The sequence below is a fragment of the Pseudonaja textilis genome, chromosome 3, assembly GCF_049901715.1.
Source record: "Pseudonaja textilis isolate UNSWEBS1 chromosome 3, rPseTex1.2, whole genome shotgun sequence".
In the NCBI taxonomy this organism is placed as follows: domain Eukaryota; kingdom Metazoa; phylum Chordata; class Lepidosauria; order Squamata; family Elapidae; genus Pseudonaja; species Pseudonaja textilis.
In genome coordinates this window covers 87123049-87267227 of record NC_141992.1, presented here as the reverse complement: position 1 = coordinate 87267227, position 144179 = coordinate 87123049, and the positions used below count along the sequence as shown (strand labels likewise).

General features: G+C 37.9%; 1 protein-coding gene across 2 annotated transcripts; it reads left to right on the top strand.

Moving 5' to 3' along the window:
* Positions 1–25044: 25044 nt before the first annotated feature.
* Positions 25045–137703, top strand: NR5A2 (nuclear receptor subfamily 5 group A member 2). Of its 2 annotated transcripts, none has more exons than XM_026700453.2 (7): positions 25045–25391; positions 49454–49572; positions 51324–51465; positions 55652–56301; positions 101989–102108; positions 112751–112898; positions 132908–137703. In XM_026700453.2, the coding sequence occupies exons 1-7, from the start codon at positions 25328–25330 to the stop codon at positions 133153–133155; spliced, it is 1491 nt and encodes a 496-aa protein (XP_026556238.1). In that variant the 5' UTR covers positions 25045–25327; the 3' UTR covers positions 133156–137703. The 2 variants fall into 2 exon arrangements, with proteins under 2 accessions (XP_026556238.1, XP_026556237.1); XM_026700452.2 differs by lacking the exon at positions 25045–25391 and adding an exon at positions 42510–43125.
* The last annotated feature ends 6476 nt before the right edge of the window (positions 137704–144179 follow it).

Sequence of the window (144179 nt, the reverse complement as noted above, 5' to 3'; positions counted from 1 at the left end):
GTTAAAAAAAAAATCTTACTTTGACCAAGTGTCCTCCCCCAGATCTAGAATCCAGCACTTTCTATACCTTCCTCATACTTGCTTTAGAATAGCTGCCTGCTTTTCTGCCTTAGGTGAAGAAGCAGGTCAGAGAACAACAAACAAAAAACAACAGAAACTTGTCATAGTTAAACACACAACTGATTAGATTTACAGATTATACAAGCATACCCTAAATAACAATGGCTAGGCTTTATTTGCACTCTGTTAATTCCTCAAATTGTTCCAGATTAGATTAAACAGAAACATTAGGGTAGATATTAAAATGGAGTCTTCTACCTCAGAAGGTTTTCATTTCTGAACACCCCTATCCTGATTTTTTTCCCCCTCATACATCAATGCTTGCTAATGTAAAAGAAAGATAATTTGAGGGAGCTTCTCAGCACAGTGGGAATTAATGTCTCTGTGGGGATCATCAGCACACCAAATGGCTGTCACGAAGAAGCATCTCTTCCCAATACAACATACAGTAGTTTCCACAGAGGCTCAAAAGCCCAACAGCCAGCCATACTACTAATCAACTACCTATAGGTAATGATGTTCCATATTGCAAAAATGATTTAATGGGATTTAAACTGTCTTCTAGCTCTGTTTACACATGCATATATGCATGTACACATGACAGACAGCAGTCCTCAGCTGTCAACACTCAACTTGCTTTTTTTTCTCATTTGAATCTCCTATCAACTTAATGCAAGGTGGGTTCCCCCTTTTTTCACAGGAGTTATGCAAGAGTAAGGAATTTCATATGTTTAAATGTATACATGCTTCACATATTTCATAAGAATTGCCTGTCTAGGAGTGTCCAGCTTTCTTAAGAACTGCTTATCTTTATTGATTCACAGTGAAGTCTTTCTCCAAGATGCTTTCAGGACTGTTGAAAGAAATAGCTTCTCTCTCTCTCTCTCTCCCTCAGCCCATTCTTTGCAAGAAAAGAATATAAGATTGGTGATCATTAGCCAGTTTTTATGTTATTTACCAAGATAAGGTTTACAGCTCTGCAATAAGTCCCGCAAACCCCACCCCTCTTAAGTCCTGCTAAAAGAACTTCTTAACATAGGACTGCAGATACCAAAATGCAGAAGGATGATGTCATTTCAGCAAAAGATCCTGCTATTGTTCAAAAATAAAATTGGAAGGGATGACCAAGGAAAATGTCTGGCTTGCCTCTGTTAGGCACCTTCACATGACTGGCTTATGGGACATAGTGATTCACAATATTTTCAGTGAGTTAGTCATTACTCCTTCTATTGCACATATGGGAACATCACGGTACATAGGAAGCTTGGAGTAACAATTTAAAAAAGGATTTCTGTGCAATACAGTGACAGGCAGCCCACTGTCACTGGAGACCTTCCCTAGGTGGGCTCATCTGCCTAAATATATATATTTAGTTGAAGTCAGGCCCCACAAACCAAGAACAACAAAAGGAGTTTCTGAGTAGTTTATTGTTGTTCACCTACAGAAAGAAATTTTGTCATACTAAAGCAGCTATCTGCATAACTATCCATATATTTTGTGAACTGCTAGGGAAGGCCCGTCCTTGCCCTCTTCCTGCCTATCAGAAATTCCAGGCTCTTCTGCTTCTTTGCTCCCTCCTAGGTCTTCAGAGTACATCCCTCCATACCTGCCCATGCTTATCTAGCTCACAGTGTTGTCCCAAACTGGGCACCAGAAGCCCACAGACAGACCATTGCAATAGGCAATCAGACTTAGGATATAATTTCAATCAGAGCATGTACCAAAGCAATTGGGGATAGATTTACGTTCACTTTAGATGAGACCAATACCTCTAAACTGCTTTGACTTGATTCAAAAAAAATAAATGCTGCAAAGCTCTACCTACAATTTGTCATTTGGGAGTTCTACTCCACTGCAAAGGATTAGTGGTCTCCTGCAGGTATCCAAATAGAGTGAGAAAATAATAAAAACTGAAAGCATTTGCTTGGATATGCTAATAAAAATGGGGGGCAGGAGTACTGGACTCTTGCTCCTATTTTTTATTGTTTCATTTAATTTGGGCCCTACTCTTTTGCCTTGGCAAAAAAAAAACCAAAACACTTGCCATTTTTCTATATTAAAAGAGAATGAGATGCTTTCAACATTTTGGTGAGTCTTCCATAGTGTGGAAGCCACAAAAAGGGCCCTCCCTGATCTTGCATCCCAGAGTGCCAAACTTCTGTTGGGGGAGAGGAATCTTAAAAGAGCCTGTCTTGTTGGTCTAAGAAACAAAAAGGTTCTTAGCAGAAGAGACAGTCCTGCAAATGATAAGACTCTAGGCCTAGCTATTCCATTTCTTGCTCCTCTATGTTCAATTGCATTGTCCCCAAGAGAGAGGGAGAAGTTCTATTTTTTGTTTTGTAATGTCTTATCATTGTTGCCCTGGGGAGTAAATGAAGCCAGGGAGCAACCGAAGGTTTAAAGACAATCGTAGTAGGTGTAGTAGGGCCACTATTGGAATATGACCGTCTATGAATATCCCATATCAATCCTTAATGCCATCCATGCATGCATAGACTCCCTTCATGGTATAAGTTCTCCTACAAAAATATAGTTAGTGGGGGTATGAGATAATGTACCCCTTTGATCTTCCCTTGATTCACATTCAGATATACAAAAATATTTCTGAGTTAAAGATTTCCAATCCACTTACAACTCCAGTTAATTTAAAATTGGCTTTTGCCAGAAACAAGAGTCACAACTAAAGACCTTTAATGTAATGGGGATGTCAGCGAGAAAGATCTGCATTTGCATAAAAATTTCATCCTGGGAAATCTTGATGCAGATTCTCCTTCAGATCAAGTTTACCTCAAAAAAGTATGGTAAGGATACAATTTGGGGGCAAAATGCTTTATTGGAGTCCCTTCCAATGAAGATGGGATGCAAAATGTAATAATAAATTTTAGAAATGGAGGGAAACAACTGACAAATATAATAAAAATGAAAGTATTTATCTCTTTGTTACTAGACAGAAGCTGCTCTCTCCCTTAGGCAAAACTATAGAAAGAAATTCCAGTTTGACAAATGTACACTCGGTCGATCAGGTGAGAAATGTCGAGATCAATAGGAAGCCTCTGATGTCACAAACTAGCTGATGGGATTCCACTGAAATCAATACAGTCATGATGACTTTTTGCCCACAACTTTCATGTTCCTCTCTAATGTCTGCTGGCCATTTCTAACAGTTAGAAATTTGTCCATCCCAGTCTCATGTAACTGCAGACCTGTACCTTGTTGTGGGAAACACCAACTTTCCTTTGCACTCTTGACAATGCAGTTATTAGGACAACACGTAATGAGCTTAGATCCCTATATTCTGACCCCATTCTGAAAATTATTGATTAGAATAAAGTCAAATGAATGACAAGCAGAGAGATAAAGTGGGAGATGGGACTATAAAAGAAACCCATGCCAAGTTTATATACATGTGAAATAAGTAGTCTCTAAAAAACAGAATTCACCACAATATACAGTTGCCTGCAGTGGATGGTGTTTATTTATAATTATTTATCTGGGTACAAAACACAAGGTTGATTTTTATGTGCAAGTTCATTCATACAGTTGATTACTACATGCAAGGACTGTGAACTTTCAGCTACTATCTAAATATAATAATGAGAAAGCAAGCCACATTAGAGATCTAGTTTGATGTAGTGGTTAAGGCATCATGAGACTGAGAGTTATAGACCTACCTTGGATACAGAGCCAGCTGGATGACCTTCAGCTGATCACTTTCTCTCAGCTCTAGGAAGGAAGCAATGGCAAACCACTTATGAAAACCTTACCAAGAAAATTGTCTATGAACTTGTCCAGGCAGTCTCCAAGAATCGGACATGACTGGGTAGAAGAAAACGATCTATTCAGATCCATGGGATCACTTCTAGATAAACAGGCTTAGGTTAGTTTTACCCATCAGCACAATGGATATCAACCTTTTTTTTTTCACTGACTGATTCCATGGAGCTAAGACAAATTTTGATCCAAGAAAATTAATGATACATTACAGTTTTGTAAAGGTGTTCTTATTTGGTTGTGTTGACCTAACAGTCAATTAATTTTATTTGTAGTTATGTTCATCATTCATATGTTGCCTTTCAAATATACACCACGGCAAACTAAAGTAAGCAATGTCCTCCTTGCTGAAGATGATACATTGGGGACTTGTTAATAAGAAAATTAACCAGATGTAATTGATCAATTGATCTATCAAATACACTCCAGAGATTAATCAATTACAAATCTTTAATGAGTTACAATTTTGTTAAATATCAAGCTAGGCAAGTAAATTAACATATTAACAAAATGACACATTTACTCTATAGTTTCATGTTACTATTTTTCCCTATGAACTTTATAGATTCATTTGGCATTTCATATTTTCAGAGTTCATGCACTTGTGAAGTGCTAAGTGATATGTTTAATTTCTTTCTCTCTTGGAACTACCATTACTAATTTTATATGCCTAGTTGTCTAATTTATATAGCAAGTTCATGAAAATGGTTAAACGTGTTACATTTTTTCTTAAAGTTTTCATTTATGCTATGTAACTTACATTCTCTGACTAGGAAATTCCCCACCCCCCCAGTTAAAAGTAAAGTTTTCTTTCCCCTGCCCATGCGATCCATCACATGGTCCAATCAGGCCACAGTCCAGGTGTCAGTTGGTCTCAGTTCCCACCTCCTTGCACCTGGTGGGAAAGTCCTTGGTTCTCACAGGGAAGAATTTTATTTTGGCTACAATCCCCCAGCTATCTCTACCTCTCCTTTTCGTTCCCACAGCTCAACTCATCTCCGCTGTGGCAGCCCTGAAGGTGGCCAGGGGAAAATGGGCTGACACATTGTTCAAAAAGGTGGAGTGAACCAAGCACTTATCCAGCGTTTTCCTCTCCTTCATTCAGCATGGAAATAGCCAGTGATCTTATAGCACTTCTCCATGAGATAACTAGTGAAAACATCAGTGCCTCCTACAGTGATCTTAGCTCTGCACTCCTCTCTGCACTTCAGTACTATGCAGCATAACCAATGCAGCTGATGCTGACAAAGTGAAACAAGCTGCCTAAAGCAAGTTGGTTCTGCTGTCCATAACCATGAAGCCATATTTAAGACTGTGAGTACTAAGTATTATGGTCAAACTCATGACATAGTGGGTGCATCATCGTGCCTCCTGTCCCTGTCCTATTGTCCCCATTTATTCATACCTATTTCCTGTATTCTTACTCATGTTTATACTTATATCTATTATCTTATAAGTGACTGACAAATCAAATAAATAAATAAATTAAATTAAATCTGTCACATGAACGAGATTCAGCAGCTTGATGTGAAGCATTGCCCACTTATGCCTGGCTCCTCTGTCACAGATCTATGACATGTGCACTGCACTTTGATTGGACTGTCTGATATACAAATACATTCTTGTGTCAGCCTCAGAATTTCCATGTTGCACTACTGATACAGGAAGACATCACCTGTCTGCTGAAGTTGGCACCAAAGCAACCAGAGGCAACCAGATGAAGAAGGTACTGAAATCCAACAACTTCCATCATGTTGAAAGGCTCATCATCCAAACGTTGTGTCAAGTCTTCGGACTGCTGTATCTCTTAGTCTTGACAGAGGTTGGACCACTTTAGCAGGACCTTGCTTTGTTCGAGAGTGGCCTCCAGCCAGAATATGGATTGCATATTCTATCATCAATAGGGAGGATGCCAGACTGAGTCCTAAGCAGGTACTTAAACATTTCTGAGGCCAAAAATTAATCAATTACCTCCTTGCTAATATTTGCCTTGCAGTGGTTTTTACATGGTGTAGCACCGGTATTAAAGGGTTTGCATCTTCTTTTACCTCAGGACTTAATATGGACACCTTCTTGGCAATGGGAGTGTTTTGGTGGTGTTGAGCACTAGTATCAAGCATGGATACAAGAGTAACTCTTCATTTGGACTCCGCCTCGGACCCTTACATTCATCAAGGAAGGTAAGGAGATGACTAGATGAGGAGTTTCTCCATCTCTTCTGCTTGTGCAGAAAAGATCCGTTCCTCATCTTCACTCGATTATAGATTCATTGCTGACACCAGAACAGCAGGCTTTTCTTGTTGGGGAATGTATGCCTCTACAAAGCTGCCACCAACATCCCTTGACCAACAGAACTTTGTAGGATCCAATTTGAGACGGTCACTGGGACCAGAGATTTTGTCTTCATGCTCTCCATCATGAGTCCAAAAGCTCAGAAGAAAAAAACTCTCATCCCAGTGACTGATCCGGATTGGATTCTACAACATTATCCTGGCACACCTGTATTCGCCTTCATACTTAACGGATTTTTGCTTGGCCTTCTGCCTCCATCTCTTGCATTTGTGATTTGGGACAGTGGGATATTTTACAGTGGAAGTAGTCAGATGCAACTATTCAATTGGCTCTGAACTGGTAAAGTTTGAAGGAAAGCCTCAAGAACAAGTTTCTATTTAAAAAGGAAACAATAGTTGTATTTTCATTCTCATTCTCTGTCTGTCTGTCTGTCTGTCTCTCTCTCTCTCTCTCTCTCTCTCTCTGTCTCTGTCTGTCTCTGTCTCTCTCTCTCTCTCTCTGTATCTAGCAAGTAACATAGAAATGCTGCCAGTATTGCACACATAAGACACTTAGCTAGAAAAATTATATTTCCTAAATAAGCAAGGAAAATTCGAGCATGGAGTTGTAGAATGGAAAGTGTACTTTCAGATTTAAAGGGGCAAAACAGAAATGCAGTGGGTGAGAGTGAGAATCATTCTTTTCCTTAATCATCCATCAAACCTTATTTTAAAACTAGAACTCAAAGTTCAGCCACTGAACTGAAATGGAATGAGGGGAATGAGAAGCAGACACACCAGTTCCAGCAGAAGCAAAGATGGCATTACTAACCAGCTTCAGAAATTCCCCTTGTGCTGCTTCAACGGCTGCTGCTGGACATTTAGCCCACCTCCCAGACCATCCCACCAAACCTAGTGCAAAAGTAGCAGCCACACGATTAGTGGCCCAAGACTTTAAAATGTCCAGAACAATGTAGAGCATCTTAAATACCAGCACTCAAAATGGCTGTCTTTGGTTCTGAGTAAAATTCTCAAATTAATATTTTGATCCAAGTGTGGAAGTTTAGGAGAAGAGAAAGTTTATTTTCACACTTAACTGAACCGAACCACAGCTTTGGTATCCCACGCATTCTTTCCAGAACAAGCATGGATGAATATCAAGTGTTGCTAAGTATAAATTGTGTCCCTCTATTTATATTTTATTTATTCCATCCAAAACATGTGATTGAGGCTGGAAGGCCAAAGTCTATTTGGATAGGTGGAATCTGCAATGGGAATTTCATGGAAAACAGTGAGTTCAGCCTAGGACATCCTTCTCTAGGCCAAGTCTTCTGAGAACTGCAGTTTTGGTTTATCTGGAAAGATTGAAATTGGATGGAAATTTGTTATAGTTTTTTTTTCTCTGATTGTGCATAATGGAACACTAGGATAGCCACTTTCTTCTCTTTATGTGTGCACTCAATATACTAAATGAATACACCACCAATAATATACTTCTGTAAGATATTCAGGCATGGTTCTGGTTCTTCTATAATATTTTTTTAAAAATGCAGGTTTTAATTTGGTTCGGTTCTGATTCTGGAAAAAAAATCAAAGCTACATTCTATATTCCTTGAGCTGGGGGCTAACTTCAGAATAACCTTGCATAAGATGGCATTTAACAATTCAATCACCATTTACTCAAATGTACTTTAACCCTTGTCATCAAACAAAATACAATCGCTCCTGGTAGTTACAGCTCAATACAAACCCCACCCCGCAAAAAGAGAACCCCTCATCCCAGCCTTTCAGCCTAAAAGACTTGGAATTCAACCCCCATTGCTAACCAGGAAGAAGCGGAATTGAAATCTGCATAGGTGCCATGTTGGATAACGAAAGCTGGGGGGCGGAGGGACTCTTTGTCTTACAATTAATTATTGGTGGGGTAGGCTTTCTTTTCTGATGTCCAAAATGTTTTTGCCAGACATAATCCATAATGACTTCTGTTGAAAATGAATCATATTAGATAGATCAACCAAAATTTACACGTTCCCATCTTTATGCAATCAAGTGGCATGCATAAAATTTATGTATTGTTTGTATTACATATACATGCTCTCGGGGCTGGGATTCAAATTTTTTAACAACTGGTTCTGTGGGTGTGGCCTAATTTGTGGGTGTAGCTTGGTGGTCATGTGACTGGGTGGGCATGGCTTGCTGGCTGGGCATGGCTTGTATGTAAATATTATAAATATTTATGTAAATATCCGGGTCTTTTTTTTTTTGAACCCTGAAAAAACGGCTAGGACGTCTTTTGGGGGGTGACTTAATTTCCTCCCCCATGTGCACCCCCACCTAGAGCGCCCCATGCGCACTCACCTCTTCATAAAGCCATTTCTATCGGCCAATGGAAGCTCCCTGAAGGCAGAGTCACCAGCCATTTCTATTGGCTGGTAGAAGTGGCCTTGAGGCAAGCACCCACGCGGACTCCCCTCGCCCCGAAGCCGCTTCTATCAGCTGATAGAAACTGTTGATGACTGTGCCTTTGGGGAGCTTCTATCAGCCAATGTTCTACCAGTAGTAGATCGGGGTATTCTAGCCTAGGCTATCTGCAGGGCACTCCTAAAGGCAAGTTTTCTCCCCCGCCCCCGCCCTTCCCTCCCATTTCTCTTCACTTTGTGTAGAAATGACGCGGAAATGCACGGTTTAAATAGACCTAAAATTTGGGGGTGGGGCTTAATTTCACCTCATGTCTAGAAATCATGCTGGGCCTTCCTATTGGTGGGGGCCGTATTGTTGGAGAAACACGGTATCTGCAATCGACTATCTGAGTCTGTCACATAAAACTTGCTTGCAAGCAGTCATAAAATTTGCTAGCAAACACACTCACAAAATTAACTCACAACACATCATATATGTAAATATTGAATATTTTTTATAAAAAAAAGAGCAACTTTTACCCAAAAGCAGGCAGGCAGATTGAGTTGCTCACAGAATCACAGATCTATCTATCTGCAATCGGCTACCTGAATCTGCACTGAAAAGCTTCAGTCCTAAGGAAGGTTCGGCTCGGCTTTTAGATTAGCTTAGAAAGCAGGAAATCCAAGGATTTCTAATCTAAATCTCCTGGCAGAGCAGAACAGCTAATGGGGGGGTGGGGGTGGAGGAAAAATAACAACTTACCAAACCAGGCAAGTTGGATGGCTTGCATGCCAGGTAAGGAGTGAGTGGGCAGGGAGGGGAGGGGCCAGCCAGTGGAGCGATTTGCTAGTTCTCCAAACTGGTAACAATCATGTGTGCAGCGTTGCAAGAAATCATCAGCTGTACTGCCTGGACAGCTGACAAGCACTGTACTCCAGTGCTCAGTGTTTGCAAATCCTCTTGTTTCCTGCTTGTTCACCCTCAGTTGTGCCGCGCAAAGCAGCTGAGGAGGGAAACGCAGGGAATAAAGGACAGCCTAGAGCCCAGGCAGGTGGTTGGGCCAAACACAGAACCAGTTCAGTGTCAGCTGCTCTTCACAGCTACAGGTTCTATAGACCTGGGGCGAACTGGTAGCATCCCACCCCTGCATACTCTCCATAAAGTTTCCATGTTTCTATATTATTTGTATGTCTTGCATCTTCTTATCAAGGGTTTACTTCTTGAGGTGATCATACTAGACAACTTTCAACCAATCCCGTCTTTTCTTTTTGAAAAATTTTGAAGAAAGTGGTGATCATGGTACTGGATTAACTTTGGGCCTTGAAAGGAGGGAGTGTGCCCCTTCAGCTCCTTTTAACCCCTTTAAACATTTTCAGTACCATTGAACATGATATCCCTCTGGACCAGTTACTGGGGCTTGATGAACTGGCATTACTACTACTACTACTACTACTACTATTATTATTATTATTATTACCATTATTATTATTATTATATACACAAAAAAACAACAGTGTACACAGCAAACGAGATGACTACACTGGGTTTCATATCACAAATCACTAATCGAGCAGTTCCCAAGCATTTAGGACTGTGTGATGTATTGGCGGATTATGCAAGCAGATCCCAGTAAGGTGGCCTTCTTCAGCTGACCAATGGTGATCTTGTCAGTGCCAATTGTTTTCAAGTGCTTGCCTAGGTCTTTAGGCACAGCACCCAGTGTGCCGAATACCACTAGAACCACCTGTACTGGTTTATGCCAGAGTCTCTGCAATTCAATTTTCAAGTCCTGATATCTGGTGTTCCTCGTCGATTTTGCTATCACTAGGTATGGCAATGTTGACAGTCCATACTTTTTTTTCTCCACAATCATGATATCCGGGGTATTGTGTTCCAGAACTTTGTCAGTCTGTATTCGGAAGTCCCACAGTAGTTTTGCATGCTCATTTTCGACCACTTTTTCAGGCTTATGATCCCACCAGTTCTTTGCTATTATTATTAATTATTATTTATTATTATTATTATTATTATTATTCCCACCATTTTTAATACCATCACTCAAAGTGGCACCACTACCTAATACTCCCACCTTCTATTTTCCCCACAACCATTTGGTTCCCTTATGCTGAGAGAGTGACTGGATCAAAGTCCCCCCAACTGGCTAGTATGATTTGACTGCTATTAGTAACCTATGACTATCACTAAGTGTTGTATCTTATGATTCTTGATGAATGTATTTTATTTTTTCTTTATGTACACTGAGAGCTTATGCACCAAAGACAAATTCCTTGTATGTCCAATCACACTTGGCAAATAAAGAATTCTATTCTATTCTATTCTATTCTATTCTATTCTATTCTATTCTATTCTATTCTATTCTATTCTAGGAAGCAGGTAGCCTCTAGGACTGGTTTCAGTTCAGGAGATAAAAAAGCATGACATTGCACAAGATATTTGTTTGTATTTAATTTCAAAGAATGCCTAAAAATGATACATGAAGAAGGCAGAGGGAGCTGCTGGTTGATAAGCCAGCAACATTGGTCTCCATGAACTAGCTGAGCAGTTCATGTCTGCAGGGAGAGCCTTGGCTATTTGGTAGAGTTTAGCCACTGTTGAAAGCTTTATGTGTTTCAGTTTCTCTGACTAACATGATGAAATAGCCATCAATGTAAACGCAGGTGCACAGGAAACCCTGCTGCCAGCTGGTTCCTCCACAGCAAGATTAAATGAGCTCAGTGTCTCCATATGTGTATTCCATATTTTCTCATGCTACTGCCTTGTTCAATAAAAGCAGGGGAAATAGTTGGCAAAAGTTACAATCCAAAGGAAAATAATTCACACTTAAGCTCCATGGAGATATTGGCTATTCACGGGAGGTGGGGGGAGCTAGGAAGTTACATATTGAGAAGATATCAGGATTCCTCTGGATATAAATAGTTCTCATTTCCATTATACTAGACATATCATGAATATGCCTCCTTCAGAGAAAGATAAGGAAATGCTTACAAATGGATCTATTCTCTTAATTCCGGTTTTATAGTCCTGAAATTAGGCCTAGCCAAGGTGAATTGGCCTTCCCAGGCAGCTAAATTGCTCAAAATAATAGTTACATATCAAGTATTTCACATACAGATTTGAGAGTAAAAACTCTATATGCTACTTCATTTGCACTGGTTCTGAAAGGGTCAAGAATTTGAAAATTTCCAGATGCTGTTGAACTGCATTTTCCAGCATACCTCATCTTTGGTCATAAAAATTGGGGCAGTAAGGACCACGTCCTCTGTTGATCAAAGGCTCCCATCCCTAAAGCCATATGCCTAAATGGTAAATGTAACAGCTTTTAAAATGTTGTCAACCTTCCAGGTAAACGGGACAGGAAACATGACCAGATGAGCTAAGGCTACATTAACCAACTCTTGTAAGTCTGGAAGGACAAGCTTCCCACCTTCCTAGATTTCTTCCCCTGACAGTTAAGCCACTGGGGTGGGGGTTTCCCCTCTCTTATATGGTTATTTCCTAGTCAGCATCCCTTCCCCTCCTCTCTCAAGGTGATTCTCACACTATTAGTACCAATGTTGCTTGAAAAATATAAAAATCTATATATAAAGATACAGTAGCATAAGTCACCTGTTGTAAAAAACAGTAGGATAAAGCTAAAATGGTGTAGAATAGGGATTCAAACTCAAGGCCCGCAGGCCATATCTAGCCTGCAGGGTGCTTAAATCCAGCCTGTGGTGCCTCTGGCAGCCAAAACAGAGTTTGGTGGGACCGCACACAGCCCCCCCATGCCCCTTTTGATTGGCAGGGTGCTGCAGGAGGCCGTTCAGGCCGAAAGCACACTCTGTTTTGGCCAGCAGGGTACAACAGGAAGCCTCCATCCTGTCTCCCTCACCCCTCACCCCACAGCCAGTCAGCCAGCCCACAGAGGAGAACTACAATTCTGATCCGGCCCTCAAAACAACCCAGTTTGACACCCTTGGTGTAGAACTTGAAAGGCAAGTTGCAGCTCTGCTCCAGTCCATATATGTAATTGATTGAAGCCCTTCCACCCTGGCAGGCCTACCTGATTTGGGTGATAAAAATCAAGACAACAGGTTTTCCATATTGTATCTCTTTGCTGCCATCTGATGGTCAACCAGATTTATGCAGCTCAGATTTATGTAGCTCAGACCTGCTTTCTAAGCTAATCTAAAAGCAGAGCCGAACCTTCCTTAGGACTGAAGCTTTTCAGTGCAGGTAACCGATTGCAGATAGATAGATCTCTAAGTTAATCTCTGATTCTGTGAGCAACTCAATCTGCCTGCCTGCTTTTGGGTAAAAGTTGCTCTTTTTTTATAAAAAAAATTCAATATTTACATACATGATGTGTTGTGAGTTAATTTTCTGAGTGTGCTTGCTAGCAAATTTTATGAGTTTGCTTGCAAGCAAGTTTTATGTGACAGATTCAGATAGTCGATTGCAGATACCGTGTTTCTCCAACAATACGGCCCCCACCAATAGGAAGATCTTAATATTACCAGTGGAAGGGAAACCTCCACATCTGAGGAGCAAGTTAAGTTTAGGGAGTCGAGAACAGCTAGTGGGACATAATGTACATGAGACCATCCTCCAGGAGAGGACAGTTGGTAAGAGCAGAAGGAGAAGCAAGAGCATGCCATTGTTGTCCATCAGTATTTGCTGCCTGAGGCAGCAGTCTTGCTCTGACAAATTAGCTGAGAAACATACTTGAGATTTCATTTGCAGCCTGCTAACTAGTTGAAGAAACAAAGGGATATTCGTTCATGCAGAACTATATGCCCTCTCCCCTCTTTGGAAGAGCTTTATAGCTCCCGCTGCCTTAAGAAATTTCAAAACGTTCTCAAAGATCCTCCTGGGCACCCTTTTTTTGAACTATTACCATCTGGCAGACAGTACAGGATAATAAAAACAAGGACAAATAGGCTGAAAAACAGCATCTATCCCAGGGCAGTAGCTGTATTGAATTCTACTGTATAGTGCAATATTAATGCAATATCAGGGTTTTTTTCAATTCAATGTATAGAATGTGAAGGATGTGTGTTTGTGTTTATTTTCATAGTCATAATGTACACTTTAATTTCATTGTACGAGGTGCAATGACAATACAGTAAACTAAACTAAATCTTAGTATGTACTTTTAAATGACACACTATTGTATTTTAATGGATCCCAATGGAAAAATAACACCAACATTTTTTGGTAGGCACATTTGCATATGGCTGTCTTTATAAAAGATTCCAAAGTTCAAGGCCTTGTTCAGTTACACTTTCCCATGTCTTATCTCCATATAGGCAAAAAAGGGCGGAATCTTAAAGCAGACCATTATTGACCATTGGAAAGTTATGAGGAATGAGGCTATTAGCAGCATCCACTGGTACACATGAGTTTGTATGGGAAGGGATGCATTTTGCTACTGTTTTATAGATCTAGTACAGCATTTAAAAAGCTGTAAATTGGACTATATTCACATACCCCTATGTTCCCTTATAAGGACAATAAGCGATTTGTGTATTTTAGATCTGTTAGATTACCTTATGCCATCAGTGCATCTCAAAAACACCCTAAACAGCTTATCGAAACAATGGTGTCGAAGCGATAGAGGCTTAAGCCAAAGTACAAAGTACCATCACGTAGCAGCCACTTACAACATTGTTGGGCGATCAAATTAAACAAGATAAAGCAGAGAACACCTAAGTCATTATCACATCACAACACAGCCCTATTCTTTCAGGGAGATTCCCTAAACCTTTCCTCACTTTTTGCAAACTGAACCCTCCATCATGTTTCTGGAGGATGAATGCTCAGAGTTGATGTGTTCCAAAGTGTTTCAGAAAAGGTTTGAGACTCACAGTAGCTACAGAGCAAGATCTCATTGCAACTATCTCTCTGATACACACACACACACACACACACACACACACACACACACAAATAAAATCCCACTGTGGGAACATTACTGTCTATGGCATAACTTTATGCATTTAGGATTAAATTTTAGTAGCACAGAGGTATCAGAATATGTGACTCTTGGAAATGGTGGTTAGTTTCCTTTTTAAAAAATCAAAAGGGCAAATGAATATTTTCAATGGGGTTCAGCACTCTTTAAACTTATAGTGGTCACAAAACTCACAGAAGAATTGAACCCATTTCAAATATTCAAATTAAATGTTTATAGATATTGGATATTCAACGAAATTGGGTAATGTTTAATTAAATGGTTACAGGAATTGAGTATGTCTAACTCTAGTCTAATGAAAAGAAGGACTAGAGGGGACATGATACCACTGTTCCAATATTTGATGGACTCATACAAAGATGAGAGGGTCAAATTATTTTCCAAAGCAGCAATAGGTTAGACAAGAAATAATGGTTGGAAACTAACCAGGGAGATAAGCAACCTATAAATAAGAAGAAATTTCCTAACAGTGAGAGCAATCAACCGATGGAATGGCTTACCTTGAGAGGTTGTGCGTGCTCCATCACTGGAGGCTTCCAAAAAGAGACTGGACAACCATTGGTCTGAAATGATATAGGATCTCCTGCTCAAGCAGGGGAATGAATTAGAAGACCTCTGGGGTTTCTTCCAAATCTATTATTCTAGGTTCTAAATATTTGAACACATTTTACATTTTTTTTTCAAAAAGATTACCATTCATTGCTTGCATACAATCTCCCATGTTTCTTTCAAACTACAGCATCTTAAGTATCTCTTAAGGTATGTACAGACCCTTTTCCTTCCAACCTCAGAAAAGAAGAGTTTTCCAATCTCAAAGGGATCCTGGCAATTTGAGTTCTATGAAATCATATGACAGTTTACTAAGTCGATTATCAGACTCATCCAAAATCCCTGGGGCCTTTTACTGATTACACAGTTTACTCAGCTGCAATATGTCTAAGTCCCAAATTTGAAATTACTGGGGCAAGGCACAAACATATAAAATGTGCCTGATTGAGCCAAGGGGTTTTAGTAAAAGCTGTTGGGATATGAAAACTTATGAATTCTTTATTTCTATTTCCAACCATTTTACCTCAATGTACTGACAAAGGGATACATGTTGGATGCTTGTAAGCAATCGCTGTTTGAAATATTAGAATAGAAGGTTCTAAGAAAGATTTAAATCAGTGATTTTCCTGCCACTCTTTTCTTTGAACCAAAATATGATTCTTTTTTAGACAAAGTGTCTTAATTCATGAATCTGCAATTGCAGAAAATCTGGCATTTCTTCTCTCCCCACCTCACCCTCGCATCAAGTATTGCTATGAAAAAATGAACAGCAAGAGAACTCAACATCGTGAAGTTGAGATGAAAGTAAGCCCAGGTACAGTATCCTGACAGTGCTTTGGTGAATAATTTTTATCTTTTTGCTGAATTTATATGGCCCTTGATCTCACTTGCACTTGGGCAACATACATGATTAAAACAAAAACTAAACAATCAATGTATCTCTACCTCATTATCCCTTATAGAAATTACCTTTGAGAATCTATGAATAAGATTATACTGTTAATTTGCAACCATATATTACATGGCGCAGTAGAACTTATTGCAAGGAAATTTGTAGAGAATTCAAAACTGCAATTTTGAATACTAATTAGGTATCTGTTCTATTGAATCTTAAACCTGGTCAAGATTAAGCTGCTTATCTCTTAGAAAATACAGATCTTAAATTGCAATCTGGTAAATATTCCAAAGCATATTTACTCAGATATAATTTGGGTTTTGTTTGTCTTTGAGTCATTCTTGATTCCTGGCCTAGAAATGTCCCTGCAATTTTACTGGGAAGATTTTTCAGAAGTTGTCCATCATTGCCTTCTCTTTAGGGCTGAGAGAGTGACTGGCCCAGGTCACCCAGCTGAGTTTGGGAACAAGGCAGGTCTACAACCCAGAATGCCTTGGTTTCTAACTTGGTACTTAAACACTACACCAAAGTGACTCTTGTCAGATTTACTCCATTTATATTATATTAGATGAATTTCCTAACAAAAATGTGTTGTGTTTTATCTTTTTTTCCCCCTTGGCCAGGGGTGGGATTCTACCAGTTTGCACCTATTCTCTAGAACCGGTTGTTAACATTCTAAGCAGTTTGGAGAACCAGTTGTTAGAAGAAATTATTGCCCTAATCCTGTAAGGAAGGCAAGAAGGAAACATTCTGGTGTTGCTTACAGAAACTGCTTCTCCATTAACTCTTATTACATTCTTGGCAGGACTAGACTTCCTGTCTCTGGAATGTCTCTGGAGTTTTTTTCTCCTCCTTTGCTGGTACTTTGCTTGTGTGGAGTGGCCATTCAAAGTTACAATGGCACTGAAAAAAAGTGATTTATGACTGTTGCAGCATCCCCACAGTAATGAGAGGCCAGGAAAGGAGATGCGTGCCTCGATGTGAGTGATACTGAGTTGGCCATGCCCAGACAATTTCATGACCACCAAACCACGCCCACCAACTAAGCCAATTTTGAATTGCCCTTGGCAATTACAACAATATGCAATTAAGTGTTTCTTTCTATTCCATAATCTTTTACAGTAGGAATGCACAACTTCAGTTGGTATGCTGTGTCTGCAGCTTAGAAAAGGTCAGGTAAAATATATATTAGGGAAGCCAGGATAACAACTAAATCTGATTCCATTTCATTTAAATAAAAATTAAAATATAAATTAGGGAAGCCAGGATAACAACTAAATCTGATTCCATTTCATTTAAATAAAAATTAATTTAACGCCATTAATTTATTTGCTGCATTCAAACTTCCAATTTCTTGTTCAGCGTCAATACCCAGAACTTCCAAGGGTAGCATGTGTTCGCAAGTTGTACACTTCATGTAGAACATTACATGAAGCATCGCGTCCTTCTTATCCATAAATGTTCCATGTGATCTTCCTACAGTAAACAATGAGCTTTTAAGCATGCTATCATCAACTTAGTGGTAAGACTCTTTCTGAACCTGCTATGCCAAGTGAAGTTCATTCAATAGGGTAGTGCAGGGGTGTCAAACTCGCATCATCAAGGTGGCATCATGTGACATATATCATGACTTTTTTCCCCCTTTGGTAATCCCGGCATGGGCGTGGGCAGTGTGTGATGCATCCGGCATGCGGGCCACCATTTTGTCAGCCCTGGGTTTGTGGAACTAAGGATTCATAGAAATAAGAGATGGAAAATATAAACATCAGCTGACTTCTTATACCTATTTGTATGCTGCATGCTAATAGACAGGGTGAGATCCTTACCCAAAGAAAGGATTTGGGGGAAGGGGAGGTGTGTTTCCATCCCTTTCCTTCTGATAAAGTCATAACCTATGAACCTATTTTTAAAAACTAATGAAATCATGAACCATGGTGGCGCAGTGGTTAGAATGCAATACTGCAGGCTACTTCTGCTGACTGCCAGCTGCCTTCGGTTCGACAGTTTGATTCTCATTGGCTCAAGGTTGACTCAGCCTTCCATCCTTCCGAGGTTGGTAAAATGAGGATCCAGATAGTGGGAGCAATATGCTGACTCTGTAAATTGCTTAGAGAGGGCTGTAAAGCACTGTGAAGTGGTATATAAATCTAATGGCTATTGTTATTGCTATTTCACCTTCATTTTCACTTGGGAAGGAGGAAAACTGTATGTTTCACTGGGTGAAAATGGAATGTCAGCTACCAATCCAGAGAGAATGTCAAGAATGAGAATAAAACAAACTCCCACTGGAGAAGCTCATTAGCTCAGTGCTAAAAGCTCTCACAAGCCCAAGTATATACACTTTGTCTTCATGAAACCCACAGCTATTGATTGTACTAAAAAAAGGAGAGGTGCAATTTCACGAAGCCTTCAGCAGAGTCTTCAGTAAAGGCAGAGGTGTTAAATGAAGGCATCAGGAAAATGAATGCAGTGTTGATTCTGCGATGTAGCAGAACCACATTCAGCCTACAATTCCTCTTGCAACTTCCAGAGGAACACCCTGTAAGATTAAGCTGCCGAAAGAGTAGCAAAGTGGCAATATTAGGTAACAGGATTAACTCTACACAACAACTCAATATCTTTCCATTTGCAAAGGGAAGGACAACAACAGTGGAAGCAAAATATGTTTGGGGCATGCGTTGCTTATCATTATGATCTCATCCTTGTTGTAATGACAGAGTTACTAACTTAACAACTACAATGATTCACTTAATCACAGTGGCAAGCAAGGTCATAAAATGGAGCAAAATGCACTTAACAAATGTTTCACTTAGGAACATAAATTTGGGGCTCAATTGTGGTTGTAAGTTGGGGACTACCTGTACTGTATATGGATATTTTCTTTCCCCGGCAATTCTTGATCCTTCCTTTACAGTTGCTTCTCAGCTTTGGCACTTCAATTCAAGAGTTGATGGCAATGCAATGTCCTTCAGGATTTAAAGAGAAGCACCACAGCAGATGCTATGTAACACCTTCAAAATTAGAACCAATCTACCTTGACTAACCACTCTAACTTCTGTGGATGCCAGAGTAAATACAGGTGAAGCAGAATAGCCAAAGGGAAGAAACCTCTTTGACCAGAATAAATAAAATAAAAGACTACATTTCCCTGAACAGATCTGCTTCGATTAGACACATTCCTAATATCAAGTGTACAACCATAGAATTATAGCATTAGCGTGGGTTTTGTATCAAATCACATATAAAGCTCCTATTGTTTATATTCTTGTTCCATGCAGGAATTCAGAGTTAGAACATTTATAATGAATGCCCATCAGCCTCTGGTTAACGGTTTTCAGAAAATAAGAGCTAGCCTTCCTTCTAGATTATTCTTCTAATAGGCTGCTTAAATCTGCAATCCAACAATTTATTTTCTTAACTCAAGGCTGGGCACCCTGCAGATACCAATTTTTGGATGGTGTGGCTGTTCCCTGTTTTCTAGTTTAAAATAAGGATCAACTATGGTTGTGTAAACTCCTTTGTGGAGTTTTCATATATCCATTTTACTCCTGATCAACTCTTACATAAGCTCCCCCTCCCCCCAAAAAAAACATTTAAAAAGCAGTACATTATTATTATTATTCTGCTTAATGATTAGTATTTTCCAGTGTCTTCCTGGCAAAGTTTAGAACTTTGCACAATTGATTATCTTTCATGCCAGGTGCTGAATTTCTCACCATTTCAGGTAAGATGCTTATAAATCTAATTGACATAACTTTCAGGTTACCTACACCTTGTCAATATTAGCTGCTCTGACGTATCTTCTTGAACATATTGTTTCCTCATCAATTACAGTTCCTTCACCAACTATTTTCTGGTCTCCCTTTGTTCAAATAAACAGTACTATGGAAATAAACCTAACCCTCTGGTTAGTGGTAATTCGTTAGTTATTGGTTACCAATAGGCTTCCAAGCACATTTTGTGATGCAGCATTTAACATTTTGCATTGCTTGGCACTCAGCAGGATTATTTCTTCTAACCAGAATCAAATTGGCCTGTACATTTAACTTAAGAGGGGCTGCCCAAGTTCCCACCTCAAATGAGAAAGAAAAGGTGGGAAGTCAGAGATGTATCTTCTTTTTGATGACCCTGATTTTATGGAATACTTTTCTCCAAAGTTACTAGGAGCTTCCATCACACTTGCATTTCACAAAGCTATGAAAATCATTATGGTTAGGCTTTTCTGATAGGCCCTAACAGATCTGGACTGCAGGGCTAACTTTTCTGTATTCCATTGGGTTATGATAACGTTCTATTGTCTAAATCATCTTGAGTTGTTAAGAAGCAGAGCACTATAAAAAGGTTGTAATAAATATTTTCCTACAGCTACAAAGACATTATAATCTTACATTTTCAAATGCCCATCAACACAGACCTTCTTTCTTCCCAGCTCACTCTGCTGTTCTTCTCAGGTTCATTCACAAATAAATATGCTTTTAATATCCTTCCTTTCATTTCTGGTTGTTAATTTATCCCTTGTCAATGGATAACTTTATGTGTGTAAGAGAGACAGACAGACATCTAGTTTTTGGGAATGGCTGGCATATGAATTTATAAACACACACACACACACACACACACACACACACACAACTATATAACTGTATGAATGAATCCCAGCAAATCCCAGTAAACATTAACCTTTTCAACTGTTACTCTTAAATTTATGAAATACCAATATGATGTTAGATGCCAGAGTTGCAAACAGAGGTAGAGAAACTGTATTCCCCTCAGATGTTACTGTACTATAAACCTCAGAAAACTGATCATAGCCGTCATTGTATTACAAACATCTAAGATCTGGAAGGTGAACGTTTTTCTCCAACTAATTGAAAATGATGCATTACTGTATACCTATTCTGTGTTTTTTTAATCATTCTAGGTAATTGTATTTTATTTTTGGCTGAATATGGCTTCCTCATTACCAGCATTATGACCTACTGAAGGAAAGGCAAGCATCTGTGACTTGTTCCAGAAATACAAGTTCTTTCCCACCCACCCCTGCCTGTTTAATGACTTTAAAAAATCTGGCATTTTCTCACAGCATGATCTGCAACACTATCATCTCTAGCAAATGAGCCTCCCAGATAAGCCTTAATGTAGCTAATGTAACTCATTAATATCATTTCTCTTAGCATGCCAATAAGTTAGACGGAGGAGTAGTTGAAAAGGCTTTAGAAGCCTGAGGACAGGGGTGCTTGTTGCAAGCTATTTGAACAATCTTTGTCTGCTCAAATTGTCCATTTTCTGACTAGCTGTACAGGACATTAAGCCTGTTCATTGCCAAAAGCCGCCAATCCTCTTATAATTAATTACAGGATAAGTCCTCCATTTATGAATTTAAAAACTTAATAGAAATACTAGTTAAGCTTAAGAATTTCTTTCGTGGAAGGATCACATGGGTTTTCCAGATGTTGTTGAATTCTAGCTCCCACCAGCTAAAGCCAACGTGGATAAGAATGATTGGAAATGTATTCTACAAAAAATATATATATATATTTATTTATTTATTTGATTTGTCAATCGCTTACAAGATAATAGGAATAAATATAAATATGAGTAAGAATACAGGAAATAGGTACAAATAAATGGGGACAATAGGACAGGGACAGTAGGCACGATTGTGCACTTATGCACACTCTTTACAGACCTCTTAGGAATGGGGTGAGGTCAATAGTGGATAGTTTGAGGCTACAGGAGTGGGGGTTAGAGGATGTAACAATAGAGTCAGGTAGTGCATTCCAGGCATTGACCACTCTGTTGCTGAAGTCATACTTTCTGCAATCAAGGTTCGTACTTTCTGCAATCAAATTTGGAGCGGTTTACATTGAGTTTGTATCTATTGTGTGCTCTTGTATTGTTGCAGTTGAAGCTGAAGTAGTCACTGACTGGTAGCACATTGTAGCAGATAATTTTGTATACTATGCTTAAGTCCAACCATAGGCGGTGTAGTTATCCAAGCCAATTATGGAAAAATTCTGGATTCAGACTGTCCATCTCTAGCCTACGCGACTGATATTACCAGCTCCATCAAATAAGAACCTATCGCTAGGTCAGCAGAAGATAGATTACCACCTAGTAGAAGATGATTTCCATGAGCTCCAATCAGGATTCTGACTTCCAGTTTGTCTAACAATAGCAATAATTATTTCCCCTTCCCAACAGCAGCTCAGTGTTGTATGTTTAATCTAAGTACCACTGTGCTCGATGGGACTTACTCTCAGACAAAAGTACACCCAGGATGATAAAATTTAGAGGTTGAAGAGAAAAATCAGAAATTAATAAGTGTGTGACAAAAGTTTGAGTATAGTTCTAGTCTTGAAAACAGCTCCAGCCAAGCATGCACTTAAAAACATTTTTCCTCCGTATTTCTTAGGGCATTTAAGGGATTTAACTCATTTAATTGTTTCTTAGAGCATCTTTTTAAACCTGTTAATATCATATTGTTACCTCATGCAATAAGCCTCCTAAAACATCATTCAAAGATTAGAAACATCTTCAAAAAAAAGCCAGAAAGTCCAGTTGCCTCTTGAAAAAAGCACCTTTGGGCAGGGGTGGGATTCATTTTTTTTAACAACCGGTTCTGTTGGTATGGCTTAGTTGGTGGTCATGGCTTGGTGGTCATGTGACTGGATGGACATGACTTGGTGGTCATGTGACTGGGTGGACATGGCCAACTCAATATCACTCACATCGAGGCACCATCTCCTCGCCTGGCCTCTCATGACTGTGGGGATGCTGCAACAGTCATAAGTGTGAAAAAAGGTCATAAGTCACTTTTTTCAATGCCATTGTAACTTTGAATGGTCACTCCACACAAGCAAAGTACTAGCAAAGCAGGGAAAAAAACTCCAGAGAAGTTCCTGAGACAGAAAGTCTAGTCCTGCCAAGAATGTAATAAGGGTTAATGGAGAGGCAGTTTCTGTAAGCAACACCAGAATGTTTCCTTCCTGCCTTCCTTACAGGATTAGGACAGTAATTTCTTCTAACAACCAGTTCTCCAAACTGCTTAGAATGTTAACAACAGGTTCTACCGAATAGGTGCGAACTGGTAGAATCCCACCCCTGTCTTTGGGATGAAGAGCCAAAAACAATCTCTTTTTCCCTTATACTAAATGTGATTAAAAACAGTGCAGAAGAATTTTCACCACAGCACCAGATTTTTGGGGATTGCAGCAAGCAAAGATAGCTGGCCAAAATGTATGAATCTTCCCTGGCCAATGTGCATCTACAGAAGAGGGCTTCAATTTGTTGAACCTCTCTCCCAATCCATCTATGCTGATAGTGGGATTAAATAGACTCAACCTGTATCCTACTCAAGAAAAAGCTCTAGAAATGAGCAGTTTCTTCATAGCATCAAAACACCTCAAGAGAAGGAAAACATAAAAACCGCTGACAGATATTACTGCGGTATTGTAATAAAAGAAAATGCCACAACAGAGAGAAGAAAACCAGGGTAGGCCTGATAAATATTAATTGAGAATTATTAAACAGTAATTAATTTAATTAATATTAATAATTAATTAAAACATCCTAAAAATTCACACTGAATGTCATATTTCTGAAGGTCTCTCAAAATATGTTGCTTTCCTCCAATAAATATGAACAGATCATGTGCAATGGGACATGTGAGATATTTAGTAAAAAATGCTGTCAAAGGTATTACTTTCTATCTGCTCCAGAAGTGACACAAATGGTATCTACCATACCTTAACTATCATTTTTGGCACCAATCACAGTTTTTCTAACTGAAAATTTGCTCACTTAGAGGAAAGGAAGTGTAGGATTAAATCTCTCCTTCCAGGAACTATTCTCCTAATCCATTTGAGGATGGTACTTTTTTAAAAAATGAAGCTATATCCTGCAGATTGAACGTCAAAAGTAGATTGAATCTCATTTGGATTGAGATATGTTGTAAATAATGCTAAACGTTGTGAACAGCATTCTAATTTCACACATTCTAGCTTCATTTAAAATATTAATTTGTAGTTATTATTATCCCTATTATTATGATTTCCCTACATGTAAAAATTACAGTTGATTGATGATAAGTGACAAGCAGTCCATAGATGTAGTACCTTATTGGCAGCAATGAATCTGATTTCCTGGTAATTTAGGAAAGAAGGATCACTTCATAAGAATCTGCCTTATAGACTTGAAAACTCTTATTTATCCAACCCAGTTTTGTCCTTTGTGTGGAGTTTTTCCCAATCCTAACTGAAGTAGCATGAACAGAACAGAACAGAATTGGAAGGGATATTCCATGTCTTCTAGTCCAATCCCTTGCACAACAAGAGACCCTATAGCATTTCAGGCAAATGGTTGTTCAATCTCTTCTTAAAAACCTTGCTGAGACCTCAGTATAATGTTTAAGGTTTGTGGAATCTGGAAAAATATTTCATTCACCTCAGGTAACCAAACAAAGAGCAAAAACTGAGTGCAACTGTGTGGATGCCAATATTTTTCCCTTGAAAATGATATTCAAACATGCAACAAAGGCTTTTAAGATATTGGGGGAGTGAGGAGGAGAGAGTTTATACATTTAACTGCTGGCTAACAGACAAACAAGCTGGGATTAGTCTCCTGTCTAATGAATAGGTACAATAAAATGTTTGTGTCAGACAGAAAATCACCATAGGTTTACTCTACAGTGTAGCTTTGGAATACAGAGCAATAAATGTTGTAGGCCCAAGTTAAGGCAGGAATGTTTGCTTGCTCTGCCTTCCCCAGATATTTACAGAAGCCCAAAAAGCTCAGCATTGTTGTCCACTCTGCAAAGAAATGATGACATCAAGAGGCAGGTCACCAACATGAGTTTATAGGTGTTGCCATTTAGATTGGGATGGAAGTGGGGCGGGGGGTAGGTTATCCACTCGGTATGATCTTCTGACCCCCACAGGTTTACAGCCTTCCTCTCTCTGCTTCACAGCACCTCTGCAACACAGAGTTAATCATTTCTCTGTTTCTATCTGCCAAGAGTTCTTATCTCTTTTTTTTGCTGTCACTTTATAACAGGGTCTGCTTATCAACCTGTTGGGGGTCATGTGATCAAGCCCAGCCTATCCCAGCTCCTGATTTTCCTGATTAGAGACCATCACGAAATGGGATGGCTGGTTTACAGAGGGTCACTAATGCTGGAAAAAGTACAGAGTCCATTGAAAGCCCGGCCTGTTACTTTCTGAATTATTGGATTTTTCGTTTGCATGTGTTTGTGTGTGTGTGCGTACCGTTGATGGACTGCTTCCTGACTTTCACTGAAGGTTACTGTAGCCGCTGTCCCAAGGCCAGAGAAGTTTACAAGCCTCACCTATTGCTGTGTTCAATGCTGTATACCTGCAACCCAAGGGCACTATATATTTGTGCTTAATTATGTCTTCTAGTTCGGATACCAGCAACACTCAGGAACCTATAAAACATGGGCTTCTTCCAGGTGGTAAGTCAGCTTTTTCCAACTCTTTTGATAAAACCTTATCAGACAGAATTGAATCCAAGCCTTCCTGGGCATTCCATAATGGAGAATAATCATTTTAGAATCTCTCCACAGTTAATAAATCAATGCTTCAAAAGTACCGAGTTGCAATAAATATATTTAAAAGGACGACGCCATTATACTGAGGATTAAATTAGCCTGTTTTTCTTTAAATGCTACAGATTTATCAAAAACAACATGAAGTCCCAGTTATTTCAGCAAAGGAGCTGAACATATGCTGGGAATCTCTTGTCATTTAGTAAATAGATACACATGTTTTAATCTGAAGTTTGGAGACTTTTTTAATGAAATAAAGTAGAAAGGAAAGCATGTATATACTAGGTATGCTGCATTTATATGTGAAGTTTTAAGCCTATAGCAAAATAGTTTCATAACAGTTGAAAATCAAGCAAACCTTTGAAAAACTGCATTGTATAAAATCTAAGTTTGAATTACTTTATCTTTAAAATACAGCATTGTAAAATAACATTTTAAACAAATCAAATACTAAATGGGAATGTGAACCCCCCCAAAAAGACTGTACAGTATTTTAGATTGTCATATCGTTGTGCATTATTTTTTATCTTTCATGTGCAATTTGCAGCCCATATTTCCTTCTTGCTAAACATTCTATGTTTAGAATTCATTTATCAGTTTAATCAAGAGGAAAGTTCTGATACTTTCAATTCAAGTTGGCTATTTGAAAGGAACATGGACTAATATTTTCTAAATTCATTTCACTGATGTGAAATATTACTTTTATGTACCGACAGCTTATAGTATCATGGTCTTTGACTGGAAGTGTGTGTGTGTGGTGTGCATTGTGTGGTGTGTGTATTTGATTGCAATGCTTTTGGGTTGGTGGTCCAAACATTTGCTTTGTGTCAATTTCCTATATATGTAAATACAGATGAGCAGCTGATATATAACAAAATTAAGGGCAATAGATTTATCTTCAGATATTTATTCCACACAAAGAATGTAAGATTTCGATACTGAATATGCTTTCCATATAAAGGACTGTATTCATTGTCAGCAAATGCAAGGTATTTCATTCTTATTGATTTGTGCACCAATACAGGATTAATCTTGAATTTACACAGTTGGATTTACTTCTGAGTAATACTGCTCTGACAGGGAAACTGTTTAAGATGTAGTTTTTCTTTTTGCAATGAAAATCAAGGCACATAATTGTTCAATATAACATTGCTCAATATACACATACATATACACATAGATTGTACACATACATATACATATGCATATACATATACATATATATGCAGCAAACCAAACAAATGGAATCTTTCTCTTTTATTTCAATGAAAAATAAATATTTAACATTTATTTTGGACATGGATATTTACAAAACAATTATTACACTCCATATCTTCCAAGTTTTAAAACTTAAGTTCCAATCCACCTAAGCTTGTTTAAAAGTCTTTTTTTATCATATTTTTTTCATTGGCATTTTTATTCACCAGTCATTTGCACCAACCTCTTACAGACTTCCAAGTGATTGTCCTAATTTTACTGTATAATTACCGGTGGACAACTTACGTTTAATTTCTACAAAGGTTCCACCATCAGTGTTGCATCATCGGGAGAGATGTTATAATGAAAAGTGGGTTGTAACAAAATGAGCAGGAACACAGATATGGCATTCAGTTTGTGAATGCTCTGTTGAAATAAACCTGAATGATCAATATATGTTCAAGGGTTTTTTAAATAAATAATTCAACACTTTTCCTTCATTCTGAATGAAACCTACCACAACCATATTATGCATTGTAGTTCAATTTACATATTTAGATTTGAATAATAATTATTACAAATAACAGCTATTTGTAAATTATGTCAGCATATGTTATTTACAAATTTCAGTTGACACTAATCTGGGAAATTCTGACATAGTCCCTAGCCACGCTTTTGATGGCAGTTGAAATGTACAATATTCTCGACCAACTTTATACAAATTGGATACCTTTCAGGTTTGGTCTATGGAGATTCTCAGTCATCCTGCAAATCCTGGTTGTCTCAAAGGTGCTTTTTTCAAAAGGTAACTGGACTTTCTGGTTTTTCTTTGAAGACATTTCGCTTCTCATCCAAGAAACTTCTTCAGCTCTGCAAAAACCACAAAGTCCAGTTGCTTCTTGAAAAAAAGCACCTTTCCGACTGTCAGGTTTGACTTTTAATCTTGTGAAATCTTAGCAAAATTCATGCCAGGGAATTCTGGGTTTCAGACATCTGTAGGCCACACAGACTGGGAGGTTGCTCTTAATTGTCAGTTTATTTAGCTACCTGTTTTTTTTAATACAGATCAGATTCTCAGTGGAGTGTAGGTGTGGGTGGGTGTATTGTACTTTGATTTATTAGATTATATCACATTTAGTTTTTATCACCATTGTGTCCACTTTCTGGGGTTGTTATTTGCCAATTAATTGCAGGCTAAGTGTAATCTTTGGACCAAACCAAGATTTGACATTTCATTCTAGATATAGAAAATAGTTCAGCAATTTGTTTGGAGGCAGAATGGGGTGAGTGAAGAAAATATAGATTGAAATATTTTCTCATTACCCTTGAAGTTAAAGTGATAAATGTAGTTAAATTAAATTCTACACATTAAATCAACTGATATAAAACTTTGATGTTCTTTTATCGTAATGAAAGAAATAGAAGAAAATATTTAGTAAATAGAACGATTTTAATTTTAGTTGTTTTAATATATTTTATTATAATTATATAACCATAGAACATATATTTATATTCCGCTTCGTTGTGCTTTATAGCACTCTCTAAACAGTTTACAGAGTCAGCATATTGCCCACAACAATATGTGTCCGAATTTTTCTGACCTTGGAAGGATGGAAGGTTGAATCAATCTTGAGCCCTGTTAGGATCGAATTCCAGGCTGTGGGCAGAGTTTGATTGCAATACTGCATTCTAAATCACTGTGCACCAGGGCTCCTCTTATTTATATATTGCTACAATGTCATTTTTAATTTGATTTAGACCTTCATAGGAAGGGATGTTGGAATTGACTAGTGGAGTTTTTGCAGTTTCAAATATAATTGCTTTTGCCACTACTTAACATACATCTAATTCCTGCGATATGCAAGATGTGGCAAAGATCACAATCAATCTATAAACTGCCTTTGATTGCTGTTGTCCAACAAATTTATTTTCAGTATGAGTTGGCAGCTACATGAAAATTATATGATTTTGTTTGTGGGGTAACAATTTAGGAGTGCTGTTCAATCCGATCAAAGTCCATCTAATTTAGAATTCCAGTTCTAATACTGAGCTCTAAAACAATACAGCAAGTTTCCCAACCTTTGACAACTTTCAGACACGTGGACTTCCAACTCCTAGAAGTATTCCTCAACATAACTCTAGTATAGATTTCTTAAAACATTGTATCTATTTTTTTATTATTTCCTCAACCCTTATCAAAATCAGGCGCTTTCTGGTAAAATATTTGTAATATTAAGGAATGCTGACTGTTTAGCTAAAAAGATAAACCCCAGCACTGTCAAAGGAGGAGGAAAGAAAGCTAGCAATCAAGTCAGCTAGGTGGGGAGAGAAAACAAACCACGTCACTTTTGCTGTGAAATTCTACAGCTTGTATAAAGTTTATGGCCATCCAGTCAATAGAAATGGCCGCCTAAAGCATTTCTCTGTTGCCGGGAGACTTTCCAAACAGGTCCACTTAAACACCATCATCCAGAGGTTGTGCTTGAGTAAGGATTTGACTTCATTTATGTGTTTGCTTTAAACCACATATATTGCATTTCTCCCAGAAATGATTTAAAGTGCGGCTGTATATATAGACGAGGTGCAACATTTTTTTTTTATCCTAAGGACTGCATGCCACTGATAGGCCAGTTGTAGGCTAGCTGTGTAAACAAAGGTTTGGTGATTACCAATAAATATAATCCAGTCATATAAATAAGAGAAATATTACTAATTATACCAATAAATGTCAGGTCTTGCTGAAGTTGTGGACATGTCAAAACTTGTCTAAATCAATGGCAGGATTCGTGCTCCATGCTGAACTGTAATGTGGTTTGCATGCAGCATTAAAATCATAAACTTTCCTACCAAGATAAAGACTGTATTAAGGATCCAAGTTCATGGATGTTGTCATTCAAATAAGTATGATGTAAAAGAGGTGTTTCCCAAACTTCTCCTTCACTGTGTTTATTGCCCCTGTATACTGCTTCATTGCAGCAATTTGAGGATAGATAGGTTAAAATTCCTTACTATCCCAGTCTCATCAAGGCATATTGTATCTGGGTTGTAAAAATTCATATAACCAACAAAAATCAGGAAAGAGATACAGGAAACTGATCTTTATTGCCATCTCATCTTATGAAAAGCTCAATCCTATGTATAAAGGTGCTTTTTTCAATGAGACTTCCTTGCAAATAAAAAATGCACAAGTTTGGTGGGCGTTTCCACAGATTTTACCCCTTCTTTATATTATTCCTTTTCAGAAGCCAAGATAATTTACTTTCAGGTCAATGAAAGCACAAACTCTTATGGATGGTAGAGCAGTAGGAACGCAAGAGTTTGGAGATTAGTGGTTTGCCATTGAAGAAAGGTTTCTCTTCCCCCCAGGTCCTAATTCTAGCAGGTCCTTTTAAGGGGACTTATTCTCCTAATTGTTGGAATCTCCCACCCAATGATCCATAGACCTGAGAAGATTCTTTCTCTTGGGGAAAGCCTTCCCTTTGCTTCCCTCACATTATACAACTCCACCTCGATCCCCACAATGGATGAATGGCTGCAAAAATTGATGGGAATTAGCAGACGGCCAAACTTGGAAACCACTTCTGGACTTTGTGCTTGAGGGGGGAGGAAATGAAACCTTGACTTTGAGTTTTACCAATTAGATAATCGGTTTCTTGTTATAGAATGGCTAGTTTATAGTATTATGTAAAAGTAAAAGTTGAGGTTTAATGCCTTATTTTACTGCACCAAAAGTGTGTGTGAAGTCAATGCCTTTTTTTCCCCTTTTCTTTCCCTTACTTCTCCCTTCCCTTTTCCTTCCCTATTTCCCCTACTATTTATTTTTTGTATGCTACATTATAAACTAATAAAAACTGTTTAAAGGAAATTATACAACTCAAGTGATTTTCAGAGCTTCGGTTTAATCACAGGCCGTTTTCATATTGCTTTTAAGGGTTAAAAGCAACATGGAAATAACTTTAGCTGCAGAGAGAGAACTTTAAAATACCGCCGTTGCAAAGCGAGTTCAACCGCCTTTAAACTCCATGCTTTAGGCTTCTTCCCAAACGCGTGTTGCACCTCAGCCCGACAGCAATGAAGCTCAGGTTCATTTCTGAGGAGAAACATGCTCATTTTAGGATCGCTTTCGCAGTTTGCCCCTCGCGTGCGTTTTTGGGGTTGGAGGCAGAGAACAGAATGCAAGCTCGGATGCAGTTGAACCGCCAGTCGTGGTCTTTGCCTTTGCGCCGGATAAGCATTTGCATTGGGGCGACCAGGCAGGTGCGGTGCAGGATTTTAGAAATGGCGGGAATTTTTAGTAGAACGAAGTAGCGGCGGGCGAGTTTTGCTTTCTTAAGGCCGCGGCGTGCTTAACGCGCCTTGGCAGTTTCGCTTCGTGCCGGCGTTTAGTTGGCCGCTCGGCCCAGGTTCAGAGTGGAATTTTTTTTCTTCTTGAGAGAGGCGGGCTGTAAAAAAAACAAAACATTCCTATAGTAAGGAAGGTGGGGGAGGGGGGTTAAGGGTGGAAAAGAAAAAAGAAACTTCCACAGTCGGAGGCGGGGCTTGAGAAGCCGAAGTTACTCGGAACTCCTCGTTTTTCCTGGGCTGCCGCGCGCTTCGCCGAGTTTGACGCGAGCCTTCTCCGGAGCCGAGCGCCGGCTCTATGGGAAGGAGAGCCGAGGAAACTCTTGGACGGAGCCACGGAGGGTGGCTTCTCCGCACGCGCCTGGCGAGAGGAAAAAGCCACCTTTTCAACTCCACTCCCCGATCCCGCCGCCCTCTCTCCCCCCCTCCCGTGTGCTGATGTGATCTTTGAGTCTTTTTCGGGGAAAGTTACCGGACGCAGAAGAAATTTGGCAAGCAGGTTGTTTGCTCCGAAATGCCCAATGGTGGTGATTCAGGAGTGAATGGGGGGTGGGAGGAAATGCTTGGTAATTTCAGGAGGGAGGAAGACATTCTAATTCTGCAGGGAAAGGTGGAATTCTGCAGTCCTAAGTATTTTTACCCGCACATATGTCTTACTGAATTCTGTAGTGGAACTTGGAAGTAAATAATAGATGCACATTTTTGCTTATTTAAAGAGAATAGATAGATGGGCTATTAGCTGTTTATCAACCGCTGCTGCACTTCTTTCTGTCTTAAATATTGTGCTTCTAATGTGGTGCCTTTTTTTTTTTTTTTTTTACAAAAACCCTGGGAAAATAAGTCACCAGGATCCAACCTGACAGCAAAGGCTTGAGAGATAAGTGACACATCCGAGATGTGTCCAGGACTGGAAAATGCTAGGATGCCATCACAGATCTAAATATGCTTGTTTGGAATTCCAGTGAAGCTCGCTGAACTTTCTTTCTCAGAACTGTTTACCATTTTTGATTAAATAAAATGTCTTTCTTCACCTTTGCAGTAATGCTCTACTCGGAATCAAAAATGTCCCCTGCCGTTTCTCATTTATGGCCATCTTTGTGTGATGTAATAGAGAAACTATGGGAAATGTTTGCTTATTTCACATCTGAGTATTATCAAAGCTGACCAGTTGATGAAGCAAACTCATGGGTGAAAGCCAAACTTGGAACTGTTCAGAGTTGACCACTGAATTCAATGGAACTTGATCTTATATATACAATTAGGCCGAATGAGGATTATAAAACTCCTTGGGGGCAGAGAATAAAATGCAGACATTACTTGGATGGAGTATATCTGTTATATTCAAGAACATTAAAGTATTCAGTATTTTAATAGGCTACTTTCCATAGAATTATCTAGTTTTCATCCCTCTGCCCATCTTTATTTTTATTTATTTGTCAAGTACTAGATAACAGGTATAAATATAAGCATGGTTATGAATACATGAAATGGATACGAATAAAAAAGGAACAATAGGACAGGGACGGTAGGCACGTTGGTGCACTTATTATGCATGCCCCCTTCTATATGTTTACTCAGAAGTAAGGCACACACTGTCCAAATCTAGTAATGTTTTTTTTTTTCATGGAAACACTATGTGCTCAGGAGCAGTGGTTTAGCAGGAAATTGCCCTCTCTGGACTTAATGATTTTACAACACTTCTTCTCTGAGCATTATAGTACATATCAAACTCGCTTGAGTCACCACAGACAGAAAACAAAGAAAACAAAACCATGACTTGTTTTCTACTCTTCCCTAATGCTTAACCCATATGCTTGGGAATCTCCTGACGTTCAATGTAAGCATAATTTAATTGAAAGATTAAAACAATACATTGAGCATTTGTCACCCTAAATGGGCCAATGTGGGAAGAGGCATCTTGCTACATCCTCCTCACAATGTTTCTAAAACAAGAGGAATTTTGAAAAGTGGTATGCTGAGTAGGGTCCTGGCCTGCCACACCAACCTGGTACTGATGGTGGCAGTGCCTCTTCTTGCTGATATTTGGGATGGCTGAGGTGAGAGGTTTGGGCTCTGATCTACTAAAATCCAGTCCTGGCAGCCCCATGCTAGAGAATGGACATCATCAGTTCCACGATTCTTATTGAATGTAGTGGGACATTGCTGATTAAATACATGGGAGTGGGGAGCTAAGCTACAGAGGCTGATGGCCAGGTGGTTATTGAATCACAATTTCTACAATAGCTGGACAGCAAACTCAACAAAACATTTGGGGGCGTATAAGGATGTCTTCTTGCTCCTGCAACAGCCCAAACAGGTGAATGGGGGAGGGAGGAAGCCTGATACTGGATCACTCAATTTATGGTTGGGCATGGTGGCAATGACCAGGTATAAACTGAGTTTCAGGACTTTGGAAAATAACAAGATTTGGAAACTCTTAGGAGGTGGGAGTGTTTTATAAATTAAAATACTTCCATTGAAAGGCACACCAAGAAGAAAGCTCTGTTTACAAGTAGAATGCATGTTATTTACTTCATGGGGGATCTTTTACTTTTAAATTGGGTTTTTCTGCCTAGAGAAGAAAGGAGAACAGATCCCCACTTTCTCCTCCTGGTATAAGCTTTCCAATCTTCATTGTTCCATCCACCATACAGCATTTTTTCATCAGTCAAGAGTCAACTAACCAAGAAAAAGATGCATCACAACAGGAAGAGAAGTTTGGAAATGTGGGTGGGGAAAGAAGCACCTGTGCAAGAATAATAATCAGAATTGCTTGAGTTGTGGAAAAGTTCTAGGTTTCAGTTAAGGCAGCTTTGAAAGACCTTTGCTCTGTAAAACATCCTTGCATCAATGCAGCTGGATAAGCTGCTGCATAATGTTTGTGGTCCCCCTTCCTTTGAGGCCTGAAAGTTAGATAGCTATCCCTCTCCTTCTCTTCCTCACTGCAAGTTAGTTAGCTATTGGATTAAGAAAGGTGCCCCCAGATAAGTATTTTGAAAATATTAACAATGATTTTGGAGTGCAGTTATCATCAACTCTTCCCACTGGACATGCCAGGTTGATGGATTAGGAGTTTACAATATCTGGAGGGGACGCACCTTATCTGTTCTTGCCTGTTCAAGCCAAAGAATCTGTGCCTATTTCTTAAATACAATGCCTTAAACATGGTGTGTGTGAACAGTAGTCAGAGTTGTAGTTGTAGTTGCAAACGTGGAGAAAAGTTGAAGAAATTATTTTGGTCATGGGTGAAACCTTGTGCTGTGGACCTTAGTTCAAAGCTCTTTAGAGTATCAGCCATCCAAAAAGAGCCCAAAGTTACTCGGCCACCCTTAGTCTTTTCTCCTAGGAAGTCTTCTTAATCTATGGGGAAGATGCCATTGTTAACTGTGTTAAACCTAGCTGATCAATGCAAGTCCCACTGTGCCTACTGATACAAATTCCCAGGTTAGATTAGATTAGATTCAACTTTATTGTCATTGCCATGGATACAGGCAATGAAATGCAGTTAGCATCCTACCAGAAGTGCAAAACGACAGTAAAATATAAATATATGTATGCAAATATGCAAGGCATCTATGAATATGTCAATGGAAAACAACAAAATGTATGTACAGGAGCACACAAGGATAAGTGTGACTGCACGTATATGAACACATACAACTGTACAAAATGTTTATGGACACATTGAATATAAGTACAAATGCACAGAGAATTATACAAAATACATCATATATTATCAAGGGAAGCATCGGCATATGTGTGGGGACAAACGAATTGAGTTCAGCAAGGAAACTGCTGTGTAGTTAGCACATATGGGGCTGTTCGCTGAGAAACTCAGTGATCATTGGGCACAAAGGTTTTAGGAAATTATCAGCATTTCCCTGGGTAGGTAAGAGAGAGGTCCAAAATCAGGCAGGATATTTAGAAGATTAAAGTCTCCACCATCCTGGGACCTTGTCGGACTTTCTGGTTGTCTAGAGCTAAGCTCCTGGCTAAAATCCTGCAGATTTTGCCTGCACCAGAGCTTTTGAGACCTCTGTTTTCGAGCCTCTCTGCAGGAACAGAGAAGCATGTCCTGTTGCATGGCTTAGAAAGAATTGTCACATATACTCACAGATGGGTGGTTAGAAGAGTGCCACTACCTCTTTCTGAAGGGAGAGGAAGTCTTTTCTCCAAGCAGATCTAAGATTTAGCTTCTGTACAACCTCTGCACACACTTTTCAGGGGCGGGATTCAAAATATTTTACTACCAATTCTGTGGATGTGGCTTGGATGTGGCATGGCTTGGTGGACGTGTCAGGGGAAGGATACTGCAAAATCCCATTCCTTCCTCACCCCACTAACCTGCTCTCCAGCTCTGTTCTCCTGTGCAGGGCAACAAAAGAAGACCCAGCCTATCAGCTGGGACTTTGGAGGCAGAGAATAGATGGGGACGGGGCCAGTCAGAGGTGATATTTGCCGGTTCTCCAAACTACTCAAAATTTCCACTACCAGGTCTCCAGAACTGGTCAGAACCTGCTGAATACCACCTCTTGTTCTGAGGATTCCTTGTAATATTTAGAAGCTGACCGATTGCCATAGTTCAAGCCTGATGAACTGTTTTCCATGGTCCTCTCTTGGCATTTCTAGAGCATATGGTGATCACCAGCCATACTGTTTCCAAGGTGAGGATTTAAAACTTTTTGATTCAGATCAGGTGTTCCCATATGCAAAATTTGATATAAAGTCTTCATGTAGCATGCAAGTGTATTTTCCAATTGGTGTATCCACAGCACCCTGTGGCATTTTTTTCCCTAGGGTGACCCCCATTTTTTAAAGTTATTTGAAGCAAGGTAGGGTAGGATGTTATTAACTGGTCCATGTTTGTTAGCATTAAAATGGCTAAAGAAAAAACTGTTTAGGAAGAAAGGCCATTTAACATAAATACAGAGGAAGCACACAGGAGATGCTGACAAGTATTAATCTAAATGTACTTATTCTATCACAATAGCCAGTTGGCCCAGTAGTTAAAGTGCTGGTCTATAAAGCAGGAAACAATGAGTTCAATTCCTACCTTAGGCATGAAAGTCAGATGGGTGACTTTGGGCCAGTCAGTCTCTCAGCCCAGCTGACTTCACAGGGTTGTTGTTGTGGGGAAATAGGAGGAGGAAGGAGTGTTATTAAAGAACTGTGATGGCACAGTGGTTAGAATGCAGTATTGCAGTCTAACTGTGCCGACTGCCAGCAGTTTGATTCTGACCAGCTCAAGGAAGACTCAGCCTTCCATCCTTCTGAGGTTGGTAAAAGGAGGAGCCAGATTGTTGGGGTCAATATGCAGACTCTATAAACTGCTTAGAAAGGGCTGTAAAGCACTTTGAAGTGGTATGTAAGTGCTATTGCTAATTTATAGCTGCCTTCAATTATTTATAAAGTAATAAAGGCAGAATAAAAGTCAAATGCATGTGCTGGTTTCATGGCAAGGAAAAAAGATAAAAATAGACAACCTGGACAAAGCCCAAGAATTTTACGGCCAACTGATAGGAATGGAAGAAAACAACAGCAGTAGAGAGAAGTTAGAGGAAGGAAGCCAAGAAGAAGGCCAATTAGAATTAGAGATAGAAGACCAGGAAGACAAAGCAAAAGAAACACAAGAAACTGAAAAGGAAGAAGGCATTAGAACTAGAACTCAAAGGAATAAAAAGACCAACAGAAATTAGAAACAGATAGGCTAACAAGAACATGGGAAAAGGACTAAAACTGTTGTCAATAAATGTAAATGGGTTAAATGCTGTAGTCAAGAGAAAACAAATACTGTCAAAACTGGTTAAGCAAAACATGGATATTGTGTGCCTCCAAGAGGTACGTATCAAGAATCAAGATAAAAAGTACTTAGAATTCAATAAACTGGGAGGGAAAAGTGGGGGGTGGCGATATACATTAGGGAAGAAATAGAAGCAAAGCAAATTTACGGAGACATCAAAGGAAGAATATTAATATTAGAAATAAAGATAGGACAAAGACAGATGCTACTAGTAAATATTTATGCACCTAATAAAAATAAAAAAGAATTCTACAAAAAGCTCCATTAAAAAAATGGTTGAGATAGGTCAAAAAGATAAATGCCTAGTTGGAGACTATATTGGAATAGCAGAGACTACAAAAGACTTTTTGCTATAATAAGAAATTTTTTAAAAAGGAATGTACTACTACAAGCATTCTTTGATATGACAGAGGAACTGAATCTAATTGACGTATGGTGAATATTAAACCCCTCAAAACAAAAAGTTACATTTGACTCGAACCCACATAAATCATACTCAAGGATTGACATGGTATGGACAAATATTGATTTAGGTAAACAAATAGAGAAAATTGAAATTCTCCCAAACACCTGGGCTGACCATAACCCCATTAAAGTAAGCTGGAAAGGCCAGAAAAAGAAAAGAAAAAGATGGACACTGAACTCCCAGATACTATTAGAAGAATATATTCAAAAAATCTCAAATGAATTGACACTATTTTTCAATATAAACAAAAAACACATCATTGCAAACCCTATGGGATACGATGAAAGCATACATCAGGGGTGTAACAATATCCTTCATGGCAAAATAGGGGCAACAAAACACATTACAATTATAAATAGAAGACGTAGAAATATAAATGCAAAAAAAAAAACACCCCAGGGAGAGATCAAATTAAAGAATAATTGAATTTGGCCAAACACAAATTAAATCTATTACAACAGGAAGACATTGCAAGAGATCTTAAATTTATGAAGCAAAATTATTTTGAAAATGCAAATAAGCCAGGGAGATGGCTTAAAACTGAAAAAAGAAAAAGAAAAAAGAATAATATACCAGCTTCAAGATGAATTAGGAATATTACAAAATAATGAAGAAGAAGAAGAAAGGATTGCTCTAAAATTCTTTGAAGATCTTTATAGTCAAAAAACAATAGCAATAGAGAAAATAGATCAATATTTTAAAAAAGATAGTATGTCAAGGAACAAGGAATAAATTAAATAGAGAAATTACATTAATAGAATTGAAGGAAGCGATTCAAAAACAAAAGGAAAATAAGACCCCGGGGACAGATGGTTTATCAGGAGAATTATATCAAAAATTAGGGGAATCATTGAAATCAGTACTACTGGAGGTATGCAACGAGACTTTGTTAAATGCAAAATACTTGAATCGTGGAGGGAATCATATATTACCTTGATTTTGAAAGAAGGTACCAATGTTAATCAAATCAAAAATTATAGACCAATCTCGCTTTTGAGTGCCAACTACAAAATTTTTATGAGTATCATGGCAGAAAGAATGAAGATTTTAAATGAAATTATACATAATGATCAGAATGGATTTTTGCCATATAGGCAAATAAGAGATAATATCAGAATCGTAATGAACATATTAGAATATTGTGAAATGCACCCAGGAAAAGAAGTGGCCTTTGTTTTCTTGGATGCACAAAAAGCGTTCGATAATTTAAATTGGGAATTCATGATACGTCAGATAAGAGAAATGAAATTTGGAGATAGATTTTAAAAATTAGTAGAAACAGTTTATTCTTCCCAAAAGGCTTACGTAATAATAAACGGAGATACAACAAAGACATTTAGAATAACAAAAGGAGTTCACCAGGGATGCCCATTGTCACCTCTGCTCTTTATTTTGACATTAGAGACATTATTAATAAAAATTAGGAAAAACTCAGAAATACAAGGGAAAAAAAATTAAAAAGAGGAGTGTAAATTGCAAGCATTTGTGAATGATTTGGGTTTTTTTTATTGAGGAGCCATTAGAATCAGGTCCAATTCTGATAAAGGAATTAGAGAAATATGGAGAGGTCTCAGGACTCAAAATTAATAGGGACAAAACTAAAACAAAACTGAAAAATATGATACCTAAAAACAAGAAGGAGTTAAGAAGAAAATGTAATGGGACTACAAATTACAAAAAAAAAAAATACCTAGGACTATGGTTAACAGCAAAATGCTCCTCAATAAAAGGATACAATTATACAAAATTACTTAATCAAATTAAAAAGGATTTGGAAAAATGGGGGGGTTTATAATTATCATTATTAGGCAAAATAGCAACTATTAAAATGAATGTTTTGCCAAAGCTTTTATATTTATTTCAAACAGCCCCAATAAAATTAGATAAGAATTTTTTTTAGAGAATTAAACAGAACAATTACTAAATTTGTTTGGGCAGGTGAGGAAAGCTGACATGGAATACAATGCAATATGAGAAACATGGTATATCTGGATTGACAATGACATAAGAATAGAAAATGTAAATAATGTATATAATAGTTATGAGAATATGGAAGTAGTGTGTATTGAAAGATTGGATAGGATGTATAAATGTATATATATTGTCACAGTGTTGTTCAATTAGTAATGGTATTATGTATAAACGGAAAAACCCAATAAAGTGTTGAGGAAAAAAAAGTCAAATGCATACACACACACACACACACACACACACACACACACACACACACCAGGGGTGGGCTGCTGGGAGTTTGCAGGGGTTCGGGAGAGCCCCTAGCTAAGATTCTGTGCAGTTCGGAGAACACCTAAATCCCACTCCTGGCTGGCCCTGCCCATCCCGTCCCGCCCCTCCCAGGAGTCTCCATGCCCCCCCCAGCACACACATAAACAGGCCTCCCTGAAAAACGGGCCTCCCGGAAGTTTAGGAAGGCTGAAAATGGGCCAGTTTCCAGAGAGAGCCTCCAGAACCCAAGGGAGGCTGTCTTGGCCCTCCTGGAGGCTCAAAGAAAGCCTCCGAAGCCCAGGGAAGGCCAAAACTCCCACCCAACCCCCTGCCATGGTGCAAGAGGCCAACTAGGCCACACCTACCATGGCCATGCCCACCCAGCAACTGGGCAGAGAACCCTTTGCTAAAATTTTTGAAGCCCACCCCTGCATATATGCATGCATACCTAATGCACAAGGCCAAAGATAAACACGAGACCTGGGGGTTAGATTCATACAACATGCTGGATCAAGATAAATACAACTGGCTAACTTGTGCTCCGGTCCAGTCTTTATCTTAGCATGTTATGGGAACCAGGCCATCACTCAAAACGGTTAAAGCTCTTCGGCATAACATGACATATAACGGGTGGGTGGTGGGGGAGTATTTGTGCTTGAATCTGAATGTCTAACGATGGACTTGAGAGCAGGCCTCCCTAGAGGGAAAAGCTCCTCTGTCCTTTGGCAGCGTCACTGTGAGGCTAAGACATCACGGAACACAGTAGGAGAGCAAGGAAAGAAAGAAGAAAAGACTGAGCAGGGTTTTTGCTAGTTGTCTGCCTTAATTTGGCTTTAATTTGCTAGTCTTAATTTGCTCTATGAGCCACCTTTGCTGGCTGGGGAATTCTGGGAGTTGAAGTCCTCCAGGCTTAAAGTTGCCAAGGTTGGAGACCCCTGCTTTATGGAAAGCAAAGTCTCTTCCCACGGAGTGAAGAAACAAAGATCAGGACCTTAAGTGAATGTCCTTGTAGAAGCCAAGGAGGTTGTTGTGACCAATATGAAAAATTCCATCCTAGAGGAACTATTGAAAAGTTGCCCAGTTGTAAAACAATGACAATATTTTAAGCAGTCACAATATTCTTTGTAAACCTTCCCCCACCTCTTTGGAGGCTCTTTTCAAAAAAAGATGAGGATGGAGCTTAGAAGCCATGAAGTTTGGCTGCCTCTCCTTACTTCTCTGCCTCTCCTTACCCCCCCCTTTTTTTTTTTCTAACCTCTCAGCTAAGAAAGTGCTCTGGAGAAGAACCCCAAAGTTTGCAAGCGTGTTTGAGACCTCTAGTTATTAGTCTGCCTGGGATCAGGTTTTGTGGATTTTGTCCGTATATATGAGAACATCATCACTTGCTTGGCTGATATTTAGAAATACCTTGGATAAGAAGACTGCTTTTTTGAAGGGGTATTCGGTTCAGCAGAATTGATTTGATTTTCAAACACTTGTGTGGTAGGAACTTGTCTGCCCAGGAAAAGATTCATTCATAATTCGCCAGCACAGTTCAGTTTTGTAGAGTGCGGTGTGTTATTGTTTCAGATCTGAATAGTGGAGGGAGTCTTAAAAGTGTTGGGGAGAGGAAAATAAGAATAACAGTCAAACGCTAGAAGGTGCTCGGAGCCTCCCAAAGTTGGGTCACGAATGAGAATAACGGTTTTCCTCACCCAAAGAAAGCGGGCAAGCTAACTAGGAGGGCAGAGGAGAAACGCTAAAGGGGATACTTTGGTGACCAGAGAGATTTCAGGAGAACCTAAGCAGAGTTTTGCTTTGGCTGGCCAATTGGCGTTCTTCTCATGTTGCTTTTGTGTTGTTGCAGACGACAACACAAAAGGGCAAACGCTAACATCTTTTAAGTCCCACTGACTTCATCGGAAGCCTCACACAGTTTGTCCATTTCGAAGCAATCGAAAGTAAAAATGCGTTTCACTCGGGCTGTGTTGGCAGAACTCTAGAAGAGGATAGATACCCTGGGACCGAACTCCCGTGTTTTCTTAAAACTGGGTCCTGGAAAAATTAAGAGGTGGATAAGGAGAATGTGGGAATGAGAATCTTTGGGCGCGTTAAGGTCAGTTTTGCAGCATCCAGGGACGTAAGAGAATGTCAAACTTGCGCGTCAGAGTTAAAACCCCAAAGTGTGTGTGTGCGTGTGTGTGTGTGTGTGAGAGAGAGAGAGAGAGGCGCGCACACGCGCGCACACACTCTTTGAGAAAGCGTAGAACCTCTTTCCCTCCCTCCCGCCTCTCTCTAGTTTTGCACAAAGCGCAATTAATGAGCTCATTCTCAACCTATATGGACACTGGTCCCCAAGCCTTTAGTTCGCTGTGGGTTCGAGGACGACTCTCTGCCTCTCTGTCTCTCGCCCGCTTCTCTCTCCTCCCTCACCCCTTGTCCCTTGGAGGGGGTCCGAGTGGACCGCGGTTCAGAAAAGTATCCCTCTGGTCCAAGGGCTGCAACCCGGCCCTCCGTGGGTTGTTGTTTTTTTTCCGAACGAAACCGAGAGTCTGAATTCGCGTTCGGGAACGCCTTCCCAGCAAACGCGGAACCGGGGCCAGAGGTCCAAGTAGCCTTCTCTCACTTCTTAGCACTTACTCCTTCCGACAGTCGGGGAAGCAGAGGACCAACCGCTGGGGGAAACAGCCCCCCCCCCATCCCTGCTTGCCCGGGGAAGGTTCTCCCCACGTTCCCGACGGACTTTTACCCCTTACATATTGCTAGCAGAGTTTGAGGAGCGGAAATGTTGCCGGGGGTGGGATGGGGGAACCTTAGGAAAGAAAAAGAAACTCCATAGTCGACGGGGCCGGGCGGAATACCGGCGTGCGCGCGTTTCTCCCCATTCACTGGGAAGCGGACCGTTCGTCCGCCAGGTTTAACAACCTTGTCTGATTGGGCGCCTTTCTCATTGGCTGCACGGGCAGTGTCAGCGCTCTCCTTCCTCTCCCTCCCCACCCCCCCCCCCCAACCCCCCGACACACAAGCGCTCGCGTTCACACGCTCGGCCAGAATTCTCCCCCCGCGCGCGCGCCTCCTCTTCCCTCGGCTGGGAAGTGCCCCTTCCTTTTTTGTACAAGTGGAGCCCATCCACGAAGCAGAAGTGCCCGAGTAGGGAAGCTTGGAAGTTCGCGCGATGCCCCTGCGGCGCTTGGGACAGGGAGAGGTGGCCGGGCTGGGCAGGTCGCGCCTCTCCCCTCTGGCTTCCGCCCGCTTCTCCCAACCTCTTTAAGCCGATCCGCAGGAAAAGCTTGAGCGGTCGAGCGAGCGCTCCTTTCCCCATCTGGGATCGGAGCGCTCCGAGACGCCGCTCCGAGATTTGCCCAGCGATCAGTTTGCCAGGACGGGGCAAGAGAAGCAACGGCCGAGCGGACTCGCTCCCACTTCCAGATTCCCACCGCCGGCTGACCGACCGCTTCCCCGGCTCGCCGCTCCCAGCTTCCAGGTGCTGCTCAGTCTCCGGACTGACCGAGCCGCCGGCGCGCCGCCCAGCCCTGCCCGCGGCCGCTTTGACATGCTGCCCAAAGTGGAGACAGAAGCCCTGGGACTGATCCGATCGAATGGGGAACGGGGGCACATGCCGGAAAACATGCAAGGTAAGAGAGGGGCGAGCGGACCGGCGGGCGCCGGGACGGCCAGCTGACAGGCGAGAGAGCTTGGGTGCGCCTCTAGCCAAAAGGCGGGTGAGGACAAGCCAAGCCAAGCCAAGCCAAGCGCAACCTCCTCTTTCTCCTGCAAGGCCGAGTAGGGCTCGCTAGCTCGCCGCAAGCGGCTTCTGGGACCGACGCGTGAGCGCGTCGCTAGAGACTGCCCTGCTTTGCAGGCGTTTCGGGTTGCGATCCTCGGCTCTCGGCTCGGGTGGAAGCCCTCGCCCCCACGTGGGATTCGCTTAGCTCTCGGTTGCCTTGATCGCAGCGTCCTATTGGTGGGGGTATGGGGGGGCGGCTGCTGTCAAAGCCGCCCGCTACTCAACCCCGAGCTCCCCTTTGAAGTACTGCAAAGTAAGTGAAAGTACAAAATGCCCCCCGAAAAGTCAGGCGGAGGGACTGACTTTTCAAGTCGGACGAGCCGACGGTCCAGCGGCCGCCGGAGGCGCACTTGGAAAGAAGTTCCTCCCTGCATTCGCCTGGGGTCTTCTCCCCTGGGAGGTAGGGCGGGGGAGGAAGGAACCGGAGGAGGAGGAGGCGGCGGCCCCAAGAAAAGGACTCGGCAGCCGGCTTTCTTGTAAGGAAGGCTGAGAAGCGATCCGAGCGGTGGGCATCTTTTGGCGGGGGCGACGGGAAACAAATGCGCGGGATCCAGGAGAGGCTGACTCCGAGGGTCGGCGTCCTTCAAGGAGCGCGGGGCGGAGGCTGCCGAACTGGCACACTTCAGACTAATTCGTAGGATTTGTTTTCCTACTTACGGAGGTGTTTAAATCGGGGTGATTTTTTTTGGGGGGGGGGGGGAGATTCCGCTTTCAAAACAAAATTAGAAGGGTCCGTCGTCCCAACAGCGTTGCGCTCCCAAACCATTCGCTTTAGTATGATTGATATGGGGAAAGGGGGGCGGGCGGAAGGAAGAAAGTTGGGGGGGGGGAGGCAGACGAGGAAGCCTCTAAACGTTTATGGGGAAAATCTCCTGCCTGCAAGGGCAGGCGTGTTTGTTTTTTTTTAATAGGAGTTTGACTGATTAAACTAGGGAACTTCCTCACCAGAAAGCAGGAAGGTGGGTGTGCGCGCACGCGTTTGCCGAGACAATGTCCGAATGCTGCTAACTCACCGCGTCCCCCAAAGCATCAAAAGGTAGAAGACTTAAGCCTTAGCAAACTTCGGCTTCTGGGCCAGGCGAAGGAGGATGGGCTCTCAGCGTTCTTTAGCGGATCGGAAGGGATGGATACCCCTTACCAGGATCAGAACGAGGCGAGGATGCCGAAGGAGGAGGAAATCACAAAAAGAACTCTAAACTTGGGAAGGATGGGCAAAGAGACGTCAAGTTTGGGATGCCGTCCTTCTCCGATCCCAACGACCACTTGGGGGGAGAGGAAGCTAGCAGGGAACGAAAGGGCGATAAAAAACACAGCGCGGAGTTTTCCCAAGTTTCTTTCCTCCAGAGCAAAACTCCCCCTGGCAGATGGCGGGGGACGGACCTGGAGTGCGCCGTGCAATGATGCAGGCTCTTAACGCCTTTCCGTCTTCTCCCGTCCCCCACCCCCACCCCCGCGACTTGGGATTTGAGCCTATTGCTGTGCTTGAAGCCACATTTACTTTCCGCTGGGACCGCGGGGCTTAGGTAGCTATCCCGGGGGGCAGATCCTGAACGCGGGGAATCCAAAACCTTGGGGAGGCTGGATTGGCTTCTGCGTTGAATACCTGTAAGGAATCATTAAGTACTGTAAAGGCTTTGAGAGACTTCGCTTCTTTCAGAAAGCGCGGGGGATTTGCAACCGCCTCTGAGAAACTTTACAAAGGGCAGGGCAGAAAGAATGGCTAAGGTGCTTTTTGCTGCAGCTGGGCCGGGGAGAAAGAAAGTAGGGACGGCGGGAACGGCGTGGGGGATGGGGGAGTTGCTTGAACCTAATTGCTACGGGAAATCCAGCAGCGCCTCTGTTCACTCTGGGAGCCGGCAATCTCTTCAGGCACACCGCCCCCTTCATCTCCCTCAGGTTGCCTCAATGAAAACGCAAAGGGCGAGTTTGAGATACATTTTAACACCCTCCCCAGTTCTTATCGAGGACGGCTGGTCAATTAAAATGTAGGCGCCTTGGGGCAGGGCCTCCCCCTGCCCCAAGGCGCCTACATTTTAATTGATCAGCCGGAGGGAGGGAAAAAATCTCGTGACTGGGTCGCTACTTAGGAAGGCTCTTGGGGCAAAACCCAATAGTGTCAACTCTGAATTCAGGATGGGAGCTTCGTTCCGTTGTTTTCAATCGTGTTTCCCCCGAACTTGAACCCGAAGACAGGTCAGGCTTAAACTCTTAGTTGTATTTATTTAATCCGAGAAGGGGCAACAACAACAACAACAAACCCTCTGGAAGTCCCTCGACAAAAGAATCGGCGTGTTTTTGAAGGCTCTGGGCGACATGGCGCGTAGCTCCTCAAAACATCGCGCCATCTGGAAGGGCCAAGTAATTCGCGGAAGCCTCTGAATGGCATGAAAGTTTCAAATCGGATGGAGGGGGAAGCTCCCATTATGCAAAGCGAAGGCTGACTAGTGGGATCAGAGTAGGGCGGAAAACCGTGATCACCATTTATGAGCCGGGAGTAGTGAAATGGGGTTAAAACCAACCAACCAGCCCTTCAAGTCTCAAAATAACTTGGTGCCACTGCTGTTGACTGGAGGAGGAGGAGGGAAACAGAGATAATGTGATTTGCTGCTGAGGAAGATAACACAGTGGCTGTATTCTCTCCACCACCACCACCACCCATTAAGCGCTTAAAGCTGAGGTAGAGATTTAGTCAGTGCATGCATCTGCAGAACGCGCCAAATTTGGTGTTCAGTCTGGTTGATTAAGCTTTTTTGGGAGGGGGTCCATAAGTACTAACTAACCCTTTAGGTTAGTTTCTGCTTCAAGGGTTTACGCCCACCCAGAACACGAGTTAATTCAGAAATATGGTGAAGCGGGTGCCTTGTGTAAATGAAGCCATGTCCTGACATGCCCGTTCCTGAGCATCTCTATCACCTTATAAAACACAGTTGTCCGATCCCGGAGTGACTGTGTGTAAGGAGATATCAGCAGAAATTGCTTCGATTTCGGCATTAAGAAGGACGCGGGGCAGGTCGAGTCAGCCTGGGTGGCAGTGAAGGGGCGGGTCAGTTGTTTTATTCCTGCGAAAGTCTGACCGAAAACACAATAAGGCAATGATCAATCCTGGCCTCGGTCTCCAATAAGGGCTTAGGTCGTCTTCTAGAGGCATCCCACCAGCCTGGTGCGGGTCCATTTCGACGAAGGCTGGAGGATGCCTGAAGAAGCTCTAAGAGATTCGCAGGTAAACGAGCTAAAGCTATAATACTGCCTCCTCTTATTTCATCTACGGCAAGCCTTACGGGAGGTCCTGCTCAGTTCCCCGGGGCCGTTGACAGTTGAAGTTCTGCCTTGACGGCTCTGCCGGGAAAGCTCCAGTCGGCTAAAAGCTTCTTCCTGCCCATCAGCTCAGAATGGCCTTACAGGAATGGAGCAAACAGAATTGGAGGCGCCCATCCTGGACGGAGTGGCGAAACCCTTGGCGGTTCTTTCGCCGCTTCTGCCCAGATCCGTCCGTCCATCCCTCGATTCAGCCTTTTATATCCCGTTTCGGGAACTCCAAGAAGAAGAAGAAGAAGGCGGCGCGGGGCTGTCCTCGGGGGATTTCCGTGCGCGCACAATGGCAAACCGGGGTGGGGTGGGGGCAGGTGGGCAGTTTTTAAGACGTCGAAAACGTGCTTCTTAAGGCGGTTTTTCCCCCCTTCATGGCTGCTCCTCAAACGAAGCGATTTGGCGATGGCGGGACGACGCGGCTTTCGGTTCTTTTGAGGGGGAGGGGGGCTTCCGTCCTTTATTCCCTCGAGTTGAAGTCCCTCGGGGAACCGGCCTCTGAAAGAAGCGGGATCCAAAATTACCTCAGTTCCAGTCTTACAAACCGGCCAAAATTCGGGGTGTGAGAAAGAGTTTCAAACCCCGAAACCAAAACTGGGCCGTTGCTACCCATCCAACCGCTTTTTTTTTTTTTTTACTTCTCCCTGCTTAAGTAGCATTTGGGGTACCGAACAATTTGGGATTGCGCGCTGCATTTGTTCTTTCCTTCGTCTAAAAGAGAGGAGAAGAAAAAAAGACAGACTTCGAAAGACTCCCGGGTATTAATGGAAGATCCCGGGACCTCACGGCACCTTCCTACGCCCTACCTAAAATTCCCGCCCAAAAGTCCACTGCCCAGTCAAGCGCTTCCAACAGTAGGCAGGTGAGGTCAACGGTCGGCCTGCGGTCTGCCTTAAAAGTCCTTAAAAGGGCTTTTGGAGGGAACGATTCCATAGATTTCCCCGCTTCTCCCCACCTTTGAAATTACGCCTCGCGTTCCCAATTCTCGATGCTTCGGCGGAGGGGGGACGAGGGATCCGGATTCAGGTCGTAGCTTCTTCTCTCCCTGGCCAAAAGTCTTCCCTGAAGTCCCCCCCCCCATACACACACACACACTACACGCAACACACACACACACATCTCCCTCTTTCCTCTTCCATTTTGTACCCCTCGGTTTGGGGACGCTTCGCTAGTCTTTTTTCCTTCTCCTCCTTCTCCGAAGTTCCCTTTCGGCTGGTTCTGAGAAAGTTTTGACGAACTCTTGAAGCCTTTGGCTTGAATGGAAGCTCCCACCCAATGGGGAAGACATAGGATTCATTTCTCTCCCCTCTTCTCCCTCCCTCCCTCCCTCCCATCCATCCCCTACCCCCACCCCTTCCCCATAAACATTTGCGACCATTCTTTCCTGGGATTCTGGTCACTTGGGGAAAAGGATCGCTTCCTCAATGGAGCAAATCGGTGGAAAACGAAGTGGAGTTGTAGGCAGGGGAAGAAACTACGGTAGGTCGGCAGCTTGGCGAAGTTTCTTCGGGGTGGGATGAAGAAGATCCTACTCTGCCTTGCCTGGCCCCAGTTACTTACCTTGACTACATCTGGCCTCCCTTGAATCTGGCTCGCTACTCCGATTCGGGCCCAGTGTACCTTTGTCTCTGCCTTAGGCCACTAAATTCCCGCAGGCTCTTCTTCTCTTAAAGAGATCAGCCCACTATTTCCACCCTTAGAATAGTCCGGGAGGGCGACGGGAAGCGAGAGAGTGGGGAACTCAAACTAGCAAATCTCCCCGGTTCTCCCACCCCACTCCCCACCCCTCCTGTTGAACCGGTGGGACACTGATTCCCTCGCTCTCCCCGACAGGAATCGGATTATTTCAGGAAGACCTCCCTCCTTAAATCAATTGGTCTTTCCATCTCATTGAATTAATTCTTAGGATCGCACCAAGAGTTTTCTCTCTGCTCTCTCAAGTAAGAGATCTGTGTTCCCCACAAGGAAGGAAGGAAGGAAGGAAGGAAAGAAGGAAGGAAAGATTACCGTAAAACTTTCTTCTTTGTTTTTAGTTACCAGCATTTGAAGAAGTTTGCAAGAGAAATCCAAAGTGTGTCTGTAAATCCTTGAACAGTTTATGCATTTTCTCTGGTCGATTGAGACAGTAGAGGAAAAGAGTTAATGTAGAAGAATATTTCTTTGTAAAGACAAGTTTGATGGATATGTAAAAATTACAGTTCCTTCTTTCCTTCATCTCGCTTGCTAAAATACTGTTTTAAGCCTGTTGATTTTTGCCCCCACTCAGACTACTAGTTTTGTGAATTTGAAACAGGGGTTAGGTAAACATTTTTAAAGTGACTTGTGTATAGCAGAACTTTCAAAGTACAGAAAAAAGTTACTTTTCCACTTAGTCATCTGATTTTTAATTTTTAAATGCAATTACATTTTAAATATAGTACAAATAAATGGTGATCTTTATCCCAAGAACAATAAACTGAAGAAAAGTAAGACTGCAGCCTCAGGCATGTAAACTTCAGAGTAGGATGTCTTGAACTAGTCCTGCCTAATTATGTGTAAAGCACATATAGGAGTGAACTAAGAATTTAATATTTTGGAAAACCAGTTTTGGGGATTAGTAAAATAAAATGTTTGCTGGGTTTAGAACTGTGGGTAGTTTTAACAGGTTTTATTCTGCTAAATTGAATTTGGAGGGAATGTTGCTAAAACAATCTGTAGTTTCAAAATGGTGTTTGCCTGTTTTGAGGATTTATAGGGAAATAAAAACCCATGGATGTCCTGGAATTGTTTCCCCGGTGAAGAAATAAATAATGCATCAAATGTTTTGTATTCATTCTCATAGGGTTTAATTCCTCCCCCTGTTTTTTCTTCTTTTCCCCCCACCCTCCCAGTGTCTCAGTTTAAAATGGTGAATTACTCTTACGATGAAGATCTTGAAGAACTCTGTCCAGTCTGTGGAGATAAAGTGTCTGGGTATCACTATGGACTCCTTACCTGTGAAAGTTGCAAGGTTTTGTACAATTTATTTTCATGGGAAAAATAGGGGAGGGAGCTGAAAATCAGATCGAGGAAAAAAGGCTAGACAATCATACTTCTGTTATTTTTAATGGGAAAAAAGAATATTGTGAAGGAGTGCAGTAGCATTCTCTGAAGGCAGAAGTTATGCAAAGAGTAAAAAGGGTGTCTTTTTTAGCCAATGGAAAGAAAAATCTGCCCACAGTGTTCTGTATAGAGTGGCTATATTTACTGCCTTTAAATATTTGGATGTCGTGAAGTGATGTAGTTGTAGAGAGACTTTCATTCCCAGCTGTCCTCAATATTGATTTTAGTTGATTTATATACATTGAGTATTATTGTTGCTGCATCTTGTTCCTGATAAATTTCAGGGCTACAATATTGAAGGCAATTGTTTCAAGTTTTTCATCTTTCAGGATGCACATGTAAATTTCTCTTGACATTCTTTTTATGCTTGCACATACTTACTTATAAATGTGCAAACACACTCATACATACACAGCATTTTATGTACATATTTATCTGCAAGGTGATTAAGCGGGAATCAATTAAATGGTTTTAAAATGCCATTCATCACTATGAAGATTTTTTTTTTGCTCGTGCATTTCATTTATGCATATCAGCTGGAGTCTCAAAATTATAGGCCAGTGCCATGCATCCAACTAATAAAACCTTAGATTGCTTTGAACCTTGCCTGAGATTTGGACTGAATTGCAATTGTATAAAATAATTCTGGATCAATATAGAAACTGAGCAAATTGTTTACTTCATAGTACTACAGCAACATCATTTTAGCACAACTTTCTGGAGTAACACATATAAAATTTTAGGACTCTACAGAAATATTTCCATAGTCGGAACCTGTATCTGCTAAAGTTACATGAGTCACATTTGGTTAAGGGAACTTTTGAACAAGTCAATATTCATGCTGAAACAAAAGTTAATCACATTATAATACAACCTCCATGTAATTCTACTTTATCATCCACTATTCCCAGAGAAACGACAACCAGAATATCTGTTATTTAGTACATGATTTTAATCATCATGGCCACCAGAAGTAATTTAGGCAGCTGTACTTAGTATTGGGGGTAGGGGGAAGAAAGATATAGTCTTGCAAGTTACTTTTTTAAAATCCCAAAGAGTTCAAAATTCAGTTGAAAATTGAGAATCTCTATAGGCAGCTTAAAATTCCATTTTAAATATTGGAGAATTAAGGTGATGGGAGTAATGATGGCTGATAAAGTGAAGAATAGTATACTAGCAAAGGCAGGAATAACCAGAGTAACAAGTGGTAGATTAGGGAAACTTACTTTCATTTGGGATTTAGAACTGAGTTAGGATTCATATTAGTAAAATCTAAAAAAAAAATTTTGTACATCTTCTCTTAAAATTGGGTATAGGTAATTTTAAAAGGCCACTTTAAAAAATCTGGATAATGTGAAAGAATTTTAATTCATTCAAGTTGCTACTGGTACATGATAACTAGGGAAACAATAAAGATGCCTTGCCAGGATCTGATGTAAATCAACACCAGTGCAGACTAGCCTCAGAAAAATTGTGCCTGTGGCCTAGTGGGTTTCCTCCAAGGAAATCTGGAACCAAACCAGCCATTTTATAAATGCTGAATTAGCCAGGATAACAGCAGGGAAGAGGGGATTTGGTGAAAGTTTTTATAATCTGAAGTCAATTCCTGGTTCAAGCCATTTGTGCCAAATTTGTAAATACGTTCTATCTATTTTACAGGGCTTCTTTAAGCGAACAGTCCAGAACAACAAAAGGTACACATGTATAGAAAATCAAAGCTGCCAAATTGACAAAACTCAGAGAAAACGCTGTCCTTATTGTCGGTTTCAAAAATGTCTAAGTGTTGGGATGAAGTTGGAAGGTAAGGTCTACAATTGTTGCTGCATAAGTATAAAAAAAATAATTACATATTAAATAAAAGTCCTTCTTATGTGCATTATTTAAAGTGCCGTCATTTGAGATGTTATTTCAAAGAATGATTGCTTATGGCGGACCAAAAACAATGGAAACTTATGATTCACTATTACAACTTTATCTCAAAGAACTTTGAAGGCTCCCTTGTCCAATTTGCTGCTATGGTACTTAGAGGCTCATTTGAGATGTAAACATTAGAACATGCAGGGTCAATATGTATAATTGTACAATTCTTGTATTTCCAAAACAGTGCATACTATCCAGAATTAATCATAAATGCTTAGAACAAATAACACTGATTTATTTACCAAACAAAATTCAACCAGAAGAGGCAAAATAAATAATTGAGGGAAAATTTGATACTGTAGTGATTTCTAAAACGAAATCATTTCAGATGAATCCAAGAGTTATAAATATAATACAGAATATCGGACATTTTTCCCCTCTCAGGGACAATAGATCATTGTTTATCAGTGGAATTCCTTGTATGCAGGGATTATGCAGCTTGGCTTATTGACTAAACAATTATTTAGCACTTCATAGAAAGAGATCTTGGTTTTCTTTTTTTTTAAAAAAAAACCCATTACTCATCCAATAGAAATAGTTTTCAGTTTTTACAAAATTATTCAGGTATATTATAATGCTCCATTGATAAAATATGAGCTACATCTTGTCACACTATTGTATTCAGCCTAAATTACTGTTACAGAGTCTGAAACAAGGAAACAAAAGTTGGCTTGAAAAATATATATTATAACAATGAATCTTGCTGTCAAAAAGTTTTGAAACTTTTCTGATAAATATTTACCTAATGTAGATTATTAGTAGTATTTTTTAACAGTGAATTTTGATGGAATTCACATTTGTCATTTTTTATAACTACAAATTCAGCAGTCTGTTAGGTTAAAATTAAATCATTGCTAGTTTGAAAGTAATATTTTCATTGGTTTGTAAGAATTCAAATATCATTGATGGGAGAGAAAATTCTCATGCCAAATATTTGTACTTATATATATATATATATATGACTCCAGTTATGGGGACTGGCTTATTTTTTATTTCTTCTCCTCACTGATATTTAATAGTCCAGTTAAAAATACAATATTGGGGAAATCCCAGTGATAATAATTGATCTTACGTCTAACATTTAGTACTGTGCAGTTTATTGGTTTTCATTTTTATATATTTTCGAAGAAATGGAACTATAATTGAATTATTAATAATTTCAATCGTTAGTCAACAAATGGGTAACTTAAATTTTACTGGTATGGATTTGACTATTTTTTTAAGTTGCTTTAATTCTGAGATAATGCAAAATATTTGTTGTCTGAAAAAGGAGCTAATGATTATTATTTAATTTTAAACGTTCTTACGGTTTAGTTGTATTTCAAAAAGTCACTAGCATTGGTTCAGTTCATAAATTCCCAAGCTAAAGACTGCAAATCAGCTAATTTTCTTATTAGAAGTTCACTATTTTCTTATAGACAGATGTAGAACTTGTGAGCAGTTTGTGACCCATAAACTTCTCATTCCAGAATAATTTAATTATGCCAATTAAACCTAACTTTGGAGCTGTTCAGACCCCTTGAACTACAGCAATCTAGATTGAAATCAACAGATAGTATCAGGGAGAAGATAAAAGTCATTGCATCAAATGTCTGTTTTGAAATCTGCATTTCCCCAAATAACAATAATACAATACATGGAGATTGGGTAGGAAGTAGGAAAGAATTCCCAAGTGATTCTATACTTTGTACTCCTCTTTTGTAAATACACCTTACAAAGTCAATCTCACACACAAATGCACCAAAAGACAAGTTTGCTTCTTGTTTAGGAGCAAAAAATATTTAGAAGCTTTGGAAGGGGAGCAAGACTTATTTGCAAATTCTTTTCAAAAGTGCTTTCATTGTCTATATCGGCATTACCTAGAAATGTTTTGATACTTTGTAACTCTGTCTTATCCAGAGAAGCTATGATGTCTACTACTGGCTTAATCGTTTCTCCATTTAAAAAGATCAATAAGGAACACAAGAGTGTGACAGAAGGATGTACAGATTATATCACCAAAAGCATGAATATTGTGGAACAAAGTTAGAAACATTAGGAGGCTGCATGTGCAGTCTTCTGTGCTCTCTGAGCTTGGTTATATCCTTGCAAATATTTCATTACCAAAGATAAGAAGTGAAATGTCTTCAAGATAAAACAAAGTCCAGTTGCCTTTTGAAAAAGCACCTTTGGGACAACCATGACCTGGATTATTGAGCATCTCCATAAACATCTTCAGTGACAGTCATTAGCACTGATGATATTATCTACTTTGGGTAATGAGATGTCTGCAAGAAAACAGCCAAGCTCCGAGAGCACCAAGAACCTCTCTACAAATATTTTCTTTTATTCTTTTGTAAATACAATGAAAAATCCCATTTATCATTTACATATAGCCCTAATCTTTCAGAAATTGTTCAATGATGTATACAGAGGTGAAACATACCAAATGTTCCACAGAGATCTTTAATGCTTTAATTAAAAAAGAGGTGTTTGAATGTGCTACATGCCTCTTATATGTTGGAAAAAATCCATAATCGGAGGAGGCTGAATTCACCTCTTTCCTTTAAAAAAAAATAGCAATCAAAAATTAATGCCGGAATGTGGCATTGTTGAGTAGAGTAGATAAAGCTATTTAACTATAATTTGTTAGGCATTTCTACTTACCTTTTCTTTGCCAGCAGGAAAATAAGAGTGGGTGTGTTTCTGACCGATATTTGTTTTCTTATTTATTTATTTATTAAAAATTACTTAGCAATATTCTCCCATATGAGCAGACTTCCCCTTTGTTATCAGCAGAATGGGAAGGAACTCCTGCTTTCAGCTATAAATGTTTTTAATCTTTATACGCATGTTTCCTTGATTATGATACATGTTCTTGCATTCTAGTTCATAAATTACATTTTGGGTTCAAATCATTAATTGTTAACATGATAGTTTTATAGGTCTCTGTATACCTAGGATTTCTAATACATTTTTAATGGCATGCTAATCTATAAGATAAAAGCTTAGTAACGTAACCTCCAGCTATCTCAGCATGTCACCAAGCTGTCAAAGGCCCTTCTTATTGTCTGAATACCTTTGGGAAGGATAGTCTTGGTAAAATATTGCTGCTTACAAGACATGTTCTATCAACATAGTACTGTAACCCAGACCAACAATTTTTCTCCACAACCCTAATTCTGGTACGATTTGAATGGCATTAGAAGTTGCAAAATCCTTTTATTTTTGATCTGGGTGACACTTTGCTCTTTATAATAGGCAGTCAACTTTAGGAAATAACAATAGTACAATTTATTACCTCTCTCCAAAATTGGCGAGCTTCCTCTTTTCAGAGTAAGGGCCAATGGGAAGAGCATTGCAAGCCTTTAAATAACATCTACTCAAAGGGTTAAGTCCAAAGAGTATAAACATTGGAAAAAATAAATGATAAGCATTTTGAAAAGCTGTTATTAAACGGTCTTGCACTACTCCCAAATGCAATTTTGAGTCCTTTGTACTTAGCAGAAGAATGTATTAGCCCTCTCCTGTTAGATTTACTAGAAAATTTAATACACTAAGCTTGAATTATGCTTTTTTAGATTATTCACCAGTATGCTTTCTCACAGCGATGTAACAAGAAAGTAGTAAATGCTTGAAAATTAATACAATATGTTTATTCACAATGTTAGACCTTCTCAGGTGGTTCATAAAAAGTGACATAATAAATAGCAATAATAATAGCACTTAGACTAACATGCCACTTAGTAATGCCTTACAGCACTTTCTGAGTGGTTTAACAGAGGCAGCATATTGTGCCAACAGTCTAGGTCCTCATTTTACCAACCTTGGAAGGATGGAAGGCTGAGTCAACCTTGAGCTGATCAAGATTGAACTCCTGGCAGTAGGCAGGAGTACTGTATTTTAAACACTGTGTCACCACAAAACACTAAAATAAAATAAAAGCCCTTAAAACAACTATACTTGACATAAACTTGTGCTACAGGTTGATCAAGGACTAAAAATGAGGAGATTCTTATCAGTATTTGTATTCGTATCAAGTCTACAATGTGATACCTATAACTTTTTTTTCATCGTACATTCAACAGCCGTGAGAGCTGACCGAATGCGTGGAGGTCGGAACAAATTTGGACCCATGTACAAGAGGGACAGGGCACTGAAGCAGCAGAAAAAAGCTCTCATCCGAGCAAATGGACTCAAATTAGAAGCCATGACTCAGGTGATTCAAGCAATGCCCACTGATCTCACAATATCTTCTGCAATCCAGAACATCCATTCTGCCTCCAAGGGCCTACCTCTGAACCATACAGCCTTGCCTCCCACAGACTATGACCGAAGTCCTTTTGTAACCTCTCCAATTAGCATGACAATGCCGCCACATGGTAGCCTACAAGGTTATCAGAGCTACAGTCACTTTCCAAGCCGTGCTATCAAGTCTGAGTACCCTGATCCTTATACTAGCTCTCCAGAGTCAATAATGGGCTACTCTTACATGGATGGTTACCATCAGACCAACTCACCAGCAAGTATTCCTCATCTGATTTTGGAACTCTTGAAGTGTGAGCCAGATGAGCCACAAGTCCAAGCTAAGATTATGGCCTACTTGCAACAAGAACAGGCCAACAGAAGCAAGCATGAAAAGCTCAACACTTTTGGGCTTATGTGCAAAATGGCTGACCAAACCCTCTTCTCAATTGTGGAATGGGCTAGGAGTAGCATATTCTTCAGAGAACTTAAGGTATGTCATGCAATTCTTTCATGGGATGTGGTCACTCTGAGAGTGAGGTGGGTGATACCAAAATTGGACAAATAAATGAACAAACAAAACAAGAGTTTTGGTATAAGAAAATGTGGTTAGCATTTGATTAATACAACTTATATTTGTGTATTGTTCATTGAGGAAAAAGCTGTTAAGAGAGACATTTCAAAATATGACTATTTTGATCTCACTAATTATCTGTGGAAAAGCTGAATTGGATGTTTAAGTCAAGATTTTTTTTCTAAAGCTAAGAAATCTGGGGGGCGGGGGGGGGATTCTGAGATCTTGCCTGGCTAACTTAGTTATGATTATAGGCTACTGTTGAATAACAGCATTAGTGGATATAGACCAGAACAGTTGCAGCAATGAATTCAAAAAGCCATCCCTTTGTTGCCCGATTGCCCATTGGCTTGTTTCTTGGAAGATAGAAAGAGAGAGTTATTGATAGAGAAACAGACAAAAAAGACCCTTCTAAAATATTTTGGAAGCAACATTGGGAGAAAAATATGTATAGGTCCTAGTGTACGACTCCGGAAAGAAAAGATTAAAAGTATGAACTAGAATGAAAAACTTATGGTCTCCAGATGTTGCTAGAGCTTCACTGGCCAACCCGACTTGGGCTTCCAGAAGTTGGAGTCCAAATTATTCGGAGACTTTCCAGGTTCCCGTTCCTATTAATCAATCCTTTAAGCCAATCCTTTGTGTCAATGAGTCATAAAACCAGGGGGGAAATGGGTTTTCCATGAACATTCAACTATACTGCAAAATAGACTACATGCACATGTTACATAAAGTAACAAATGTCTAACACTAAGCCTAGTTCTGTGATCAGATGTATTATGAAATAAGAGTTATTCTTCTACTTGCAGTATTCTTCTACTATCAGTAAGATTCACTGAGCAGGACACTCTAGAAAAAAAAGAATTGTTAGGAGAATTACTGAAAATTATATTGTACTTTGAGGGATCCAGATGTGCAATATTATATATGTGTTTGATATATAAACACATCCTGTTAGCTTGTAGCAACTCCAGAGTCTTTTAAGAAATGGTGCAAAAACAGGTCTCTGGACTGATTGCTGAAGCCCAACAAAAATCCATATTCTGGAGTAGCAGTCTAATGAATGGTGAGTAAACTGAAGAGAAGAATCAGAACAAAAATCATTACTATGTTTTTCTGACCAGTAGAAGAAAGAATGTAGGATGAAACGATGGGTTGTTTTAAAGAAGATAGCTGTAAGGAAATGGGAAAACAGGATTGCAATCCATTGATGATGGGGAAAAGGACAATGGGATTAGGAGTAGGAAAATGTTTTTATTCATGGAAAATAGTGCTGTGGTTAAATTCAGAGGTTTACTTTTGTCGCATCATCTTTAGTACACTGTTGCCTATTGACAAGAGGCTAACTTTCATTTTTTCCTAAAATTTATAACATTCTCTGTCCCAAGAGTTTATGTGTCACATTTTGTTTGCATATTTATTTTATTTACTATATTTATTTTTGCTACCTCAAAAGAGCTTAACAAGATTTTCTATATGTGTATATACTGTATATATAATGTGCAGTTGAATAATTCGAATGGAAGCATATGGGAAAATAAAGCAAGATGTTAAAAACCAGGTTAAACTGAAAACTTAAAATACTACATTAAAGCTGTGGAAAATATAAAGACCCAGCACTGCAAAGAGATTTTTTGGAAATAGTATTTTGTAACTGAGATTGCCACTACAGAAGATCCTCTCCATTTCCCTGGAGTATAGGATAATTATTGACATGCATATTCCTTTGGCAGAAAAGACACAATGTAGAAGCAGATTACAATTAGAATATCCAATGCACATAATTTACCCATTCAATTTTGATTTAGCTAATTTTTTAAAAACTATTTTTAAGAAAACCTTCCCAAAACATTTGTAGTCATCTAACCCAGAAATTCCTAATGTATGTTTATCAAAACTATAGGGCCTATCTGTGTCACATCCTTTTGGAATATATCTCTGAAGTTTTGCATAATCAGAAGTCCCTGTATGATAATAAATTAACACATTAGGAAGTACAGCTATATTTTTTCCTCTTATTAGCCTTCTATGCACTTGGAAAGTTTGCAGATAATCTTTAAATTTTATATGAAGGAATGTTAGAGTTGATTAAAGTTATAGACACAATTCGTGAAGAAATATTCAAGAAGTAGGGTCCAAATATTGATGGAAAATAGCAAGGATGGAGTATTCAATTTTTTCTATATACATTGGATAGAAACCATAATGTCACATGCATTCATTGTGACTTCATCAAACAAATAATGCAGATGATTTAATTTGCATCAACTGCATCAGGATGTGAATGAAGTACAGTACATTCTTTGTATAATGTACTCAATGCTGTCGTGCATTATGTTAATCCTCTCAAACACCATAGGTGTCTTCACAGGAGCAAGTACCTAAGTGTGCAGTACTAGGTTGAGAGAGAAACTCTGCCCCATATGTACCAATATGTGACACCTTGACATAAGTATGGAAAAGGCAGGTCTTGCATGGTGACATTGCAATACATGTTTCATCATCGGGCTTAGGAACAAGACCCTGTGAGCATGTCTTTACCTTTAATTTGGAAATGGGCATAGAAGATATCCTGAATCCAAATTTTCCAAGTGGGAACATTTTTTAAGAGAATGCTCCCTTGTTGATTTTTTATTCCCAGTCATTAATTAAATTCAAAGCAGCACATACATGATCTAGAGAGAGATCACTGGCCAAATTTGCTTAGTTGAACCATGATTATGGTACCATGTACTCCCAAACCACATCTTGAGGACATTCCTAAATCTCACACCTTTCTGTGCTATTATTTTCCACTGGTTTCCCCATCTATTTATGTTAACCAACGTAATAAACTTTGTAAGAGGTTTTTCTTGAAACACTATCTTCTTTTATGGAAATGTTAAATGCCATGGAAAATTTTGACGCTGCTGTTCCAGATAGACCTTCAGTTTCCTTCCTTAATTTTAGGAAAGCTACTTTTTTTAGATTAATGAGCAGATTTGGAATATTTAGGGCCCAACAATAATTAATTGTCATGGAAAGAATTTTCATATTCACAAAATGACTTCTACGATGGGTATGGCCAGTCAAAAAAAATCCCTTTATGAGGAGATTGTGCATCCCTGCTTTTTAATTAAATCAATTTTTTAAAAATATTAAAATCTGGAAGGTGCTTTGGGGTGTGTGTGTAACTATAATGGTGTCCCTGAATACCACACTGTATATCCCACCTCAACTAATGAGGAGATAATGATAGCCATAGTACTGTGCAATCAGGCCTGAAGAGGCAGAGAGGGATTTCACAAGTTTTTCCTTTAATTGGTAATGACAATAACAAGATTCAGGCACTTTTCAAATTACAGGTAGTCCTCAACTTACGATCACAATTGAGCCCAAAATTTGTGTTGCTAAGTGAGAAATTTGTTAAGAGAGTTTTTCCCCAGTTTGTGACTTTTCTCACCAGATTTGTTAAGCGAACTACTGCAGTTCTTAAATTAGTGACACGGTTCTTAAGTGAATCTGGTTTCCCCACTGACATTGCTTATCAGAAAATAGCAAAAGGGTGACTCTGGGATGCCACAACCATCATAAATGTGTGTCAGTTGTCAAGTTTCTAAATGTAAATCATGTGACCATGGGATGCTGCAACGGTCAATAGTGTGAAAAATGGTCCTAAGTTACTTTTTTCAATGCCACTGTAACTTTGAACGGTCACTAAATGAAACTGTTGTAAGTCAACGGCTACCTGTACATAGCCATGTTCTCTTTGTATGAGCTGTCTGGGCCAATTATGGCCAAACTGCAAAGCGAGGAATCAATCTCTCTCTTCTATACACTATGAACAATGAAATAATAAATTCGGATGTGGTATTAAATAAAATCTGAATTAAATTTTCTAGAATATTTGTTTTGTATACCCTTGGACAGAACTTGATTAGCAAATGATTGAATTCTGGACAATGGTATAAGACAGTGGCTTCTTTTGGGAATTTTTTAATTTCTTAGTAGCCCAGGCAGTCACCCATCCAAATATTGCTCAGGGTCTATCCTGCTTATTTTTAAGTTTAGTCATGGTCAGCTAGATGCTGCCAGAATATCTACTTACACATTTCTACCAATAGCATATTTAAGACTAACAATACTTAGTCCTTGCTGAGGTGGTAGGGTTTTGTTGTTGTTGTTGTTTTAGCATTTTGCCCGTATTAAATGGACCAATTAGTAGCCCAAGTCCTTCTGTCTTTTGAATTATTTTTACAAAAGACCAGCTTTGTAAGTTGGTAGAAGTACAAATTTTAGGTTTCTTTTAGGGGCAGCTTCAGCCATTATTGTTCCCCAGGCAACCTGCAAATGGGATTCAGTGATAATAAATACATATTAACCTGTCTGCCAAAATGAGGTAGGTAGGACTTCTCATTCGGTTTAATAGCAGAATGATTATCCCTGTGGTGTATGGACAGTAATCCTAACCTCAGAGTCACATTTATGATGTTGATTTGATTTATGCATCACACCGAGCTTGTATTTTTCCAGTATAAGGTAAAGTGTGAATGTAATCATGGGATATAGACTGCAGAATAGTACATTTATGACTCAACCAAGTTTTTAAGGACTTAGAGCAAGATTTACCAACTTTAAGAGAATAACAGATTTGGAAGGGATTTTGGATGTCTTCTAGTCCCATCCCTTGCTCAAACAGAAGATCTTATGCCATTTCAGACAAATGGTTGTCCAATCTCTTCTTAAAAACCTCCACAATTTCTGAAGGCGAGGCCTTCCATTGTTTAATTGTTCTAACTATCAGGAAATTTCTCTTTTGATCTAGGTTGCTTCTTTCCTTGATTAGTTTCCATCCATTGCTTCTTGTCCTGCCTTCAGGAGCTTTGGAGAATAGCTTGACCCCTTCTTTGTGGCAGCCCCACAGATATTGGAACACTGCTACCATATAACCCCTAGCCCTTCTTTTCATTGAACTAGAAATACCCAATTTCTGCAACCCTTCCTCCTATGTTTTACGCTCCAGTTCCCTAATCAACTTTGTTGCTCTTCTCTGCACCCTTTCTAGAATCTCAACATCTTTTTATGTTATATCAACCAAAATTGGATGCAATATTCCAAGTATGGTCTTAGCAAGGCATTATAAATTTCTACTAACACTACATGTGATCTTGATTCTAAAATTTCCAAGGTTAGGAAACCCTGACTTAGAGTGAATTGCTTAGGACCTTGACTGCTTTGTCGACTTCTTTTTGCCATGCCACCATTTAAGATTGTGTCAGTAAAATAGAAATCAAACAGGGTAATGTAGCAAATAACAGCATTTATGAAAATAATCTGGAAGGATTATTTTTAAAAAGTTGGCGAGATGGACAAAAAGCTTTTAGCAAAGCTCTTTCCTTGTTTCCGCAAGTTTTAGTTCTGCTTTCAGCAACTGGCAAGAAACAGAAAGCTCTCTTCCTTGACATGAAAGTGATATCCACTTTTTTTTTTTCTCAGTTCACAGGGGATATTCTAACAAAACATGCATAGGATGTGTCTACCCATGAGTGAAGTTAAAGGCTTTGACCAAATCTGGTTTGCTTGCTCGTTGGAGTATGGGAAGCTCTCTGTGAAAATGAGTTGCTAAATAAAAATCTTTGATCAGAAACATCTTAATGATGATTTTAAAAAAGCATTGAGGTAACAATAAACAAAGGAAATATGCATGAATAAAGTGTTCTGAAAAGGCAGGCAATGAGTCTTTAAAGGCTATAAATACCACCTAAGCTAGGTCACTATTATTAGCAAAGGTTGAACAAAAGAAGATATCCAGAAATAGATACGGTGGCCTGAGTAAGGGATAGCATGAAATGTCTTGTTTAACCTTACGCAGATATTGTTGCCATAGCATAGGAAATGGTTTTAGCTGGCTCATGAGTTCTGTGGGGTTGAAGGATGTTTCCATGTTGTCCGTTTGCCAAGGAAATTCCTTAACAGGCCTGTTTGCTAAACAGAGGAAATATCAGCCTCCGGGAGTGTCATTGGATGAGATGGCAACATCCATCTTCATTCTGTGGCTGCTGCATTGTTGATTTGCTGGCTTGGAAGGGTCTTCTAAAATTTATAGGGATATTTCATCTTGATGTTGCACTTTTTGAGTGCCGAAGGTTAGTAGTTTTAAATAGTAGAAGGATTGGTTGCAAAAATCATAATACAATATAGCAAAAAGCTCCTTCCCATTTGGTCTTGTCAGATTCTTGTGTAATTGTCACATGTTGTGTCACAATAATACGTTTGTAGCCACATTGCTATTGTCTTCAGATTGCATTATGTGATATGGTAAAGATGGATTGGAATACAGGTAGTTCTTGACTTATGACCATAATTGTTGCTAAGTAAGAAATTTGTTCAGTGAGTTTTTGTCTCATTTTACGATGCTTCTTCCCACATCTGTTAAGTGAATCACTGCAGTTCTTAAATTAGTAACATGGTTGTTAAGTGAATCTGGTTTCCCCATGGACTTTGCTTGTCAGAATGTTGCAAAGGATGGTCACATGACCCCGGGGCACTGCAACCGTCATAAATCTGAACCTGTTGTCAAGCATCTGCATGTAAATCACATGACCATGGGGATGTCGCAATGGTCAAAAGCATGAAAAATGATCATGAGTCACCTTTTTCAGTGCCGCTTTCCCTTTGAACGGGCACTAAATGAACTGCTGAAAGTCGAGGACTATCGGTATACCCTGAGTCTCCATCGCATCTTGAGCTTTTCTTACAATTTTTGCCATTGTAAAAATTAGATGGTATGATAACCAATGTAAAATAAGATTTGGGCCATATTTGTATCCAGCTCCGTTCAAGGATGGATGGATGTTACAAGGAGCTGTTTTTTTCCATCCTTCCACTAAGAAGGAATCTTCCAGTAGGCGAACATGCTTAATATAACCCCAGCTCATAGTCTTTGAGAAAGATACAGAACATCCCAGCACACTGATAAAGCTTTCCTGTGTTCCAATAATAAAACCAGTCTCTTCTGTACCAGCAGTTTCCAGTTCCTTTGTAGCTGGACAATTTGTGAAGACAAAGTCACTCCTCAGTAACCAACCTGCAGTATCAGTGAGGCAGCCGGGAAACAGATGTTCACCAGGCTATACAATTTGTTGTCACTGTCAATATTACATGGCCCTGTTCCCAACGGAAATTGTTTGTGCATGGGAAGGAATGTGAGGGTGGGGGAAGGGCAGTGGGGGGAGAGAATCATATCTCAAAGGGGTTTATATTTCTTTCTGAGGGTGCAGAGCCGTTCTGAGGAAGTAATTGTGTCATTGGAGCGGCCTCAGCAAATCATAATGAAGTGCATTGGCAGCTTAGATTTCATTAGCATATAATAAATATACTTTGTCAAGTTTACCTGTGTGTTCGTTCAGAGCTCTGCTCCCAAAATTTTTAGGAAACCGAATAATCCATCTAAATTTCAACATTTTTTTTTTAGGTGATTTTAGTTGGGGAGGTGTGAACATACGGAAAATTTAGCAACAGGGGAAGACTTAGCAAGCCCACAGAGGCATATCGTTTAAAAGCAGAAAGGTTAAAAAAGATTTTGATTTAAATGTTGACTATGGTAAAAAAAAAAAAAATCTATCTTGTTCAGTCACAACGGAATAAAAAATTTGTATTGAGAAATCAATACAGTTTGTGTACGTTCTTGTAAAGTTCTTTTTTCCCCCCTCCACCACATCACATCATTCTCAGAAACTCATTGTTGTATTTAGCTCTGGAGAAAATGCACAAAACATTCTCAAAATTATTCTGGCATAATTTTCCCTATCTATAAGTGTTTTATTTTTAAAAGAGATACCATATAATTTACAATAAATGTTACTATATATGTTAGGCACAGTTTTTATTTCATTTGGAAAATTGAGTTATAATTCTCATTTTATGTGATTCTGTTTATACACAGAATATATAAACTTTAATTTAAAAAAAAAGATTTAAAATACTAATCATATGATAAAAGATAAACGCCAAGCAATTACAATCACTTTGATATGCAAGTAGTCCTCAACTTATCACCAGAATTGAAGCCCAACATTGATGTTGGTAAGTGATAAATTTGTTAAAGTGAGTTTTGCCCCATTTTATGATTTTTCTTGCCACATTTATTAAGTGAATCACTGCAGTTGTTAAGTTAGTAACATGGTTTGTTCAGTGAATCTGGCTTCTCCATTGATTTTGCTTGTCAGAAGGTTGCAAAAGTTGATCACATGTCCCTGGGATACTGCAACTGTCATAAATATGAGTCAGTTGCCAAGCAACTGAATTTTGATCATGTGACCATAGAGATGCTGCAATGGTCATAAGTGTGAAAAATAGTCATCAGTGCTGATGTAATCTTTTCAGTACTGATGTAATTTTGAACAGTCACTAAATAAACTGTTGTAAGTTGAGGACTACCTGTACACAATAGATATTTTGATCTAACATTCATCTATCGTTACAAAGCTCAAATATGGGTAGAAATTATAATGCCATGAAAATAAGAATTTGCTGTATTTTCTTTTATTAAAAGGGCATTTATGTTTATTGGTTTTGTGGAAGCATTCTAAGCCAGATAGATTAATGTCTATCATTTAGTAATGTTTGCTACAAGAAATGCTTTTTGTCGGAAGAAAGTGAACTTCAGAGTACATTTATCTGCCACATTATCCTTTTGAAAGATTGTTCAGGTTTCCAGAAATCTTCATAATGATAGACATAATCTCAGAGTGTATTGTTGACAGTAAACGATGGTTTCATTAAATGATTTCCATTAGATGGGCAGTTTCCCTCCTTCACTTTCTATTTTCATTTGTAGTAAGAACAGAAAAAATAAACACACGACTTAGATAATGGAAAGCATAGATTGAAAGGATATCTTTTTGCAGTGTGTGAATGTTGTGTAATGCAGTCATTAATCTGGCTTATTTTAAATCAGGGCGTGCAAATCACACATTGATCTTGGAGAATGTCGCCTCTTTTCTCCCCTCATTGACAGATCAATTTTTTTTTCTTCTCTTTCTCTTTCTCCTTCCCTTCCTCCTTCTTCCTTCTGAACTACGTATGTACTGACACAAGGAATGATTAACACAAACTGTCTCCCTTAACTATTATTTAAAAACTCACTTCGAACCATAGCTTCAGCAAACCTAGAAGTCATGTCCGGACGTGGTTGTTAACTTAACTGGAGGAATGGCAAAATAAATTTTTGGTGGTAAATGGGAGAGCAAGGCAAATGATTTTCAGTGAATTAATATTATGTTTGTACTGAAACTTGACTCTTTCCAAACTGGCAAAATCAAAACAAGTTTCCAATAATCTTGTATATGTAATATGTGACAATCATATTCTTCCAACAACCTTGGCATATTATTATACAGAATCAGATGACCCTCTGCAATTGTCATTCTCAACAACTTTTGGAATAGTATTTAATTTCCTTTTTTAAAAATGTTTTTATTATTTTATTAAATTTATTATGATTCCTTAAGAGTAACTTAAGTTTTAAGCTGGAGCCATCCTTAGCTCCCACTGTGATTGTACTCTTATTTCAAGTGTAGCTGAACGAATAGTATAATGAGAAATAGTATAAAGCATACCAGTTTTGACTGCCAGATCCAGCCCACAGACCTTGAGTTTGACACCTGTGCCTAGCCCAATTTATCATAGACCAGTGATTCTGAACCTGTGGTCCACTGACACCTGGGGGGTAGATGTCACAGGGGGTCCATGTGACATTTGAAGACATGTTATGATTTAAGTCTTGGGGGTCTTGGGGGTCCATGGGCTGTGGCCACAAAAGGTATTTAAAGAGGTCGGTGGTGAAGAAAAAGTTGAGAACCAATGTCATAGGCCAATGTTTCACACTTTAAGATGCATAGACTGCAATATAGATAGTTCTCAACTTACAACAGTTCACTTAATGACCACTTGAAGTTACAATGGCACTGAAAAAAAGTAACTTGTGATCATTTTTCACACTTATGATTGTTGCAGCATCCCATGGTCACATGATTTGTATTCGGATGCTTGACATCGGGTTCACATTTATGACAGTTGCAGTATCCTGAGCTCATGTGGATCACCTTTTGCCACATTCTGTCAGGCAAAGTCAATGGGGATGCCAGTTTCACTTAACAATGGTGTTACTAATTTAACAACTGCAGTGATTCAGTGACCAGGGTATGAATGATTATGATATTGGGAAATGGAAAATTCAACTGGGTGTATGAATCTCCCTCAGACAACCTCTTGATGTTGGTCCATTAACCCTGTTATTTTGAGACAGGCGGATGACTCCATTAGGAGAATAAATGTGGTGGCCCAAAATGGCAGTAGGACCAGTTTACCTTTTTTTGAAGTTAAATGCATTTAGGTAAATTGTCATCTAAAGTGTCTACCGCTACAGCAATGAGACAAATCCTCTGTCATTTAAGATTCTATGAATTAATTCCAGAATCAAGGACTTTCGCTGTTCTAAAACTGTTTTTCTGGATGAGCCCCTGCATCAAGAGAGAAAGGAGGGGGTTGATCTCTTCTGTTTAACTGAGTTAATAACAGAATAAGCACGTTCAACACTGAAAGCACTTTTACTGACAGAATTAGGCATGTCAGAAAGTGTTACTTTTTGTTATCTGCCAGATCATTTACACCTAACTTGAGTTTTTGTCTTTTTTTTAACTGTAGACCTGTAGAATTTAGAGTAGCATGATCTGTAAAATAAAATTGTAAAATGACCTATAATAACAGTAATAGGTAAGTTTGCCTTATTAGACAAGATGTAGTCTTTTATCACATTAATATTTATCTTTTTAAAAAATCTACAATTTAGAAAGGCCTAAAGGAACATTCGAATAATTGGCATATTCCTTATATAATTTCTTCTAACTTCTGGAACTTCTGTTTGTTCCATTAGAGAAAATATATAAGTATAGCTTAGTACACATTTCCTAACATTTGATTTTGTGAAAGAGCAAATTAAAATAGAGAATCAAACAATTTTGGCAATGCCACAGACCCATTTTCCAACTGGCGATGCACCGTTTAAAAGAAAACAATGGCCATTTTATTTCTCTGATATCTAATCTACTTGGACTTTCACTAAATTTTAAAGAACTTGAATGTCTGAGAAGGAACTGCAATAACATTTACATTTAGAATGTAAATTTTATCATTACCATATCTGGTATCATAATGGCAGATAATAATTTATGAAAAAGAAAAAAATAAATGTCCATACCAGACAAGCCATTGAAGTCACAGCAGGGGTGAAGGAAGGTTGTATAAGAACTTTCCTTTCAACTACATCCAGCAGAGAAATCTTTGATGTACAAAACAGCTGGGAAATTTCATATATTGTACAATTTGAATTGTTGAATTGAAAATAGAAATTAATTTTGATTAAGCCTTGTTCTCTTCTAGATAACCATTTCCTGAAATTTAGGGCCATAACTTTGCTAGGCATACATGTATAAAAGAGGATTTTGTTGCAGGTTAAGTCTTTCAGGGGAATGAATATAATTTCTCTTGTCTGCAAATCCATTTGTAAAATATTCCTTGAAATGCCTTTAACTTAAGAATGCATGTGGATATTTATATGTGTGTGTGTGTGTATGTACACAGACACACAAACACTGAGAGATTTATAAGGTTGAGAACATTTTGTAAATAAGATCATACTGATTCATAATTCAAAATATTTCATAATTATGGTTATCTTGTCATTTGCCAAGATACAAACACATATACACAGAGAGAATCTGTATGCCTATTTTGCAGCTCTGTATATTTAATTTTAAAATTACGTATTGACGTAGCACTGATGATGTTATCTAGTTGGGCAATAAAATGTCTGCAAGAAAGCAACCAAGGTCAGAGGTTACCTTGAACCCCATAATTTTATATTTACTTATATACTTAAATTTCCATAGAAAAATGCTAATGGCAAACTGCATTGTTAATTTATTATTCAACTCTTTCCTTCTTCATCAGACTAGCTGCATCATATTTGTAACAAAAGATTCACTATTCTGTATTTGTAATTATAATTTTAAAATTGAAAGCAACAGTCACCTATTTTTCTTTTCCTAAACAGATTAATAAAGTATGTCGCTAATCAAAAATCAAACAATTTTAGGACGAATTTTCTAAGTGGCTCCTGTACTGCCTACCACACTATAGGTAGACTTACATTTTATAAAACAGAAAAAGGAAAGAAATCTGGTTCATGGCACATTTTGAACATTTGTGTGTGTGTATGAATATATCTGTATGTGTGTTGTTGTTATCAGCTTGAATCAATCCACTGCAAAATGAAGGCCACTACACTGAAAATGATGGATTATCTAACATACTAGTCCAGAGAGGGTTGTTATTTCTATCTCCCAGTTCAGGGCTAACAGAGTGACTGCTCTAAAATCATCCAGCTAGCTTCTGTGACTAAAGAAGGAGTAGAACAGGGGTTTCTCTAGTCCTAATCCAGTACCTTAGCATTACACTACACTTCCCTATTTGTCATGAGTGGGGTGTGTGCAAGTATTTTTCTTACTGTTCTCTGAGAGCTATCCCTTTTCTCTGCCTCTTGGAGCAGCTATGGTGGCACTACTTTTTCAAACCACCATCAGGCTTAGTTTTTGTGTGGTTACACCTCCTGGTCTCTAGAAATACAAATCTCCAAATAGCAATAGCACTTAGACTTATATTATATGCCACTTCACAGTGCTTTTACAGCCCTCTCTAAGTGGTTTACAGATTCCGCATATCTGGGTCCTCATTTTACCCATCTCGGAAGGATACAAGGCTGATTCAACCTTGGGCCTGGTGAGACTCGAACTGCCAAATTGCAGGCAGAAGTAACCATTGCAGTACTACATGCTAACCATTGCACCACCATGGCTCATAATGAGAAACATCTTGAGAAACAGAGCTGCACCTAGCACATATTCATAAAACTGTGTACAGGTGGTCCTAGATTTATGACTGGTTGCTAAGCCACATTCAAAGTTATGACAGACCTTCTTACAAATTGGTTCCAATAGCTGTTTCCCAGTATGGTCTCTTGAATTGGCCCACAGTTAGAGCCATTTACAATGTCCGGTGATTATGTGGCCACGTTTTATGATGTTTTTGCCTGAAACCAGCATTTACTTCCAATTTTTAGCAAAATTGGCCCAATGACCCCAGGGTTCACTTAACGACTGCCGCAAAAAATGGATAGATCATATGGGTGTCCTGTTTTACGACCATCACAACTCACTACTCTGATGGGCAGGCTCCATTGTGGTCATAAGTCAAGGACTACCTTTATATGCATAGACTTCATAAGGCCAACATTCCCCTTCCTTCTTACTCTTATATTCTATATAGTAAAAACTGCTGGCTGTATTTCAGATCCTCTGGGTTAGAACTATAGGCAGGTCCATTACATTGAGATTTAATATTGTAGGACCCAGGCTGCTCCAGAGAGGCTATTAGCAACAGCAGTAGGCTGTTACTGTATAAACACACACACACACACACACACAGAGCTCTATAACGCTGTCTATTATACATATATGTATGTTCCTCAGGTAATGATCTTTGTTGTAAGAATATGAAGATGTTAAGAAGTAGTGTAAACAAGATTTCTACTTGTAAATTGTTGCAGGGATATGAGATTGGATTGTGGAGGGAGGGAGAGACTCACTCTAAATATTTGGACAAGTCATTTTCTCCCTCTCCAAATAGAAAAATATCTGCGGTTAAGGGCACTTTTGCTTCCCTTATCAAGGGAGGGAGGGAGGGAGGGAAGGGGAAGTTTTCAGAAAAGGGGACAATTCATATATGGTTTAATATCACTTTGCAAAACACCACCGCCCCCTCCCAAAGTTAGCTACAGCGCTCCGTCCGTGTCTCCTTTTTTGATCTCTGGCCATATTTTTCTCTGTTATGTCATTGAGGTCACCTGGCTCACGTGTGACAAACTGCCTGCATAAGTCACAGTGCCAGTGGCAGAGATTTGTAACCATGTCCCTGGTCCATTGCCTTTGAATTATTTCGCAGGCCCTTTGCTTTACATTTGCACTCTGTTGGAAGATGAACAAGGGAAGGGAGTAAAATCAAGGGCAGGGTCTCCTCCTGAAGGACAAGGGGAAACAGGTGGAAGGTTAATGGCCGCAGAGCGTATCCACAAGCCTCTCAGGCTTGATATATGGGCCACGGGCCTAAAACAGGCATTGGCTTTCAAAGATATATTATTTCATTTGAGGAGAGACATTCTGGAGATCCTGCATTTGTCTGCTGATAGATGATACTCTGTCCACAATTGGTTATGCCGTGTGAGTTTTCCTTGGGCTGGCTCCCGTACATAAAAATTTTCGCTGAGCTCTTCAACCTTTCACATGCCTTAAGGATGTGGACGTGTGCAGGTTGGCAGGCTGTAGGGCTGGATTTTTGTTGATGCTATTTTAGTCATTCCTTTTGAAACACCAAGGCAAGTTTGCATGAGGGGGAGTGGGGCAGGGGGGGAGAAATGAAAGGCCCTTCTGTTCATTCATACATAACTTGATAAGGGGTAGCCTTGCAAAAGGAAAACAGGAACAATGTTAGGAATCAATTGTGCCTACAGCTCCCTGTGCTGGGAAGAAGGAATCTTTAACGAAAAGGCTTTATAAGAGGAGCCATTGCATGCATCAAAATGCTTGGAAGAAGCATTTTAGACTTCTAAGAATAAACCAACCTTCTGTGTTTTTGACAATTACTGTGGCTTCTGTGTAAGATCTTATTTCCTTGTTTTTCAGTATGACTGAACAAATGATCCTGATCTAGAAATTAGTTAATAGGAAGTATCATTCCTTTTATTTATTTATTTTCTCCTTTAAAAGCTTATTAAAACGTGCATGTTTGGAAACAACTCTCACCAATTCTAATACATCTTAACACTCTGATATCCACCGTCTGTTCCTTTGTCCCCTTTGTAATATTAAGCAATAACTCCCTGCATAACCTCGTTACTAGAAAAAAAATGTTATTGTTTTGTAAATGTTTATATTTCTGGATTTTTTAAAAAGTCCAATATAATGAAACAATAGTTCTGGTAACAAAAGTATAAGAGAGAAATATAAATAATGTAATGGGGCAATTATCTACATTTTGTTTCATCAGTTTCTATCATTCCTTCAAGGCAATTCCAGCATGGCTATTTTTAAGAAACAGTTTTAAAACGAAAGCATGGAGAATTGGAATTACGATAATAAGTTATTAGGGTCATAAGTCGTGGCATCATATGACTGGACCCAATGTTTCAATGTTTTTGTAGTGGTAGTTAAGCAAACACCATGGTCATTAAGTGAATCCATTTTCTCCAATGGGTCTTTTTTAGCCAGAAAGGTGGAAGTAAATGCTGGAAACCAGCAAACACATCGCAAACCCAGTGACATGGCCATGGGATGTTGCAAATGGCCATAAAGGTGAGTCAGTTCATAAGCACCCAAAATGTGGACATGTGATTGGAAGGGTGTAGCTTTTTTAGCTTAGAAAACAGGTCATAAGTAGCTCTGAGGAAGTCCATCCTACTTTCCGTCAGTCATTAAGTGACCAGGCATAAGTCAAGGAGTATCTCTGGTTAACATTTGAGCAGAGCCCAATGAATTTAACTACCTATCAATTTACTACACAGAATCCAAGCTTAGTGATATAAGAGTAGACCCAGTATAATCAACGAAATTTAAGGAAGTTATCCTGATAATTTCAGTGAATTTACTCTAATACAGTGAATTTCTTCTAATTCCTAAACTATCTCCTTCAGGATTCAAAACCAGCCACCACTTGTGCAGTAGCAAAATTTTGTGCTGTTTCCTAATAAGAAAAAACACCTAAAGAACTAAGGAACCTTATTCCTATTAATGTTTTGCTTAGTTATTTTCCAATAATTTTTAGATAACATTTATTCGGGTTGCATACTTTCATTGTATTGATTTTGTTAGAGTTGGATGGGTGGACAGAGTGTTGTTTGATTTATTTTGTAGTTGCTTGTCTGTGGCTGCATCAGCTTCTCCTTTTTGATCCTAGTTGTATTTCTTGCTTCTTTTTCACTCGTTTCATCATTTGAGGTTGCTGGTCATTGACCAAATAAATAAATTTCAAACTCATGTCATGCATTCAGAATTAGAGACCGATTAGTCTTAGAGTACATACTAGGAGAATGTACCCAGATTGAATCCGGCCTCTGGACAGTTCACAGCCTGAAACCTTGAGTATCAAGATTGGTTTGAAATTGTGGACTGGGTGGGTAACTGAGTTTAAATAGCTCTTTGCACAGTTTTCATCTTCTATTATCAAAAGACACTTGACAGTGAATAACTTATATAAAGGAAATGTGAGCTCTTCTTGAAGCACAGACATTTCCCTACCGTGTTTCTCATATAATAAGGCTGGGTCTTATTTTTTTTGAGCCCTGAAAAAATAACTAGGCCATCTTTTTTGGGGTGACTTAATTTCCCCCCCCCCTTGCATCTTTGGGTGGGCAGGCGGCGACAGCTTGGATGTTGACCTCGGCGTTGGTGGGGCACTTCGTATCGGGGTCAACGCAGGCAGCACCATATCCAGGTGTGCAACAAAAGTACTTCCTAACGGCAAGCCCCCCCACCATTCCCCCCCATTTCGCATGTTTTAATATAGGCCTTAATTTGGGGGGAGGGGCTTAATTTCATTTCATGCCTATAAAACACGCTGGGACTTCCTATTGGGGGAGGCCGTATTGTTGGAGAAACAGGGCAGCAATGTTCTGGTTCTCAAAGGCCACACCATGGATTCCATGGTACTGCACGGACTTCTCTTTGGAGATCAGTGTTCTATTTTAGAAATGAAAAAAATCCCAAAAAGCAGATATATGAGCATGAAAGGGGATCGACAAAACGTTTGCCTCTGCAAGTTTCAAAAATTGTTGTGTTTCCATGGTGTACAGGAAGCCAACTTTTTAGAATCTTTGTGCAGGGAAACATCCAGCACAATCCCTGGTGCAGATCAAATTAGTAAGATGCTATACCAAGGGTTACCTTTGTAACCCTTTGTAACCCTATGAAATATTGCTGCTCTTTTGCAGCAATATTTCATGCAAGTTTAAAAGGAGTGGGCTTGCATGACAACATATGAAGAACAGTTGCAGGAGCTCAGTATGTCTAGTCTAATGAAAAGAAGGACTAGGGGAGACATGATAGCAGTGTTCCAATATCTCAGGGGCTTACACAAAGAAGAAGGAGTCAAGCTATTCTCCAAAACACCGAGGGTAGGACAAGGAGCAATGGGTGAAAACTAATCAAGGAGGGAAGCAACTTAGAACTAAGGAGAAATTTCCTGACAGTTAGAACAATTAATTAGTGGAACAACTTGCCTCCAGAAGTTGTGAATGCTACAACACAGGAAGTTTTTTATAAAGAGGTTGGATAACCCTTTGTCTGAAGTGGTGTAGGGTTTCCTGCCTGGGCAGAGGGTTGGGCTAGAAGACCCCCAAGGTTCCTTCCAACTCTGTTATTCTATTCTATTCTAACCCTTCATCTACAATCTCATCAAAAGCTTGAAAGAACCTCCCTTCTTCACAGAAGTTGATGCCTGTATCTTAATTATTGCATCAGACTTCCTTTAGGAAATTAGATACATAATTTATCCTATATCAAGATTATTGAACCAAGATGGATACAATAGAGGATCCCTTGATAGAATTTAGAATTCCTCTTTCTACTGTGAGAAGCTTTGTGTACCGTATTGGTATAGCTTGCATCTCTATGCTGGTTATATCTGCCATTTGTCAGGCTGCAAGCTAGTGAAATTCTTTAACAGGACCTATATCAAGGGTGTCAAACTCCTGATTCAGCCTATGAGGTGCTTAGATTCAGCCTGGGGGGCCGCCCTGGAAACAATGAAGGACCGGCCTGCAGCATCTGCCAGTGAAAAGGAGCTTGGGTTCCTGCAGCCTCTGCCAGCAAAAACGGAGCTCCCAGAGGACTGCAGGAGGCTGTTGAAGCCAAAAATGGAGCCTAGGGGACCATATGTGCCCCCCCCCAAGCTACATTTTCACTGACAAAGGGCTGCAGGAAGCCGTAGAAGCTGAAAACAGAGCTTGGGAGCCGATTTTCATTGGCAGAGTGCTTGGCCACCACAGGAGAATTGTTGTTTATGTTGCAAGAAACATGCTATTGAGCAAACTTCTTAATGCAAACATTGAAACAGTTGGAAATTGTTGCTTCAGAAATGTTTTATTCTTTTCTTTCATTTGTTAATTTGCCCAATAACAGGAGTTCCCTGAATGACTTGCAAGCCAATTTAAAAAATTAAAAACAGAAACATGCTAAAAACATAAAACATTTTAATAAGCGAAGATCAAATACTGTATAAATGCACAATAAGTACTGCTGCCAATATATAAAGTAAATTATCCCAATTGAAACAAGAGCCGTTGAATCGAAATTCCATTATTGCAACTTAGGAAAAAAAGGCAAGGGTGGGGCAATGCCACAAGAAAACCTTATGAGGATAAATTTTGGCGCATTGTTTTTCTTTCTATCGACTTCATTCCTATATTTCCCAAAACGTAAATTGAAAATACAGAACTTGAAATTCCTGTTCAATGCAGCCTATGCATTGCAACCTTCCAAAGTTATCACGAACTCTTATTTCTAATGGGACAGTGAAAAATGATTAAGCAAAGACCCTCATACTAAATATACTTAATTAATGTAAACTAAATTTCATTTAATTTAAATAAATAATTAGACTTGGTTTTTTTTCTTGGTCCCTGTAACTTTTTGAGTATATCCCCATCAAAGCCCCAAATGCAGTCGGTAATCCAAACAGGTTGTGTACTTTTGAACTAAAAAAAAAAACACTGAATAATTCATACGGCTTGAAGCTGCTCTATAATGAATATAACCAGATATCTTCTGAAAGTATCAGTTCACTAACATGCTTCTGTTCAGAGTTAAGAGTATGGAAGGTTTGGCATTGTCAGTTTAGCACTGCAGCATCTAACCAATAGTACAGCAACTTCTCTTAGAGCGATGCCTTTTCTGTTTTCTGGATATTTTCTGTTTGCTCAGTTCTACATCGATTGTTAAGAGATATTAAAGTCTGATAAGATGAGATATACTGCTATGTACAATTTTACCTAACCCCATTTCAGGGTACATTCCTTTTTCTGCCATAAGCATTGGGAAAACACACCACAGTTTCAGGAGGGGCAGGATGATCTCTTACTATTCCCTCTCCCACTCCCTCTTTCTAGATAATATACAGTTGTAAAAACAAATGTTTCTCCATTCCTGTGGAATTCTGCTGCATTTAGGTTAGGCAAGCAAGCCAAAGACCAGAGAGAATTTTTAGAAAAGACAGCGGCACAGAAGGAGATCCGAGGGCTTGTTAACAGGAAGGTACAGCATCTGACTCTGCAGAGAAACCTGAAGAGAAAGCATTAGAGATCAGGAAAATTTGCTTTTCTACTTGTTGCTTTGATAATGGATAAAAGGCTGTCATGAAATATAAGTTACCAGCTGGGAATGGATAGTATAATCTCAGCAGAAAAGCTGGTTGCTCAGTACTATAAAAAACAACTTTCATATCAACCTTATCTATTGTGGAGAATACAAAGGAGTTGTTTATATCACAGACATCCTCCCTAATTGGAGAAGGGGACGGGAGGAAACCATCTTCCGTTCCTGTAGAGGAAGCCTTACAGATTTTCTTTCAATTAATTTTTCATTGACCCTCCTTTGCTCTTTGACCAAGCACTCTACTGAACGAAGATTCCCATAATTCTACAGCATCAGGTGAAACCTAGAGTCATCTTTGATGGATTTCAGGAGGTTGATCAGAACAGAATGATAAAGGGCCAGAATGCTTAAGGAATTATAACTACAACTGAGACCCCTGGGCATTTGTTTGTTTGATTCTTAATTTTGGCAAACAGTTCTCACTCCACAATAACATCAGGTTGACTCTCCCACCCCACCCCCCAAAAATAACCCCATAAAAATATTATACTATACAATAGAGCAAACAACAATAAAACAATAATAAGGGACTGCTGATGAAACATTAATCATAAGCCAGGTCAAGAGATGGGACTCCTATTTAAAAGCTCTGTTGAGAACACAACAGAGTGCCTGCTATTTGAAATATAACGACACATTAGTGGGTTTAAGGAAAATATGTCTAGATGTGTAATCCTCTCTACCTGAAAAGGTCCTCTCTAGGATTTCTCTAATTTCCAAACATAGAAGTTATTAGAAAAGGGCAGCAAAGGAAGATCTTAATTGGCAGACTGGTTCATGTCAGAGAAGGAATAATAACAACAATAGCAACAGCCATGTAGCCTATTTTGTAAGAGTAGATCTCTTTATTGCTAAGACAGCAACAGTATCCACTGCCCCATTTAATGAGCTAATCACTGCACACTGCATCAGATGAAGCTTCTGAGCATTTTTCACAGTCTATGTATAATACATTACAACAATCTAGCAAAGGCTTATTAATATGTTCACGAGCCCCCTCCTCTTTTGTTTATTGATTTAAGTGATGTATATGGCTGTCCATCATTCAGCAGTGATTCTTCAAATAGTGAAGCCGTTTGTGGACAAGTAACATTGGTGAAAGGCCATTAAAGTTAACGGCACGTCCAGTAGCTCTGATGAATCTTAAAGCTTTCTCTAGCTTCCTTAAACTGAAGGGCAGTACTGAAATACCATGTTATCAGTCTGGCAACATACAAGCATCTCTCAATGCCTAGAATGAGCTTCAGTTTATTCATCTTCCTGCATTTCTTGCTGAATTCAAGAAATAATTCAAGACATTTACAGTGGCAATGTAAAACAGAGATATTTCCTTCCATTGAGACATTGGGTAACGACATTCATGGAATTTTTGAAGGGTTTCCCCATAATTTCTTTTATCCCCCCCCCCCGGGAAAGTGGAAAAAGAGAGAAGCTGGAAAAGTTGCACAAAATTTTGATTAATAGCACGGGGTTCCCTTCATGTTTTTACATCCAGCTGAAATCCATCAACAACCAGACAAATGTAAAAAATACCTCTGTTTTGCAGATAAGGCCTAGGAAAGGGTTTCTCAAATTTGAGGAATGGCATAAGAGTTAATATGCAAGGCCAGACCAAATTTATTCTAGTGGTTCATTATTCAACTCTATGATTGGCCCAAGGACATGTTTTATTCCCATTCTGGGCTGCAAAGAATTGCTTTGTTTGGCCCACTTCAATTTACAGACATTTCAAAGATAAAAATTTTGTTAGAATTTAGAGCCCATATTTAGTTACTGCTTGAGTTTAGTTTGCTGCACTAAACCTGTGAAAATAAGAAATATTGCTCTCCCCGTGCTATTATATATAGGTACCATTTTCATATGTCTATGGTAACGCCTTACTACTGCAGAAACCTGCAGTAAATGTAACTTGAATACTCTTCCATACTAAAATAAGCTGAACTTCAGAAAAAAGACTTTAAGACTGATTTTTTTGTGAGTGTGAGATACTAGCTTTCCATGTATTAAGAATTTCCCCCCAATGATGGAGTAGACTGCCATGTCATCTTGATATGATGATACAGAAAATGCAGATTTCTCATCCACTCTTTGTAAGAACCAGGCTAGAGTAAACATTCTATGAAGTTATCATTGATTGTGATTCTCTTTTGAATTTAACTGTATATTGGAAGAGATTTGCTACCATATCAAAGTCTACTAAAATGTCAATGTCCTTACAACACAACCGATTTGTAAAATATGAATCAGCTTCCATTGTGAGGTTTTACATAAATTGGTATTTCTAATCAATCTCATAGGATTGATATGCCCATAAAATGAGTTTGGGCAGATTAGAACTAAAAATCTGATGAATTGTTAAATCAGTTCATACCTTATTTGAACATTCAAATCCCTCTAATGTGAATTTTTAAAATAGTAATGACCACTGTGATTATTAAATTAGATTAGTTTCCATAGTGTAACGTGAACATCCTTGGGATAAAGTAGTTCTGGTTGCACTTTGTAGTATATTGGCTGAAATGTATCAAAACTGAACCGTAAGTGTTATGTGAAACCTTCAATATTCACCTCACCTGTCAACTGCCATTTACCAAGGAGAGCTGAGGGTTAGAAGAGCAATAGTAGCACATTTTCTGGAAGGTGTGTGTCTATCTTTCTTGAAAATAAAGTATATAAACATCATAAAATTATTAAAATCCTAACAATTGCTCATCAATATTGGCATCTACCAAATTAGAATCATGAAGAATATACAACATTTTTAACAATGAAACGCTGTATGTTCTGTTCATATAATAACAATGTGCTTTATGGTTAGAAACAAGTTGATAAAGATACACTTCAGATTCTGTTTGGGAAAATTCCCAGAGAAACTGAATGAATTTTAATCTTGAAATGGCTACAAAACCTAGCTGGCTGGAAATGGAAATGCTTTGTGAAAACTGGGACACTAGAAACTTGCATTCTTCATTTTAATGACATATTTAGAGCCTTGCTTAGCTTTATATTCTTAGGTGTAATTACCCATATTAAAAAGAAAGAGAGCCACTCATTAGTGTTCTGTTCCACTGACTTAATTATATCCTTAATTAAATCTTGACAAACTGGGGGTCATGGTTGTGTCAGTGGAATTTGTCACTGTACATCAGCAGGTGGCTAGTCGTGTCTATTTCTGATGTTCTTTTAAAAGCTTTTCGTACAGATTGCAGGATAAATGACAAACAAATGCGGGTAGCTCTTTCTTCAAAATTTCTCTCTTTTCTGGTAAGTGCAAAATGAAGCCCCAGATTTGATTGGAAGTATTACTCAAGTAGTTAACATACATTATGTGTATAGATCTTATCTCCTGTCCTTCCTTTGAACAGATTATCAGCCTCCTCTATGCTTGATGAAATCAGAATTGACTGCAGGGACACATGCAAGAGTTAATCTTGATTGGATTGCAATAGTGCTTTACTTGGGGCCACATTTTAAAAGTCTTTGGGAAATGCAATTAGTCCAGATGGAGGTGAATGCATGATTGGCTGCTTTGATCAAGAAGCACATTGCAAGCTCTTCACCTCTCTTAGATGCATAACTTATCACAAAAGGGGCAGAGTGTATGGCAGGACACTACTTTCGTATTCATTATTCACACACAAACACATGCTCTGGGTCCAGAAGGCAGTTGCAAGGATGTCAGTGATACTCCCTCTCAGAACCATAATAAGTCATTCCTGTAAGGGCTGCGCTGGTTACTAGTTTGTTTGTGGTACAATTCACATTGTGGATCATTATTTTTATAGCTCTAAAACAATTTAGGTCTTAGATTCATCAAGAACTGCCTCCTGCCATAATGGGTGACATTGCTTCCTAAATTCTGATGGAGACATCTTTTCTTTTGTCTTAACTGCAGCAAAATGATTGCAAAAAAAAAAGCAAAACTGCAAAAAAAATCAAAATGATGTTTGATTTGAGGCAGAGAAAGATTGTCAAACAGCCCAACTGGAATCTGAGAAACTGTTGTTCAAGAAGGCAATCTTTTCCCAAGTAACTGAAGTGCTATCTCCTTTACTCTGTTTCTTTAGAAACTTCTGTTCTTGTTTTGAATGTAAGTTTTTAGCTCATTTCTGGAATTATTTTTCTGACTTTTTAATCATAACAAATCTGCATCACTTTTAAGTACTTTAAGCCCCTCCACCCCAAGTAAGGTATATGCTCTAGAAGAGCAAGCTATTTACATGCTTCCCACTGTACAATTCCTCTCACAGAAAGCAGTGTTATGCTGAACTCAGAAAATAAGCAAGGAACAGCAGGGGGGGAAAAATGATGTCTGAGGTTTTTTTTTAAAAAAAAGGAAAATAAATTTAGTTTACTGCAGGGATGGGATTCCACCGGTATAACAACCAGTTCGGTGATTGTGCGCTTTGTTCCGCCCACGCACTCCGCATTTCAAAAAGGTTGTTTGCTTACCTTTTCCTGCAGTCCCTGTGACTAAAACAGCTGAGGCGCGGCCATCCGCTCTGCCGCGCAAATCAGCTGTGCTCTGATAAAAGGCAATAAAGCACAGGAAAGAGCAAGGGCAGGCGGGCGGGCCCACATGCTCGTCACAGCGAACCGGTTCACTGCCAGCTGATCTTTGGAGCAAGGGGTTCTCCCAAACCAGTCCAAACCGGTAGAATCCCTGGTTTTTACTAGATGGGCATTATAGATGAATACGTCTGCTGCCTATCCTGGCTTTGGTCAATCAAGGTTTATAGGATCCAATCTGGGTCAGTCACTAGGACCAGAGGTTTAATCTTCCAAGCGTTTGGACTTGTGCTGGACTTGGACTTGAAGTTCCTCAGGGAACTTCTGTCTAGCAGAGTATGCCACTATTCACACTCTATGTCTCTAGATCAGGGGTGTCAAACTCATAGCCTGTGGGCTGGATTGTCATGCACTGGCCATGCCCACCCCCAGTTTAGCGAAGGAAAAAGTAACGATATGTCACGTAATGACAATGTGATGCCGCAGGTTTGCCACCCATCCTCTGGAGTGTCTCTAACAAAGTGACACACTCTACTAGAGAGAGGTTCCCCGAGAATGGGCTGTAGCATGAGTCCAAAAGCTTAGGTAACTGACCCAGATTGGATCCTGCAACATGATCCTGGGACATGCATATTCACCTTCATTTATAATCAAAATTTACATACAACACCTTTAGTAACATAGAGAAGATACATGCTAGTTACCAGCCTTAGTTCTATCAATGCCATGTATATATCTCCTGTTCATAGTAAAATAGCACTGGTTATTTTGAGCACATTTTAGCTATTATGCCACTGTTTTTATCCAAGCAGGCTGACCCTATTCTATGCAAGCTAGGTTCTCTAATCTAGATAAAATTTTGCATCACATAGAATGAGATTATATAGTATGCCATATACACCGAGGATGCAAAATGGATGGATAGATATTTTAATTTTAAAAAATAATTAAGAACAGAACTTTTACTCAAAAAGGGTGGAAGAATGTAGGAGGGGGTGAAGGATGGTAGTGGCATGTATTTAGCTTTCTTCAGAGATGATGATGATGATGATGATATTATTATTGTTATTGTTATTATTACTATTATTACCTTGTGGACATTTTGGTGAGGAAGGTAAACTTGATCTTTACTGATCACTGTGGAAGTTGCCAGTAGAAAAGTGATAAGTAAACGTTGGTAAGTCATGGCATTTAAAATTTGGGAGTGGGACACGGGCCACAATAAGTTGGTGCAGTTATACATGATGCTTGTCAACAGGATCTGAGATGGGGTGGTGGAGGAATGAGAGGGTTAAGTCTATTTGGGGTATAATCTGCATTTTTTTTGTGGCTTTTCTGATTCAAAACGACTTAACTGTATGCCATCAGTTTTTGGCAATCATTGTGGGAGAGGCCTCCAGCACCTTTTAAAATGCACCCATGGACCAGGAGGCTGGAGATTTCTCATAGCTACTTTAAGGTGTGAATCTGCACCTTCGCAGCCCACAAGAAACATAGAACTCACAAATCAATTCTTAATATCACCCTAAACATTTATAAAGCCCATTTCAAAATACTAGCACTTACTTATAACAGACCTACATATCTTATGGTGGGGGAAATTAATAACCTTTTCATCTCACACTGCCAATGTGTTAAGGTTACTAGAAGAAGCCCATCTTCATATTTGTACTTCAAGAGTTCTTCCTGAGGAATGGCATGCTTGATCCTCTCACCTTATAATTTTCAGCACCAAGTTCACTCTTTCTTATTTGCCCAGGCATATTAAATGCAGAAATTTTCAGTGGAATGAATTATTACTCCTTTCAGTTTTACTGCATTGTTATACATTGCTGTACGTAACTGCTGTTTAATTGTAGTGCAGATGTTTGTTATTGTTATACAGTGTATAAAATTATATATTGTAATTATTTTGTTTATACTAAAGTTATAAACTTTGTGTGTGTGAGAGAGAGTGTGAGTGGGAGAGAGAGAGAGAGAGAGAGAGAGAGAGAGAGAGATTATAACAGTAGCAGTTTTAATGCAGAACATTATGTAATATTAAAATAACTATTTCTAAATTAAGTGACATGAATGAAATCCAAACAGATACCATACCATGCCTGGTTGTTTTATATAGAAAGGCAAATTGTAATTCATAGTTTATATTCAGGCAAACCATGGACAGAGAAATTGTCGATGTGTTTTGTGGAATATACTATTTCCTGTTTATATATATATATGATCTCCCACTCAATAGGAAACTTAAGGTAGTAGATAAATGAAAAACATAATGATAATATAAAAAATAATAAGCAATTTTGTATCTAAGGTGACCTCATCCAACCAAGGAAAAGTCAAGAACAATCAAGGCAGGCACAAAATCTCTGACCCGCTACTTAGGTGCATCTGAAATGTGGTCAGGTTTGGGGCCATCCAACACTCAGAGGAAATGTTGCTCCAAAGGCCTGGCACAAAACCAGAGCAGTGTCATCTCCTGATGTCCCTGCTTAAGTGATGGAACATGTTCTTGGACAGGCAGAAGTAATCAGAGTCAGGTAGTTCCTTAAATAATTAGTCCTTGTGCAATGAATGTCTTTGTAGGTCACAACAATCATAGTAATCATCTTCACCATAGTAAAACTATAAACATCATAGTAATAGTTGGCTACAGTATTCTGATCTCCAAGGCTTGCATTAGTCAGCTGTATGAAGGGGGGGGGGGGGACAGATCCGTATTGACTATGTCAAGGCAATAAGGAATCAGAATCCTGCACAAATTGAAATATTTTTCATTGTTACTGTACATTATCTTAGGTAATATAACCCCAAAGTGCTGGTACAAATCCCTATGGTGTGGTCTGAGCATTTCAGTGCTTACATCCTGTTTCTGTAAGAATATCTTAAAATGCATATTATTAAAGGGAATCAATAATGTATATTTATTAAACAAATTTTCATCTCTTTGTTTAGGCTTCTGAACTGGTTACAAGGTAGAAGAAAACTCATATAAATAAACAATGAATCAGAAAGTAAATGGGATGTCTACAGCTCCTTCTCTCCATCCCCTCACCCCCAGTTAGAGCTAAATGAGAGCCATTATGAAGCTTTCAGATAAACTTACCCAGCTCTTATCTGTACAAACCTGATAGATCTGCCATTATTCTTAGTGAATAACAGAAGTTATATCATTCTCTATCATTAAAAATGCATTAATCCTTTTTTTTTAGTAACCTTCCTCTAATTCATTGATTCAATTATACTCTGAAGGGTAAAGTATAGTAAAAACAGAGTATTAAAAACTATGCTTTATAAATATGAAGTGGCTTTTTAAAGATATTAATGGAACAATTTTTGAGAAAAAACTATATTAAACCATTGTTCAATCAACATTCATAAAAGTTGGTATCAATACAGTTCTATGGTGAGTTTTAAATTTGGGATTATATAAGTGAGGGTTCTGTCCATAATCCACAATCATTGTGATCATTAGAGTCAGAAAAATCTCAAAAGCCAAAAAAATGCCTTGTACCAATTAGTCATAAAATTTAAATAATGTTCTATACTGCCCATATTAATTTCTGACACACGTTTATTTACCAATAAAAGGAACTAAGAGGCAGGCCTACCCAAATTACAAAAGTACAAAATACTGTTATTTCCAAATCTATAAATGTATCTAATAAATTTATTATGACTAGGGAATTAAAGTTGGGTTTCAAAAATGCTTAATTTTAGGTGGATTGCAACTTACAATTTTGAAGGGTGGTTCCACGCTCCCACTTAAACAAATTATTAATCTATTTAAAGTTGAAAACATTTTACGAGACATTTCATAATAGTTATTAACTGCTGCAATTGTTTAATTACAGGAAAAGAAGCTGTGAATGGATATATGCAGGGTTTAGCTATCAGTCTGCAATAGAAGCTGTATTTGCAACGAAGCAGGCTGTTTTCCTGTCCAAAAGAACTTCAAAGGGAGTTAATTCTATGTTTTGCTGCCAATTTAGATCAGGACTCATTAGAAAGCTAAATCTGTATACGGGTAGTCCTCGACGTACGAGCAAAATTGAGACCAGAATTTGTGTTGCTAACAAGGCGGATGTTGAGTGAGTCACACCCAATTATATGAACTTTTGGCCATCGTTCTTAAGCAAATCACTTTAGCTGTCGTTAAACGGATCCAGTTTTCCCCGTTGACTTTGATTGTCGGAAGCCAGTTGGGGAAGTCACAAATAGTGATCGCATGACTCTGGGTTGCTGTAACAGTCAGAAATACATCCTGGTTGCCAATTGCTCAAATTCTAATTTTGTGACTGCAGAGGGATGCTGCTACAGTTGTAAGTGTGAGGACAGATTGTAAATAACTTTTTTCAGTGCCATTTGAACTTCAAACGGTCCCTAAATGAATGTTGAAGACTACCTATACCAGTTGACATGATTCTCTAGGAATCAAGTATTTGGGGGGTGTCTTTCTTACGTGACCTCACTGGAGTCAGAGAAAAAGAACTCATTATTTGAGTTATAGCCACAAAGAACTTGGGAGGAGATTTTCTTTTCAATCCCCTCTTTTAATATGTGACAGTGGGATTGTAGAGTAGTAAGTATATTACACTAGTTATGAAGAAAACTTTGGAATTCACCAACACGTAAACTAATTTATGGGTAAAATTGAATGTCCAGGTCCAGTAAATAATCTCTCTGAGACCCACTTATTTTGCTCTTAACTCTATTTTAGTTATATTGGCTGACAATGAAATGTATTTATTAAAAGTACAATACTCAGAGGCCTTTGTTCAGGTGTGCGGTTTGCAAAACTGAAGATAATTTGCAGTGCAGGTGAGAGGTCATTCTCTTACTGGTCTGTTAATGGAGTTAGGTTGGGATAAGATCAATTTCCATGCTTCACCATATTGATCTAATACCTCATTGGCACTTCACTTCATGGATTGGTTAGCTCAAGTGTGAAAAATGATTGATAGATCTCTGACCCCGAGGATTTTGTTTTGGATGAGATTAGGGTAGACTTTTACTCTTGCATGTGAATGACGTGTAAGATTTGGCACCCCTGGAATTCATTTAATTTAATTTGCTTAAAACTGATCCAGTTAAACTAAGGTATCTTACATTTTAAAATTTAAATTCCAATTAATTCTGCAAGAATTAACAATATCTGAAGCAGTAGACTTATAAATACTAGTTACTCAGTGTCAATAACGGTGGGATTCAAAAAAATTTACTATGGTTCTGTGGGTATGGCTTGGTGGGCATAGCTTTGTTTGGTGGGTGTGGCAGGGGAAGGATACTATAAAATCTCCATTCCTTCCCCACTCCTGGGGGAAGGTTATTGCAAAATCCCATTCCCTCCCCACCCCACGAACCAGATTTCCAGCTCCGTTCTCCTGTGCAGGGCAACAAAAGAAGACCCAGCCGATCAGCTGGGATTCGGGAGGCAGAGAATAGATGTGGGCAGGGCCAGTCAGGGATGGTATTTGCTGGTTTTTCGAACTACTCAACATTTCCACTACCGATTCTCAGAACTGGTTAGAACCTGTTAAATATCACCTCTGGTCAATAAGTCAAAGTTAATTGTTTTAATTACAAACCAATTTTAAAATTTAGACCTAAGTGTACAGGCAGGATAGAAGTTCAAATAATACTAACAGCAGCAGTAGCAGCAACATTGTGGTTTTCCTTAGCATTGCTGATACAGTAACAGTACTAGTGATGTTCCTCACACATTCACATCCCCTGGTTTTGCACACATAATTTCCCAAAATTGACTACTTACTATTGGAGAGAAGTAGTACTTTAAGTGGCCATTCAAGGTTCCAAGGAAACACTGAATCAGGGATCTATTTACTGTCTGATTTTCTACCTGTTTTGAGGCTGTAAGCCCACATTTATTTCTACATCCAAAACTACACGGTATAGCCACTGCTGGTATGAATACTGTAGTTATTTTGTGCTGCTATAGACTATAGACTGTAGTTATTTTAAAATCTGCTGCTATAGACTGTTCCAATTCAAAATACAGGAAGAATCACTATATATCATGAAGAGGAAAGTCTATATATGTCCTCAACTTAAAATGATTCGTTTAGTGACTGTTCAAAGTTACAATACCATTGAAAAAAGTGACTCACACAACAATTGCATACCCCCAGGGTCATATGATCAAAATTCGGGCACTTGGCAACTCAATATCAGTAGTATCTTGTAGTCAGCCAGTGGCCACCTTCCCAGATGGCTTCCAATAGCAAACTCAATGGGAAAAGCTGGATTTACTTAATGATTCCATGGTTCACTTAACAACTGCAGTTAATGACCACGGCGAAAAAGTCATAAAATCAGGAGTGACTCACATAACAACTGCTCTGCTTAGCAATGGTCAAGAACTACCGGTAGTCCAAAGTCTACTCACCCTTTCAAAAGCAATGTATGGGTGATAATTTTGGAATCTATTCTTAAATGGACGTAGCTTTGTTTAGATGTCGCATTAAATAGTGGTTATTCTGATGGGGTTAAATGGGACCTTTCTCTTAAGTCTAAGTCTTCTAGAGTACTTTATCATTAAAGCTTCTTAGGTCTTCTGAACCCAGCAAATTGATTAAAGTTAATTATGACTTTTATTAGAACAAGAGGATTCTTAGTAATGTTTTTAAAGGCCTCTACAGGTGGAGGCCTTAAGGTGGCAGGGAGTTCTAGTGTACATGTGTGACTTCTCAGGCATTCCTGGATTTATAATCACTGTCCTAAACAGGGAAATTCTAGATCAGGAACAGTCCTTATGAAAGTAGACAAGGTTTCAAAGGATACAGATGTGATCTTTTTTATGTCTGCATATGTACCAACATGTCTTTTAAATTCTTAATCATTTACACAAATTCCACAACATCAGACACGTTCCATAAACATCATTTACATTTTTTCTCAGCAAACCTCATATAAGTAATATCCTAAGCAATCACAATACAAAATACCTAAATTCCACAAAGATTCTGACAGGGTGTTTTGAAATGGAGTAGCGCAATGTAAGAAACGATTGAGCATTGTTTCCTTTTTAACAGAGGCCAAAATCAATACGGTCAGCTGATCAAAAATGAAACAACTTGGTTAACCTAGGCATTCATTTATAAACCTGCCAGGCATAATGCCTCATATATAATGTATTGATTTATATTTAAGCAAATAAACATTACATATGCGGTATCAGGGTTTATTTATAGAAATCCACACATAATAAATATTTTATTAAACATTAAATATTTCCTTTTTTTGTGCAGTGTGAATAACTGCTGCTGTGCTTATCATTCACCATACTTTTGCTTTGTCAGATATAAGCATGTAAGTCGTAAAAGATGGCATAGCGTGCAGAGAGTAGCGCTGACATACAATAATTTTAAAAGAACTTCACATTATGCTTTCTGACTTCTAAAGATCTAAAATAAAGGAACATTCTCTGCTGAGAAAAAAAACCTGAATTTTGCAATTGGTTTCAGTTATTCAATTTGTATTAATTATTTTACATAATTGACTCCTAATCATGATCTGTCTACTTTTTACTAGCTTTTTGGAAAGGCAAAATGGGTTAACGTCTAAGGGTTAGGTTAGAAATTGGGAGACTGTGAATTGTAGTTTTGCCTTAGCCATAAAGCCAGGTGGATAAAATGGGGCCACTCATTCTCTCTCAGCCCTCCGAAAGCAATGACAAACCACTTCTGGAAAGCTGTTCAGGCTATCATCAAGAGTCAGCAGTGACTTTAAGACAAGAAAATAATAGCAACAACAAAAATAAACACCAAAACTTTCTTCCCAGATCACCCAGATCTGATTTAACCAGGATATTGCAGCAAATGCATTTTATGAATTATCTTCTGAAATATAAGGGGATAAACTCATTCTTTAAAATAATAATGACATTGAGAAATCACCAAAAAAAATTGAATTTCTCATGGAGCATTGGTTAGAACACAGCATTGCAGGCAAACTCTGCCCACAGCCTGGAGTTCAATCCTGATGGGGCTCAAGTTTGTCACAGCCTTCCATCCTTCCAAGGTCAATAAAATGACGGCTCACATTGTTGTGGGGCAATATGCTGACATTGTAAACCACCCACAGAATGCTGTAAAACACTATGGGACAGTATACAAGTCTAACTGCTATTGCTATTATGTCTGTTTCAATTTTAGACTCAAAACAAAGAAAGTCATATTTTGCCAAAGGATTATTTGCTTTAGGTTACATTATCCATGTTCATTGGTTTCAAAATTTCAAAAAAGCACTGGAACATTTTTTTTGAGAGAGAGATGAAATAATGTTTCAAAGAATGCAAAGCTTAGTAGTACTTTACTAAATGACCCACACCTATTATGTATTTATTCTGTTAAAAATATTTCTCCTGTGCTCCTCATTACAAAGAAAGTAAAGCAAGGAAAATTGTATTACCTCCAGGGATGTCAGAGGTGCTAAATAATAGTGCCCTTATCACACAGGCAACCTTTATACAAACTAGGGCAGTGAATTGATTCAGCTTGAAAAACAAAAAAGGGCTCTTACAACAGATACGCCACTTCAAACAGGTACTAACATTTTGCCACTGCAATTTATTATGAGAGACCTGTAATTCATCCTCAGTAGGTGGGCTGGTTAGAAATGAAGAGATGTTGAAAAGTTTGGAATTGCTACTCTGAGAAAAAGTGCCATTTGTTTTACCCAATAAATCACTTCGTTTAGGAAGGCTGTAAGATTTTGGTTGCTTTGTTTTCTAAAATATGTGGTGGAAGCTTTGCATATAATTTATTGAAACCTATTCCACTTGAAAAATGGCTGTGGTGAACAGTGAGAGCATTTCATTGAAAGACACAAAGTCAGAAGCATGTATAATGTGGTCTGTTGGTAATTTTGGTCCAATATACTTAAAAATATATTTACTACTGATTTTTTAAAAAAAAAAATTCATTCATTTCTAGCCTGTTTTCTTGTACCCATTTGTAGAATTCATTCTGTTTCTACCTGATGCTCTTCATTTTATTTGCAATTAAGGAATTCTTGGAGTTCTTACATAATTGGAGGCTGGCAGATTAGCAGTTTTTTTTCCAATCTGTTACCCCCTGGTATTATTCTTTTTCCTAAGCAGCACAGCTAAGCAAGCCATTCTGGCTGAAGTTGCTAGATCATCTAAAGAAGAAGAGACTAAGTTAAGAAAGCATTACAGGGAAAGTTCCCCATGAAGGATTTTTCTTTGGGGGGGGGGGGGCATTGCAGGTGAGAGAGCCATGGAAAATGCACACACTATCAAGCACAGACAGTGCCCAGGGTTACCTTACAGCAGTGGCCCCCAACCTTTTGGGCACCAGGGACTGGTTCCATTGAGAGAGGTTTTTCCACAGACCGGAGGGGGCGTGGTTTTTCTTGCTGCCTGCATCCCACCAATGGGGTTTTAGTTGTTTGCACGGCCTGGTTTCTGGCATGCTACAGACCGGTACCAGTCCACGGACCAAGGGTTGGGGACCCCTGCCTTGGTGGATAGCACTGGTGTAAGTTGTCTCTTTGGAGAGCCTCTCTGAGGCCTTATTCTGAGGACTACTCTACAGTCCAGAAACTTGCCTTATTCTGAGAATTAATCAGTGGTTAGTGTCAGTGGCAATATACTCTGGTAGATAAATGGCAGCAATCATGACCTACTGGAGAAATGCAGTGATTGTAGAGATTTGTCACCACAACTCACTCACATGCTCCACAAGTTCCTCAAGAGAAGAAGCAATCAACATGACTCATAATCATTCTTAACACTCTGTCCTTCATTAACTATTTGGGTTTTTTTAAATTTTTTAATTTTATTTTAAAATAAACAATCCATCTTCTATTTGAACAATGTGTCATCTGGGTATAAATATATTGTGCAATAACAATTAAAGTTTACATATATTCATTGTATTAATATTAATTCTCTATTCTTGCTTAATACTAATATACATAATATATCTAATTATTGTAACCATCCCTATCTTAATGTATTTAACTCTATTAACATATTTTCTATGCTTCACTAATCTTTTTTCATGTCTATTTCCCATATTTATTCTCCAACCATCTATAAAAAGATTCCTATATCAAATAATATTCATTTTGTTCTCTCTCTTCAATTGCAAGTGTTAGCCTATTCATTTCTGCTTGTTAACTATTTCTTGAATATGACATCAGCTGGAGGCTGTACCAAATTTGCAAACATCTCAAGAAATGGCATGTGAATTTATATAGTGATTAAGGCACCAGGCTAGAAACCAGGAGACTGTGAGTTCTAGTCCCACATTAGCTATGAAAGCTGACTAGGTGGTTTAGACTAGAGACAGTCCTTCTGTGCCAGCCCAAAGGAAAGGAAAGGAAATTATATTTATAATTCATCATAAGTAATGCTGCATGTGATACATGAATAACCTACCTTTGATTTAACACGCAAAGCATCAACAAATCAACAAATCAAAAAGCCCACAAAAGCACTTCTTAAATTTCAGGCGCTACATTTGATACTTTGCTTAATCCAAATTCCTGCGGATAGATGGATGGATCGATGGATGGATCGATGGATGGATGAATGGACGGACAGACAGACAGACAGACAGACAGACAGACAGACAGACAGGAAGAATACATACATATGCATATATACAGTATATACACACATACAAACATACATAGATTTAAAAAATATATGGCCATCTATACTCAAAATCTATATTTGTCTGAACTTCTATTGAAAACCAGCATCACATAAAGAAGAGCACGGAAAGAGAAACAAGCTATATTGCTATAAGATCGTTTTACTCAGTGTTTCTCTAAACATTTAGAAGGATGTTTAGTACTCATGTGCAATCCATCAGCCTGGAAGCAAATCTCCATATAGATTAGCTTTTCTCAAACAGACCCTTTTTAATGTGCATATATTACAATTCCTATTACAATTCCCCAAACAACAGGGTCATTATTTGCAGAAGAACATTTAGATGAATCTGGATCAAATGTTGGATGCTCTGCTCTGGCCTGCTTAACTTAAATGCCACAGTACTTTCTGTTGCTTTGATGATGGCTAGGATTATTTTAATAAACCTCTGGAGACTTCCATGGTAGAGATCCTGGCTGCTGTTAACTGCTTGTTGCACAACCTAGGAACCTAGTTTCTTGTTTTTCTTTGGTTTTGTTCCTACTGAAGCTAACTCTGACATATAGGTCTTGGCCAGAAGGAATGATTCACATGGAACTGGTAAATGAGCTTCTAGCCGTAAAGAAATAGACAGTGACACTCAAAAAAATATGCATCAGATTGCTGAGTGACATGTTTTGTTATAAGCATGATTGGTGCACTGCAATATAGGGTCCAGATCAGCCAAATAAGAGACCTCTCCCATCTAACACGGTTTGATTCAATTCTCTGTTGTTTTTCTACTGCTTTAGGCTTTCGAAATCATATTTCAAAGCATCAATTTCTGGTAGCCTAGTGACTGCTACAACAAGGCCTTCTGTGATTCATTGAAGGTGTCAAGTATCCATTTGGAATAAATTGCCTGAGTACATTCAGAATGCATCGAGTACATCCAATATGTTCCCAATCATATTAGGAAATTTGAAGAGTAAGGCTTTGTCTTCTGGTGTTTTCTTCTTCTTCTATTTTTTTTTTTAAATCACACGACTCTTGACATGTGGAAATTGGATTGATAGGGATGGTTGTTTTGCTTCCAATGGGCCAATCAGACTTTTAGCAAATCTGCCAAACCACACATAACATGATTAAATAACATCTTAGTGTTAATAAGAGCTGAAAGGGAATCTCTATCAGCTGTATAGCACTGGGAGAGAAGAAATAACTTTCCCTAGACAGTTTTCCAAATGCTATTTGACCCAAAGGGGAAAATAAACAAAAGATCCATTTGCCTAAAATGATTTGTCCTGCAAGGCAAAGATTAACCTCAGAAGAATGTTATTAATTGTGAAAGTAATATAGGAGATTCTAAATGTTTTACCTCTATGTGTGTATTTTAGTGATCCTTTGATATTTTTTCATCGTGGGGCTAATATGTCCTATATTTATGTATAATCAATACATGTGAATGGTACTGATTTTATTAAAAATATCGACACAACCTTTAGTACATCAGTCTGTGATGGTTTTAGAATTGACATCATCTGAAGCAAGAGACAGAGCAGTGTCTTCAGCCTCCTGAATTTTGGGGTTTTTTTTTGTTGTTGGAGAAAAGGGTCAACTAAGTTCTGTTGTCTTATGCTAGAGAGATATAGTAAAACACTTCCTCATTTCTGTATATATTCAGGTATACTGCCTTAAAACCAGAGATAGCTATCAAAACAGAAGTCATTAACACAGACTATTAGCCAATAATCTCTAGTGGAAGAAGGAATCTTTCAGAGATAGCCCATTTATGTCTGTCTGTCTGTCTGTCTGTCTATCATTTCTATATGAATTCACACACTACTGAAACTAACATTTCTTTGCTTGTAACCTTCATTTCATGGAAACTGCATCACAGAGCAACAATTTTTGAAGCAAGGTACCTCAAATGAGCTAACTTACAGAATGTGTCCAAACTTTGGGATACATTATTCCTGTGGGACTAAAATTTTGCAAAGTAGTAGCAGCTGGATTACTTTGGGCCAATCCCACTTTCTTAGCTCACCTCACCTCACAGGGTTGTTATTGTATGGAAAATAGGAAGAGGAATGAGTATTATATATGTTTGCCACCTTGAGTTAATTATCAAATAATAAAGATGGGATAAGAATCTAATAAATATTGAATGCTCTTATTAAACTATAACTTGAAAACCCAAATTTCTGACTTCATCTCCCTCCACAGTGAATTCATAGCCATGGTCAAGAAGTATACTTTCATTGTAATACAATGTACACTTATGTATTAAAATGTGATCTGTTGGGGGGAAATCAAAATTAACATCAAGTAAGTGGAAATCCTGTTAACTTGACAATTTTGCTTATATTCGGGGTTTGGTTTTCTTGACTTTTGAATGTTTAGCTTGTTTTACAGTACTTAAGTAAATATCCAATATCTAGTTCAATCAATAGACTTTTAACTATTTTTATGACATACTGTAAAATCTGTAAAAGAAAACTATTAATAAAACTTCCTGCTTTCATACACAGTTAGCAACTAGACTAAAATGGATGAGATGACTGACAGAAAAGAAATGGCAGCCTTAATCCAAATGTAATTTAGTTTTATACAGTGATACTGCATTTTTATAGTGCTGTGAAACATTCTAAGTCCTTTAAGCAGAAAGACATAACAGGAAAAAAATAACAATGTTATAACTGAAGCCTCAGATTATAAAATTACAAATTGAATTTTATCTGCTTTTCTGGAATATTTGTTCCCTAGCGAAAATGGAAGTGCTTCTGAATGTTGGAAAATGAGTGTATGTTTCTGGAAATATCCCAGAAGTATCCTCATTTGAAATTCTACAAAAGCACCTCTAAGAAGACATAATGATGTCAACAGGACACATCCATCTAATCATCGTATCAATGACACGTTTCTGTCATTTGTGTCACTCATACAACATTAGACATGAATCTTGGACAACTCACCACGGCCAACTTCCTGCAGCAACTCGGCATGACCAACTCCCCACTGACAATTCATCACAGTCAACTTGCCACAGGTCAACTTGCTGCTGCCAACTCACCGTGGAACAACTCAGATGGGACAACTTAACAAAAAATAACTATACTCTAGACCAGGGGTTCCCCAACTGCTGATTCACAGCCTATTAGGATCTAGACTGACCAGCCAGCGCATGAGCAAAATTATGTGTGCATGAGAAATGGCGTTGCACATTCCCCCCACCCCACCCCCAGTCTGCAGAAAAATCATCTTCGAGGAAAACAGTGCCAAAAACGTTGGGGACCATTGCTGTAGAGTCATTCCTCTGTTAATATTATTATTAATTTTATTATTATTATTAACACAGTTATTTCGTGTCCCCCAGTGAGTTGTCCCACGGTGAATTGGCCATGGTGAGTTGGCCCATTCCATTTGATACAAACTACCTGCCCTCACCCAAGAATGCCAATGCTTGGAAAAGTCCCTTCATTTCAACCTCCCAGCAACAACACTGGGAGGAAGGTTGGACTGAGAATGTGATCGAACACTAGTGAGCACTTCGTGAGCATTATGACTGATAAACTAAAAGAAGTTCATCAGTCATAATCAGATTTGAGGTGACTTCAAACCTAATGCAACACTTTAACTACTACATGGTTCAGTAAAAACACCTGGAGACAATCTCTTCCTATCCCAAATCTACCGTGATTGAAGCTGATCAAAGATACCCTGATCCACTTATCAAAGCAACAAAAATAGTTCACAGGTGATATTGCAACAACAGTTGATAGTGACTTTCAGATTTAGACAGGCAGAGACCCAACAACATTTTAAAAACCATCTCTCACAAATATTAATATAGGTTAATGCGGTTAAGATTGTTTCAAATACGATTGACAAATAATTGGTATGGATTTTGGTGGAGGTAAAAAGGGTTTATTTTTCATTTTATTTAATTTTTGTTGCAGTATCTTAACTTTCTAGTGTTCAAGAAAATCTAATTTTCTTGTGCTATGCAGGATACTAATACTTATCAGTTTTATTTGGCATTATAATGAATGACACTATAATGACATTTAAGGTTCTCATTTGAATGTCCTTTGGTTTTCTTATTTACCAATTCCTTTCTGTTAAAATTCTTGCTTTTCTTCTGTCTCTCCTTTGCAAGATGGTTCAGAGAAGAGAAACTTGCTTATTTGTGGTTCCCATCCAAGTGCTCCCAAGGATAACCACCAAACCTGACTTGTATCAGAGCCAATCTTGGCTGCTTTGAATCACTTCCCTTCCCTTTTAATCAACTTCAAACGCTTTCTCTCTCTAAATTTCCCCAGAAAAAGAAATCCATCATGATGAGAAATCCATTATGATGAGATGTTTAATACTGGCCTACATTACAGGGAAGTTATAGGCTACTTTAACTCCCCCCTATAATTAAATAGGTACTGTATAGGTATGAAACAGCCCAATTCCTATCTTACTAATAGGTGTTCTTCAGATGTGCTACAGTATTATCTTCCATAACACTCACCCCTAGTTTTTACAAAGATAAGATGAGGGAGGAGGAAGCACATTCAGATTGTATTTTCTGTGATTATGGTTGTTTTATAAAAGTACTCTTAACCAATATGGTATAGGTTTCTTAGTCTGATCTATATGTAGGGCTGACATTAGCCTAGTAATATTGATTGCTGAGATTTGAAGATGAGAGAGGGTGAGAGAGAGAGAAGAGCTGCAATGGTCCAAATAGAGTTGTGCAGCTAACCTCCACAACTGACACACAATCCTAGGAAACACATTTTGTTTTAGATGTTCCCAATAGGCAATAATCAAATACAAGGCTGTTGTAATCATATTGTGCCCTTTAAATCGAGATCGCTGCACAGCACACTCTGTGTTTGTGTGTGTGTGTGTGTGTGTGTGTGTGTGTGTGTGTGTGTGTATACGCGCGCTGCATTTTGTTTCAAGATATATTTTGGAACAGACAGCTCTGTTTATTCCTAGCCTGTCAACTATCAGTCTTAAATATAGTTATAATTTATCTTCAACCTTCAATAAAAAAAGCACAGAAAAGTGTTCTAAACTAAAATTGAGAAGACATTTGGGGAAGAGAGGTTGAAGACCTGGGATTCATCCTTTTTTGACAAGGCCTGATTGCAGTCTTCTCTTCCAGATAGCTGGTGGTTTTGTTAAGACAGACACAAGAGAGAGAGAGAAAAAAAAATGCAACTGGACAGAGCAAAACAAATGTTGTCTTTGAAAAATATAGATTCAACCTTGTTCTGTTCTCTATGTAGAAATGAATTATTGTGATATTCGTATAGTATGGGGGAAGACCAAGGTTGTTCCTGTGATAACACAGGCTACACTTTGACTTATCGTGGATCCATCTTGCTTTCTCCCACCCTTCTTTCTTTCATCCAACTGTATTGTCAATAGGATATGACTGGTATGCCACGGTGGAGGGTAGAGTAATGAAAATAAATTTCTGTGCTGGAGACTATGCTATATGTTGTTGAAAACTCACACGATCCTTTGACAGTTAGACTGTATGGTGCTGCTAAGCCCAGCATGGTGATTAACAGTTATTTTATCTTTATTTTTCCATTCAATCATGTCCAGAAAAATGTCTATGGAGATTCTCAGTCGTCCAGGTCATAGTTGTCTCAAAGATGCTTTTCAAAAGGCAATTGGACTTTCTTTGTTTTCCTTGTTTCGCTTCTCATCCAAGAAGTTTCTTCAGTTCTGAAAGGTCTTCGAGGAAAACAAAGTCAAGTTGTCTTTTGGAAATGCACCTTTGGGAGTTTTCTTGGCAAGATTTTTCAGAAGTGCCTTGCCATTTTCTCATTCCTAGGACTGAGAGAAAGTGACTGGCCCAAGCTGGCTTCATGCCTAAATCTGGACTACAACTTCACACTTTCCTAGTTTCTAATCTGATACTGTAATCCCTACACCAAATGGATTCTTCTTTACTTAGGCTAAATTAAATAATAATTTTCAACATATACCTGTCATCAAAAAGAAATGTTATGTTTCTATGTCATCCCTGTAATTTCCAGAACAAATCACGCTGGTTTGCTATGATATAATGGACTTTTGGCTTGCTTTCTTATCTCCTAGATGTAACAACCATAATACGTAGTCTTGTATAGAAACATTGAAAATGATTTCATTAAAAGATTGTTCTATTGATAGAGCTTTGAAAAAGGTGGGGTATGCATCTCCCATTTTGTACTGAGATAGAAATCAAAGGAAAGTCTGCCATGCATTAGGTGTAAATGGTCATGTTTTAAATATTGGCTGTACTGGGCAATACAGGCAGAATACAAGTAGATGCACATAGAAACAATAAATAACTTCCAAAGAGCTGTGGTAGTACAGTGGTTAGAATGCAGTACTGTAGGGGTAACTCACTGCTCACTCCAGGAGTTCGATTCCAAGCTTTCCAAGGTCAGTAAAATGAGGACCCAGATTGTTGGTGGCAATATACTGACTCTGTAAACTGCTTAAATATAAGTCTAAGTGCTGTTGCTATTGCTATCATAGTGCAATCCTAGTTATTCATATTTCATGATCTCTTTCAGTGTAAATCCTTGACTTAAACTATTCATGTAGTGACCGTTCAATGTGACAATAGCACTGAAAAAGTGACCTACGACCATTGTTCACACAACTGTTGCAACACCCCATGGTCATGTGATCAAAATTCGGATGCTTGGAACTGGCTCACAGTTGTAACGGTTGCTAATTTAACAACTGCAATGATTCACTTAACCGCTGTGGCAAGAAAGGTCATAAAATGGGGCAAATCTCACTTAACAACTGTCTTGCTTAGCAATGGAAATTTTGGCCTCAATTGTGATACAGGACTACCTGTAATCTATTCTATTAAATGCGAGAAATAGATCATAAATAGATGCTTGAATTTCAGATCATATTTTAATACTATGAGTGCTAGAACTGCTGCTTTCGTTGTTTTGTTATAGGTATTGTTAAATGTTTAACGTTTTCAACAGCCTTCTCTAAGAGTGACTTCAAATATAAACTATAGAATTCAATATTCATATAACATGTCTGGAGAATGATAAACCACAAAGAGAGATCTGATCTTGCTTGTTATTTTAAAATAATTGTTCAAACAAAATGAAAATTATTGGACTCTGCTATGAATTTTATTTCTGACTTACTAATATTGGAAACCATTTCTTTGATTATTTACATAAAATGAAATTCCTAATCTAATTCTAATTCATTTTGTTTATTAAAATATATAGTCTCAGACCACAGATCATATATGCATCCTGTTCATTTAATAAATAGTGCTTGTGAGAACTATCTAAGTATTTTGTAATCAAAGGGGAGATTAATATATGCATTAATGTTTCAATTTCAGAATCTCAGTAAACACATACATGTTCTCTATAAGAATACAATTGAATCTACCCAACAGTATGATTTAGATGTGTCAATGTAAAAGCCTGAATCAATAAATGATATAAATATTAGGAAATAATGACTCTATCTCTTTATAAAATGATCATTCTTTGCCTGAGCATTCTCCCAACTTTATTCAATCCTAGCATAGATACAGACTGGAGTGAGCCCACAATGAGCCAGATTATCCATTATTTGTTACTTCCAGGGAGCTGTATCTGCTTACAAAACTAAGACAAGATTCAACTAATAAGACAAGATTCAACATAGACTGCCCTGAGTTTGTTTAAGCCTGTATTTCAGCCAGCAGAGTAATAATTCAGTCTCAACTGAAAAGCAGCCAAGTTCAAACTGGGGGATTGCATTAGCTGCAATGCAGGGGAGGTCAAAGTAGAGACTTGAACATTATTTAGACCAGAGGTTTCCAACCTTGGCAACTTCATTCAGCTGAGGAATTCTGGGAGTTGAAGTCCACAAGTCTTAAAGTTGCCAAAGTTGGAGACCCCTGATTTAGACTGAACAGCTTCCAACATATAAGTAGCCTTACAGGCATAATATTACACAGGATATAGCAACCAGTGCAGAGAGTGGTGAGGATGGCAGAAAAGATTATTGGTAGCTCACTTCCTTCTAACCAGGACAAAGCATATAAGAAATGCTTGAGCAGGGTCTGCAAGATTGTCTGGGACGCTACACGCTACTTCGTGACTTGATTTCTGTGTTACCTTTTGGGAGGAGGCTTCGTGGTATCTGAAAAAGAACATCTAGATCAGGGATGCCACACTCGTGGCCCGCAGGGCAGATGTGCTGGCCACACCCACACCCAATTTAGCAAAAGGGAGAAAGTTGCAATCCGTCAGGTGACGATAACATGTCATCACAAGTTTGGAACCCCTGATCTAGATTCAGTCACAGTTTTGTTCGAGCAGGGACTAGATGACCTCCAAGGTCCCTTCCAACTCTGTTATTCTATGATTCTAAGTCTCCTCTTTCTGCTCTGTATTCAAAATGGACAGTGGTTAATATATATATGGATGGACATGTGTGTCTGTGTGTTTGTGTGTGTCTGTGTGTATGTAGCATGTGTCCCAGTATGCTCACAGTAAAAAAAAAACAATAATAACGGTTATCTTATCTTATCTCTTATCTTACAGCAAGAGCCTTGGCATTTTAGCTTTAAAGGTTTTAAATGCTATGGATACAAAATTGTTGCTTGTACAATTGATTGGATGGTTCAAGAAAGAATTCCAGCAATGGAAGAAGCTAGCTTCAGATCACAATTTTCCATCATATATCAATGTATAACTTTGTACCACCCCTCTTTGAAGTGTACTAAGTCTCCCTTCGAAGTGTACCAAATGGAGGTGCCTTTTACTCCTTTTTTACAGATCTAGAAGCAGTGTTTGATTCAATTCCTCATGAGACGCTATGACAGCTTCCTTTATTGACTGCCACCTCCTGCAATTAATTATGATGCTGCATTAAAGTGCCACAAGGCAGATCCAGTGCTTAAATAGTGGAGAGTTGAGTGACCCTATGTTGAATCTTAGGTTTACTGTTATAGTAACCATTCCTGAAACTCTACTTAATGCTACCAGATGATACTTCTGCATTCTGTATAAAAATACACATTATGCCAGGATAGATATGTATATTCAAATACCAACAGGAATATTTATATGTCTGTGAAAAAGTCATATTTCCATTGTTTAATAATTTCCCTTGGGAAAAGGTATGTTGATTCTGTGAATCTCTAAAATGCTAAATAACATTATGGCTCTCTTCTCTGAAAATAAATACATACACGTATGCATGCATGCACACACACACACACACACAAATATAATACTACAACTTTAAAGATAAGTACTGAGCTTCAGCACTATGTAAATAAATAAACAAACAACTAAATAAATACATGACTAATATTTATTTATCAAATTGTTCAATCTCAGCAACTGCCCACTTGTACAAGACTCTGCTTCTTACAAATATTAAGTCTAATGATAAAAACAGTTTAAAAGAACAATAAAGATGTCCATTTTTAATCAATATATTTTAATCATTTTGGAAAGTAGATATAAAGCACATTACAAAATAACAGTTTATAGTTAATTTTTTAAAAATAAAATATTAGTGGTATTTTTATGTCTCTACTAAAATTTTATATGTCTGACAAATATTGTTGCTTTTTATCAATCATATTTTTACGGTACGTATGTTTTAATTGATTTGTCTTTTCACTTTCTTCCCTTATTTCATTGGTTGGGCCAAACCAATGCATTCACAAAATGCCAAACAGTAATTTCACTTTTAAAGTTCATATGAAAATTTTCACATAGGGTTACTTACACATTGTTCCTTAAGTTCTCTTTTTTATTATTATTATTATTATAGAAACTTTGTTCTGATTTTTATTTTTATTTTTGCACAGCATTTTACTGAAGTCAATTTTTAAAGAGGTTTACAAAACTATGAAATACTGCTCATTAAATAGATCATCCCTTAAACCACAAATTATGTTACATACAAACCTAGAACAAAAGTACTTTAGTAAAACAAGTTGTGTTTTTTTCTGAAACTAATGCTTAATTAACACAACTTGTTTACATTTAGCAGGCATGCAAGAATAACTGATTCATTAAAGGAAATTCAACTTGTCCGATCTGTTTTGAAATGTTACTGGTTGGCAAAGTCTGTTTCTTTTTCAGGATGATCTTTGATTTGTGAGATAAAAATCTGGAGCTTGTAATGAAAATGCTGGGGATTTATTATGCTATTTTATATTGGTCTTTTGAGATATTAATTTACATTAATTCTTCCTTTCAATGTCGTTTTTACAGTATATCGTTTATTTCTGTTTTATGCTGTGTCCCTCTGCAATTGAATCATTTTTGTGGTTTTCATTATTGATCTTATTAGCTACCTTGAACTAGTTCTAAGATAGATTTATTTTCAGAGAAAAAAGATAATTCCTTCTCCTACTTGGCTATCAGTGGCATTACTTCTACAATACATCCTTGCATAAGAGAGAGACTAAGCAGACTCCGCTGAATGCCAAAGTTTGTTCAGTAGGGGAAAATACAAAAATAACCCGCTGAAAATTGGTAAAAAGGCTGTAGATAGGAAATATGAACTCTCACAAAAATGGATAGTATCCATCCATCTCATGATACTGCAATAGAAGTCTGTATCTTCTCAGGGGAAAAAAGACCTATAAAATTCAATAGGACTTATCCCAATTGGGAAAATGATTTCAGCTTTAAAGTCTTACCTCAATTTCAGTGCCCTTTTGTAGAAAATAAATGCTTTCGCAGAATGGGCAATTGCAGTAAAACTTACTAATACAGTTGCAAGGTATTAGAGCAGCAGCATGAGAGAATTTATATGGAAGTTTCTCCCAATGTGTTTTTTTTTTTTTGTCCTCTTTAAATGGTGGTCGAAGTGCATGATTTTAAAAAAAAAAGATCAAAAGAGAGCAACAGCAATAACCTCAAGGTATTCTTTTGTTTGTTTCTTTGTTTTGGTATATAGGTTGATGACCAAATGAAGCTCCTTCAGAACTGCTGGAGTGAACTCTTAATTCTAGATCATATTTATCGGCAAGTGGTACATGGGAAGGAAGGCTCCATCCTTCTAGTCACTGGGCAACAAGTGAGTTTGCATAGTAACATCACTGAGTTTTTGTTGTTGTTGTTTTGGTATTAATGAATTTGCAAATAGATTTTAGACAGATTAGAAGCACTGCTGTGTCACACTGAAAGCATTTTCCACTGAACAGAGATATAAGTACCAGCAGAGTATTAGTGAAATGGAAAGTGTTCTCCGTGCCAGTCCCAATGATAAATTTTAAACATAAAATAAATATATATTTTTAATTTTTAAATGTATTCATATGAAAGATAAAGAGGATGAAATGTGTTAGCAATAGCCTAGATCTAGAAGAAACAACAGTGAAATAAATGGTCATTTCCCTTTATTTCTATGAATTTATGTCAAGTAAATAAGTCATGGATCAAGCTAACCCTTTACTAATTGTACATCTCTTAAAGAAAGAAAGAAAAATTAGTTTAGCTGAATTTAAAGCAGATAATATGCTCTCCTGGGAAAATAACATTCAGAGCAGACAAGACTAGATTAGATCATTTGTGATAATAAGTACTGAAGGAAAACCTTGTGAAAGTGTTTAATTTATATAAGTTATAGCTTAGGATGCTTTATATTTGCTTCAAGATTCCTTCTTGTATTCCCGCTCAACAAATATAGAATTTTGAACGGACTAGAGTTCTGTTCAAATACATTACAGGCTAAAAATGTCTAAAGCATAAAGAGCTAAAACAGCAAAAACACACTTAAAATCAGAGATGCAGCGCTGACACATATCTTACAATTAGAGATGAGACTGAGCAGAAGGCCTGGTGGTCAGAATAAAACTGTCAGCACCACGGACGGCTCTTCTCCACGGCTATCAAAAGACAGGATAAATTAAGAGAAGTTAAGCATATTTACCCATCTATTCAGTGTGCACAACTCGTTTAGGTCAGATAAATCATAGAGCATTCACAGAATTTGTATTTTCTTACCCAATCGCTTCAAATGTGGGGTGCACGTAACCCATCTACATTATTCTACTCTATGGTACTATTGTCTCAAGCAGCGCAATTGAAGCGTAGTCAGGTGCCCAAACAATGAGACAAAGTTAGGACATTTGTGTTATCAGAAATCGAAGGCTTGTTTGAGTGTGAGAGAGAAAGGCAGACCCAATTAGGGAACCAGAAACAGCTTTAAAAGTGAAAACAAATGCCCTCTAGGATCCATTTCTTCAGGAAGTTCCCTTTCACCGTCCTGAATAAAATGAACTCAGCCCACTTTGGAGCACTACAGAGCTTGATAGGTTGTCACAAGAGAACATCCTTGTGTCGTGGCCATACTCATTTGTAATTTTCAAGTAAAATAAATGAGAATGACAAGGCAAATTAAATCAAAACCTTACCCTTTGAACATTTATTACAGCTCTAATGGAAAAGAATGTACAGTGTCATGGGAAGGCAGAGTGCATTTTGTGCATTTTATTTCTGATTCAAAGTGAAACCAAATGATGGTCCACTGGCATTTAAGTAGCTGAAACCTAAACTGCCTCAATTTAAATACATACGAGGAAACAGTTGCTTGTTTTGACTGCAATCCACATTATTCAATTGCTCTCCAAAATTTACATAGAGAGCCTTAGCCCTAATTTAAACCATGTAAGCCATTCGTTTGCATTTATATGGATTGTTGTGTGTGCTCTACATTAGGTTAAGGAGACATACGTTATATATGAAGCAGGTGAGTTCAACCCTTTGATCGCAGCTTCATTAACTACGGCCATGGTCAAAATTAAGCTGTTTAAAAACTCATTGATGTCAATAAACAATATGCTCCAGTGCACCCCTGAAAATGTGGACCCTTTTGTGGAGGGGGGGGATTTAAAGTATAAGAGAGTCAGTTGGTCTAGCGGTTAAGGCACCAGGCTAGAAACTAGGAGACGATGAATTCTAGTCCCACCTTAGGCATGACTCCCTTGGGCTATTCTCTCTCCCCCATTGTTGTTGTTGTTTAACATAATTATTCACAGTCATTTTATTGATCTGTTTCTGTAAGGAAATGTGTCTAAAAGGATGACCCAATGGGGCATGGATTGTCTAGTCAAAGTTCTAAAGTTCAGATACAATAAAAAATATTGATATAATGCAAATCTCAAATAAACTACCAGGTGGGAAAGAAAAGCAAGAGAGGAAGACATGGACACAAAATTTCCTTGTGTTTTATAAACCATGATTAATAATATTCAAGAAATAATACATTGAATTAGGCCTTTCTGTCCTTACTCTCATTAGAGCCTGGATTGAAGGGGGAAATGGCCCAAATTGATAGCCAAGTTTCAAATTTTTTTATTCAAAGACTCACTCTACCCAGTGAGTTCCGCATTATTTTATCCAAAGACTCACTCTACCCAGTGAGTCCCACATCCTCTTTTGAAATATGAAATCAAAACTAAATTGACTATAGAAATGACTATTTAAAAAGTTTGTCCATAGAGAGCCCATATGGTGTAGTGGTAAAGGGGTCAACCTAGAAACCAGGATATTGAGAGTTCTAGTCCTGCCTTAGTCATGAAAGCCAGCTGGATGACCTGGGCCATTCTCTATCTATCTGTCTGTCTGTCTATCTATCTATCTATCTATCTATCTATCTATCTATCTATCTATCTATCTATCTCTCCCCTCCCTTCCTAACCCACCTAACAGAGTTTTTGTTGTAAGGAATATAGGATGAGGAAGAACTATTAGGTATGTTCACTGCCTTGAGTTATTTATAAAAATAATAAAGATGTGCATAAAAAAAAATATGAAATTGGTCTTTTGAACCTTGAAAGCTTAAAGCAGCATGTCACCCCTTAAAACTCATGAAGCCCACTCCCAAAACATGATGTAATTTTTGGAGTTTTGGAGTGCAACCCTCAATGTGGCACACAAAGCAAGCTATGGTTCTTGAGCTGGTGGAAACTGAAGTTTTCATTTTTAGGAAAACTTTATTTATTTATTTGGTTTCTATAGCCGCCCATCTCAGCAAGTGATTCTGGGTGACTATAGAAATCAAATCAAATCAATCGTAAAGTTTTATAACTTTTCCAAACCAGATACTCTCTAGACATGTTGCAACTACAATGCCTCAAATTCCTAACCAGTTCTGGTTGGGAACTCTGCGTGATGTAGTCCCAACCCAGCTATAATCTATAAAACCAAAAATCACGGCCTCAAAAATTGTACTGTATGGGAGAATTTTCCAAGAGCTATGAAGTTTTTTTATTCAAATAAAACACACTGCTAAGTATTTCTACAAATCACTTTCAAAGCCGTTAAGAAACAAGTACAGATTGCAACAACATCACACAGCATTTAGTCACATTTAAATAATAGGCACAAGCACTGACTGTAAACTCAAGGAATCTTTAGAAATATTTGTTTCTTTTATTTCTAGGCAGAGATACAGTCTCCTTTAAATCAAAATCATATCTAGATCGGACTAACTTCACTTTTGGCCCTGCCTTGTCAAGCTATTTTCAACCCAACATCACATATGTTTCTGATGGCATTCATCACAGTAACCTTGAAGGATTTCATTTTCAATTTTAGTCATCCTATAATCTCTTTCATAAACTTAAAATTGAATTATAAATACAAATGGAAAGAAGGATGGGAATGGAAGAGGAAATTAGCAAATTTAATATACTAATTTTGACATTAAGAATTATGACCTTTCAGGTGTTCCTTGAAATCAAATTGTGCATCCCTTACCCCACCCGATCTGATATTAAATTAGGGACAGGAAACATTTATACAGTGACGTAGATTTTTAAAATCTTTGGGGGGGGGGCGGGGACTAAAAAAACTTAGGATTTGTGGTAGTATCACAATGTTGTTTTCACCAGATGCACAAGACCAAAATGATTAAAGTTCCACTTTTCATTTTGCCACTCGTATTTCAGAGGTTTAATAAGACTATCCATTTTATTTGTTTAATGATTTCTTTTAAAATACATTTTATTTTATTTTTCTTTAAAGATAGTTTTGGCAATACAATCTTGAGAATCTTCCAGGGATTGAAGAACAGAAATACAAACGGACCACTCTCCCTCATTACCACTGCCATAATAAACAGAGCCATTTTAGTGACCCTTTCTGAAATTCAAAAAGAGGCTCTGTTCTTTGTAAAACACACATTCTTCATTCATACTGGAAAGCTTTCAACTTTCATGGGCCCTTCAAAACTCTTCTCCAAATTGCAGAATATAATGCCAGTGCAGTTATCAGAATGGCAATCTTATATTAGCATTTCCCTATTAGCCGCTATGGCTATTCCGGAAAAGTTGAACCATCAGATGCCACATTCACTACACAGTTGCTACTCTTATTTGAGAGGAATCCCAGCTCAGCTTAGTTTGTTTTCCTCCCTGTTATTTCTCTATCAGAATTCTGGAATGTGCAGAAATCTGGGAATAAAGATCCTTGCTCTTTATAAATGCCTAGTATTTCTCTAACTTAACAATCAAATTTGTGCACAGAAGACACAAAATGACATACACACAATCCCACCCTAGAAGAATACTTTATAAAACTTTGCCATGTTTCACCTTTTCTTTCCACCATCCTAGGTTATTGGAAGATGTACAGAATGCTCTACTGTGCATTAGATCAGATCTTAACTCTCTAACTTTATTCCTGGGCTGATCCACAAGCAAACACATGCACGAATGCTCCTTTTAGTCAGACTGGATGGTAAATTGTCCCATATGCCATTGCAAGTGTATAAATGTTTTTTGTCTTCTTGCAAAGTGGTGCCAGCTGACGTAGTGCTGGTACAGCAGCCTTCATATCCCTTGTCAGTGTCTTATGGCCATAAATCTGTTCAGACTATAGTGCATGTAGCATGCTTGACTTGTTGATTAACTTTAGTAAGATAGATCTTACACCAGTCCCATAGTAAAGTTATGCTTCACGGCATAACTTAGTTCAACCACTGTTATTCTTGAAACAGCTTCCTCATTTATACAGCCTCTGGCAGGGCCAGCCTTCGAACAAATGGTCCCCTAAGAGAGAGGCGATTTCCTTCCTTTTGTTCCATTCTGAAATAGCTGATGTTGTACTACCCTTGTACCCCATATTTCTAGGTGTGCAAGATTTATCTCTGCCATATGATTTGGTATGCATGGATCTGATCACATGTGTGCCATTTGGGAATAGCCACCAACACTCTAAATGTTCCCAAAGGTAACATGCATACCAACAAATGTTCACATGAGGCTGACCATACATTGCTGCCAGCTTTCGAAATGATAATGAACTGTTCACACTGTTTGTTTCAGCTGTCGAGCCCATCATCAGGCAGATAGCAACAGGCAAGCTCCTCAAGTGCTGTTTCATGGGGCTGCTATCTCTAAATCTAGTCCTAGCACCTGGCAAGAACTGTCATAGGCACTCTTTACAATGGCAAGCTTTATTTTGTTTAGATAGTAGAACTGAACTGCAGGATGAACCCACTGTGCTTGGTATCTGCATCTGAGGGATTTTTTGCGATCAGTTTTCTTATGTGGCTAATATGATGCTGTTTGCTTGATGGGCCACAACTTTACCAAATTGACACTACAGACAAAACAGCTTTATAATAAAGAGTTAGGGTTAATTTTAATGATACACCCATTTAAATGAATAAGCCAGACTCAAATCTACCCTTAATCATAGAGGTATGCTAGATAAGTTTGAATTAGTCACGTCTCCTTAGCTCAGTTGTCCTTGCGCAGCTGAAGAAAGTTCTCTGTGAAAAGGAGAAATTTAAAATTGTTAAATAAATCAAAACAGGAGCTATAGATATGTCCATCTAGTTATGTATAAACAAAGGAGGTTTACACACAGATTAACAATTTTATATCAATCTTCATTTCATGAGATGGAATACAAGTGTGTAGTAGGGTCTAGGTTTTTTTTTAAAATTTGTATCTTGATATAATCACAATCCATAAACATACTAGATGTTTTATATCACTTTGAAGAGTTATCAGTTTTACTATTTGCATATTAGAACTAATTAGCAACCTCTCTAACATCATCCAGGGGGAGAGGTCTGCGCAGAACTTAATTCATTATCTTCTGTTATTGGCATATCATGTTAAAATGACAGGCATCGTATATTGTACAAGTCATCAAAATTTTAATCAATTTAATGAAAGCTGATTTCATTCTGCATGCTGTCTCTGTGTAGGATGTATTCCTGTATAGACTGAATGCTTGTTCACAAAAAGGTTTGAAAAGACTTTTCTTAGATCCCCCACAGTACTCGCTACAAATATTTTAAACTAAAATGTAAGTTGTGGGGGTGGGATTTCTTGAAAAAAAAATATTTTAAATAATCTGCATAATATATTCTTAAAATGCAGATTTGACTTCATGGAATAATGAATTAATTTCATTGATCAATATAATCTTCTGAATTGAAATTATTTGTCAAAAGGAGAAAGCCTCCAAGAATAACTGTATTCCAAACTGCTTTTGGGTAAAAAAGGAAAAAGAACACTGCATCGTTAAAGTGAACAAAAGATGTATTAAGTAATCAAACACATGAAATAAGCACAAATATGGATTTGTCTCAAGTTCTTATTTTTATTACAAGAAATATATGGAAAGTGATATATAGATTGATTTAAGAAATAATTAAATAAATTACCATTTTCTCATTAACTACATGGATCATTAATTTTAACTTCCAATTCCCACTTCGGTTTATTCCAGAGAAATAATTTTCTAACAATGTATCAGTATAATCATTATCATCCTTCAATTAAACTATTAACAATTAGAAGCCCATTTCTACTGTCCGTAGGAACTTTATAAACAATTCCTTGATGGAATTTGGAAAGGGGTAAGAAAGCTGAACTTTATAATTACCCGTTCCTTGCCTATCTGATATCATATTCCTTTGATATTTTCTTAATACATCCTAACAACTGAGAGATAGTATCTTATAAGATGAATGTAGTAAGATGAAAACAGATAGTTCTTGACTTATATCACAATTGAGCCAACATTTTTGTTGCTAAGTGAGACATTTGTTAAGTGAGTTTTGCCCCATTCTGTGACTTTTCTTGCCACATTTGTTAAATGAATCACTGCAGTTGTTAAGTTAGCAACATAGTTGTTATGAGAATCTGGCTTCCCCATTGACTTTGATTGTCAGAAGGTCACAAAAGCTGATCACATAATCCCAAGACACCGCAACCGTCATAAATATGAGTTAATTGCCAAGTGTCTGAATATTCATCACATGACCATGAGGATGACGCAGTGGTTATAAGTATGAAAAACAGTCAAAAGTTACTTTTGTCAGTGCTGTTGTAACTTTGAACGTTCACTAAATGAACTGTTGCAAGTCAACGACTACCTATACAGTTTTTCCAGATAGTGACAGTCCAGATATATTGTTCTGCAAGTTCTATAAATCCCAAATATTTTTAGTGTTGCATTTTCACTCTGAGGTTGTCATTCTTCTTAGATCTCAAAGGGAAAAATTGGAATTATCCTTAGCTTCTACAACATTGTCTCTTGGGGTCCCAAACAGCAATCCAAATCTCTTTTTCTGTTAATGGCAATGTTATAACATACAAATCATCTCACAGAGGTTGTTCTATAACAAATTATTCAACAAATATAGTTAAGGATAAGTCTTAAATACGTGAGTAAAATTCCTCTCTGGATCAACATCAGGATTCAGCCCTCATTCCCTCCCCTCCATGATTTTCAATCATACATTTTGAGTTAAATATTAGCTCCAAAGGATTTGTTTCTTTCATAGACAAATAGGCCATTGACTAGGTAGCAGAAATAATATTCTCTTTAACAGGAACTCTCCCCCCTACCCCCACTCCAAGAGACATTAACCGGAGCTTTTCATGCACCGTTGAGTTTATATAAACTGATTGACACCTTTGGGGGTCATCCTTCCACTGAGTCATAATTTTGCTCACTCGTGAAAAAAAGGTTTTCTTGGCTCTCCGTATTCTCTAGCTAAAGCTGAAAATTCAACTCATCATATTTACACAATAAAAAAAATCCATTCTGCCTTGTTTTTAATTGCAAATCTGACTCAGGGGACCAATTCTCCTGCTTAGGAGGCATCCCCGTGCCTTCTACCAGGGAACCAAGTGCGGTCAATTATGGTAATGAAATGTCAATAAATATAAAAATTTAATACAGTCGGCTCTGGCTGAGTGGCAGATGAAGACTTGCCTCCCAGACAAATATGCTGGTTCGGCAAATATTAAATGCATCTGAAAGAGGAGATAGTGCCTAAGAGTCCACCAGCAGTGGGTAAAAGAATCTATCTATTGGGGTTTCCCTTTACATTATCATTGGAAGAGAATGGTTCCAGTATTCATGAGTTTCATTGGAAAATCTTGATTTATTATTAGAAAGAGAAGGTGATGTTTTCTCTTAAAGCTAGCTGGTTGACGTTAGGCTAGTCACTCTCTCTTACCCCAACCCACCTCACAGGGCCATTGTGGAAGGGAAAATAGGAGGAGGAAGGAGTATTAGGTAAATCTACCACTTTGACCCAAAGGTGGTATTCAAGAAGCTGTCTTTGTTTTTCCTTGAAGACGTTTCCCTTCTCATCCAAGACACTTCTTCTATGATCAAACAAATTAGTGGCCCTTATTATTTTAGCTAAAATATTAAGACTTGCAGCATAAATTATGATGTTCTTACATCCAGAAGAAACTTCTTGGATGAGAAATGAAATGTCTCTTGAAAAACCATCTTTGGGACAACCATGGTCTGGATGACTGAGAATCTCCATAGACAACTAGCATCTTGGAGGTATTTATAAAAATAATAAAGATGGGATATAAATCAAGCAAGCAAGAAAAAAAGTATAATTGGTCACCGTATCAAGGGACAATCTTTTTCCAATATATTTCCTCAACAAATTGCAGAGGGGAAATTGGCAGCATTTAAGCCTATCTTTGCAGCAATCCTATGTTTGTTATTTACAGCTAACAAATATTGTATTAAATGGTCATAGTATTTAAGATCATTTATTTATGCTGAAAATGAACTTGTGAACCTCAGATATTCAAATGTGATTTCATCCATAGTTCATGAACAAGAACAAGAACAAGGGAGAAGAAAGGTAACTCAACATAAACGTAACTTAAAACTTTGAGTTTGCTTTCATTCTCCACCTAAATGTAATTATCTTGGTTTTCTAACTTGTGAAAAAAATACCTACTTTCTATTGTCTTAAGATAAGACAGACAATCACATTGAAGCCAGGTAGATTTGAACAGTAGCTTTAAGAACAGTCATGAAGATAATTTAAACAGAACATCCAAATAAACTATCTCCAGTTAATAATCAATTACTTCTTATATCTGGAAATTGAACTCCAGCACGTTTGTTATTCATTAAGCTGTAGAAGGTTGATTTAAATAAGTCATTCTGCAATAAAATATTGTAGTTCAAAATACTCTTGTTCACTACCCAGTCATTCAGCTATGCATTCTTCTTAAAACATGTCTCTTAAAAAATACACTTCCTTATTGATTTTACGATTACCAAATCCTTTAATTTTTTTCCTTTATTGATTTCTAATATTTGTTAAGGCTTATGATATTCCCTAACTTGTTCATATTTTGCTTTTGAGTTGGGGTGATATAATCTGATTATATAAGCAGTAGTATTCATATCACAGTTTTACAAATAGAAGACTTTATCTCAGAGTGGGGTACACAAATGAAAGAATATATTAACAGATTAAATGTGGTGTTAAAAAACATTGTATGACAGTAAGAGGCATGTATATGTGTACACAGTATGTTTACCTAGAAAGGCTAAGATTTTATTTCAGCCTACTTCTTGAGAACAAAAAGAATAGATAAGATAGGATGAGATACATGTTTCATTCTTCTTATCCTCACAATAACCTCACAAAACTAAGGCAGGTGTTATCTAGCCAACTTGATCCTTTTTCTGAGAAATGATGATTAAATTTTGGGAAGCCAACTAGATAATAGATAGATAGATAGATAGATAGATAGATAGATAGATAGATAGATAGATAGAGAGAGAGATAGATGAATGTGGGGTGACATGATAGCAGTATTCTAGTATTTGAGGGGCTGCCACAAAGAAGAAGGGGCAAATTATTCTCCAAAGCACCAAAGAGCAGGACAAAAACAATGGTTGGAAACTAATTGAAGAGAGAAGCAACCTGGAATTAAGGAGAAACATCCTAACAGTGAGGAGAAATAACCAGTGGAACAGCTTGCCTCCAGAAATCGTGGGTGCTCCATCACTGGGTATTTTTAAGAACAGTCTAGACAGTCACTTATCTGAAATGACATAGGTTCTCTTGCTTGAACAGGGAGCTGGACTAGACAACCTCCAAGGTCCCTTCCAGCTCATTCTATTCTATTCTATAGATAGATATAAAGATAGATATGATAGATACATCTTTGTATATATTGCTGCCTAAATACTGAATGTGTGATGACAATTCTCATCAAAATTGAAGGCGTGGTTCAGAGTTCTTCAGGGGAGGAAATGGTCAAAACCGAAAACTATGTGCAGATGTATGTATTTATCCTTGCCTTCCTTGTGTCCCAGCACTTCAATGGTAAAAGGCATCCATTTACAAATGTATGAACTAAAAAAATGATGTACCTGGTTAAGTAAAGTCATCAAATTCTGGTGCCCTTTTACAGGTGGATTATTCCGTAATCGCATCGCAAGCAGGTGCCACCCTCAACAGTCTCATGAGCCATGCACAGGAGCTGGTAGCTAAACTACGATCTCTACAGTTTGATCTACGAGAATTTGTATGTCTCAAATTTTTGGTGCTATTCAGTTTAGGTATGTACCCTTATTTTTATTTAAATGAAAATAGGTTGACTTTATTCTGCTGCTTAATCCTTTCCCAACTCTATGTGCAGGTTGAGTTTATTCTTTCCAGTTCAGCAAAATATTAGAAATGTTATAAAAGAGCTCAAAATTCTATCCATCTTTCTTATTCTTTCTCTTTCTTTCTCTTTCTCTCCCATTCTCCCCCTTTCTCTCTCCACATCAACAAGATTACTCTCTGAAAATCTACTCTCTATAGAACCGGTAGCTCTGAAGAGCAGCAGACATAGAACCGGTTCTATGTCTGCTGATGTTTTTGCCCACCCCACTCCCCGGGCTCTTACCTGATGTTTATTTCCTGATTTTTCAACTTCAGCTGCCGAAAGAGGCACAGCTGCAGTTAGAAAAGCAAGAAAAGAGGACTGTTTCAAAGGCTGCTTCTCTGCCTGCAGCATGCTGATGACGATTTACAGGCGTGCAGCTCACAGCCTGCAGGGAAGCTCGTAAATCCCGAAATGGTAGTTAACCCTATCATATCCCACCCCTATCCCACCAGACATCTGATGTACAGTATGCCAACTTATTTACAGACAATCAGTGCCTAGTTGGTATACCAATGAAATAAAACTGAAGTGGCAGAATCCTCCCACAAAACTCACCCCAACATCTCTCAACAGGTGTTTTTAAAAAAGAGCAATGGAGGCAACAAGCGAAAGAGAAAACAAGAGAGCAACAGAGAAACAAGACTGTACCGCAGGACAGAAAGTAAGAGAAAGGGGAACAAAAGAGAAGGGCAAGAGGCAGAGCAGGAGTAGAAGAGAAAGGCATGACAGTAAAAGAACACGAGGGACAAATAAGCTGAAGCAAGAAAGATAATCCACAAATTATCTACAAGGTGGGTGGGGTGCACTACCTTAGCAAGGGTACCCAAGTAGAAGCAGGAAACTTCCAGTCATCCTTGAGTTCTGACAAGCAATTACTAAAACAAATGGTCAAAAGTTCCATCTTCCGGTATAGAGTTAGAACTATGCAACCACAGAACATCTTGCCCTCTCTCTGAGCCTTTTGGAAAAGCATCACAACCTGGTTCTGCCAACTGACATGGGGTCTAAGAGCAGCCCCCACGCAGCCTTGGGGATGGTTGATGGATTGAAGGTATTTTCTCTGCCTTTTTGCTTTTCAGTTGTTCTTTTTAATTCTATTTTTAATGTTGTTTTTAACTATGGCTTTTATTGTATTATTTGCAAACTGCTCAGAGTCATGCAAATGTGATGGCAGTATAGAAATGGGATAGAGATAAATAGATAGATAGATAGATAGATAGATAGATAGATAGATAGATAGATAGATAGATAGATAGAGAGAGAAATGATAGATGGATGGATGGATAGATAGATAAGGTTAGATAGATGATAGATAAGATAGATGATAGATAGGTAAATAGATAGATAGTAAGAACAAATAAATGATGTTCTTCTCATCAGCAAGAGATCCAACAATCACATTCTTTAACTTGTTTCCCATAAAAGCTGCCAGTACAGTGTCACTAACTGATTTTGTTATTGCAAAACTGAGTTCAGCTGCTGGAACAGACAAAATTATGCTAGCATATTTTTGTGTCACCTCATGAACTGCAGGAAAATGGGTTAAACAGATATTTGGGGCATATTCTCAGTCTTAAGAATTGCAGTCTGTTCTGTTACTTAGCTCCCCATTCAGCTTCCATATATAGAGTAGACGTAAGGTTTCTCTGCATGTGCCATGGGAGGACAGTGGAAAGAAAGCTACAGATGTTTTCCCTGCAAAATTTACAGAATAAAGACTTTGCCTTAGATATTTGTCTTAGATATTCCATGTATTTCATACAATTTTATAATTTTACAATTTTTTATAATTTTCTTTTTTATTCTTTCTCTTGGTGAAATAATTTGGTGATATATTTGAAAGCAGGGTAGGATTTAAACAGTTTTTAAAGTAAAAAAGTTCCTAGATTAAAATTAATATATTTTTTAAAGTATCTGATTGATTATATATACCATTTGATCTATTATTTGTTTAGCACTTGATGATACATAATCAGTATCCATTTTGATGGATTCTTCCAAATAAGAGGAAAACCCATAACAAACGTTGAATGAACATCTGATAGGCATTCATACAAAATGCCTATATTTGCTTATTGGAAAGCATGCTTGCGATGTTCCTTCCTAACCTTTGCCCCCATCATGCCAGCGTGCTTCCAGTTCATTTTCCCAAAAGCATAGATACATTGCTGAAACTTCAAACTATGCCTGAGGCTGCTGCTCTGCTTTGCGATGTGTGAAGTCTTCTTTTTTTTAAAAAAAGCAATCAAAAATAAAAGTTAAGTTCCTGTAGGCAATCTATACATGGAAGCTAAATGGTGGCATACAAAACTGCCATGTTCGAGATTCAGGATTTATTGGTTATATAGGTTTATAGGTTATGCACAAAATAAGTTTAAATTTGAGGATTGGCTTATTTGTTTGTTTGTTTGTTCATCTTGTGACAAACAAGGCAACTAAGCTTTATTTGCTGCTGGTCAGGGGTGCTATCACAGCAAAGCTCGCTCGTTGTGAATGTTTTTCTAACTACCAAGATCCAGAGTGTCTTGATATTCTGTGATCTTTTCCAAGTAACATAAGACTGCACTGATTAAAATGTGTATCCACATTCATCTACTACACCTAACAATTTGTCTACTACCACCTAATATGGCTAGATAGCTACATAGCTAGATAATAGCTATGAGAGAGAGAGCTAATAGAGAGAGCTAATAGAGAGAGAGAGGAGGAGGAGAGATGGATAGAGGGATTAGATAGACAGACAGACAGACATGATAGGTAGAAAATAGATAGATGGGGGAGAAAGAGAGAGAGAGATGATAGAAAAAATACACATTGTACCTAGCTTGGTGGCTAAGAAAGGGCTTGGTTTGGTTAGGAATTAGTACAAGAAACAGAATTAAATGGCATATACTATTGTAAATACCATATGGTTGAAAATTGTTATTGTATATGTTTTTTTGTATACAAAAAATAAATTCAAAAAATAATTAAATTCAAAAATAACTTTCTAGTCGTGGAAAGCAACTGCAGGCCAATGATGTATGTGACATATTTTGTCCTGCTTTAAAAAGTCTGGCCTCAAAAAGCTCACTTAAACTTTTATTAATTTTTAATCCTCCCTGAAATACAATGACATCCTTTTCTGCCAAAATTCTGCTTCACTCTTTAGACTTTCATATCTCATTTTTCCTTGTGGTAGGCATGACCAAATATGTTGCCTGTGTTCGTATTATAAACCATAGTGGGCGGATTCACCTGAGATGTTGTTGGACTACATCTCCCTGCGCCCCTTGCCAGGATCCTTTATGTCTGGGCCTGCTGGAAATAAAGTTCAGCAACTTCTGAAAAGCCATGTCTTGTCTAGTTCTGATTTAGCCAAGAGCATTTCAATCAAAATGCACAGAGAGATACATCAGTTTAAAACACAAATTTAAGGGGAAAACATATGTTTTTGTATCCTTCTGAAAGTATATGCAATGCTATACTCATAGAAGCATTATGATGTATGCTGTTTATTTATTTTATTTGTAACCCACCTTTATTGTTTTTACAAATAACTCAAGGCAGCAAATATATCTTACACAACTTCCTCTTATTTTTCCTACAACAACAACCCTCTGAAATGAATTGAGACTATCACCCAGCTGTCTTTTATACCTAAGAGAGGACTAGACCTCACAATCTCTTGATTTCTAGCTTGATGCCTTAACCACTAGGCCAAACTGGTTACTTACAAGAAGTCAAGACCATTACTAGGTATAAAACAATCTTCACATTTATTCAGTAGATAAAACTGTGGTTCTATCCTTTTGTTGGAAGGTGGTGGCAAGTAATCAGATAAGGCCGATCTTGCTAAAATTGCCCCCACTTCCTTCTAATCATCTCTCTAAGAATGGAGTTAATTTTTCCATTTTAAAGGCAGTGTAATTTCAATCCAGAGAATTTAGGAATCTTGAAAAATCTGTTGAGTATTTTAATGTTGCATCTATATTATTAAATATAATACCACACAGAACTGTTTTAAAAACCTGTTTTGTTAATTATGTGCATCAACTTTGTAGAATTACAAATCTTTAAAAAATAGAACAAAGTTAAGCATCAGCTAATCTTTAAGCTCTGAATTGGAAGTTGCTGACTCTTTCCAGATGTTGATGACTAGGGAATAAAAACACTACTGTTTTAGGAATTATTATTTTCTTATAAATTAACTAGCTGAATAGCACCTCTTGCCATAGGTTTTCATGTAAGATATTTTCACACATGTTAGGCACCGTAGCAGAAATGTCTCAGGAGTTATGTAGTTTGCTCTGTGATGAAATATTTAAAGCAAATCTTCATACTTCAGTGATATTCTAAACGGCTGAACAGCTGAATTATATCTGAAAAATGCTCACATTTATTTTAAATAATTACTACATGTTGTCATTTTCAGTGGCCACTTCAAGTATATTCGTTCATTTAGAATGTTATTATTCATAGCTCTTATTTTTTGAACTACCTGGCTTCATATTAATGGAGGAACAAATTGTAAATCATACAGTACAACTTTGTTCTCTTAACTCAGATGTTCGTTTTTCTAAATATAATTTTTTGTAAAGGTTAAAGAAAATTATCTGAGAACAATATAAAAGAAACAAAACAGGATAAAACAATAACAGATACAAATGTTAAAAATGCTGTATATACTCATAGATAAGCCATGAATTTTAGGTGCCAAAATACACCTCCAAAAGTGTGGGAGTATATGTAATAATACTTTTTAAAAGTACCTATATATCCTCTATATACTTGTAGATAAGTTCATCTACAGATAAGCAGGCTCTCAAATTTTTAACCAAAATATTATGAGAAATATGGATAAGCTAGTTGTGAAAATGAAAACATACAAAAGTTTTAATGGTCAGCTCATCCACAGATGAGTTTATATCCAAGTACAGTATATACAATATAACTATTACCTACATCTTAATAGAGTAGCTTTTTTTTTTCAGGCTTGCACAAAAACCTGAAAACATTGTCTGTGGCGCTCAAATTTCACTTAAATCATTTCAAAAGTATAGACACCCCTAAAGCATAAATCTGGGAGACACAATCATTCAGTCACTGCAAAGCTATATTTTAGGTAATTCTTGACTTATGACCACAAATTGAACTCAAAATTTTTTTGGCTGAGAATTGTTAAGTGAATTTTGCTCCATTTTACAACCTGTCTTGCCACACTCGTTAAGTGAATCACTGCCATTGTTAAGTAAGTAACACGATTGTTAAGTGACTCTGGCTTCCTTGTTGAATTTGCTTGTCAGAAGGTTTCCAAAGGTAATCAATCACATGACTCCAGGATACTGAAACCGTCATAGTTATGAGTCAGTTGCAAAGCATCAGAATTTTGATCATGTGACTATCGGGCTGATGCAAGGGTCGTAAGTGTGGGAAAACTGTCATATAAGTCACTTTTTTCAATGGCATTGTAACTTCGAACAACCACTAAATGAGCGGTTGTAAGTTGAGGACTACCTGTAATGTGTTCTTTTAAACAGTTAACAAAAAATAAAACGTTTTTTCCCCCCCTTTGAGCTGTTTTTGCTTAGGCACGCCTGACTTTTTCTCTTATTTAGCGTGTCCTCTTTCTGGCAGCCGCAGCCACATCCGCAGGAATCCAGTCCTTGTTTTCTTTTCCCCAAATTTTTCCATTTGTCCTTCTAGCTTTCCTTACTTGAAGTCAGCCTGGATGATTTGTCAGAGCCTCCATCGGAACAGCTTGTAAAGTAAAATGCCAATACAAGGAAAGTTAGACATTTTTTGACCCATGTCCAGTCACTTAATGCTAGGATAGGCAACCGACTGATGTGTACTGTTTTCTTATCCCTGTCAAGACTACAGATAAATGTACTTCATTTAAGAAATGAAGGCTTTATCAATGAGCAAATAATTGCAGAGCAACTATTGATCCACGTCTCACTTAACAAGAGACAACTGGAACTTGTACAGATGATAAACATTTAATCATTATGTATAGTAAACAACAGGCTCTTGCTGAATACAGAAAAAAACCGCAGATTTCACATAGCAAAACTTGTAGGTAGTTTGTGCAAACAAACAAAATTAAATTTAAACCACCGTCACCTACACTGTCTGAATACTGTGACTACAGACTTCTACCACTTGTTCAAATTATGCAGCTGAAGCAAAAACTCAGATGGGATTTTTATCTTTTTTTCTCTACTGGTCTAAAAAGATGTTGCAATTCCTCTGTGTGACTTTATTTTGAAAGCTTCATTTATGTTGATTTTTATTCTGAAGGGTTTATCTCCTTTTGTATTTATTCCCATTCCATAATTAGAAAATCTTGTCTGCAACTTAATGATTTCTTCTCAAAACTCATTGATTTTTCTGCTATTATATGATAGTGAGGCTAATCTGGTAAGCTATTTTTTATTTTGAGGTGGGAAATGATTCACGTAATTATTTACCTTAAAATATTTAAAAGTTTTTTTGCTGATCATATTTTAGATCAGTTTTTAATGGCAACAAAGTTGAAACAATGTCAGATTTAAAAATAAATTATGGCAACCTAAAGTTTCCTTGTTCTGTGTTATCCACAGTAAAAGACTTTATAACACTTTTTTTTTCTAAATTACTACAACATAAGTAAATTTGATATTCTAATCAGAAATACCATTCTTGCTAGTTATATCTGTTACGTACTGTCAATTCCATTTGTATGTACATATTTTTTCTTTAAATAAATAAATCATATTCCATGAGATCATTGGCAGATTTCCAATGAATGTTTAGTAAAGCATCCAACACAGTCTTTTGCAAGCGAGGTTTCAATCCTGTTAAAACTCCAGGTTTCCAGTCTAACTCTATGTGGGCAGGTTTGGTGCATGAAATGACATGTAGGACAAACACAGAAAATTGAAACCTTTTAAGCATTTTTAATATGGAATGGATTACCTATGTAAAATTTTAACTGCTATGAGCTATATATACTTTAGTCTGCTTTAAGTGTTCATTCATTACAAGGAGGTGGTATGCAATTGTACTGCATATTGACTGCCATTCTGTATATTTATCTACTAACTGCATGAAAGCCTTGGAAGGCAAACAGTGAATTAGGACAACCAAGAGATAAAACACTGATAGATGAAAAGTTCCACATTTCATTTGTTTAGAAGATTTCTCAGCAACATTCGCTGGTTTCTAATGAGCAACATAGTCACTTATCATCAGATTTGCCCCCCCAAGCTTTGCCTAGAAATGAAGCTTCTAAAAGCCAGAGATCAGCTCTGGCTTGTAGTATACAATATACAGTTATGGCAGGAAGTGAGCTTCTAATTCTTGTTACCTAGAGAACAGCTAGTACAGCAGCGGCAGCGCAGAACTCAGCTGGGCAGTATGGGCAGGGAGAACAAGCCAGAAAGTTAATTATATATGGAAATGATGGGGGGGGGCAGCCAGTGATCACAGCTATTGGTTTGCCCAAACCGGAGTGACAAGGCAGCAGCCCACCACTGGTTTCATTAATACTTTCATATTATCCCCAGAGGCCAAAGAGCCACGTCCCAATTTCCTTTATCCTTATATCTAGGAACACCTTTGAATATTTAGAGTTCCATGTCAACTTCCTATATGGACTGGGATCCACAGCAAATCTCCTCTACTCAGTTTTTACTGGCTTGGCGGATTCCACCCAGGGAGCCAATTCCATACATACCAAGGCCCTGAGCCATAAATAATTTTAAAAATAATAACCAGTACCTTAATTGTACCCAGAAACCTACTGGCAGTCGGTGCAACTCCCCAAAAGATGTCATGAGCAAACAGCCTGAGCCCAGTTACTACTTGGATTGTTGTATTCTGGATCAGCAAAAGCTTCGAGATAAAGACAGGGACGTCATGTAGAGTGTATTGCAATTGTCCTTATATAAGGTTACAAAACCATGAGTGACCATCAAAAAAGTTTTCCATCCAAGAAAGGCTACTGATGGCATAACCTGTAGAACTAGGCCAAGGTTCTTTTGCTTCATCTGGTCTTGGAAAAAGAGTCATGGGTCCCAGAGAATCCCTATATTGTGGACCACCTGTGTTCAGGGAACATAACTTTGTTCAGGATGAAAGTTGTAAGAGTAATAGAATCCATAACTTTGTCCACCTATAATTATTCCATCCTGCCTGTTTTGCTCTGAGGAGAAAATTATCTTCTAAATTAATGCCTTTAAACAGGTCATGTCATTCTGAGTCATGAAGAAACATCCAGATCTAAACAAATTTGTAAATTTCAGGAAATATTTAGTCTACCAATAATTTCTGCTAATTAATTTAATTTTGCCTTTCTATTTGAACTGCAAGATATAAAACCATCATGAGTTGATTTTTCTTATATAAAATAGACAAAGTTTGGCAATCTAAACACACACACACACACAAAATGAATGATTGTGTTATGTCCTTTAGTGCTATTATGGGCACTCCGTCTGCTAGGACATATTGGGTGATTATAGGCCAGTCTTTTCAGAAAAAGCCATGGGTTTCAAGTTAGCAGTAACCATCTATCAATTCTAGAGATTATGGCATGATTTACAGTCCCAGCATGGCATATCCTCTGATTTTCTGCCTCCCTATGAAACATTGTGCTTTCCTTTTCTATTGATGTATCAACTATAATAGTTACAAGCAGCTACAGAAAAATCAATAGTGGACTTTCATTACTGAGAACATAAAGTAAAAGAGGGCCACGCTATGAGAGTTTTGCTGTTAAATAGTCACTGACTGCAAGGTATACAATAAATGTCTGTTATTTTGGTGTAAATGAAAGATGTCTGAATTTGAAACATCAACCATCTCCAATTCTGGAGACAACCAAAGCTAGGTCAGTTAGCTTAGCTAGCAGTTCTTCCCTGAGGCAAGGAACAAGACTGATCTGTCTTTCCAACAATGAAACTTGGATTAACGACAAAAAAAAGGCTAAATAAGAACTGCAGATGACGTTTTTCTGTAAATTACATTGCAATCTTTCTGGCATGCTCACCTGACCTGAACTGGACATTTTAATTGTAGGGAAGTTCACTGCGTCTCAAAAGGGTACTTTACTCTAGGATGAGCAGAGCAAATCATCTCAGTTTTGCATACTTTGACAAGCAAGAGTTGGGAGAAACTACATCAAAGATTCATTTAAAATGACTTAATGTAAGGGTGGAAATTGCATTTGGCATCAGTAATGGAATGCCTTGGAAAAGACTTAGGACTACCAACACTATCTCAGGGCATTTTATCTATTTACAATATTTCCTGATCATGGAATTTGGGAATGGTGGACTTAATATGTCTTAATGCATTTTGTAGGACAGCATGTAGAGAAAGATTATTTGTCTCTGTGGTGATTGCTGGGTGTTTATTAATTTCCATCAATGTTTCAGAATTACTCCAGACCTATTAAGATAACATTCAAAAACACCTTATCATTCCTAAAGACTTAAAGCAGTTGGAGGCATCAGAGAAATTTATCTTGCTATTTTAATGTTCAAAGTTAGATCATTCATTTGTCTTTCTATGATTAATATTTTAAAGTGATAGCAACACTTCAAGGGGCCAGTCTCTCCATTAATTTTTATGTGGTGACTCATTCATAAAATTAAAAAGTAAGAATGTGAAGCTCTATCTTTGGTATTAACCCTGCCCCATAAATCCTTGACAGTAGCAGTGTAGCAGTAGTAACAATAATGTCAAAGGCAATGCAACACCAAAGCCTCTTCAGTACTTTGTTGTTGCTCAGTCTTTCAGTTTCCTCCAACATTTTGTGAGCTGATGGACATGTAGATGCTAAATATAGAAATTTCATTATTTAGGACACCTGAACTGCTACTGCTCTGCTAACATCAGTCATTTGATGGAAGCAAGCGAAAGATTATGCTGTGTATCTGACAATATCACAAGGAGTGTGGCAGAATTTCTGAATTTGGAATGGGATATGGAAAAAACTGGTTATTTCTAACTCTTTTTTAAAATGACTCATTTTGTCGAATCTAAACCCAAATAAGCCACCATTTAAGTGTCAGCTTTCTGTGGTTAGTCCACATGTTCTGCTGTGTACAGGGCAAATTTATGTATTTCCCATGGCAATTAGATATATTTTTAATTTACTTAGGACGAGATCCAAGGCCTTGTATGTGTTCTACACATACTTTGAGACTCTTCCAGTCTACAGACACCTCGCTGGGGCCTCTTTTTGCTTTAGAAGTTTAGACAACCTTCTGCAAAAGCTGTTGATGTATCAGAAAGGGATGGAGTAACAAAATTGGTGACCCTCAGTATACCCTACTTGCACATATGCACATACACACACACACACACACACACACACACACACACACACACAAACAAAAACAATAAACATTATTTTTTCTCATAATGAGGTTCTTTGGTTTATATCTGTTCATCACAAAATTATAAACATATGCTTTAGGATATCAAGACAATAGCTGAATTCGTCTCCATACAGCTATTTGCTTAGAATGAAAATAATAGGCAATCCCCAAATTGCCTTTCCTTTCTTTTTGGCTTATAAACTTATTTCTTCAGGGAAGAGGAACACAGATCATAGAATAGCAGAGTTGGAAGGGATCTTGGATGGCATCTAGACAGCACCATCTGCTCAAGCAGGAGACCCTACACCATTTTAAACAATTACCTGTCCAGTCTCTTTTTGAAAGCCTTCAGTGTTGAAGAACCCACAACTTCTGAAGGCAAGCCATTCCATTGGTTGATTGCTCTTACTGTTAAGAAAATTCTTCTTAGTTCTAGGTTGCTTCTCTCCTTGGTTAGTTTCCATCCATTGTTTCTTATCTTGCATTGTGGTGCTTTGGAAAATAGTTTGATCCCCTCATCTTTGTAGGAACCCCTCCAATATTGAAACAGTGATATCATCATGTCACTCTTAGTCCTTTTCACTATACTAAATATATTCAATTCCTGCAATCCTTCCTCGTAGGAATCACACAGTAATTCATAAAGCTTAATAATTCTTGGCTGAATACAAACTGGGGTTACAAATGATAAAACATTTTTTCCAATGCTCTAACAAGATCACAGATAGCTTAGGCAATTGATGGATAAAAGACCCTTGGTTAGAACCCTTGGTTAGAACCATTTTCATAGGATTTATTGAATCCTGGAAGAAACAGGGGCAACAGTAAATTATTTTTTTTATCTGCTGATATTATTTTGTTTATCTTCTTGGTATCACTATAGTGCAATATGGATGGGCATCCTTTCTTAATCTTCCTAATCTTTTCCAAAATGTTCTTAAAGTATAAATATAGTTTGAAACTCTTTTTTAAAAGCTATGTGAATGCTTTGGCGGGAATGTTTTCTTTCCTCGTCATCTTCTTTGAAGCAGATCTTAAATGTGATAAAAGGATTAAAATAATAATTTACAAACAAATGGTCAAAGAGAGACCATAAGAGTTTCAAAACAAATCCAAGACAGGCAAAAGAAACCAGCATGCAATTTCCATCTGAGAAAAAATAATGGGTACTGGCTTTCCTTTCTCTCATTTTGACATGTCCTATAATGTGCATGTTATGCATATCTCTTCACCTGTGGCTTTTCAAATTTGTCTTATGAAGCATCTTGTATTCTTTGGGAGGGTCACTAGCAGGCTAGAATTTCCACTCCCATGAAATCATTATCTAAGCCAATATATTTAGCCAAGTTCATAAAAGCTTGAATGCCATAATGACATGCAAATGTCATTCTCTTCCCAAGAACCAGAAGAATGCCTTTAAGCTAATATTTATAACAAGAAGTGTTCGACTGAAAACTCTTGTAATTTTTATCATACCGGAGGCTGTTTTCCTCATTCAATTAGCTGAATTTATCCCGAGGCAAGCCAGATACCTAGTACCAGCTAAATTCAAAAACTAGAGCTTGTGTTTTGACTTAATATATCCCCCTTGGATCTGCTTATTTAATTCTCTTTTATATGAGGATGTTTCTATGGTCTGGACTATTGGAACAAACCAAACTTTTATATCTTATTCCAAGGGCATAAGAAAATTGGACCGGGGAGGGGGGGGGGAGAGAGAAAACAGAAACAAATGAGTTCATCAATGAGAATGATAGGAAAATTGATATTTGGTTTATTTTCTAATCAGCTGAGATTTCCCCCCTTTAGAAAAAGCTGTTTCTGTTTTCTTCAATTCCACTCCTCCCCCAATAGATATAGATTTATTTTATGAATGCACATAGGATACTAAAAATAGGCTTTGTTCTAATGTAAGAAAAATGCATCTGGAGAAATGCATCACAAAGTAAATGAAAATCCTTGCATTTCTTTTTATATATTCATCAGGATAATTCAAAAGAATTAAAAGTTACAATTCCAGTTAAAAGTAACTACAGCAGAGGTCAAAAAAATCAGGATGGCATTTGCAATTTGATAATCTATAGCCATCCTATAGCCAGGGATTCCCAATCTTGTTAACTTTAAGCTGCGTGGACTCCAGCTCCCATAATTCCTCAGTCACCACCGATGGCTGGGAAATTCTGAGAGTTGAAGTCCAGACATCTTAAAATTGCCAAGATTGGGACTCCCTGTTCTAAGGTACCTAGAGAAAATCTTCAGCCTGGTTTCCACAGAATATCCTTGAGGTTCCCGGGGTTAATACTGCAGAACTAGATAGGATGCAAATGCAGTAAATGGTATATGGATGCTATGGTTTTTAAGACACCTGTTTATATGAGGAGGACAGCAAAGAGTGGAGAAACTATTCTGAGAGGATGACAATTTTGGAAAAAGTAAACAATTGTAGGAATAGAATACATTAGCTTTGCCGTATTTGGCCACTCAGGTCTTTATAAGACAAAAGGGGCAAAGGCTCCATGTTCAGTAGGGAACACTATTCTGCCAGGAGAGGAGAAAGATTTTTTGCATATTATTCATTATTTCAATCTATCCTTTAAAAGGTGAATGCTATCAGACAGATCTAAGAGGCTTGTCAAACAAGGAAGACAGGATGATAAGAGAGGAGGAGAAAAAAAAGTATAGTTTCCAGTCCTATTTTCCAATCCTAGTAACTATTGGAATAGTTTCACTAGCACTCTGGGGAGAGAGGACAATGAAATCCTCCCCGTTTATTTTCTCTCTTTTTATATCCTCTCTGACCCCGTTCAAAATGCTGCTATGGGAAACATATTCTAGGGGTGAACAAAAGAGAAACTCTCTTCCTTTGACCTCAAAAGACATTTTCCTGGTTCAGAGCATTTCCAATTTAGCAAAGGAAAGGTGGCGAACCTGATCTGTTGTGTAGAAAAGTACCATTTTCCATGCTTTAAAGAAAAAGAAGGAAGAAAGAAGGAAAGAAAAAAATATAATTTTAAACAATACACTGGCAGCTTGATGCCATAAAGTGTTTTAAAGTGTGCTTTTATTTGACTTGTGAAGTGGTCTGTAACAAATTGGGGTTCTAACTATCCTTAATAGTTAGAAATTAAATAGGATTCAGCCCAATAATTCCAACATTTCCTTACTATGTAAGCATCTTATTCTGCATCTCCGAGAAAGTATCATTGAATCCAGCCTATTATTTCTGCTCGAATGGAAACTCATGAGTTGTTGTAAAGCACTTTACAAAGGCAAAAACTCTAAAAACAATTTAAGTATTATTTAACATGTCATTGAACTTCAAAAATATTTTATGGCCACAATAAAGAGATAGTGTCTAAAACTTGCTCAGGCAGGTAATAAACATATTAAGTATCTGTCCTTTCTTTGGCCAGCTTGTTCACCTCGTGTGTTCACTCCTCTTGGTGAGTGACTCTGAATAAACGTTAAGAAGAACAGTTTCAGGAATTGGGTATGGCTGATCTAGAGAAAAGAAGGACTAGAATTGACATGATAGCAGTATTCCAGTACTTGAGGGAATTAATCAAGGAGAGAAGCAACCTGGAATTAAAGAGAAACCTCCTAAGAGTGAAAACTAACCAGTGGAACAGCTTCCCTTCAGAAGTTTTGGGTGCTTCATCACTGGAGGTTTTTAAGAAAAAACCAGACAATCAGCTGTCTGAAATGGTATAAGGTCTCCTGCTTTGAGCAGGGGGCTGGACTAGCTCCCAGCTTTATTCTGACTGATTGACTTAACTCAAGAGTAAAATCATAACATTTCTTCAAGCCTTCTCGGATCCCTGTGATGACATCATGGGCCCCCAGCGTTCCACAGAACACAGGATGAGAACCACTGGCATAACTTTGCTTTGGTCAAAGCTTTCTGTTCATTTGCTGGGAGTTTAATTCTTTTTTCCTCTTGAAATATAAATAATGCATTTACATTGATGTTACACTTTTCATAAAGAACATCATAAAAGATGACTGTACTTCCCTTGTCATATCAATGGCTTAGAACAATGCATCATCATAATCATGTCTTTTTCATTGATCCTTTCCTGAAGAGCTACTAATAGCTTTCCGGATATTCTGTTATATACCATTTCCAATGCTCCACTCTTTCTACCTTATGTTGTCTGTGAAATGTTATTGTCTGCCATTGAGTTCTCCTTCCTCTTACTCAGAATTTTGAGAAACGGTTAATATCAACTCAAGAGAAAAAATCTGATGAAGGTGGATCATGTTTTCCATGTTGCTGTATTACCACTCCCCAGCAATCTTAGGTAGCTTGACGAATAATACTAGGTACTTATAGCTAAGCAACAGTTCAAGGTGAATTTGGGTTCTTATTCTTTGCATGATACAACAGTCCACAACTCAACATATAGAAAAATGGGGATTAAATAGTGGCTTAAGGGCATGTTTTAGAAATATTAACTCCAGGGGAAGGTACCTCATAACGGTTTTAGGAGATCACTAGTCATATAATCTTTTTTTGTTGCAGGTTATATCTGTATGAATATTTATGGTACTAGAAATTAAATGGAATAATTTTAAAATTATTGATTTATTTAACTTTGCAGACTTCCTGAAAGGTTCTTAAAGACCCCCAGATCACACTTTGACAATTGCTGAATTAGACTATATCCTTTGGAGCTCTTAATTTGTGACTCCTACAGGTCTTTGACAGACATCTTTAGAAATGGAAAAGAAATGGGGGGAGGGAGGATTGTTGATAAAGTGCTCTTTGTTATCGCACTGATTTATTTCAATTGCCTTCATTGGCTGTTGTTCATGCCAACACCATCACAAAGCCCCTATTGCTATTTATTTATTTATTTATTCGTTCATTTGTTTATATATTTATTTCTTTATTTGCTTTATAATACTTGTAAACTACCCCAATTTATGAGACTTTTATTATTAGCATGTATTTGCTATATCATATTTGATTAGGTGAATTCACTACTTTCTCTAATTAAATTTGATTGATAAAACTGAGGTGTCTTTACCCCCAAAAGAGGCCTGGCTTTGACATTCATGTGCTGAGTAGTTGTGTGTTGGTAACTTCAGAGCTCAGAACTCATTATTGGTTTGCTGATAGTCTCAAGGCTGAGAAGGGCATAGAACAATCCTTAAATCTCTTAGTCTAGAAATTGCAAATGGTCCAGAATGTGGCAGGAATGTAGCTGAGTAGGGCTTCTGTGAGGTTGTACACTTCCCCATGTTGAAACAGCTTCACGGTTACCCTCCAGTCCCAATTCATTATGCTCATAAAAGCTTTGCAGGTTTATATGGTCCACCCCACACTCGACTCATTAGCAGGACATGCATGTATGTATGTTTATAACTTTGAGTTGGTGTGGCCACTGGTGACTGCCTGATCTAATTCCTGCACTTTTCTTGGAAAGATTTTCCAGAAGTGAAATTTGCCATTACCTCCTTCCTATGGGCTGAAACAGAGTGACTGGCCCAAAGTCAGACTCTCTTTGTGCCTAAGGTGAAACTAAAACCCACAATCTCCTAGTTTTTAGGCTGCATCTTAGCCACTGCACCAAACTTCAGTGTAGGTTCATGTTGTATCAATGATCATTTCTACTTTCTTTTGGCAGAGCTCAGAGTAAGCAACCAATTCCCCCTCAATCAGAAACAAATCTCCTTATTATAGTTTAAGAGGAGATTTTTTTTCACCTCAGGTTTTTTTTAATGCTTGTTTTAGTATTGTGCTTTATTAACAGGTATTTTTGCCTGTACTTCCCACTGTGCTTTTATTTTACTTTTTAAGTTATGCCAATCTTCTAAATAATGATATAAAACAAGACATCACTTTCTTTATAGCATTTCAACTATAAACCAATATAACTGAGGATGAAAAACCTTAGGTTCCTTGAGAACAGCAGTCAGATGTCTAAGTTCGGCAGTAAATATAGTTATTTTTCTTTGGAAACTACTTATCCAACAGCAGCCACTTTTCAAAATATAACTTGCCATTCACTTTTAATTTCCCTTTTCAGAATTTGCAAACTACATGAATTTTCTATCAATTAATTCTGCACTGAATTACAGTGCTTCAAATATGAGGAAAGGAAGCTTCTGTGAAACCTAAATAGTTTTCTTCTCTGAAGGCTAAGACCCATTGTGTTTTTACTGACAAAAAATGAGATCATGCTCTTTTCTATTCATATTTAATATGCAGACTTTGAGCTAAGCATCTTTATTTTGTGATGAAGGGATAAACTGTCAGAAATAGGAATTTTAAGAAGTTGCTGGCAGACTTCTACAATGACTGAGAATGGCATTTTAATTTTTCTTTTTTTAAAAAAACTGATCTTTAGAAGTAAATTATAGAAAGGGTATAGTCTGCGTTTGACAAAAATACTATTGCAAGAGCTTGCAAAAATACAATATATTGTACAAGACTTCAGGGTTTACTTGCCTGTAAGGATGGGAAAAGAGATGTGTCCCACTGTGAACATTCAGTAAGACTGTTTCATATTTTACAAATGGCTAATTAGTCCCTGAGTGAATAAAGTGGAAGAGATAAGAGGTTGGTACTATTTTTCCTTTTCTTGTACTTTGAATTGAAAGAGCGTACAGCAAGAAAGCCTTTCTTGGCACAAGCCTTTCAAACCTTGAAAATGCTAATTTCTTAGATTATGCATAACTCATGAATTCTCCATTCTCTGCCTCCATTTACCAAGAACTTGGACATTGGGAGAGAAAAAAAAGAGCTTTAAATTCCAAAGATTACTTTGTTAAAGTAACAGATTTGATTTCTTGGCAGTGCTAACACCAAAAGAGTCCTACTGGCAATGCATTGTATTTCCCCAAGACTGCCATTATGTTTTCACTGGGGGCTTTTTTTCTTCCAGAAGGTGAATCATTTTTTGTAAATAAATCAAAGCTCTTTGCAGCAGTAAGTGTACCTAAAAGACATTGTAAAGCCTCAATTACACAAGTATTTTTTTGGTGTAGATATCCAAATTTCTATTCTTTTATCATATAATCACCCAATTTAATTAAGATCGGTTAATCAACAATTTAAGGCATTGCAGAGTTAGGCTATTCAAGTAGTTGAATAACTCTTCTTAGAATGAGTTTTGGGTTAAAGGTAACCTGGGTTATAGCCACCAAATGTTCTTTTAGAAACACCATTTATTTAATATTTTCCTTTCAGTTAGTCTTACCAAACTGTTTTTTTTTTTCATGACATTGCTTTTGTTAAAAAAAAAAAAGAACAAGTTATTTTTAGAAAAAGAAAAGCCGCATATTTTCAGTGCAAAATTATCAACAAATTCCATTATCTAATAGGATCGTGGGACCTTGCAACTGAATGCTCATGGAGCATTTGAGTGCATAATCAATCTAGTCTAGGATAAGAGGTTACTTTTTTTCCTTAAAAGTTGTCTTTATTGCCAATAGCTATAGAGCAAACATGTTTTGCCTGAAGTCTAGTAACACGACCTTCAAGGCTGGGAATACTTTACAAATGAAGGACCCTTCCAGATGTGAAACATCTGTCATACATCCAGTGCCATCTATATACATGCACATTCCATTGTTTTGAAGGATTTTGCTGTGGGCTGAAACATCACATAGAACAATCAGCCACACAATAAAAGAAATATGGTTTTATTGATTCAAATAGAAGGAACTGGGGGACATTCACAAGAATTCACATGCAATGGAAAAATATTTGATTTCCCTTTTGGTAACCCTAATACCCAAATAGGAGATTTGTCCAAATCTCAGTCAATCTTGCACACAGTCAAGAAATATATACCTGTGTATATGTTTACATGGATCTGTACAATCCTGCAGACACATAAAAATGTTTCAATTGTATATTATACTTTTTTCTATTTTATGCATTCAAGTTAGCATTGTCTAGTCCTTGAAGATTTCTTAACATCTTCAAAAGTGGTTTGTCATTGTCTTCATTCTAGGGCTAAGAGAGAGTGACTGGACCAAAATTACCTAGCTGACTTCCATGTCTAAGACAAAGCTAGAACTCACAATGCTACATAAACCACTACATCAAATTAACTCTTGCTTTACCTCAAATGAAATGTTATTAAAGGATGGATTTACCTGTCATTTCCTGGCCAGAGACAGTAAAGGAGACAGTATTGAGTTTAAAAGGAAAACTGAAAGAGCTGCACTTGAACAGCGCCACAGATTTGTGTCCCAAAGAAATTAAACATGTAGAGAATCCACTTGTATCTAAGACTGACCAGCATAATTTGTATTAGACAAAGATTATGCCTGAGTGAATTCCAGAATTGTATTTCAGGTTATTTCACAGCCTAAGAAATCCTGGACTGAAGACAGTCTATAAGAGCCATAAGCCGTAAGGGAAATTATTTGTGGGCAATGCTTTGTACCAGGAATTCAGAGTAGTTGATAGGGAAGTAAAGGGATAAATATAATAAAAGAAATAAATGAAAATATTTGCAAACTATGTCATATCCTGAGTCTAAACTTTTTTAAACCATCCAATAGGAAGAAGGTCGTTATCAATATTCAAAGAACACTAATAGCTCTTCTCAGTTTGTCTAAAGGGCAATATTTGCAGAATTCAGAAACAGACACATGCACACACATTTGTGGGTCAGGCAGGTTATTTTGGCAGTCACTGGAATGTTCCAGATGGCTCATTAGCATCAGAATGGACAAGTCAACGTCTTTCAGAATAATTTAGAAAAATGTCAAAAAAGAAACAAGAAGCCTGTCACTTTTTATTAGAATTAACTACAGCATGCCCTGGACAGAGATTTCACCTTGGATCAGAAGAATTAATACAGAATTATATGAATTCGGTTAAAGGTACGCCTTCCTCTCAGGGGACCCATTTGCCAACTATATATTACAATTCTGAATGTTAGACATTCTTCAACCTTTTTCTCCACAAGATACATGGAAAAGAAACAGATGACCTTGTTACAAAAATCCACTGATATCTCAGTGATCTAAGATTTATGCTGAATTTCAACATGACATTCTAAAGTTAAGTTGTGGTGGGTTTTTATGTTTTTTTTTTAATTTGGTCTTCAAAAAACTTGGCAGAAGGGTTCAACTAATATATAGGAGCAGGAAAACCATTTGATTATACTGAGGGAAACATATTAGTGAAATACCATTTTAATAATCAAGTACAGGTAGTCCTCAACTTATGCCCAACATGTGTTACGTTAAGCATTTGTTAGGTGAATTTTGACCCATTTTATGACCTTTCTTACTACAGTTAGGTGAATCACTGCAGTTGTTAAGTTAGTAACATGTTTGTTAAGCGAATCTGGCTTCCCCATTGACTTTGCTGCAACTGTCATATATATGAGTCAGTTGCCAAGCGCCTGAATTTTCATCATATGACTACGGGGGTGCTGCAGTGGTCATAAGTGTGAAAAATGGTCCTAAGTCACTTTTTTCAGTGCCATTGTTACTTTCAATGGTCACTAAATGAACTGTTCTAAGTCTAGGACGACTACCTGTATAAACACCATGATTATGCCATGATCATAATCTTTTATTATTATTATTTTTTATTCAGATGTCAAAAACCTAGAGAACTTCCAGCTGGTAGAAGGTGTTCAAGAGCAAGTGAATGCTGCTTTGCTGGACTATACCATGTGCAACTATCCACAGCAGACAGACAAATTTGGGCAACTTCTCCTGCGACTCCCAGAAATCCGGGCGATCAGCATGCAGGCTGAAGAGTACCTTTACTATAAACACTTAAACGGGGATGTGCCATGTAATAACCTTCTCATTGAAATGCTGCATGCAAAGAGAGCATAAATGATAGCCTTTGATACAGTTTCTGCTTTTCCAAAAAGAAAAGAAAAATACTCTAAAAATTGTTGTCCAAGTGACATCAATTGAAATAACTTGGTTTAAAAGCAACTTTGCAAAAAAAAAATTAATGTTATAATAATCAAATCCTAATAGTAAATAAGTGATGTATCAGGGTATTTGCATTGCCAACTGTGAATGAAATGCTACACAGACTCCCCGAAGGAACTTGTATAGGACTTGAATAAAAGGAGATTTGCAAGTGGAAAGGCTACCAACATCAATATCAATAAAGGCAAAAAAAAAAAAAATGGAAAGGAAAGAACAATGCTTATACATTTAAAAAAAAAACTTTGCCAGTTACCACTATGAATAAATTTAGGAGCAAGTTTTATCTGTGTTATTCAGCTAACAGATCAAAGGGATCTGCATGCACTACAACCCTTCACTGGTTAGCAGGACTGAAAACGCCTCTAAAGGATGCAACACTGCAGTTTCCCTGTGTCATCTTTCCAAAGACTGAATTCTTATTTTTCCTTCCAAAAGGAATCTGTATATCTACACTATATTAAAAAAACTGGAGTGAGCCACACACTTACACGTGCATATGCATACAGAATAGTGTCACAAGCAAGCAAATAAATATAGCCTGGATTTTCATCCATCTGTGAGTGCGACCTGCAGATAACAAACATGAGAAAAATTATTATTATTATGAGAAAATGATTTTATTCATAAGATTAGCACGACATTCTTAATGTTTTCTAAGGTTACTTTTGTCATTGGGTTCATGTTGTTCAGCCAGGCAGTATCCCTCTTCTACCACAGACCAAATTTTAGAAGATAGCTGCTCCAAAGCAATTGATGGACTTTAATTCCAGGCTCAAATTAAACATTACTGGAATCACTTCTCAAAGCTTTTAGTGCCAGATCAACTTGTGGCTACTATTTAACCTCAGCCTAAATTAAAACATCAAGCAGAAGCATCTCTTTACTTGTTACACTTGAACTCCAGTCTGGATTCGGAGAGAATTCAGATTAATGAATTCAGTTAATATCCCACTGTCTGTTTTTCTTTTGATTTCTTTCTTTTCCCACATAATCTCTCAGTGGGGGTTCTTCATGAACCATCTGCAGTGCATATGCAATTCAAGGGTAGGCTAGCATAACTTTGGAGTCTTCAGGTCAAACGCAATCACTATTGTATGCCTAGCATCCTAGTTTTCCTACTACAGAGCAAAGGAGGTAAAGGTATCTGGATGGCCATACTAGACAGTAGGTTGAATTCACTGTCTAACTAATAAACTAGCTATCAGAGCTTGTGGGTGTGGGGTGGAATGAATGTCAGATACAGGCACTTTCAGATTTAAGGAAACCATCTTCAGATTATTTTCCTGGGACTCTTATTTTAGCAGGCCCTTGGCTCAGAGCTTAACTCATGGCAATGGAAGGGGCACAATATTAAATTTCAATGAACTTTTATCGGAACAATAGGAGACGGAGACATTGTGAGAAATTTTAAATACCCAGAATCTTCTGAGACAAGTTGATTAAGGATGCTAGGTAGCAGAAGCTAGTCATGGCTTCTGAGCTGGCCTAACTAATGTTTGGTTTTAATGTGCTTTTGTCAGAATTTGGCCCTAAAAGCTATCCATTTATGCCCTCACTATCAACTAATAACTTCATTCTGCTTTGATTGCCTGCTCAGATCTCTATGTCTCCTTTATAATCTCACATTCTTGATGTATTTTTGAAAGCTCCAGAACTTCCCTTATGCGAGGAGGCACAATATACCAAGTAATATTGTCCTCAAAGGTGCTTGTTTCTTTGAAAGGCAACTGAACTGTCGAAAAGAAAAAAATGTTTTGCCTCTTATCCAAAATGTTTTCTTCTTCTTCCTCAAGGAAAAACTAGCCCAGTTGCCTTTTGAAGAAAAAACAATACCTTTGCAACAACTATGACCTGGATGACTGAGCATCTCCACAGTATTCTCTTGTCTGTTTCACCTTATCCATTCAGAAAACCAAGTTCTTCAGCTTTATCTTACTTTGGAGTCAAATATTTTTGAAAGTCAGTAACAAGTTAGTCCTATTGATAAAAATAGATCAACTGATGAAATTCAGCAGTTGGTTCTTATTAGTGGTAGTTTGAAAAATCTGCATCCTTTTTGTATATCCTATGGAACCAAAAACACATTTTAAAAACAAGAATTAAAGCAAAAAAACCTTTGGTGTGCTAAATGAAGAGTGATACTGCCAAATCTATGTAAAACCAAAGTCCACTGCAGAACAAATATCAGAGAAGGACAAATAATTCTATCCAAAATGAAGTTATCAGTATTATGAAATTTGCCACCGTAATGAAAGCTTTGCCTTATTTCAGAATTTTGAATGGTAACTGTACAAATGTGGATCAAACTTGTTTTGGGTGGAAGTATTAATACTTTACAGACTGAAGAAAATAAAGTTTATTGTGTTTACATTTGTGAGGTTCTGGGGGGAGGGGGAAAACCCATGATAATATTGCAAAACCATGGTTTCCTTAATGTTGCTTTCTAGATTGGTAACTAGCTTTACCAGTACTTAATTACTGTATGTCGTGAGACACTAAAATCAAAAGGAGAATCTCATGTATGTGTTAATTACTTTATTTTTCTGTTTGGGTTATTGGCTGTACAATCATTTGTAGAAATTGTATCAAACTTCTAATCCACAAGCCTTGTTTATTTGTCCATTTGTTTTCATAAAGATTGCTGGCTTTTAAATAGTTTATTTATATTGTATAACACCATTTTCATTGTAGACAATTGTGATGCTAATTTATTGTTCCTCGGTTTCATCTTTATATAAAAATGTAGGCAGAATAAAGAAACCAAATATATATGTTTATTACAGCATGTCTTCAACTCATAGTTCATAGTTCAGGGACATTCAAGGGACTTTTCAGTTTAAAATCAGGTTTTTTGATTTAAATGTTTATACATTTTCATAATCCTAAATGTTGTTTATTTAAAATCTATTGTAAATTTTGTGATTAGCACTTCTCTTTGTTTTATGTGAACAGAGAGAGATACACTCTTATCTGGACATTTTTTTAAGCAGTGGACATTGTATACCAAAGACAATACTTATGTCTGTAGTATTAGCATTAGACTATTTTATCACCATGTGAATTTGGTTGTTTTTAAATGCCAGACTTTTAAAGGAGAGTGGGCAGAAGAGACAAAGGATAAATCATCTTTGCTTATATAAAAGAGTATTCTTTGACTACAAATAGTTACTCCTATCTTATTTCTGCAATTACCTGCTATTAATAACATGGATAATTCAATTGTACTGAGAGGTAACATCAGTAGAAGTAGAAATCAAAGTAGCCTATTAGTTGAGTCCCAGCTCATTCAGTTCACTTTACAGATGTGAATGAGTTGGACTTCTGCATATTCATGCAAAATTAGAAACTTATGATATGGTGAAAGGGGCTTCAAGATAAAATTGAGAATCTACTACTAAAAGAGAAAGCAAAGTCAGAAGTTTCACTAAGTAAGCCAAGCTATTGTCTGCATACAACATTCTCTTAGTATCTAGGCCCACAGTATATTAAATAAACCTTTTAACTTGGTACCAAAAAGTCAAATGTGTTCACCTTATTGAATGTTTTAAATGTCTCCATCTTTGATGCCCTGCATATGTTAATACGTTGTATTGACAATTATTTTCTAATTTCTCTAGAACAAGTCTAGAATTCTTGTACAGGCCATTATAGTGGGGATGTGAAGCTGAGAAATTTGATGAAGCCAAGTACTCCCGTGATTCTCCAGTGGCAACTACTAACAGCTCTACCTTAGGGAACTTACATTGATGGTTCACTTTGTATTTCCTATAAAAACAAGAAGATTGCTTTAAAAATTCATATAATCACCTGTGATATTTAAGGCTAATTGGAAAATTATTTAATCCAGATTTTTCACATCAGTATCATGTAAAATCCTTAACTTTTTTGTTGAAACTCCATGGCGGATGTCATTTTTAAAGCTGAAAACCACTCACAGAGGACAATTTTTAGTATACACAACCAGATCATTCAAGTGGATGTTAAGAACCAAGAATGATTATTGGACAAAGTCACATACAATTATCACACACATTAGCCAACATCTGAGATTCCAGGAATTCATCTGATTGCCCAAGTTTGCAAAATAAATGTTAATTGTTAACCACTTTGCAACAAGACAGTAACTTACAGTTGCTTTATTGATTACCTATTAGTAAAAGCAGACTAAAATGCAAAGGTTTTGGCTTTGGCTGGTTTCTTATTGTTGTTTCAGTGTTTGTAATGAGACAACTGTAGTGTCTGAATATTTGTATTACCATTATGTTCTGCAGCAACCTGGCATTTGAATCCATGCAACTCTTTAAACTGTGCAGTTAGTTACTTGTTCTCTGAATGTATCTGTGAAGTTCATGTTGTCTCATGTCAGTCCTTGCCAGGAATTTTCTCCACACTAATGGATTTTTATTTCCAGAATTTCAATAAATATTGATATGGCCATTCTGATTACTTTAAAATTGTTTTTCTGGTATCACTAAAACATTAATAACTATTATTATTTTAAAACAATACGCAAGAGTAAAAAACTTAGGGATGCAAGATACATGGTAAAACATTATCTCCAAAGCATTAGGTGGTGTCATTACAATGATATATATTGCAAAAGTCCCAGTGAACTCTACCAATATTGTGGCATGCAAATAGCCTGAAGGTAAGTCCCTAACAGTTTTAATTAAAAAGTTGACAGAACTGACAGAAGTCCTTAGACAGAGATCTGAGATCACTACTGCTAGACAGAGTAGCAACAAATATGACTAAGTAGACCAATGCTCTGGGGCTGATTTATTATAAAGCAGTTGAAGAAGAAGCTGGATTAGAGTTCTCAGAGGAGAAATGTGTTGTTGATTTGATTCCTGGCAATATCCTCTTGGTGCCTTTGTACTAGACCATTGCAAGCTTTGATCAATCAAACAATGCCAGTCATCAGTTAAACATTTCAGATCGGAAGGTAAGTTCTTATTCCCTTGGCTTTTGATATTCTTGGCAGCAAAGCACTTGACCAAAACCAGGAGAGGAGCTGAGTATTGAAAGCTGGATGCATATGATTCAAGTAGTTCTAACTTACCAAGTTTTTCTCACTCTGATCAACATGTTTGTTCTTAAACCATAAATAAATTTTGATTGACTGATATTGATCAACCTTATAACATTGACTGCTTCCAGTAAGGTCTTTTATGTGCAAGGATACTATCCTATTTATGGACCCTTAAAATCAAGATATGATGTTATAACTTGCTTGTGTTGATTCCACTGCCCTTTATATTTTCTATCTTTCTAGGAAATAAGAAAATAAATTCATTGAAGGAACAAAGATGTAATAGCTTTATGCCATATTTTGATTGATTGAGCTAGGAGCCTTCCATCTGGTAGCCAAGCCCTTGCCAATAGCCACTAGAACAGAGGCAATGAATCGTTACTGTTTAGATCTTTTAGAGCAACAAGGACTTATAAATGCTACCAAAAAAATAATTCTTGGGGAGGAAAGAGTTTGCAACAATCCAACTTGGTAGTGATTAGCAACCATGGAATTGTATCAGCACCTGGAGTGCTACATATTCTTCCTTTGTTCAATGTTAAGCAGGGAAATAATAAAACTAAAACAACTAGCAAAAGAAAGAAAAATTAGTACCAATAGTAATAGGCATTTTGGGTGCAATCTCAAAGCATCTGAACCACCCTTTGAACACCATTGACACTGAGGCTGATCGTCAATCCCATCAGTCAAATGCAAAAGGCAGCTTTGCTTGAAACAACTGAAATCCTGTGATGATATCTGACATCTGTCTATCCCAGGTCCTTGGGAAGGACTCAGTAAGTGAATAAACATGCCAAATCCAGTCTAAACCTCTGGCTGACTGTGCAATGAACTATAATAATAATTTAGATACATTACAACATCCTAGGTTCTTGGGAAGAACTCAGATGCACACGAAGACCAAAAACAGCTAAGAAATGGGGAGCTATGACTTCACATTGTTATGAACAGAGAATAATAACAACAATAATATTTTTTCCTTTGTGATTTCTTTAAAAAGTAAGAAACTAAAGTTCTATGTTTGCCTTTTCAAATATACCATAACATGACTCAGAGCTAAAATTCACATTCAACAGGCTCTGTTGTTCAGCCAGTGACAGACGGAAATTAAGTGTTCTTGTTTGTACATAAGTTCCTGAGTTTAAAAACCAGAAACTCAAGAACATCATTTTCTTATGTTTATATGTAGGAGGTGTCTTTCAATATGAGAGGTTGTTCAAACATTCAGTTCTCCCCTGGCTAGATTGAAGCCATATTATGCAATCTATAGAATGGATAAATAATGTGAGGTGGTGTTCTCTGATTGTTGGTGGTGTTCGCTTGATTGTTTTCTTGCAGATGCTTCATTACCCAAACTAGGTATTGGTGCCTAGGATTAACTTTACTCTCTACTAGCACTGACAATGTTACTTAGTTTGCATAATGAAACATCTGCAAGAAAACAACCAAGCTCACCAAACTTGATTGCACCAAACTTGATTGCAGGAAATACGACTTCAGCAACAGAGTGGTCAATGTCTGGAATACTCTACCTGACTCTGTGGTTTCTTCCCCAGACCCCCAAAACTTTAACTTTAGACTGTCTACTATTGACCTCACCTCTTTCCTAAGAGGTCTGTAGGGAGCGTGCATAAGTGCACCAACATGCCTACCGTCCCTGTCCTATTGTTTCTTTTATTTTTCTTATATGTATCCATGTATTCATAACTATGTTTATACTTATACCTATTGTCTTGTAAGCAATTGACAAATCAAAATAAAATAAATAAATAAATAAAACCAAGGTCTCCTCATTTCAACCCTGAACTACAAATATTCTCCTCTATCAGGAGAATTGTGTCTGCAGATTATGCAGCTCACCTTTCATAATTGTCACCTCTTCAGTTATACCAAATAAATTCTGGTTGCATATCTAATTTTTATAGATTTTTACATGAATAAAAGATCAATATAAAAACATATACAAAGGATAGTTTTTAAAAATGTAAGAGGTAAGTACAAAGAAAAAGAAAAATACAAAATAGCTACTTTAATCTTCTTTACAAACCAATTAAATATTCCTCCTTCCTCTCTATGAATACATCATGCTATATACGTATTAATCCTTTTAAATCAACAAATCCAAAAATCACCATTTCATTTCTTTTCCACTTTCAGCAAAAAGTCCATTAAAGTGTTCCAGTCTATGATGAAGTTTTCCAGTCCTTTATCCCTGATCAAACAAATCAACGTTGCCATTTCTGCAAATTCCGCCATCTTCAAAATCCATTCCTCATTTAGATTACAAATGAGACTGAGATCACACCATGTTTGCACGGAGGCTCCCTTTGCTGTCCTCTCCAAATTCCTAACTCCCAATAACTATTCTTGAGCTCTTCTATGTAGCAAAACTACACAGTCCGTATTTATGAGAGAGGCCTGTTTAATTTCTAATTTTGTCAGATTAAGAAGTATGCCTTGGGAATCTTTCCTGGTAGGAAGAGATTGCTGCCTTTAAAAGAAAAACAAGGCAAAAATGCAAAAAGCTGAATTAAGGATAATTAATTACTATCTATGGATAAAATCTATGTGGTTAAAAAATGTTGACACCAACTTGTTGCCATTTTAATCAATCAAATCAAATCAAAATCAATCAAAAATCAACCAATGATTTGGTATGTTTATCAGAAAACAAACAAAAAACAGTGACAAATGTAGGAATCTATGTACTATAGCATTTATAATTCAGATCTTTAAAAAAAAATCTTGTATTTGAATTCAGACCTTTAAAAAATGCTGACTGCTCTACTACTAAACATTTTTTAAATGCTTGTGAAGAGTCCACAGGTACTCATGGTTACCCACGGACCCTACAAAAAAAAACCAGACACACACAGTCACTAAAAGACCCATGTTGTGTCATTCCTACAACAGTAAACCAAATTCTGCAGAGCAGCTGTCAATGCAGTTACATTGTATGAACTAAAGCAATTTCCTATGTTCCTATTTTAGGAGCCTTTTCCTGCTACATCACGTGAAGCTGTCAAAAAGTTGAAAAGAGAGGTTGCAGAGGCCAGATTAGAGTCACATGTTACACTAAGCGCCCCAGAACATTTGTGAACCACATAACATTACCGTTAAAAAATATATATAGCCATGTTGTTTATTATTATTCAGCATGTTTGCTCTCAAACAGGCTACAGTTCAAAGAATATTATATTGTGCTAGGATATTTGTAATGATGCATAAGTGGTACATGGGCTGAGATTGTGTTATCTTCCACTTATCCAGGAATGGCCTACAATGTGCTTATGAAACACAGGCCATAGGTTAGGGACCATTAAACTGAACCATAATATAGTTTGTTTAGTTTGGACTTTGTATGATTTATGAATCAGATCATAATGGTTTGTAAAGCCATAGTTTCCGAATTACCATATTGGGTATTTATTAAAGGTTGATTAAACAAATCATGCCTAATGCACAGTCTAATGCTTGGAATTGGATATCCACTTATCTGAGAAAGAATTCCTGGAGGGATTTGTGTGTGTGTGTATGTATGAGAGAGAGGGAGGGAGGGAGAGAGAGAGAGATGCCTTGGATTCCACTGTAAATACAACTCAAGAGGCTGTTCTCAATTTTCCCTGTGGGACATTACCAGCAACAGGGAGGAGCAAGAAATTACTAGATAAATTAGGGGTGTCAAACTTGTGTTGTCACGGCATTGTTATTTGACCTATTGCAACTTTTTTCCCCTTCACTAAACATGATGCATCCAGCCCATGGGCTGCATGTTTGACACCCTTGAGATAGCAATAGCAATAGCACTTAGACTTCTATACTGCTTCACAGTGCTTTTACAGTCCTCTCTAAGTGGTTTACAGAGTCAACATATTGCCCCCAACAATTTGGGTCTTCATTTTACCCCACCATGAAAGGATGGAAGGCTGAGTAAACCTTGAGCCTGGTGTGATCCGAACTATCAAGTTGTAGTCAGCTGGCAGTCAGCAGAAATAGCCTGCAGTACTGCATTCCAACCACTATGCCACCACAGCTCATAAATGAACAGTAGTAGATAAATGAACAGTAGTAGCAATCTCAGAAGTTTCAAATAACCTGCTAGCAATATGAATCCCTGGCAGAGTCCAGGACAGTTCCTGAATTTTCTAAACAATTGTCCAGAGAGGCTACCAGATAGATGGCTGGGAACTCCAACTTACTATCTGAACAACGCCCCCCCACCCCACCCGAAGCAGTTTATCTGCCAGCAATCAGCATCACCCTTTTGATGCTCTGAGCAGGAAGCTTTCTGAATGGTCTTCCGATTGCAAGTTTTAAGATATATCTCAAAATGTAGGTTGGATTAGGATTAGAAAATAAGAGGTGCGCAGCAAAAAACAAATCATATTTAATGTTGGAGTTATTACTGTAAATATGTATATCAACTGCTTTTTTGACATCACAACTATGTTCATAAGTTCATTGGAGGAACTGGACTAAAGGAAAATGTCAACTTTGGAAGCCATATTTTACTTAGAAGCTTCCACACTGCCACATTTCAGTGCCTGGGAATTTGGGAAAGGGGAATATTACAGAGAGGTGGAAATTTAGATATAACAAGCCATCCTGCACCTGGGAAAGGAGTGGTTTGAGGAAGGTCTCCAGTTGGGATGGTTGATGATTGGACCATGTGATGGACTGATGGGTGCAGGGGATGGGGTTTGGATTTTTTAATTATGCAGAGAAAACCGGGAAGTCTCCGATTTGAGGTTTTCCCAGATGTGCTAATATGACAACTCTAACAAAATTGAACGTTGAGAAACCATTGGTCTCGGAGTTTGTTGAATTGGAGTTTGTTACTTGGAACGCTAACAGAGAAAATAATTCCCCAAAACAACCTGTACCAATATCCCAGATTAAAAGGATTCATCCAGATGGCCTAAACCTTCCAATCATCTTATCGGTTACTTTATTTTAATATAACATGGAGAAAGACAAAGAAAATGTACAAAATCATCATGCATAACATTCATTACCTGCATTAAAATTATATTTAATCTAATTCTCATTTCATCTCCAAGAAGTACAAACCATACAGCAAGCTATATTATAACTGCTGAAATATTAAATATGTGCCTATGTTTTAAAGAGCTATATATCAAGTCATAGTTACTAATCTGTATCTGACATTATATGTTTTACTTGGCATATTCAACTTTGAGGAAGAAGACATTAGAATGATGAATTATTCCATTCAGACTTTTTTTGCAGAATGAAGTTAGGAAATGAACTATGTTAGATGTTAGGTCTAAATGTTTAAGAAGTCTCTTTATGCTCATTGGGTGAAAAGAGCATTCTAAAGTGGAAATCCTTTTTCCTGAACATACTCCCTATATCTGAAACTGTGTTGTTCGTGTGTGGAAGTATGGAAGCAGTTTAGAAGACTTTGTCTCCTTCTGTATGAAGGTTGCATAATCTAGGTTTGATGAAATCTTAATCTCACGAAATGCATGTTCCTCCTGGTGAAGTGTCTCATTGACATTAAAGAATAGGACATTGAAGGATTGGGTATTGAAATAAGATACTTGACTTATGACCACAATTGAACACAACATTTCTGTTGCTAAGACAGACAGTTGTTAAGTGACTTTTACCTCATTCTATGAACTTTCTTGCCACCATTGTTAAGTGAATCACTGGAGTTGTTAAGTTTGTAATACAGTTCTTAAGTGAATCTGGCTTCCCCATTGACTTGGCTTGTCAGAAGGTTGCAAAAGGGGATCACATGAGCCCAGGACACTGTAACCATCACAAATATGAATCAGTTGCTAAGCATCTGGATTTTGATCACATGACCATGAAGATGCTGTAACGGTTGTGTGAAAAATGGTCATAAGCCACTTTTTCC

Excerpts from the sequence above, each read along its gene's own strand:
- NR5A2 (XM_026700452.2), top strand. The coding sequence starts at position 43,044 with ATGCTGCCCAAAGTGGAGACAGAAGCCCTGGGACTGATCCGATCGAAT. Across the intron at positions 43,126-49,453 it reads CATGCCGGAAAACATGCAAG|TGTCTCAGTTTAAAATGGTG; the intron begins GTAAGAGAGGGG and ends CCACCCTCCCAG. Across the intron at positions 56,302-101,988 it reads TATTCTTCAGAGAACTTAAG|GTTGATGACCAAATGAAGCT; the intron begins GTATGTCATGCA and ends TTTGGTATATAG.